The 144179-nt window shown below is 46.5% G+C and overlaps 1 long non-coding RNA gene across 1 annotated transcript; it reads right to left on the bottom strand.

The window, feature by feature from the left end:
* Positions 1-37309: 37309 nt before the first annotated feature.
* Positions 37310-86820, bottom strand: LOC144165090 (uncharacterized). The gene is made up of 3 exons (XR_013321353.1): positions 86663-86820; positions 63369-63423; positions 37310-37785 (listed from the first exon to the last, which is right to left on the bottom strand). It is a non-coding gene; the product is annotated as an uncharacterized LOC144165090 (long non-coding RNA).
* Between the last annotated feature and the right edge of the window lie 57359 nt (positions 86821-144179).

Here is a 144179-nt window from a genome sequence, read left to right as displayed (position 1 = left end):
AGTGTAGCACTGGGTCAAGCATTCGCAACGCTGTTTTAGTCGCCGACCCATATACCACACTGCCATAGTCTAAACGAGACCCAACCAAAGCAGTATAGAGCCGTAGTAGGAGTTCTTTGTCGGAACCATACGATTGATGGGAGAGAACCTTAAGTATATTCATTGTTTTCAGACATTTATGTTGAGGTTTCTTGATGTGTGGAATGAATGTAAGTTTCTGGTCAAACACAACACCTAAGAACTTGTGCTCCTTGTTCACAGGAAGCGACACGCCATTCAGAGTAATGTCTGGGTCCGGATGGACCCCGCGCTTCCTGGAGAACACAACGCAGGAGCTTTTTACAGGATTCAATTTAAAACCATTCCTGTCTGCCCAGCCGGCAAGTTTCTTTACACCAAGCTGGACTTCACGTTCACAGATTGACATATTGCATGATTTATAGGATATCTGCACGTCATCTACATACATGGAATAAGAGATTGTAGGTGGCAGTGCCTTACCAAGAGCGTTCATTTTTACTATAAAGAGAGTGCAGCTCAACACGCCACCCTGTGGCATGCCATTTTCTTGCACGTAAACGTTTGAGAGTGCACAACCAACTCTTACTCGATACGTTCTGTCTGACAAGTAACTAACAAGAGTGTTCAACATGTTACCCGAAACACCGAATGACTTCAGGTCACTCAGGATCCCGTAACGCCAAGCGGTGTCGTATGCCTTTTCAAGGTCAAAAAACAAATAAACAATACAGCTTATGCGCGAAGGCATCCTTGATGTACGAGTCAAGAGCTACCAGCTGATCGTACGTCGATCGCCCCACCCTTAAGCCTGCCTGGCAGCTCACGAGAAGACCGTTGTACTCGAGGAAGTACATGAGCCTGCGATTTACCATCTTCTCGAAAAGCTTGCACAGGCAGCTCGTCAGGGCTATAGGACGGTAGCTTGAGGGGGACGACGGGTCCTTTCCCTCTTTCAGGAAAGCTACAACTATAGCCTCCTTCCAAGAGTTTGGAATGTGCCCCGGAAGCCATATCTTGTTATATAGGTGTAAGAGTGTTAGAAGAGTGTCTGCGTGCAGGTGTTGTGTAATTGTGTATGTGATGTTGTCTGGGCCTGGAGCTGAGGGTTTACACGTGCTCAAAGCAGCCCTCAGCTCATGCAATGAAAACTCTGAGTTATAAGAAGATGTTGATCTATTGTTATCTAGTATAGGCTTCTTTTCGGCCGTTTGTTTGTGTTTCAATAAAGTGTTTGTGTAGTGTGCGGAACTGGACACGTGTTGGAAGTGTTGTGCGAGGGTGTCAGCCTGGTCTTCGAGTGTGTCCCCTGTTGTGCTGAGTAGAGGCAGGCTGTGTGTTTGTTGTCCTTTGAGTTTGCGTATTCTTGTCCATACTTTCCGTGTGTCTGTGTAGGAGTTTATTGATGTTATGAAGGAACGCCAACTCTCTCGTTTTGCCTCACGGCGCACACGTTTTCCTAATGCCTTGGCCGGTTTGAACAAAATGAGGTTACCCGACGTGGGGTACCGACGAAGGACACCCCACGCCTTGTTCTGGGCCTCTCGCGCCCGCCTACAGTCCTCATTCCACCACGGCTTCCGCTGGTTGCGCGGGGCCCCAGAGGCGTGGGGAATGGACTTTTCGGCGGCGTCGAGGATGTGCGCCGTGAGCAGTTGGGTAGCTTCTTCAACGTGTAGGTGTCCTATGAATGTGTGGTGTAGTTTGGATGTCTCTGTAAATGTATTCCAGTTAGCTCTTGCTTCATTAAACCTTTTATGGGAAGATGGACTGCTCGGGCCTGTACCTATATACGTCAATGAAGTGGGGAAATGGTCACTACTATATGGGTCCGTGCCCACACCCCACTCAAGACATGGAAAGAGAATTGCAGAGCCAATAGCCAGGTCAAGGTGTGAGTATGTGTTGTGACCTATGTTATGGTATGTAGGCTGTTTATTGTCTAAAAGGCATGCTCCAGAGGATGTAAGAAACCTCTCTATCAGGTGACCCCGGGCATCCGTACGAGAAGAGCCCCAAAGAGAATTGTGAGCATTAAGGTCGCCTGTTAGAATGTATGGTTCGGGCAGCTGGTCAACCAGCGCCTCGAAGTCAGAGCTCAAAAGTGTAACATCAGGAGGAATGTATATGGATCATACCGTTATCAACTTATTAAATATTACTAAGCGTATTGCTACAGCCTCAAGGATAGTGTTCAAGGTGACAGGGTGGCATGCTAATGATTTTCGGACGATTATGGCCACACCGGCAGAAGAGTGTGTGCAGCCATCCCTGTATTTCCTTATATACCAGGTAACTATTCAAGAAATTTTTGTGCTTAAAATTCAAATGTGTTTCCTGAACACACATTACACTTGGCTGATTGGTATGCAGAATCTCATACACGTCGTCAAGATTATTCAGAAGGCCTCTGCAGTTCCATTGAACAATATTTTCTCTTCCCATTATTTAGTGGGAGAGCTACTGGACTGTGTATGTTTATGTGTCGTCTTTCAGGGCTGTGACTCCTGGATTGGGCTTTTTGGGCGGCCTATCTGTAGGCTTGGACGTCAGAGGCCGCTCCTTGCGCTGCGTTGCAGGCAAGAACGGCACGACGTCCATCTCGTCGTCCGATGTCCTGGGTGTGCCCGTCGAACCGGGCCCCCCGGACTTGGCCCCCCTTCGGGGGCCCTTCGTTTGACCCGCCACCGCCGGTGGTGTCGGAGGCACCAGAAGTAGCACGGGTGGTGCGGTGGCGGTGGGAGCCGGTGCGGGGCTCGTGGTGTCCATGGCACACTCCAACGCACTGGACGATGGGGAGGCACGGACGGGAGCGGCACCGGTCCGGACGGAAGAGGTTGCCACCACAACCGCTGCTGCCTCAGCAAGCGGCGTGGTGGCGGGTTGGGCTGCCAGAGGCAACCCAGGGGGGGCGCGCGGGCGGGACCAGGTCCGACTCGCGGTACTGGGTCCCCGCCGAAACTAGACGTCGCTCCGCCCCCCGGCGAGCTGCGTCGGCATACCTCCCCAGTGGGAAAGAGGTGAACCTCTTTCGCGCCTCTGGGAAGGTAAGATTCTCAGTCACTTTAACCTTGATGATCTCCTTCTCCTGTTGGAATTTCTCGCATGTTCTAGAGTAGGCCCGTGGGGTCCCTTGCAGTTAGCACAGATGAGGGTTTGCGATGGGCAGCTGTCAGATGCATGATCATGTTGTGCACACTTGGCGCATGTTAGTCGACCACGACAAGCATTAGTGCCATGTCCAAACCGCTGAAACTTGTAGCAGCGGCGTGGGTTCGGCACGTAGGGTCGGACTGGACATCTCAGGAAACCTGCGCTGACCGACTCAGGAAGTGTTCAGCGGTCAAATGTCAAGATTATGATTTTAGTAGCTATTATTTGGTCGTTTCGGCGTATCGTGATTCGCCGCACAGCTGTTACGCCCTGATCGCTAATGCCGTCCAGCAGATGTGCTTCAGTCTCATTTATTAGATCTCTATCAGAGATCACGCCCTGGCAGCTATTAAGACTGCGATGGGGCGTGATCTTGATGTCGACATCGACCATGCGCGTTTGCTTCAAGAGGTTACAGGATTGTTGTTTGTTTTGGACTTCAATTAGGACTTCTCCCGTTGTGAGCTTTTAAGCTTTGTACTATTTGCCTACAAGGCTTTCAAGAAACTTGGAAATGATAAAGACAGACTGGGAAGTGATGGGTTTTGATTTATCCAGGGATTCCATTACCAGGAAGAGCGAGAAATTATCGGGCTTTGGAATGGAGATCGAAGACAAAGAAGGAAACGATACTTCGGTGCGGCCCCTTTTCAGGGACCGATCACGTTTGGGAGGGGGTTTAGAAAATGCCATATGACACATTGGAAAGCAGGGAGACGGGGGTACTTTCTTCTTTGACCTTACCCTGTTAGTCAAAGAGGTCCCGCAGCTCCCTGCCTGGTAGACAGGCAGGAAGCCGGAGCTTGACCAAGGCTCCGACGGCCACCGTTCACGGCTTCTAACCCTTCACCTTTCAACTTCTGGCCACGGTAGGTGACAGCTTAAGTATGGGGGGCTCGGGGTACGCGGTGTCGCCACTCACCGTCACCAAGATTACTCAAGGTGCCCCGTGCGGGGCCTTCAAGGAAGTATTCTAGGCCCACTCTTTTTGTCTTTCATATAAAGGATACATTCAAAATAGATAGTTGCTGTAGATTTATAATTTATGCTGATACCACGGTATTTATTTTTCAGGGAAGGATGTGGCGACTGTGTTGGTGAACGCAAGCCAGTTCTCTTTTCACCTGCAAGCTTTAAGTGAACGGAATGGTGTCATTTTAAATGAATCGAAAACAAAATGTGTCGTGTTTCATGCACCGGGAACCACAATCAGTGTTTCCGAAACAGTTGTTCTTGGCTCTTATGCTGTTTCAATTAAAAAATCCGTGAAAACGCTCAGTGTTGTTTTTTCTCAGCACATGTTATGGAACGACCAAGTAAAAAAACTACAGTCGAAACTAAGCCGAACGGTTGGCAACATAAATCGGAATCGCCAATTTCGCCAACCACAATTGAAAGCAATTATGCCATGCTCTGTTCAACTCCAGCTTGAGCTTTCGCATGCTGGTGTGGGGGGAACACTACTGAAATAAATATACACAAGACGACAGTATTACAAAAAAGAGCGGTGCGATTTACTCAAAACGTACATTATCTAGAACACACTGCTCCAGTCTTTAAAAACATCGAAATATAGAAGTGAAGGATATGTATAATCATGCATTGATATGGAACTACCAATGTGATGTGAAGGGCCAATTTGATTTGTTTTTAAACCAGGCTCACGTAAAGCAAACCACATACAGATACCCGATCCTCTAACAGTCACCATGGGCAGTTCCATTTTCCCGCGCAAATTATAGGAAAGAAAAATTAGAGCACGCTTTGCCTACAATATTAAAGTATTTTCACTCAAGACAAGTCGACATTACGAAACTGAACGGGAAGAAAACTTTTCAAATGTCACTGAAAACGTGATTGTGACATTCTTTTGTTTATGGTGTGTTTTATTTCAATGTCATTTCATAATGCTTCCGCATGTTTGGAAATGTAATTTTTAATGTTTTATTGTATGTTTGCTTGTGTGACTGCACTGTGACCACTGCCCATGGGTGTCTGGAGCCCGGTCAAGCCTCAAATGAGGTTATTTTTCTATGGGGCCCTTTTTGGCTGTACTCTTTGGAGCGAAAATAACATTGATTAATTGGATAATTGTTTGATTATGAATGGCTCCAGAGAAATTGTGCTGCTTCCATCACTGCACGTAAGGGGTTACCAAAATTGGTGGCAAGTCCTCGCTACGAAAGTGGGTGTTCAGTAAAGTTGTTGTAAACCACTACAAACGGTGATGAAGGAGGGCATGAAATTTTTGCCGTCGTCTCGGCGGGCTTATCGCTTGCGCTCTGCTAGTGTCACTAGATAATACTACAGAGTTCCGGCACTCTTTTCTCCAATTGTGCCGTGCCACCACCATGAGTATTGGTCAGTTCGCATTACGTGACATTTATGTACAGTGAGACGGTTCACGGTTCATTTTGTTGTTTATGCATTTTATTCAGTCTATTCGCTTAGGGTTAGCTTGTCCGCCATGTCCGGCTGCTTCGCGAGATTGAGGTCGCTGCGAATGTGAATCAAAGATAACGCGTGTAATAGCATTTCAGCAGCAGAAGTGGGACTCGAGATACTGCTTTGCGGCATCTTTGCTAGTGTTGTCAACGAATTACTTTGTAAAAGTTAACGGCGAGCGCGTAGTAGCGGCAATATGGCAACACGGATGAACGACAAAATGGCCGCCTTTACTGAATTGCGTGGCTCAGTGGCGGTACTCTAATACATTGTCTACTGACACAACGCTCGGCTTCTCTGGCAACAAATGGTGGGTCTGCGCAATTTCAGGCTTGCGCTGGTCGTCTTGGGCAACAGCTGCTGTATTTAGCGACACTACTCCTACGTAGCCTGCAGACATAATCGTCATCAACAACACATGGTGCGGGGTTCCCATTGCCAGGAGCCTTATCCTCCATAATGTGATTCCGATTCTTGTTTTCTGGTTTCCCCTAATAAATCCTGAGCTCTGTTCGGTATCGCTGATTAGCGTGGCGCAGGCACTCGGCGTCTAAGGCCTTGGCCCTTTGGCGTTTGTAAAGCGAAGCTTTGCCACTTTCGTCCAGCGATTTCACGGAGGATGTGCAAGTTGACCTTTTTACATGTGACACAATCACGGCGACACGTGCCGCGAAGCGCATCGCGTGATTCGCCGGGCCCGCTGTCGGCGCTGCGCACAAGGCCAGGTTTCCAGTCGTTCCGCGCAGAACGAGCAGCAGCCGCCGCCACCTCTCCAACCGAGGCAGCCGACGACCCCGAATTCTAGCATGCATGAGGCGCGGGCGCATTTCGGGCAACGTCACTCGTCTCGCGCCTGGCAAAGAGAAACGGTGCGTGCGCTGTAAATGAACGCCGCATTCGCCCGACTCCTTCTGTGAGCGTTGCACGGAACTGAGCGGCTTTGAGACGTGGTCGGCAATACAGCTAAATCAAAGGTTTACTAAGCCAAAGCAAGACTCAGCGAGACTCAGCCAAGATTTCGCTTTCCATATCCACGGTTAGCTGAGCTAAGCCGAAGCCTTTTTCCCATACACATCATTCTTGCCCAAGGGAATTAAACCGTTCGGTGACAGAGGCATACAGCTTTCTGGTAATTGGTGCTTGCAAGCATTTGTTTGTCCGCGTCCTCAATGAAACTTGGTCTTCGGCCACGTGTGCTTTTGTCTCGTGAGGACAGCCACCAGTTTTTATTTTCGTGACTTCTCTGGTTTTCAGCTGGCTGGGCAACGAGTTCTTGAAATTCTGTCGTTTAAACGCCCACTGATCGCTTTGGAAAGGGCAGCTAAAATTATGCTTGGCTCAACCATTTGAACGAAAACAGACAAAAAGACTTTCGTGCAGGTACTGGCTTCACTGGTTTCACAGTACAAATACGTACTCAACGGAACTATGCAATTAAGGTGATTCAAGACCAGCTCCTTCGAAACAGATTCCATTTGTTACACTACAGCAGCAAACATAATGAGTGTATCTTAGAGATGATTTTTTGCTGAATGCCGCAAGTTCGAGTATCCTTTCACATTGTCGTGAGGGTAAGCCTCACTGAAAGGACGATTTATGCGCTTATTTGAGTGTACGCCGGAGTGCGCAGCACGAATTTCATTTAGCATGTTTCGGAGAAGTCTAGAACATAAATTATTCATAGCACAACTACAGTGCTCTTTTGGGTGGGCCAAAAATATAATATCTGATTCCCCCCTAGCGGTCCGGAAACGTACTTTTTTACAGCGCAGCTGTGAGACTATAAGTCATTGTTTTTGCTTGCCGAGAAAGAAAAAAAATCTCGGCTCTCAACCTCCTGACCCCGACAGTCCCTCTCCTTTCCTTTAATTTCCAAAGAATGGCCGCTGCGCCTCTCGGCTCGAGCCGCGACAAGGCAAGCGTCAAAACATGAAGATCGGGCAGGGTACGCACTCTTGCTATTCCCGTAGCATCTACTCGTAGAGCGCAATGTCATGCAGTTTTACCTAGTCTCGACATCGATAGCCCGTTTCATTGACCTTTTGAGTCGCGTGCACTGTTATCCGTAATATAACGCAAAGATGCGCCTGCATCGACGCAAGACATAGGGTTTTGGTGCCGAGAGGCTTAGCCGTTTTCTGCTGACCACAAGGCGTGTAGTAATGGCACCTGCGCGATTCTTTTTTTTTTTTGTGAAGACAGAAAACAAACGCAAACCACCGTTGTCTTGTTATTTCAAAGATTGGAAAGATCCCCGCATAGTTTAAATTATTCCGCAAATAATTGTTATGCGAAGTGCCTTGAGAGTGCTAGGTATCTTCGGAGCGTCAACACGGGAACGTTCTTGATAACTCGTTTTATTTTATAGGAAAATAAAACACCGTAAGCGCTGTCATACGTTATTCACAGCAAGAAATAGCCAATAATTCTCACGTTATGTGCATGTTTGAACAATCGAGTCTGCGCTTAACAAAAAACTTGGTAGAAAAAAGCCCAGAAAGAAAGTACAAAAAAAGCCCAGGCACCAGGATGGCGAAAGATGCCTACTCGATGGTGTCGACAGCCTTCTCCGTACCGTGTCGCCTACCTGTGATCAACGTGACCGGTTAGACAGCGTGGTCAACTATTTCGTGGACAACGATCTGAGGCTGCTACAAAGCGACAAGGGAGGAGGGTTTGTCGCCAAGACCACTGGAACGTTCGATGAGAAAGCCACACTTGCCATCAACAAGAACTTCCTCCCCGTTGATGTGAGTGCTTCAAAGGTTAAGAGTAAAGATGTATCCTTGTGCAAGAGCCTCGAGTCAGAGAAACTTGCTAAAGCTATCGGGGAAAGCGGGCTTCTTCACAGCCAAAATACATAGTGCCGGGATTCGATTCAGTTCTGTCGTGAGTTTATCGGCTAAGTGGCAATCGCTTGTCAGTGCCTTCGTTTTGAAGCAGATTGAAACCTTAAGTGTGAATGACCCTTTCGAAAGTAGGAACTCTGTCGCTGTTACGGACGTTATACGGGGTAGGGCAGGCATAAGATATGCTTTTTCTATAGACGTTGAAGACTTGTTTTACTCGGTTTCGCACAACGTACTGTTGGTCGCAGTTGTGGGGTGTATCGAAGAAATGGTAAGATAGGCTTTCAGAATGGTGCTGGTATCTTTGTTAACAATTTTATGTCCCTTCTTAAATTTCACCCCAGTTCCAGCCACATATCTTTCGAAAATAAGCTTTACAGATATAAGAAGGGTATTTGCATTGGCTCTTGTATAGCGCCAGCACTTTGCAACATTTTCCTGCCCGGCATCCATCGGAATCTGAGTCAATTTCTCGACAGGAACAAAGTTTTTATGGTTTTCAGATATGTTGACAATTTTTGATTTCTTTTGAAAAAAGTGGACCAAGTAACCTATCCTAACACAGTCACGGAAGTTTTAAGCCATTTTCTTCAGGGCGGGAAGGGTTTAAATTTTACACATGGGCTACCCCTTTAAAGTAGACTCCACTTTTTTGACATGAACATAACTTTTACGGACGACCATGTTTGCTGGGAATACTCACCTAAAACCTCCTCGGAACTGTTGCCTTTTGATTCTGTTCATTCTAAAACTGCAAAGCGTGCCATCGGCACTATGCGCCCTCAGTATCCCCTGTACAATTCGTGTGAGCATGCTATGGGAAGCAGGTTTGACTATCAACTGGCCAGGCTTCAAGCTTCTGGCTTTCCGAGCTCAACCATTACCGCCGTGGCAGAGGTTTTCCTAAGAAAACGAAAGGTGCCCCTTAAAGGGCTAGGGCTGAGCACTTGCAAAATGACCCAAGGCCTGCGGTCATACCGTACTCGGACCGAGCTGCACACAACCTCAAGAAGGTCGCTTCAAAGTATAACGTACCGGTTGTGTTTTAAGCGCCCTTGAAATTTTCCCCGCTGTGCTCAAGAATAGCGCCAGAGCTGAATAGCAAAAAAATGCGAGAAGAAGGATGGCATGCCTTTTATTAAGTTTGCGATTGGTGTTTTGTACGAGATCCCTCTGATTTGTGGTAAAGTGTATATCGGCCAAACCGGCCGATGCAATAAAGACCGGTTCAGAGAACATGCCCTGTCGATGAAAAATGTAACTGGATCGCAATTTTCACAACATTGTAAAGACATTGATTTTGTCTGTAAACCCGATATAGGCAAAACAAAAATAATGGAAAGGAGCAGAGATGCTACCGCACGAAAGGTTCCCGAGGCGTTTTTCATAACACGAAAAGGGCCCATGTGCGTAAGTGTACCGTCGCTGTCTATTTATGATAAGGAAAAGGCATTCTACATACTTTTTCTGGTGTTTCCAAGATGCCCGTGATGTATATTTGTTTCCCTTCCTTTCTTTTTTCTTCAGTGCATATCTGTTATATATATGTTTGTGCTTTTCTAAATAAACTCAGTTGTTAGCAGCGCCTGTCACATTTGCCACAATCCTCGCCTTTTTTGCGCTATGCCTCCCATTCAAAAATACTGGTTTCTCTTTGAATATCGCGTCGAATGAAACGTGTCATTGAAGCACTAGTGGGGGGAGAACGGGACGTGATGCGTGTTGTAATGTCAATTTTTTGGAAAGCGAAGTTTCTTTATTCAGGCAATAATTATACTTGATATGTCACGAGAAACGGTCAGCGTATGACACGCCACTCACGCTCTGTTTTTTCATGAAATTAAAACTTCCTTGCAGGCACTGAGTATTTTTCTAAAAAAAGCTGATGTAGATGACACGTTTTTTCAGCGCTCGTCAATATATCCTTTTTCTTGTTGTTTAAACTGTGCCATATGTTTGTCCGGGAATACGATTTCTGATCTCGCCGTTTTACTGCTAATATCCTCTTTCTAAACGGTGTGTATTGCTGCGACGACATAAACACTCTGTTCTCTAAGTGCAGGTGTCAAACATTCGCTACAGGCCTTTACTGGTTAATCTGCTCTTGAGGTGTTCCTTTAGCTCAACGCCTAATTGGAACGATTGAACCAAGCAAACAAGAAATCCTGAAATGTGGTAAAATAATCGGAGCGACATGGTAGTGACTGAGCTTTAGGAGGCGGTTGCTCTTAAACATGCTTTCCCTTATATCCCGCACGAACTTTATACGAAGCAGTTATCCCAGATGAAAAATAGTACAATTACTAAGAAACATGCTGAGACTATAGCATTTTGTGCTTTGATACGACGAATAACAGGCGCAGAAAACTCACCCATACAAGCCACCATACCATACCAGCCACTGTACTATTACGCCGGATTCCGCGGGAACGTGGCGCACGCCCACACGCGCACGCACACGCACGCACGCACGCACGCGCACGGAAGCACTCACGCACGCAGACACACACACACGCACGCACGCACGCACGCACGCGCACGCACGCGCACGCACGCGCACGCATACGCACACGCACGCACGCACGCACTCACACACACAACAAAAAATCTGAAACCTGACATATACGTGAAACGCGCACATACAATCAGGAAGAACACTCATATGATCCAGAATTCACACTGCTTTGTCAAGGGTCGTTAGGAAAAGGTAACACCGCGTTTGCTGGGCACCGTGATGTTCTGGAGCTGACCACATGCTATGGAGATCCCGTTAAGATATATACTGCCGCTGGTATTTGAACCTGCTACAGTGAAACCCGGATTATACGACTTTCAAGAGACTGGGAGAAAACGTCGTATGAGCGGGGTGTCGCACGACCAGGTTGCGGATAAACGCCTGCTTAGTAGACAGTCTCACGCGAAATGTGGGCACAGAACTTTATTTGAACTAATATATTTAGCGACTTCTCGCAGGACTTGCGAACCTTTACCCGAAACCGCAAGTCAAAAAAAAGAAACGCCTACGTTGTGTGCCCTCCACTACACAGCATCTGAGCTAGCCACCCAGCGATGCGCCCCGCGCTATGCGACATACGTTCCATACGGCGCCATTTATCGCCCGCCGGGCCCGCGCCTGGCACGCGCGAGATAAGGCCGTCGTGGTCGAGCAAATTGAGAGGGGAAAAGCGAGTGTGAAAATGTAAGGCTAAGAGTAAGGAACGATAGAGCAAGGCGGAAATGAAAAAAAGAAAACGGAATACCCGTACAGGGTGGAGGCAGCCTTTGAAAGGTCCCGTGCTGTTGCGGTTGCGTCAAAGTGCTCAATACATATGTGTTTTCGTTTCCCTCAAGACCCACCAACGCGAAATAGCTAAGATGATTCAAACTTGGCGAGTAAACGGTGTTGCGGCGAAAATTATAACGCGGTCTTTGTACAGGCGCCGTCAGGTGTATTTCGAGCACGGGAGCTGTGGCAGAGCCGCATAGGAGCGACGTGTAGCTGCGCCGGCGGTAAATGAAAGGAGCAAAACACGCATGCGAACCTGCCGACGGTGATAGCCCATCTATACTTCTCAACCCACTTCTTTCAATGCGACTTCAAGCAAATTATTCGCGATATAATGGGCTTAGCGATGGCGCTGATGGCAGACGCGGTATCTGGCCGCGTGACGCACACACTTTCAGCGCACGCAAGCGGTTAGAGAAGCATCGCAATCACAAGAATCTGAAGAGAGAATTTTCTATTCTAATATTTTTAGGTGTGTATGCTATCAGCGCCATCGTGAGACCAGTATGCTGCGAATAATTTGCTAGAAGCCGCGTTAAAAGATGTGGGGTGAGAAGCCTAGATGGGCTATCACGGAAGGCAGGTGCGCATGCGTGTTCTGCTCCTTTTGTTTACCGACAATGGAGCTACATGGCGCTCTCATACGATTCGGTCATAGCTCCCGTGCCCCAATTACTTCTGACGGCACCTGTACAGTGAGTTGCTGCGGCGGCCAGTGAGTGACCCAAAAGGGCGGTGCCAACGTATACGCTTCTCTACCGTTGCGGCGAATGTGCGGAAATGTAGGCACCTTAGCAAAGAAAGAAGCGAAGTGACAATGCCGCTTTGAAAAACACTCATAAGCAGAGAGCAGACAGGTGAACACAGCGTCTTGAAAGGAAAAAGCTTGGATCGAGAGGGCGAGGAACGCGGGTGTTCCGTCATCACCGTGGGGTTACGTGCTAATTGTATGTTGTCACATTCGTCAGCGACTCGGAAGTTTAAATTCACGGTCCGGCAGCCACCTGAACATAGAGAGATAAAAAATTATAAGAGCGGACACACGGGCTTATCGTGTCCGCAAGGCCTGACTCTCGACTCTTGTCCCAACCGGCATTTGGCGCATGTGGCGAAAAATATATATTTGTAATTAAACTATCACACAATATGATACTTTTCAATTTTTTTACACCTTAGAATACACACTTTTTTTATGTAGCCTGTTGCATGGCTGTGAATGTAAATTTCGTGGCTTCTTTGCGCACGATATGAAGACAAACCTGACCAAGCGGCAAGCTCAAGCCGCCATTTGGCTCTTTCGGCAGCCTTTGCGGGTGCGTTTCTGCAGCCTCGTGCTAACCTCTGTTGTGGAGAGGGAAACGCCTAGGGCTTTCTTTCCGACATCGGTTTTGCATTCTGAACGAAAGGTGAAGCTTCGTGAAACTTTCTTTGTTAAAGTGCTGGTGTGGCGTATCATATTTAAGTTTTCTTGTACTGAAAACGCTGCGAGCACTGCGTATCCTCAGGGAAATCAGGCATAGCGAGTTCTGCGTCTTAAAGATAAGACCTTTGGAAACGCCCCGAAAAGGCGTCAGACACCACTTTTTTAGCCGTACGTAATGATACTTTAGGCTTGGTGTGCCGTTTTTTCTAGCGCTTTTTCACGTCAGCGGTACGCACCCGTCGTGGCACGTAGCGTTTATGTGCCGAAAAGGCGGCAGTGAGTTGCGGAAGTAGCCGGCCGGCCCGCGTTATTCAGGCGAAGCAGGCGTTGTGCGCTGTTGCTGCACTGAGTTACGTGAGCCCCACGCTGCGTTTTATTATACTAGCTAGCCGTTGGTAGCTTGGCCAACTGTTAATGCTATTATTTATTATGGCCGTGATGCCCAGCAAAGCCGTCCGGGTGAAAGTACGCGACGATGTAGCCGCATCTGCATTATTTGGCTTAGCTGGGAATACCCAGCAGCCGTGCAGTCATCGTAAAGTTTTACACGTGTGCATACCAAGCTGCCCGAGTACCAAGCGATCCCACCCGCGACGCCGATAACGCGCGCGCGTCGCTTCGATTTGGCCCGTCAGGTGCGGTGATAACGCATCTTTAGTCGGCAGATAACAGTTTGCTCGAGGCGGGGTGAGTACGCAGTGAATTTAAACCTTTAGCTTTGATCACGGGCTTTGGTCTTCGTTCTACATCGTATATCACAACCGGTATCGCAGGCATTGCATTCAACTGTTCCCCATTTGCCGTTTTTAAAACCATTGCTTTTTTTTCTCTAGTTATATTATGGCTAGTTTCAGAAAACACGTATTGCGCAGATTGCAGCTATTCAGTCGGAGCTGTGTGTGCTCTTGTTATGTTTTCCAGTCCATAGCCTCTGGGGGTCATCAGTACTGCGCTCACTGCTGCTTGTCATGGTGCCCACACAGCGGCCAAATATACCTTGACGATTGATTGTAGGGTTTAACGCGCCGACGCAACGCAGGCGATGAGGCGTGCCGTAGTGGAGGGTTCCGGAATGATTTTTACCACCTGGGGATCTTTAACGCAAGCCGAAATCTCGTACACATGGCGTTTTTGCTTTTCTCCTCCTCCCAAAAAGCGGCCACCGCGGCCAGGAATCGAACCCGCGACCTCGTGCTCAGCAACGCAACGCCTTAGCCACTGAGCCACCGCGGCGGGTAAATATATTGTAGCCAGGTGCCCGTTCTCGGGATGCGTCTGTTTCGCGGGCCCGTTGGGCAACATGTTTGTTTAAGCTTTGTATTACGTTCAGTCTACTATCGCTCTTCGTCCTGATTTTACTAAAAAGAGAAATGGATTTAGGCTATGTGAGCAGTATTATCATTTTTGTTAAACCAAACATTAGCTGAATTGCATTAGGAACCTGCCTAACCTGTGTTGTGAAATTATAGAGACGCATACTTTTGCGTCTGGCATCCTGCATTGCCTGTAAATAGATATGTTCGTGTTGTACAGGCATCAAGTTCGTTCACCAGACAATGTATAGGGCCCAGATTTTTATTGTCAGTCACATCCTGTGCAAATATCAACTTTCTCGACAACCTGCAGCTTAGTTTTTATTGCTAGAAGAGGTATTAGATTTATTTCTGCTTTCGGACCAAGAAACTTTTACTCGTTCTCCAACCAATCCGGTCGGCAACTATTTTGGCAGTCTGTCACCACAACATGAAACGCAAACTGTTAAAGAATCGCTACCGTAACTGATGATAGAGGCATGCACCATTAACCACCATTTAATCATTTCAGTGCTTCCATGCGTTTTTATTTTGTGGTATTGTTCTTTGAGCGTATCACTTGGTGTGAAGGACGTAGTCATGTAAAACTTGCTTGTTGTAACTAGTATACAATCATTTCCGTGTTTACAGTTTTTTCGTTTGTTCCCAAATTATACCACGTTGTGCGAAATTATAAAATAGTGTAACTTTTTTGTTTTCCTAACCAGAATTGAAAAAGTTATTTCTAAAGCTTTTTGTTATTTTATTGTTGTCCTGCCTTTTCAATAAGTGTGAATCATTTGATCACGTAAATTTCTACTGCTCTTGTGACCGCTGTAGTTATTTCTTTATACACACCTTTTCTATAGATCATAACCATTTCTCTAGATGTTAATTTTTTTAAAGTAGCTTAAATTTGTATGGCACTCACAACCACCACCCAACCCCACTTCTGTGTTTCCTATGTGCGTTTGTTTTATTGTTCCAAAAATTTTTCACTAGATGTGAACTATTTCGTTTCGTAAATTTGATTTTGTTTTGATAACCACCATTCAATAATTTTTGTTTTCACACTTTTCTTGCGTTCTTTTTCAACCAATTATTTTAATGTGAGATTTCAAGTTGCATAACAATCTTGTGCTTGTACCCTGGGTTTACATGTTTGCTTTTCTTCCTATTTTTGTCAACCTTTTGGTGTGTGTGACGTATTTATAGTCATGAATATTTGTACCATTCTGGTAATCGTACAAAAGCGTACCCTGTGGGCCAGGGCAGATAGGAAAGAAAGTTAAAGTGGTTGTGCCGCGAAAGCATGTTACATAATTTGGAAGTCAATATAAACTGTTTTACCTAAACTCTCTTGTGTTTTATGTGTACTTTGAAAGCGTTTTTACTACCCAGCTGCAGGTGCTAACAGATAGGATGGGAGACTGTCATTTTATTAAGCTTAATTTTTTTATTGTTTCTGTTATAGTTTGTTTGCAGAAGCTCTGTACAGCCGTGCTGTATGGTACAATTAGATGACGCTACTGTGGTTGCCGTAGTGTCCAGGGTGCTTATGCTGATCAGGACTCGTTTGCTGTTACTTACTCCCTGTTGTTTTCGATGCGACATTTTTTGTTTAGAGCTGTGCTTTGTGTGATTCTGCGAGAGTGTGTGGTCAGCTTGGCACTTCGCATATGAGACTTCATGCAGTATACAGCACTTCAAAAGTGGAAACACATTTATTTAGAAACCAGGTGACAAGTAACAGCAAAATGTGCTGAATTGCTAGTAAGACATGTATTTGAAGTATGAATGGCCACAACACGCAGGCAATCTTGGAAAGGGGGCTGGCCAAACTTTTAAATAAGTATAAAGAATTTAAATTTCAAGAATACAGGTTCATATCAACAATATCATACTAGCGTACACAAGTCATAAATATAACAAACTAATGATTGTGCCAAATACAGAAAACCAATGTAGAACAGACATATATATATGTCTTGCATGCGCACCACTACAATATCCATAAGACGTACCGCTAAGGTAACGTCCCGTGAACAGCATATAAAAGTACCAGGAGACGTCTATTCTACGTTATCCTTCCTGTGATTTGGATAGGTTTTTTGCAGTTGTAGCAACGTTGAAAATATGTAACTCCGACCCCAACGGTTCGTCTCCTGGATATCTGCAATGTCGATTGCTGACGTCTCCGGGATATCTGCACGACGTAAGGTGGTTTGCCGGGTTGCGCTGTAGCATACATATCACAATATTAGTTTAGGCCCTCGAGTGACGTAACTGTAGACACGAACGTGTTACTCTAATGGTGTAGAAACACTGAGGAAGGTAATCTGTTCCCTTGAAGAATGGATTTAAAAAAAATGAGTCAAGGAGCGCACAAGATTTACAACCTATCGCACTAACTTTATATATATGGTCTGTGCGGGCGGATATGTACTAATGCGGGAAAATATACGAATCGCGCGGTATATCATTCTTTGAAAAATAAACTTTATAAAATATATTAGGCGAAATACAGTTCTACGATTTTAAAGGGATTACAAATTTTGTAAATTCAAGCGTGGTTTTCTCATAACATTTGTCTCTTTTGCCAATTTTCCTAACACATACCTGGTTGCCAGGCTTTGAACGTTTTCCAATTTAGCTTTATCAGAAAGCGTTGCCCGGTCCCATACTGTGTAAGCATATTCGAGTATAGGCCGTATGTTAGTTTTGTACAATAGTTCTCTGGCAGTTTGCCCCCGCATGAGGAACCTTGAGCAATCTTGGTGACGGTACTGGCGATACCACGGAACCCGAGCCCACGCTCTCATGCTGTTACCAACCGTGGCAATGAGTCGAAAGGCGGAGGAATAGAAGCCTCCAACGGTGGGCGTCGTAGCCTTGGTTAAACTGCGGCCAATGGGCTCCCTGTCCGTTTAGCGGGCGGGGAGATCCGGGACCTCTCTAGTTATCAGGGTAAGGCTACAGAAGAAAGCAACCCTGTTCCCTGCTGTATACTATTTCGCATGGTATTTTTTAAACCTTTTTCTAAACCTGATCGGGCCCCCAAGAGGACCGGCACCGAAGCCATCTTCAAGCTAGTTTTAAACCTTGTGTTCACAAACCTGGAGAACTTTCCAAGATTTTTTGTCATGCAGTCAGTGGACAAAGAAGCACCAATCACCTCCAAGGCCGTGCTCGGGATTACAAAATTTATCGAAAGTGTTGTTGGAAAAAACTACGAGGCAAAAAAGCTAACCTCTGGTGACATGCTAATTGAAGTCAAGAGTAAAGAATAGTCTTGTAACTTACTAAAGCAAACAAGCATTGGAGATGTACCGATCACTGTGACACCCCACCGTACTCTCAATAGCTGCCAAGCAGTTATATCGTGAGTTGAACTTCTCAATAAAAGTGATGCTGACATTCTCAAAGGCCGTCGTGAGCAAGGTGTTACGGCAGTCAGACGTATCACAATGAGGTGCGATGGAAAAGATATAAAAACCAAACATATATTCCTGACGTTCTACCTTAGCATCCTACCAGAGTCCGTAAAAGCAGGTTTCTTCCACTGCTAGACGAGACCGTACATCCCGAATCCGCGACGCTGCTTTAAGTGTCAACGGTACGGACATGGTATTAACAACTGTTTAGGCCAAGAAAGATGTACAAAATGCTCAGTACACGATCACAAGACGGACGATTGCTGCACCACACAGTTCAAACGTTGTAACTGTGATGGGTCTCACGCCGCTTTCTCTCTGTCATGTCAGAAGTTCAAAGAGGAAAAGGAAATAATAAATCTCAAAGTAACTGAAAACATCTCGTACCCAGAGGCTTGAAAAAGGCACGCGATGCTTCCTTCAGGAAGCTACGCCGACGATGCTCGCCGGGGGTGAGGCGGCGTCAGGTGTCGGTGGGAACCCAGTACAGCACTGCTGACTTGGTCCCGCCACCACCCCCCCGTGCTGCCCTCGGCAGCACACGCCGCCACAGTGCTTGCGGACTCCACAGTCAATGTGGCGACAAACACACTCGTAGGTGGTGTCGGCTCTCGTGTGCCTATTCCACTGCCCCTCTGGCTCAGGGAGTGCTGCGAACACTGACATGAGAGCAGTGGCTGCAACCGCGTCAACCGCCTCGCCGTGGCCTGCACATAGACCTCGGCCACCAAGTGTCCCTCGGGGTGCCCGTGCGAAGGAACGTGACCCAATGGCAACTCCACGGGCATCAGATGATGAAATAGATTTAACGTCATCCTCACGGGCATCACAGACGTCCAAGGAGAGACGGCCCTCTGATGAGCTCCAAAAAGCCACTGCCCAGGGTAACAGCTCCTGCACAGAACACATAATACGCACATAAAACACCCCTTCAATAATGGAACAATCTACTGGCAGCATCAAATTTTTTTTGTGGACTCTATGGCAGTTCACAACATTGTCCAATAGAACTTTAGGGGCCCAATGAGAAACCTCAATGACATCTATGAAATCCTGCACAAACACCACCTTTAACATCATGGCCTGCATGAAACATATTTAAAACCAGCACAAACCAACTTCATCACTGAATACGGGGTATTCAGGAAAGACCGAGACAGCTGCACTCACTCGTCTGGTGGTGTAGCAGTTGTCGTGAAAAATGTGTTCCCTGTCAATCTCTTCAGCTGATTACTCTCCTGGAAGCAGTGGCTGTCCGGGCAATTATTTTTAATTGGTTAGTTACAGTCTGCTTGTTATACATTCCTCCTGACTACCAATTGTCAAGTTCAGAATTCGAATCTCTCATTGGCGAGGTTCCGGAACCTTTTCGACAAGAGGGCGACCTTAAAGCTCACTGTGAACTCTGGGGGACGGAACGCATGGATGCCCGAGGTAGCATGCTGGAAATTTTTTTTATCATCCGGAGCCTGCCTATTCAATAAAAAACAGCCGACATACTACACTACAACAGACCACACATACTCGCACATCGATCTGGCTAAAGGCTCTTCTGTTCTTTTTCCGCTTGTGGGATGGAGAGTGGACACTAACCCATACGGAAGTGACCACTTCCCAGTCACCCTAAGATGTCGAGAATATGGCCCCCACAGTTCAATTCCACATACAAAATTCAGAGAATGTGACGCCGACTGGGGAAAGTTTAGGGAAAAATCAAAACTCCCCTACACTACCTTCAGCAATTTAGGCATTGATGATTCTTGTAGCTTCCTCACATAGCATATTATTGAGTCTGCCCAAAGCGCCATTCCGCAGAGCTCGAGCGGTGCTCGTAAACTTCGGAGGTCTTTGTAGAATGAACAATGCAGACTTGCGCGAAAGGCCTAAAATACGGCGTGGGGCGTCTTACGCACATATCCAACCGCTGAAAATTTAGTAGTCTTCAAGCGATCAAAGGCACTTGGTAGGCGCACTCGCCGGCAGGCCAAAAGAGGTAGCTGGCGGTCTTTTTTAATTCAATAAATTGGTATACAGTTGCACGGAAAGTATGGAATAGAGTTCGAAAGTTCAAAGGACAGAAAAAGTACAATGTACCTTTGGTGTGTGCTAGTGGTGACACGCTTTTAGGCCAAGCAAACGCACTTGCACAACGTTTTGAATACATATCGAGCTCTGCCCATTACGCAAATACATTCATCCAATACCAGAAATCTGTGGAACGCAAGCCGATTTGGGATAACAGACAATCAGAAGAGCGGTACAACTCTGAGCTCACTATGTACGAGCTGATGTTTGCTCTCGGCACGAGTAAGGCTTCTTGACCTGGGCCAGACAGCATCACATACAACATGATCCAGAATATTCACTTAGACACCCTCGAAACACTCTTTTACATTTAGAACACAATATGGCTAGCACGACACTTCTCTACGTCTTGGAGAGGGGCAATTCTAGTGCATATACTGGCATAAGAAAAAGATGCCTCGCTGCCAACAAGCGACTGGCCAATCGTCCTCACCAGTTGTCTAAGTAAGGTACTTGAGAAAATGATAAATAGAAGACAGACATATTTCCTTGAGTATAATGAAATCATGGATAGCTGCCATGCAGGATTTCGTTCAGGTAGATGCACAATAGACCAGCTGGTAGGGTTTGAGTCATGTCAAAGATGCCTTCATATATAAACAATATTGTCTCTATGTATTTTGTGACCTTGAGAAGGAATACGACACTACTTGGCGCTACGGCATTCTTCGTGACCTCAAATCTATTGGTATATAAGGAAACATGCTTAACCCAATAGAACGATACCTGTCAGAACAGAAATTTCGTGTAAGGGTTGGGACGGCACCCTCCAGAGTGTCTGTACGAGAAAATAGGGTTCCTCAGGGTGGAGTATTGAGCTGTACTTTATTGATTACCAAAATGAACACGCTCAGAAAGTCGTCGCCACCTTCAATATCATGCTCCATGTAGGATCACGATGTACATATTAGTTACAAGTTGTGCAACCTCACACTGTGTGAAAGGCAGATTCAACTAGGTATAAATAAACTCTCTACATGGACAGAAGAAAATCGCTTTAAACTACCCCCACACAAAAGTACCTGTATCTTGTTCTCAAAACGTCGTGGGGTCTGTCTTTAACCGTACCTTACTTTAAATGGACTGCCGTTAGCTGTCACAAAAGAACACAGGTTTCTGGGCCTTGTCCGTGTTGAAAGACTGACGTTTATATCACATATAAAGAAAACCAAATTAAAATGCCTAAAACAAAAAACATACTGAAAGTTCTGTCTCACCAGTCCTATGTTGCCGATAAGGAGTGCCTCTTCCACCTTTTCACCAGCTTGGTTAGGTCCCGAATCGACTATTGAAGCGTTGTATATGGCTCTGCCAGCAAAACTGCTTTAAAAATGCTAGACCCAGTTCTACACCTCGGGCTCCGTCTTGCGTCTGGCGCTTTCCGTACAAGCCCCGCTGAGAGTTTGTGTGTAGAGTTTTACCGGTGGTGTTTGGAGTACCAGCGCATGTTTACGGCCCTAACGTATTCTTTTAAGATGTTTTCAAATATAAGGAATCCGTGTAACACTATTATCAAAGACACATCCACTATGAGCCTGTTTCAAAACCGCCCTTCCCTTTCTCCGCCTTTCGCTTGGCGAGTGAGGAGACAAGCTGAAGAACTCGCGATATCCTCAATGAACTCTATGAAATCAGTGTAACAGACCATACTGCACCCTGGGATGTGTGATCATTTGCCTGCGACTGTTCCTTTAGAGAAATCGTTAAGAGAAATGCACCAAGAGAGCTCATTGTACAACATTTATACACATTCAACACAAGTAACACCAATACAATGCTTTCTATACAGATGGCTCGAAAAGTGCTACTGCTGTTTCATGTGCTGCACATGGCCCCAACTTTTGCAGTAGGAAAGGATGAATGTAAATTCTTAAATTTTCATGGCATAAGCACATGGAATTCATCTAACAGTGCAGCACATTACACGAACAAAAACACAGCAATCAATTATTTTTACAGATTCTCTGAGCGTCGTATGGTCACTACACTCACGAACACATAGCCGCAATGTTGTCATGAACCGAGTCAGTCAGGAAATGGTGACAGCGCATGCTCTAGGGCTGAAGTTAATAGTATGCGGGGTTCCAGGGCATTGTGGTATACGAGGAAATGAGATCGCTTACAAAAATGCTGTGCTGGCCGATTAGCACACTAATGTCGAAATCCCACAGTTACCATACGAGGACATGAAACCAGTAATACGAAGATGTTTCCGCGAACGCTGGCGACAACACTGGGATGAACAAACACACAATAAACTACACACAATAAAACCACAGATAGGCAAATACATGACAGACAAACAAATTAGGTTCAATGAAAGATCCATGTGCAGGCTTAGGCCCCACACATAGCACGCATTCGCATCTTCCAAATGGTTCATTACCCCCAGTCTGCAGCATATGTGCCGAGTGGCTTTCAATACTGCATATATTACTAGAATACAAATCTTTAAACGATGTGTGACAGTGACACTTGCCTGATTTATAAAAGTACAGAATTCCACTTCATCCCTGATTATTTTTTGGAGACGAACCAGCGGTCACGAACAAACGTATATTATCATTTCTCGCTGAAGCCGATTTTTTAAATCTCATCTCGTACCACATGTGACTTTCGGATCCCCCAGGATTAAGAGAACTACCGAAGGTTGTGCACCCATCATGGTCACCTTCATCCACCTATGTGACCACCTTCATATTTTTAATATCAGGGCCCCTTACACCCATATATTAAGCTCTTCTAGTAATCGGATCATACTCATACCACACACATTTTAGACACTAAAACGACAGCGAAGGACCACTATATATTATCTTGTCGCTCTATGGCCTTGGCTTCCCTTGCGCCTTAAACGCCCACATACTACTACCTTTACTCTAGCAGTTTGCGGGAAGGTGCTGGTATTGCGGCGCAGAAAACGCAATGCCTTTGAAGCCTTACGGGCAATATAATAAATGTGTCTCTGTCAGCACAGTGTACATGTAACGTAAACTCCTAAGTTATTAAATTCCCTTACACGCTTTAATAAGCAATCTCTTATTGTATAAATTGGGTAGGGGACATTCTATTTTCCAGTAAACCTATTGGAGGCAGTTTTTTTTTCAGGTTTAATGACATCCCCCATTTTCGGCACAAAGTATTAGACCTGTTCTGATCATTTTGAAATACTTGGGTAGCACTTTCACAACAAATGTTCCTATCCAGCACAGAATCGTCAGCGAAGAGCTTCATAGATGATTTAATGTTTTCACTGAGTATGTCGCTCTAATGGAGGGATAAACTACATGAGCTATTGCAACGATGAAACGTGGGGCCCTGTACAAGTGAAAAAATACCATTTCACGTTTCGGTACCCTACGAACACCTTGTTCACAAGAACCTGCCATGGAAAAAGAAGCTATATAGGGCATTAGGCGGCTCAATGAGTTCGCATAGATATGATGCGGATTGCCACCCGTTCTGTTGATAGTGTCCGGCGTCGTCTGAAAGATGGACTCCAGCAGGAATCGGGAAGATTGAATACGCTCAGCTGTCAGTACTTTCGCCTTGTCCCAGTCGACCACGTGTCCCGTCTTCTCACAGTGTTCTGCCAGTGCGTTTGTTTTTGTATGACCTTTGTTCACGTCGTTCCGTTGCTGCATTATTCTTCTAAGGAGATTGCCTGTCTCGCCAATGTACATTGACTTGCATTTGGCGGACGGAACCTTATAAACAACACCTGGAAACAGGGAGCGTGAGAGGGGGTCTTTCACGTTGACAAGGTCATAACGTAGTTTGCTAGTGGGCATCTTGGCGATGTGCACACTCCGTCTATTAAAAATTTGTGCGAGAGCTTTGCTGATCTTGTGTGGTACGTAGAAACGTGCAGGACATTCTGAAGCAGCCCTTGTGGCCACCGAAAGCATTTTATTTGAAAGGATGTGAAGATAGCGATGAGCCAGTATCCGCATCGAACTAAGCAGGCAAATATAACCAAAACGACTGCGTCATAACGTGCTGCAATTCCCTTCATCCCACACATCAGTGAAGTTCTGGCACCGCCTTTCGAAGAACGCGGTGTGCACATCGCGTGCGAGCCCCCACGAAACCTGCCTTCTGACCATGTCTACATGAAAGACCCGCTCTCACGGTCTAACTTTCCAGGTGTTGTTCGTAAGATTTCATGCGCCGAATGCAAATCAGTGCGCATTGCCGAGACAGCAATAATGCCCAGAAGATTAACGCAGCCCCGCAACGACGTGAAAAAAGGTCATGCAAAAAAATTCCCCCGCATTTCCGCGAAGGGGAGTATGAGGAAGTGCGAAGCACGGGGTGATGCTATGAGGGGGAGTTTGTTGAAGTTTGGTGGCATTTTGCCCGTTAGTTACATTAACACCCCCTCGTGATCACGTTCGGCTTAACACGCCTCGTTTGTCCCTCTGCGGAAATCTTGGTGAATTAACGTGTATGTTCGAGAGGAGGAGCGCACCGCACCGCAGCGCACCGCAGCTGCGAAGCGCCGACCGGAGTGAAGGGAGAGGAGGCGCAGTCACGTGAGAGAATGCAGAACTAGCGGGTTTGTAGTATCACGTGTACACCACGCAGTTATCAAGCCGCTATAGCGCCGCTGAGTCGCCAACGCACGCCGCTGACGACGTAGTTTGAATGCGTTAAAGATATAAGGCGCGTTACTAACACTGATGTCAACGTCGCGTCCGTGGCTTAGTCTGTAGAGCGTCGCGCTGCGGCCGCAAAGTCCGCAGATCGAAACCTGGCGCCGGTTGCTGTTTTTTTTATATAGTGTAGTGGCCTGGCTGGCGCGCCGAGAGAGGGTGTTGCGAGCTGGAGAGTAGTAAAGGGGCTTTAGGAGGGTAGGCGAGGGGAGGCGCTATGCGAGCGCGACGATTCAGGCTCGCTTAAGAAGTGCATTCGCACTTATTCCTGGCCAATCTCCCACGTGGGTATGTGCCATGTCAGCGGCCAGGCAGCGCGCGCCCATCTGCCCCCGCTGCTAAGGAAGACGAAAAGCGCGCGCACCCGCAGCTGTTGCTATGGGGACGGCGGAAGGTTCGGGGTCGCTTATAAAGTGCATTCGCACTTAAAACAAGTGCACTGGCAGAGCACTTTGCGAGGACGGGGCAGGTGATCGACTGGGACAGGGCAAAAGAACTGAGGACTGAGTGCAATCTATCTTCTTGATACCGGCTCAAGCCTCTCATCATATAGATCACGTCCAACACTATCAACAGGATGGGCGCAATTTGCACCATATGTAGGCGAACCCACAATGATCTCTGATGCACGCCACATAGCTTCGTTTTCGACGGCACATCCTCATTGTGAACAAGGTATCCGTTGGGCTACCAAAACGTCAAATCGCTTTTTTATTTGATCCGTGACCGAAGTTTTAACGTTGCAATGATGCTTTGAACTGATAAGATGGTATTCCTGAAAACACTGGACATAACCTATTGCCGTTCTCAACTTGAACTAGAGTATAGAGCCTTTCACTACTGCTATGAGATACACCCAAAAACTCCCTTCACTATGAACTTCATATTTAGCTCTTTGAAAACCACTGTATAGCCGTTCACTATAATTTTAGCTTTATGTTGCTAAAGACAGCACCTGCTATAGGAGCACGTAGCATTCAAGACATAAAAAAAGAAGGATGGTTTAACATTCCGGCGCTAAACCTGGGCTATTAGGACCGCTGTAGGGGAATGCTCTAGATTAGGTTTGGCCATCAGGTTATTTTTTGTGCTCGCAAAACTTGACACGCAGGTGTCTTCACGGGCTGCCTCCATCTGAAAAGCGGCCACCCTAGCCGGTATCTAGCCGACATTGGCCTCTACAGCACACCACCCTAGCCACTGAGCCACTCCAGTGGTTTAAACATATGAAATAAAGTACGAATGAAGTACGAATGAAAATATTATCACATGTCCTTTTTTTAGGATCTATCTATCATTTGAAATCTAGCATGGGATCCCACGTCGCCTACCTCCTCGCAAAACACCTTTGCCACGAGAAGTAAAAGTGCTATAATGGAATAATTATTTACAATTCAAGTTCTGCCGCAGTTAAAGCCATGCACTTTTTGAGACCAAGTTACAGCCATTTGCAGCACTATGTGTTATTTGTTAAGATCCGATTGAAAGCATTGACATTTGCTGCGGAAAGAAATTGTGTGATAAATTACACCGTCGGCAAAGACACTTGCATAGGAGGATATGTAACATCGATGATGGTTAATATTGATTAATAAGTGCAGGATCAGGAACGGGAGGACACCAAAAGTAACAAACGCGAAAAAAATATGAGTCTAAGTAACTCAAATTTGAGGAAAATGGAAATCTCTCACTTAAGTGAGGAAATTAGGGTGAAGTTCGAAAAGTAGTGTGTGGTGTGTAATGCGATCGAATGCTTAAGCTTATAATAATTGCTCTCGCCAATTTATTGTATAATTGATTGTCGTTCACTCGTATTACATGTTGCTTGTTCACTTGTCTAATTTATGCTTTGTTAATATTGTCACGAAGCCAAGGACGACGCAGTTGTTTAGAAAAGAAACAAGTTTATTGGAGCGAACTTGTTCTCCCCTAACAACTGAAAAGAATACAGAGGTGGCGAAGCAGCGGTCAACAAAGTGACGTACGTGCGTCGGCGAGCGTCGCAGAATCGAATGCTCCGGCGTCCGCACTGCAGGCTTTTTATCTTTCGGCGCACGTGGTTCTCGAAACGTCGATTCACATCGATAACATAGTAGATCCAAGAAGATTATTCTGGGCTGTTCACGTTAGATCGGAATGCTCTCTCTATCACGACAGATAACACATGCGGCACAGAAAGAAAGAATGGAACACGCGCTTCCCTTGGCGCAGAGATAACACGGGCCGGCGCAGCCGGGCGGTAAAAGCAAAACACAATTAAACAAACCCAATGCATGGTTCGCGGCATTACCCCCCCTCTAAGAGTGCATCGACCCGATGCTAACATAAGCGACAGTGCTAAATAAAAATAAAATTCGTTATCGTCCGTAGAAAGGTTTTAAGCGAACCACGTGGACGACTTCGGGCCGCTTGCGTCGTCATGATGTCCCGGAATCACCATCGGGGATCACCTCGTAGGTAAGTTGGCCGACACGTCGTAGAATCTGGTAGGGTCCGAAATACCGTCGCAGGAGCTTCTCACTGAGTCCGCGTCGTCGGATGGTTGTCCAAACCCACACACGATCCCCTGGGTGGTACTCGGCGTTTCGGCATCGGAGGTTGTACCGGCCCGCATCCACCAGCTGCTGGTCCGTTATACGAACTCGAGCGAGCTGGCGGGCCTCCTCCGCACGTTGAAGATATCCGTGGACGTCGGCGTTGAGGTCGTCATCTTCTACGTGCGGAAGCATGGCGTCGAGCATCGTAGTCGGCCTTCTACCGTAGACAAGCTCGAACGGCGTCAGCTGCGTCTCCTGGATAGCCGTGTTGTACGCAAACGTGACATACGGCAGCACTTCGTCCCAAGTCTTATGTTCAACGTCAACGTACATTGACAGCATATCTGCGATTGTCTTGTTCAGACGTTCTGTTAGTCCGTTCGTTTGGGGGTGGTACGCCGTCGTTCTTCGGTGATCCGTGTTTCTGTAGCGTAATACTCCTTGCATCAGCTCCGCAGTAAATGCCGTTCCGCGGTCGGTGATTAGGACTTCCGGGGCTCCATGTCGCAGCACAACTTGGGTTATAAAGAACTTTGCCACTTCTTGTGCGGTCCCCCTCGGAAGAGCGGCGGTCTCTGCGTAGCGCGTCATGTAGTCTGTCGCTACGACAATCCACTTGTTCTGTGACCGTGACGTAGGGAACGGGCCTAAAACGTCCATTCCCATCTGTTGAAATGGTCTCGATGGGACGGCGATCGGTTGAAGAAGTCCGGCGGGTCTTGTCGGCGGCGTTTTTCGTCACTGGCAGTCACGGCAGCTCCGGACGTAGTGGGTTACGTCAGAGGTAAGGCCGGGCCAGTAGTACCTCGCCTTGATTTTTCCAATAGTGCAGGCTGTGCCGAGATGTCCGGAAGACGGGTCGTCGTGGCGCGCTTCCAAAATTTCGTCACGAAGGTCCGCGGGGATGACGAGAAGGTAATTCGCTCTTGTTCCGGGGCTGAAATTCTTCTTCACGAGGACGGAGTTTCTCAGGCTGAATGCTGGTAAGCTGCGTTTGAAGGTCCTAGGAACGGCAACGTTGCATCCCTCGAGGTACTCGATTATGATGCGTAAGTCGGGGTCGGCACGCTGCTGGGCGGCTAGGTCGCACTCCGTCACGATCCCGAAGAACGCGCTGTCTTCATCAGAGTCTTGTGGTGGTGGGTCGACGGGGGCGCGGGACAGGCAGTCGGCGTCGGAGTGTTTCCTGCCGGATTTATAAACGACTGTAACGTCGAACTCCTGCAGGCGCAAGCTCCACCGCCCAAGACGGCCAGAGGGGTCCTTCAAATTGGCGAGCCAACACAGCGCATGGTGGTCTGTTACAACCTTGAATGGCCTTCCATACACGTATGGGCGAAATTTTGAAATCGCCCATATAATAGCCAGGCACTCTTTCTCAGAGGCAGAATAGTTTTTCTCCTCCTTCGACAGACCACGGCTGGCATAGGCGATTACCCTTTCGCAGCCGCTTTGCTTTTGGACAAGGACGGCACCCAAGCCTATATCACTGGCCTCCGTGTGCATTTTCGTTTCGGCATTTTCGTCGAAATGAGCGAGCACGGGCGGGCTTTGCAGGCGTTTTTGCAGCTCGCAGAATGCTTTTTCTTGGTCGTTTTCCCAGCTGAAAGGGGTGCTATCTTTCGTCAGGCGCGTGAGTGGTTCTGCAATGCGTGCGAAGTTTGCGACGAAGCGCCGGTAGTATGCGCACAGCCCGAGAAATCTTCGCACGCCCTTCTTGTCTTTCGGCCTTGGGAAGTTCGCAATGGCTGAAGTTTTTGCCGGGTAAGTAGGACTCCCGCGGCGTTGACGACGTGGCCCAAGAACTTGAGTTCCCCGTATGCGAAACGGCACTTTTCAGGCTTCAGCGTCAACCCCGACGTACGAATGGCCTCGAGTACAGACTCCAACCTTGCAATGTGTTCGTCGAAAGTCCGGGTGAATACCACTACGTCGTCGAGGTATACGAGGCAGGTGTGCCACTTAAGGCCAGCTAGCCCAGTGTCCATGACTCTTTGAAACGTCGCTGGTGCTGTGCACAGTCCAAACGGCATCACCTTGAACTCGTATAGGCCGTCTGGGGTTATAAATGCAGTCTTACCTCGGTCTTTCTCGTCTACTTCAATTTGCCAGTAGGCGGTCTTCAGGTCCATCGATGAGAAGTACTTCGCGTGGCAGAGGTGGTCGAGGGCGTCGCCGATTCGGGGGAGGGGGTACACGTCCTTTTTCGTGATTTTGTTCAGTCGCCGGTAGTCAACACAAAACCTTAATGTGCCGTCTTTTTTCTTTACGAGTACGACGGGCGCAGCCCAGGGGCTTTTCGATGGCTGTATAATGTCGTCGCTGAGCATGTCGTCGACTTGAGTCCGGATGGCTTCCCGTTCGTGTGAAGAGACGCGGTACGGTGACTGTCGGATAGGTCGGGCTCCATCTTCGGTTATTATTCGGTGCTTCGCTAGAAGGGTCTGACGTAGTTTTGCGGTCGACGAAAAACATTCGCTATAGCGACGCAGCAAAGCGAATAATTTGTTCCGTTGTTCTTGCGGTAGCACCGGATTCACGTCGAAGGGCTGCGGGAGCTTGAAGGTTTCTACTGGTGTGTGTTCAAAGTCGGCGACCGCGATCACGTCACTTGCTGCTTGCGCTTCTTCGAGGAATGCAATTGCCGCGCCCTTGTTTAAATGCTGGTACTCCTCGGTGAAATTAGTAACCAAAATGTGGGATTGGTGTTCCTTGAAGCGCGCAATGCCTCTTGCGAACGACACACCACTGTCGAGAAGCACCCTTTGATCAGTGTCTACGATAGCGTCGACGTCAGGAGCAGCATCTTCACAGTAGACTGCGACCATCAAGCTTGCGCGGGGTGGCAGGGTGACATTATCATTTGCAATCCTTGCAGCAGAACGTCGTTCGGGGTTCGGTTCCGGCGTCATGGAGTGATTGGGGGAAAAAGTTATTGACTTGGTCTGCAGATCGATTATTGCACCATTGTCCATCAAAAAGTCCATTCCAAGAATTACGTCGCGGGAGCAGTTAGGCAGAATGACGAACGCCGCAGGGTACGTTGTGCCGTCTATGGTGACGCGCGATGTGCACGTTCCACTTGGCGTCACGAGGTGGCCTCCTGCTGTGCGTATGTGCGGACCGTCCCATCGGGTCATAATTTCTTCAGTTTAGACGCAAATGGTCCGCTCATTACCGAATAGTCAGCTCCCGTGTCTACGAGGGCGACTACGTCAAAGCCGTCGATGGACACCTTGACGTCAGATGCAGTCTTCCTCGAGTTCCGGGTTCGTCGGGGCGTCGTATCTCTCCTTGTACGTGTTGACGGTCGGTAACTGTGCATCGTCGTTGTCGTCGTCTTCTCAACGGACGTCTCGGTCAGGTCGGGTACGCGTCGCGCGGTGTAGCTGTCGTCGTGTTCAGGAGTCTCGTTAAGGCTAGGTCGGGTCGTCGGGATGAGGGCATGTCGTGAATGATGGCCTTCAGCGAAACGCTGCTTGGTTGGAGGGTTTTCATTTTTCCGCCGTTGTGCAACTTTACCTCCTGAAGTGGCTGCTTTTAGTTTCCCCCGCGTGGGCTGGGGGACCTTCCACGTGAGAAGTCAGCAGTGCTGCGGCGGTTCGGTGACTGATACGGGTAGGGCGACGGTGAATGGTTGAAGCGGGCTGGTCCTCGGTTGGTGTTGGAGAGGTATTCTTCGATCTCAGCAGGGCGCTGGCCGTATCGGGGGCGTGGGGCGTCGACGGAGAACCCTCGCAAACCGAGCCTCTTGTAGGGACAGCGACGGTAGATTTGGTCGGCCTCTCCGCAGTGGTAGCACAGCGGGCGATTATCGGGCGTTCGCCACACGTCGGTCTTCCTTGGCGTATGGTATTGGTCTACAGGGCATCGGGCGGGTGGCATTGGACGGTGGTATGGCTCGGCCTCTTGACGACGGGATGGAGCAGGGCGGGGTTGACGAACAGCCGAGGAGTAAGTCATGGCTTGTGGTTTGCGGGGTGCTTCCGACAGCGTAGGAGTTCCCAGTGCGTTTTGGACTTCTTCTCGGATTCCGTCGGTCAGGCAAGCCACTTGAGGTTGCGGCGTCGTTGGAAAAAGCTTCCGAAGCTCCTCCCTGACCACTGCTCGGATGGTCTCTTGCAATGTGTCGGAGCTTCCATTTGCGGCACCGATGGTCTCCGAGAACAGCGCGTTGACAGGGCGGTCGTACTGCCTCGTTCGAATTTCTAGCGTATTCTCCATCGCGGCCGCATCAGACGCGAATTCCGCCACTGTCTTCGGAGTGTTACGGACTAGACAAGCAAAAAGGTCTTGCTTCACTCCTCGCATTAGAAACCTGAGCTTCTTTTCCTCGGTCATTTCAGGGTCCGCACGACGAAAAAGTCGCTTCATCTCCTCAACGAAAATCACGACTCCTTCGTTGAGGTGCTGCGTTCGAGTTTCAAGCAAAAGTGCAGCTCGCTCTTTTCTCACAACGGTAGTGAAGGTCTTAAGGAACTCCCTTTTGAATTGAGTCCAGTCGGTCAAAGAGCTGTCATGATTCTCGAACTAAGTTCGAGCAGCATCTTCTAAGTAAAAGAAGACATGCCGGAAAGTTTCTTCGTCGTCCCACCTGTTGAAGATGCGGACGCGCTCCAGCTTCTCCAACCATTCTTCGGGGTCTTCAGCGGGGGCCCCCGGAACGATGGCGGTTCTCGGGGCTGCTGCAGGATGATTGGCGACGTTGTTTCTTGTACCATGGTGTTGGTTGCAGCGTTCCTTCTCTTGGGCCCTTCTGGCAGTAGACCGAACTCGGGTAGCAATCCTTGCAGTCGGGGGCTTTCTCTGGTTGGACTGGCTTGGCAGCTTCGAGATGTCGTAGAGAGCATAACGGCTTAGTACCCAGCACCTTCACCAGATGTCACGAAGCCAAGGACGACGCAGTTGTTTAGAAAAGAAACAAGTTTATTGGAGCGAACTTGTGCTCCCCTAACAACTGAAAAGAATACAGAGGCGGCGAAGCAGCGGTCAACAAAGTGACGTACGTGCGTCGGCGAGCGTCGCAGAATCGAATGCTCCGGCGTCCGCACTGCAGGCTTTTTATCTTTCGGCGCGCGTGGTTCTCGAAACGTCGATTCACATCGAGAACATAGTAGATCCAAGAAGATTATTCTGGGCTGTTCACGTTAGATCGGAATGCTCTCCCTATCACGACAGATAACACATGCGGCACAGAAAGAAAGAATGGAACACGCGCTTCCCTTTGCGCAGAGATAACACAAACCGGCGCAGCCGGGCGGTAAAAGCAAAACACAAATAAACAAACCCAATTTATCGTTCGCGGCAATATTCATAGAGGGTCCCGTTACAGTTTTAACTTTGGTACCTTTGTCTGTACAGTACTAATCTTGTACCAATTTTTTGATTGACTAATAAACTGAAACGAAAACTGAAAAACGAAACAAACTGCAGCCATTTGTATGCCTGGGTCAATGGGTAAATCTAGATCCTGAACAACCTCCTGAAGTTGCGTTTCTCGGGTAACCCTTGTGAAAACGGTGCTGATATTCGCATATGATATACTGACTTTTTCAATATTTAGCGACTTGAGAGTGAATAAAATTCTCCCCGACCTTGCATATGGGGGCTGTTAAGAAAATCTAATAGTGAAGTACCATGCGATGATTTAAATATTCGTGCTACCTCGGCTATCCTCCACTCATTCAGAATAGTGCCTCGCAAGAGCGACTGTTAAAAAAATGCTGTCAAACCTCTACAGACTGCGGGATGTGCTTTTCGGTGTAGCGGGAATAATACCATTATGATCTCAATTAGACAAAATTGTAATCTTACTCAAAACTAAAGTAGTACTCCACCAGTCTGTGTGGTTACTTGCAAGTTCAGAACCATACCGAAAGATCCAAAATGTTTGCGTGGATGATTACATGCGGATACTTCATTGAAAGGCCAAGATCAATATCTCTTCTCGCGCTTGAGTCATCGGCCCCTGATACTCTTCAGGATCCCCGCTAAGCAATGACATGCTCCAAACGCGCAGCACTTCTTCATGAAAACGTTTCAAATAACAAGAAGCCACAGCACTCCTAAAAGGTATGCATCGGGATTACGGAAGTTGATTAATACGCAAAAACTAGCTCAAAAGGACCTAGTCAGTGGGTGCCTTGATATGGCAGCAGTGCCTGGACTGATGCCTCAAACAAATGCGCTGGCTTGTGCACGGGTTGTCCAAGTGGCCAGATGATGGGAGGAATAACTATTCCTGGCGGCGAAGCGTACGGAGCACCGACGGAATACCAGGCAGTGCTTGGGTTCAGCATATGCCGTGTGGGTTGGCCAGGGGAGACCCTGGCAAAGCCTTTGAAACTGGATTGAAAGGAAGGCTACCCAAGACAGCCAGCAGCCGCACCTGAAGCAGCCGCACCTGAGAGGGCGCTGACACTTTTAGAAATACAAGAAAAGGACACACAAAGATGAAATGCTTACATTAGGTAGATTTTTAATCGTTGAGGACAGTAAGGTACAAGGCGGCGCTAATCAGAACGCTCCCGAAATTTAGAAATGTAGAATCAGAACTTTAGGTTACACTTAGAATGTATTTATTGGACACGCAGGTACTGCTGTTTGGGTATGCATGATATATCCAAATCCAACATTTAGGCTAATATACGTGTAACCCATGCTAGCAGCTCATCTGTATTCCTAGCTTTCAATAGGAACTGGTGTGTTCTACTTGAGGTTTCAGTATTGCAATGCCTGCCTTGTCTTTGCAAATTCGATTCTGCAATGTAAATCAAGTTGACTTCCTACAGCGTTCTAGTTAGTCTCTATATGTACTGCAGTTTTGTGATAATTGGAACTTGCAAATTCTCTTAACTTTCTGCACTATTTTAAAACGATACAGATACCTCTGATATCGACATTCAAACTACCCGCGAGCTACTCCGACGGCATAAGGTGTACGCTTTTTCGCTTATATTTCCAAGGCACCAAATTTATATGTTGTTTCTTGGTATACCGCGGGCCTTCACGAAGGTTTAGTAATCGCAGCGTCGTGCTGCCTACGCGAAATTTTGACTGCGATATTCAGCCGCAAAGGCAGTGTTTGAGAGACACAACACACAGTCTCCCCGCTGTTAAAGAGCCTTGCGTGATGTTAAATAATTAGCAGCCGTGTACTACAGCACAAGCATCGTAGCAGAGGTCTAGCTTCAGCGTAACTTGGTGTTTCGGAAACTGTGGACTGGTACATTGAGAGCGCCAAAAGAATATGCCAAGTCACGAAGGCTTTCAGGTGAAATGAGATGGGGGTCTAGTGAAACACTCACCCATAAATACCGCAACTCGTTCCAAGCAAGCACAGAGTTGTAAAATATGCGCACGTAACCGAGCAGAAACATCGTTTTCAGCGTACAATCTTTCTTCATTGTCGTTCTCACCTTGCGGACACCAACACACTTTGTTCGAAGGGAATATCATTTACTATTGAAGTGCAGTACTTGGGGGGGGGGGGGGGGGGGGGAATGATCGTTCTTGCCGTGCTCTAGTGTTCAACACACGCGTAGGTTGGAAGGTCAGACATCGCCGTAAAAGCTTTTATATCCATGATTTAGGATTGAAATACATAAAACTACAAAAATTGCGCCAGCAACAACTCAGCACAAAACAAACCCCATGTATAGAGTGGACTAGCCACAAAAAACGCACAAAAAAGTGGCCAGGCTGCAATAGCACCACCTCTATGTTTGACCTAAATTGTGTTAGCACTGTAATATTGGTAATTATCTTTCTGCTTTCAAAACTGCTATGCGTTGTGTCAATGTTGGCCTTTTCCACTTTAACTAAAAATAAAATTACTTTTACCTAAGGTTTCTGCGGTTTTGATGTCTGTTTTGGTTTTGCTTTCACGGCGGCTTTCCCAAGAGAGAAAGTGCGATAAAACAAACTACCCTGGAATTATAGGAAGAGAGTGGTAAACGTCGGCATGATTGAAAGCAAGGAACAGGCGCGTCTGCTAGTTTAACAAAACGAGCTTACAAACCCTCAACGGCGAGAATAGAAAGGTTTGACGAAGAAGCGAACCATGGACCTCTAAAACAGTAAGCGGACGCAATACGTCTGCGCTCTCTTTGCGGTAGCAGCAGAAAGACTAACTATTTTGTATAATTACCTCGCTCGTCAACGAATATTGTCGCTTGTGTCCAGTTTTGGCTTCATTTTAAAATTATGGCAGGTCTAACGCTCGTTTCGCAAGCACCGATCTTTCAGACGAGGCCACATATGCAAATCAATTAGCCAAAGCGGACTTATTTGACTCAATAAAAACAATTGCAGGTCCACCCCGATCTTGGCTGCGCAAACCACGGCGGCCACGAATTACATGGAATGAGGCGCTAGAATTCCGGCGTTGATAACACTTGATTGTCACGCACTGATCTTGCACAGAAGCTACATCACGCTAATATTACAAGCGATGTCACTCCTGGCATATCAGGCATATCAAACGCGTTCTATAACTTAACTGCTAAAAGCAGCGATAACCTTTACGGTCGGAATAAGTGGGGAATGGTGCAAGGCAATAATAGAAAGTGACAAAAGGAGCCCTTCATTTATAGGGGTAACCACATGCTGTGACGGCCACGTAATGAGTAAAGAAAACAGGTACTGCAGGCGGCAGCCAGGAGCCAGAAAGGGTTTACCCGGGCCGCCCCCACAGCCTGCGCAAAAGTAGAATTAAGAAGATAGAATCTCAACCTACACGCCCTCGAAAACTATTGTTTACCCGATTCAGTTTGTCGTTCACAAAAAGCCACCAAGACTGCCGTAACAAACGACTGTTTTTTTCCGTGACATGAGCCAAAGCATAACTTGACAGTGTTATCTTATAGTCCGTCTGACTTCTACTTAAAGAATTGAAAAGACAGTGTGAATAATCAGGACTCAAAAGAGTATGTCTAGCGCCTGTGACAGGCACAGACGCTCTGTTTAGTGATATATGCACACATGTTTGGCTGTTGGTGGTGAAACACTAGAAAGTTTCTAATGTGACAAGCGAAAACAATGGCTTAACTCAATAGATGAAATTGACTTATGCAGACTGTAGAAACATTTATAAAACAGCAGGGTAAACATGAATTATAGTTTGTTACAATAAACTGGGAATTCAAATCATCAGAGATTGACCTGTACTTTATCTTCTGCTGTATCGCCTAGTATGCATGAGGCCTGTGCTGACAAGGCCGAATATATATTGTCCGGCATGTTACACAAAGCACTAAATGCCGGGCTGATTTTTGCGAGATCGCAATTGCGGTAAGATCACCTGCAAGACATACGGTAGAGTTTCTTTGACCTTCTCTCTATCATAGATATATCTATCAAATCTTTCTATCATAAAAATGTTGATCTTTTTCGACATGTTTTTATGACTCCCTACGATATCGGAGATTTAAGATCTTGCAGTATATTGATACCCCCTAAAAGTTCTTATATAGTCAAGGACATGTCGTTATGCTTATTCGGCAAGTCATTGAAATCTTTTTATATTGGACTGTTACGATTTTTGAGGGCTACGAAATGTCGTTGAATTCTTGTGATGTCAAAAACAAAAGATAAACGTTATTCGAATGTCGTTGAACTCCGTGATATATAAGACATGTCATTGAAATGGTCAAAATATCATACATGTATGAATATTGTCGCCATCTTTCCGGCAGGATATACATACCTGTTATGAAAAAGCGCATAGAGTTGCATTATGAAAACTCGCTACCTATACAAAATGGAAATCCATTGTAAAACTCAACTTATAAATACACTTGCACTGCGCAAAAACATGCTTCTGCTGATTCATCTAGGACAGTGCGTAGTAGTTTTAATGCTCATGTTTGTTCATGCGTAAGAGGCAGGTATATGATATATGGTGCCTACATATAATTACTATGGGGCACGACAATACAACTAAAATTAAGCAGAAACTTCGCAGCATAGAAATCATTGTGCAGACCACAACGAAAATTCTGTTGAGTTTTCACTATATAAACTTTCAATCAGCATTGAGTTTCTGTGGAATTTTCGTTTAATGAATCACAACTCAACGAAATATCAGCAGAAAATCAGCAACCATTTTTCAAGGGGTGCCACACACTAGTAACGTCATCAAAGCGCATACTCAGAAATTTGGCCATAATTAAAGATATACTGACCAAGGCCTATAAATTACCCATCTGCGGGGATGTACTACTCGGTATATTTACCAGTAAATCGGAAAGCCGTTTCGCTGACGCATACGTTCACACTGAACGCCGTTTGAATACCGTATGAAGGTTCTACGTTCAATGGGCCTTTACTCACCTCAACCGAAATTCGTAGTACCATTACTAACGCTCACAAAAACAATGTGATGGCGGTCCTAAAAGCTTCGTTATAAAGTAAAATGTTTTTTCTTTATTTTTTTCGCGAACATCTTGAAGCAAATATAAAGAGATTGGTTGTATGCGCTCTTCACAAGAGCATTCGTGGCTGTTCCTTGAAAGTAGTTTTGTTGACGCATCGTCTTTGTGGTCCATCGCCTGGATACATGCAAGGACAACCTGGTGGACATTCATCGCCTTCGCCGGTTACACTGCACTGAAAAATAAGCACAGTGAATAATAAGCGTTTTCGTGGGAAAATCTTAATAAAAACACTCAGTTTAGCACCAATTCAAAACTCGCGCAGTCCGTTTACTGTCCATTAATCGTCCATTCATCCAATTTATTCGTCGCGCAGTCCAATTTTGTACAATGGCCTTGGGAGTGGTATCCGCGAAAGAAGCAGCTAACAAAATGTGACGTTTGGGGTACAGAATACAATTGTACGGAAAAGATATGAAAGATAGAGAATTAACTTTTGTTGAGAATGTCGATGCTTATGTGTGTAGCTCGAAATAAATAAGAAATATTATTTTTGGAGACCAATCTGTAGATGTTTTTGTATTTCAGTTGCTGCTGCAACGACAATCGTACCCTGAAGTCATCACTCACAGATTTTATTAAGATCATCCCGTGTTATTTTTACAAAAATAATGAGGTCCAACTGACTTGCTCCATCTAATGATTGCGGAACAGTCCAGCCGATGAAACTTGAAACTGTCTGATATTGTTGTATCTTTGAGTAGCACGACCGGTAAATATTCTGGATATATTTGAAAGAAGTTGTAATGGCATTAAAATTATAATTATTACTGTTTCCTTTGAACACTTGAGTTCCCAGCCACGTGGAAAGATGCCTGAGGGTGTTTGTGACACGTGTTGTTTTGTATACTGTTGTACAGAGCCGTTTACTTTTAAGGCCCAGAACAAAGGGTTTTCAAACCCAAGGGTTAATGGGAGCAATACAAGAGCCATGTAATACGGGTACACAGACACTGAAAACCTGCAAGGAAAATGGGGATTCTTTGTACTTTGGAGAGTTAATTGCTCTATGTGCACGAGCCAATAATACGGATCATGTTTTTCTTTATGATTGGCGGTTTTCTTTTTCCGGGACGTCTTCTAGGGGACTACTATCATGTGTTTACTGCTGTAATATAGAGGTTTACGGTTTCTATGTGTGGATAACAAGAACCGTTTTCACTTCAATTCGTTCTTGTTGTTAGAACTTTCACAGCACTTGGCTTGCACGCATGGTCTTACTTCACGCTAATGTGGATGCGAGGGCGACAAGACAGTAATTTGTATAAAGCATAAGGCAATGTTTAAATGTGCAAAAGGCCAAGGTTTCCTTTTTTAGTGACTGTCATGAATGGGACTTATAAAAGTGCTTCAAAAATTGAAAATGACAATGCGCCGCCTAATTTTGACTGTGCTAATTTTTTCACAGTTTTTTTTAAATGTGATTTAATTTTAAAAATCCGGAATAACGAATTAAAAGCGCCGGAATGGCTTATACGGATTCGCGTCGCCTTTCCAGATTCGATTCCGTCAACAGGAAGCGTAAATGTTTGAACAGAAAAGTCGGGATACAGCAAGATTTCTCAAAGAGGCAAATACACCAACCAAGGGCATTTATTAAAAGCGGTACCAAAGTTTCGGAGCCAACTCGGCTGCTTCATCAGGGGTGACTGTGTACGACAAGAAGCAGCGGTTATATTGGTGTCTTCTTTTTCTTTTTTCTTACTGGAATATTGTCCTTGCGCGTCGTAGGCCGTGGACGTAGATGGTGGGAAGGACTCTGAGCGATCCATTCAGGCTTTGCCGGTTCCCTTGTATGTGCCAGGACTCAAGGAGTAATCTTTGTGAGTAATTGGTTTCGGTGCCAATCGCCTGCGCGCCGTCAAATTAATCCTTTTTCGCAGTGCTGGGCCAATGCACTGCGCTGAGTGTCGGACTTGCGAACGTCGTTTTTATGTTGGCGGAGGCGTTTTGGGAAGTTCATGGTCTCCCAAACATAACTAGCGGGGCATTGTGCGCAAGAAATTTTGCAGACGACCCCTTGGGATTTTTCTTTTCGTGGCTCTTCTTTAGGTCGATGTATGAGCCGTCCAAGAGTTGACACTGGCTTGTGGCAGCATACACAGGAAACACAAACATAAAAAGAATTCCACACTATAAAGCCACGCTTAGGTAGATACGTAACAGGCAAACAAGGCGGACACAGGGAAGTAGCCTTAGCTAGCCTTAGGACAGGCAAGACTTACATAACACATTCACGGTTGCTGACTGGGTGGTCAAGACTCCTGTGCAGCATGTTTGGAGGAGGCCTACCCATAGTTAACATAATAAATAACGTGTGACTTTCTCCACACCAGACGATGCACGCATCTCAGAAATCTACAGACTACCAATCCCACTTCACCCATCACGCTTTTTAGGCGACGAAGCAATGGTTTGGGCTAAACGCGTTTTTCAGTATATATCAGGGGGTACATTTCTAAATCTCTTTTTGTGTCATTCATAACCATAACCTGCCCTTCTACACGAGCCGCCGACATTGCCTTGATCTGTTTTCAGGTTCTGATTTCAGTTTCTGGCAGTATTAACTTTTTTAATCTCTGCTAGCTAACCATTGCTTTTTGGCGCTCTTAGCCCCAGTTTGCCGTGCGCAATAAAAATGCTACCATCATCATCATCATCATTTTTGTATCGGCTTCCCAGCAACAGTGTGATTGGAGAATACCTACGAAGAATGTCTCATTAAGCTTGTGGCAACCACAAAAGTACGACTTATTCAGGAGAATTGCCTACGTGGTGAGGGGTCTGGTTGGAGATGGTATATCTGAGAAGACTTGGAGCCCCCACAGTGCTCGTGCAAGCAATCAAGAACAGAAGCAATGACGATGTTTTTCGCAATTTAATCGGTGGAATGAGGCAGTAGGTTTCTACAACCGCACGATTGGTACTGGGTGAGAGAAAACGCCGAAAGTTGCAAAGGCCTTTAACAATACGACACCCATTTATCCCATTTATTTGCAACCGAAAATGACCGATTTAAGAAGCATTGGTCTTCGGGTGATCTGCTTAACGCTTCTTCACAAGGATCTTTGCAGGAGTACAAGTGAAGGGTACAGCCAGTTTTTGGCTTCTTGTGTTGTGCTTGTAAGTTCAGAGAACTTAAAGGAGTACTGACACGAACTTTTAAAGCTGTGATAACTATGTAAAACAATTCCTTTTTATCAGGAGATATCTCCCAGCAAGTTTCAACAGCAACAGTTCAGCGAAACATATTTAAAATTCATTTTAATCTTTGCCCGCACAAGAAAGCCCAGAGCGGGCCGGCATGACATTAGCGAGTTTTAGCTCACCGTTTTTCACGGTCCGCTCCGCTCTAATAGCAAGCGGGAGCATCATTGCGCATGCGTGGCACGCTTGGCCACGAACGGCATTGGCTCCGGTTGCGCTGAGTGTGCCGCAGATACCGGAGCGGACCGTCGAACACGGTTAGCTAAAACTCTCTACTATGTGCTACTTGCCCCAAACTGTCGACGTCGGGGCTCCCGTGACAAAGCCGACGCGCTGGCTTTGGTTGGCGCGCGCTGCTCGGGCGTGTGTACACGTCATGGTTTTCGGACTGACGTCATGTTGCCCGGGCCTGTGTGGACGGCGAAGACCTCGGCCGGTCTGGGCGCGCGGGTGCGCTCGCTCGCGCGCGCTTCCAGAGAGGCAGCGATGCAGCAAGAATGGTCACGTCATGTGATACATCCTGTTATGGCAGGCGCTCGGCGTTTTTCAGTCGAAACCGAAACTGGCACGAATAAACGACGCCGTAAATGAATTTTTACGCTGCGCTCGACCGTCTAATCTGTCATTCTATGATTAGTGGGCTGGTAGGCATGCATAGCAGCGAAAAAAACGTAACACGAAAATTTCGTGTCAGTACTCCTTTAAGGTGTTCACACCTTGTCGTCGTAGCCCGATCTTTGGGCCAAAGTAAAGAAACACGCAGTTACGTCGTCGACTTGGCGTAGCCCATAGGCTTAGAAAGCCAAGCGGTTTGTGTAGTCATAAGCGTTCGAATCGTTAACCACTGGTCCCGTTATACATCTCTGTGTTGTTTAGCGCACTAAAAAGTGCAGGTACATTTGAGACAAAATATACGTTCTTAACCGGCAGCGCCCGCATTCATTTAGTTGGGAACGCTCGTTGGTTTGGTTTTTACGATACTAAGCGAAAAAAGTGGCAGTGCAATGCCTTCATGTGCGGGAAGAAAAGCAAACACAAAAAGAAGAGAACTACCGCTGGCACAGTTTTATGCAGGGGCGCGCGAGCCCAGCATATGAGGAAAGTAATTGCATTATGTGGTAGCACTGAGGATAATACGGTGCTACAGGTCATGGAGAGTCACAGCTCTGCACTTCCGACAGCTTTCACATTGAGTGGAACGGCTTTAATGTCTATTTCTGGTGCATTTCTTTAAGTTTTTTTATTTTTGATTCATGAGTCCAGAATGTCACGATGACTCGCCGCGGGAACCGGCCTTGGTTTGTGAGGATTTGCGGTGTGCGCACTGAAGACTACATCAAAGAGAATGAAAGCGGGAACATCACCAAGACAGCTAGTGAAAAATTAAATCGCGATTGTTATAACTTGTAGTGAAGGCCAATGATCGCCAATAAATTTTTGTCGAGCATAGATCTCCAGAACAGAAAAAGACTCGAGGCCGATCCAACGAACATGCTATCATCATCAGCATCATCATCATCAGCCTATCTACGCCCACTGCAGGGCAAAGGCCTCTCCCATTATGCTCCAATTACCTCGGTCCTGTGCCAACTGTGACCAATTTATCCCCGCAAACTTCTTGATCTCATCTGCCCATCTAACTTTCTGCCGCCCCCTGCAACGCTCACCTTCCCTAGGGATCCACTGTTACCCTTATTGTCCAGAACATCGTTACCCTTAATAATCTGAACATGCTATACCTGCATCTTAATCAAATAAACAGATCAGCAGAAAATAGAAACTTTCGGAAGGATGGCGGGCAGGTGAGCTTAGCAGTCAGCGGAGCTTGCTACCACAAGGGACAAGCGTAGCGAAGACCCAATAAAAACCTCTTAATCAAAACCGCACACACAAAGTATGTGCAGCAGTTTGGTACAGAGCTCCCAGCATTTTGTGGCAACTGCCGCAGGAACATACAAATCAGGCACGATGGTAGAGTTCAGAATAGCACACCGTAATTGATACTGAAAAATTTAGGCCCTCCTCCCCTCGCGGGAACCCTGGTGTGATGCGACGCTGAGAGGGGTTCAAGCGCACGCGGAGAGCAACCGTCGACCGAAAGGCCGCCGGAGAGCGGCACACTCGTTATATGCGCAGCGCGCCCGAAGGAGAGGAGACCGCGGAGAGAAAGAGAGTGCTGCGGCTATGACGCAACACAATCCAACACAATCCACTTTATTCCAATCCAATCCAAATCCAATCAAATCCAAGTCAAGCCAAGCCAAGCCAAGCCAAGCCAATCCGATCGAATCCAATCCAGTGCCCCTCGCGAGAGAGTGTTCGCTATTTGAGAGGAGAGGGGGAGAGTGGCTGCGGACAACAACAGACGCACGCGGACAACAACGAACGCACGCAGGAAGGACAGGGCCGCCGACAACAGATGCTCTGAGCGTCGCATCTAAGAACGTAAGAGTATACAAAACAAATGCTTATATGCAAATTGCGTTTTTGTATACAACACTTCATCGGTGAATCAACTATTTATGCTGTGAGCTGGTTGGTATTATCAAGCACGATGTCAGCTTTGGTATCAGCATGGCACAAAAAACCTGTCGAATTATAGGCTAAGATCAATGTTTCAGACAAACGTAAGATAAGACGCACGGTCATCATCGTCCTCATCACGACATAGTCACAAACATTGACAAAGCTATCGGTGGCTCTTTACTACCTTGAGGCTTGGTGATGTTCCGTGGTTAATAGACCGCTCCCACAATTCAACGTTCAAGCAGAATTCGCTCTTCAAAACATCAGCAACAGAAGAAAAGCTACCCGTGTAAAAACACATCGTCGAACATCCCCTTATAGCTCCATGATACATGCAGCAAAGTAGTTACTACCATTCGTAGGGGATTGCTACAAAACTGGCCCCACCTTCGCGGATTTTAATACGCCCACGGAGGTGGGCGTATTTCGGTGCACGTTTAAAATCTCCAGTTGGTTAAAATTAAAGCGGATCCCTCTACCACGGCAAGGAAATCCCTACAAGCAATCAATCAATCGAAACGTCAAAAGCAATAACACTTTACGGTACAGGAAATTGATAATCATGTATGAATGTTAATGGCGCTAGGCCGACTAGGGCAAACAGTGCCAAGGAAGTGTTTTGATGAATAGGTGAATACTAAAATTGGTTAGTAGGAACACGAATAAAATCACTCAAATTAAGATTATGAGCAGGACTGGTGTACAGGTCCAGGATGAAGACGAATAGTAGTTAAAAGATCAATAACGTGGCTGATGTATAGGACCAGGGGTAAAACTACGGGTGGTATGAGGTGAACTGTAACAAGTGAACTTCTGAAAGAATCTTAAACATGCGCTCAACAGAAAACATGGTATCGTCTCTTAAAAAGTATGAGAGATAAAATGGAATATGGTGTCTGCAGAGTTCTCTAAAGTGTTTGCGTCGTTTAATGTCGAGTGCTTTGCATTGAATGAGGATGTGTATCACGGATAGGCCCTCCTCACACCTGCTACAGAAGGGTGTTGGAGATCCCGTGAAAAGGTGCGAGTGTGTCACATGTGTATGGCCTATCCGTACCCTAGCTAAGGTAGCTTCAATGTGCCTGTTGTTTGAGTCAGTAGTGTATTGTCCCAAGTTTGGTTTTAATATTATTATTATTATTGTTATTATTATTATTAATATTATTGTTATTATTACGTTGGGGGACCAAGGGTTCTTACGGCGGCCTAGCTAGATCCTCGAGAATCGGCCGCAAGGCTAGCTCCGCTGAACGCCGCCGCGGATAGCCATCTTGGCGTAGCGGCAGCGAAAAATCAAGGAACACAGGACACAGAATTCCCACTCCAACGCTTATTGCACTGCAATAGGACACATCGGGCGCGTCGCTCTACACCGCCAAGACCACCTTAGCCAGGAAGGGAGAAACAGGCGCGAGGGCGGACAAAGAAAGGCCATAAGGAGCGAGTCGTACTTACGCCCGCTCCCAAATATGGTTCGTATCCAAATAGCCTCCTTCCGTTGGCCGCGCCGGAGCAGGCCGCCGGAACTTCCGGTGAAAACCTGTCACGAGAGGGGTTCGGCCACGCCCCCCCGCTCGCAGGAGCATCCTCCCGGAGGGAGAAAGCGCGCAGCCGCGAAGAGAGAGGTACCGGCCCTCTCGCCTCTGCGGAGGGCCGAGAGAGATAGGAAAGATGGCGGAGCTCCGCAATCCCCACATTCTTCCCCCCTTTGACCAAAGCCCCTCGATCTCGAGGGCTCCGGCGAACGATGACCTCAGCGTTTGTCTCGCTGCCTGGCACACCTCTCGAGAGAGTTCAAGAAATTCCAATCCAGAACATGCGCAATGGCGACAACGTCCACGTTCCACCAAACTGCCACCAGATAGTTCGCCACAAACCGCCGGTTGACCTGATTTCATCAGTCTGCGCACAAGGCTGGCCGCGTGCACTGTCGGCAGGCCCAAGGTCCGCAGGTCCCGAAGGTGAAGTAGGCTGGGCCGGTGGACAACAGGGCCCGGCAAGCAGGCTGCTCCCAGACGGTCACTTCCCGCAGCGGTTTTCCCGGCGACGACGGTGGGCTTGCCTGCCGCATTACCGGTGGCTTCCGCAGCTTACGGGTTCAGCAGTCACGACCTCTGATGACCGGATCTGAGCTGGAGGTGCGTTCGTGGTGCTGCCTCCCAGGTGGCTGGCTAGCCAAGCACCGACGACGGCTTTCGCTCGGCGCCCCTAGGGCGTGCGCCTCCGCCAACGTGGAGGGGGCACGATCAGCTGACCGCGGGAGCCGGCCCGCCGCGCAGCTCACTAGCTGTACGGGCAGCGGGCTGCTGTTTTGACATGCAGCTGGGCTCTCGTTCTCCCCGAGGTGGGGGCTGGCTCAGCTGGCTCTCAGCAGGCCTGGCGTGGTGTGGTGGCGTCGTAGTTGAAGGGTCGCTCGAACCCTGGGCGCGCTGGCTTGAACCCTCCGGAGACGGTGGCCCACCCGGTCAGCGACCTCGCCGATTGCAGGTGTTTTGGCGGTGCGTCGGGAAGCTTCCTTCCACACCTCCTCTCTTGAGCTCGTGACCTCGCGAGCCCGAAGTGGGAGCGCCAGCAGTGGCTTCGTGACGGCGGGCGCCCTCTGGACTCACCCCGCGCAACCCATTGCCGGACCCCACGGCGTAGGCTGTGCGTTCCATTGGTCCGCCTCGAGGAGCTTCCTCTGGCAACCCCTCCTGTCCGCTGGAGGGCGGCGACTCGATCAGCGAACTCGCCGGTGGCGGGTGTTGTAGCGATGCGTCGAGAACCTTCCTTCCACACGTCCCTCGAGCTCCCGACTTCGCGAGTCCGAAGTGGGAGCGTCACGCAGTTTATCCCATTGGAAAGTACTACTTCAGCTCGCCCACGTGAATGGGGCCGCTCATTCGACCAGACCTGGGGTCTTTCAGCTTCCAATTCAGCGGCGAGATCTTCTCGGCGACTAGGAACGGTCCTACCCACTTGGGTGCGAGACCGGCCGCGAACCCCGCGCTGGGAACACTCAGTGCGTGGTTACGTTTCAACACAGTGTCGCTCACTTGGTACGCAACGTCTCAATCAGCTCGGTCGTAGGGCACCTTTTGGTCGACCCTGGCCTTGCCGCGCCTGCGGTTCGCCCCCTTGATGGCTTCTGCCAAACGCTCGCGCAAGCGCCGCCCGTAAGCAGCATCTGCTGCTTTCGCGGGGACGGCGGTCGACCTCCTGGCCAGACCCGTGTCCGTCGGTGTGTTCAGCCCCCTGCCGAACATCAGGAATGCAGACGTGAAGCCCGTGCACCGATTCACGCTTGTGTGCACGGCGAAGGAGATCGAGCTAAAGTGCTCGTTCCAGTGTTGTTGCCGCCGGGCATATGCCCCAAGCAGTGGCTTTACGTCTCGATTTCGGCGCTCCGTCACGTTAGACTGGGGGTGATAGCACGATGTCGTTTGCTGCCTGACACCCATTGCCGCGCACGCTTCCCAAAACAACCTTGATGTGAAATACGTGGCGTTGTCCGTAATCAGCCGCTCCGGAAATCCTTAGCGACAGAACAACTCTGACAGCTTTTGCAGGACCTCCTGTGCTGTCGCTTGCGCAGCGAATTGAGTTCACCGATCCCACTCTAGTGGCATGTCACCACGAGTACAAACTTGTATCCTCTCTTGCTGCGCGGAGGCGGGCCCATCAGATCGCACGCCAGCACCTCTTATGACTTCGTGCTCACGATAGGCTAAAGCAAGCCCGGCGCCTTACCGCCTCGCGGTTTGCGCGCTTGGCAGACGTCGCATGTGCGTACGTACCTACAGACTTGTGCCTTCCAACCGGGCCAGGTAGCATACCGACAACGCTTCCGCCATGTATTTGGCGCGCTACCGTGGCCGTCTGCATCATTGTAGTGCTGCAATGCAGCACACTTGAGCTTGCTCAGGATAACGGCTCTAAAACACTCACTTCAGTCATATTTGACGGGCACCTATTTCTGCAGAGCCCCGTCGGCGTCAAGCAGGTAACTTTCCAGTTCGCTCGCAGCAATACCAGCTACGTAGAGCCTGCGCCAGCCGCAATACCAGCCGCTTCCCGGTGCCCGTCATTCTCCGGTATTCGATTTGCCTGCGTGTCGGTCTCTTCACTAAGACTGGCGATCATCTCCCGACAAAACAAATCCTCCTGCTGAGCCTCGACTAGCTATTCCCGACAGAAGGCAACCTCTAGCGGAAGTCCTCCCCCGACGAGATGCAAGTGCGCTGAGTTTACGAAACTTGGGTCCTCCCGCGTTCAGCGCTCTTCCCGCGCTGAGAAGGGTCGCTGACCTTTAGTATCCTCCTCGGCCTCTGCGGCACGTTGGGTGTCGTCCACGGGCGCCCGTGACAGCGCGTCCGCAACCACATTCGTGGCGCCTTTGCGGTAGCGAACTTCAACTTCGAAGCGTTGCAATGTCAAGGCCTTTCGCCCGAGCCTCCCGCTGGGCCCACGGAAGCGGGAAAGCCATGTGAGGGCCATGTGATCAGTCTCGATCGTGAATTTGACCCCCTGTAAGTACATCTCGAACTTTCGAATTGCGTAGATTATGGCCAGCCACTCCTTCTCGGTGAACGAGTAGTTTCGCTCTGCCAGTGTCAGCGCATGGCTCGCAAAAGGCACGCGTCGCAGTTGTTCTCCATCCACCTGGAGGAGCACTGCCCCTACGCCGAGGTCACTCGCGTCCGTTTGGATCACCAATGACCTGTTCAGATCCGGCAGTTTCCGCGATCAGGTGTCTGCAACAGCTTTCGCCAGTTGGCGTATGCTGCTCTCCTGCTCCTTTCCCAACTCCCAAGGGGCAAATTTCCTCAACAACGTTGTCAAGGGTGCTTGCAGGAGCACGCAAGCGGGGATAAACTGGCGGTAGTAGCTGATTATCTCTAGGAAGCGCCGAACTCCGGCGACATCCTTCGGCGTGGGAAACTCCAAGATCGCCCAGTGTTTCTCGGGATCGGGGGACACCTGACCACGTTCGATCCGATAGCCGAGCAGGCTCACTTGAACGCCGTATATTTGCGCCTCGCAGGATTGATGGTTATGCCAGCCGCCCTGAGTCTTCCCACGACGTCTCTCAGGTGGCATAGGTGCTCCTCGAAGGTGCGGGAGTAGACGAAAATGTCGTCCAAATAGGCGAGGGCATCCTGCCACTTTGCCTCACCGAGCACCCGGTCGATCAGGCTCGGACTGATGTGCTCGGAATGTGCTCGGACTTCCGCACAAACCGAAGGGAATACGTACAAACTCATACAGCCCCCGATAGCAAGCGAATGCTGTCTTGCATTCATCGCTGGGACGAATCTTGACCTGAAGGTACCCCTTGCTGCTCCAAAATGGAGAAGCATTTTGCGCCACCGAGATTCGCGACGATTTCGTCAACGCTCGGGGTACGCATCCTTTTTAGTGACCTCATCCAGCCGCCGATAGTCGACGCATAAACGCCAGCTACCTTCCTTCTTTCGAACGAGCACCACTCGGAATCCACAAGGGATTGTCAAGCGGCGGATAATGCCTGCTTTCAGCAGTTGCTCCAGCGCCTCATCAGTTGCCGGCGTCTTGGCGGGGCTGACGGGCCGGGGATTGCATTTCCATGGTTGGGCATCGCTGGTGTCTATGCAGTGCTGCAACAACCTTGTGCAACCTGCTTGCTCAGTGAATATCTCGCTGGAGTCACCTAACAACGACAAGTCGCGGTCATGCTGCGCTGCTGTCAGCTCGCTAGCACTTGCTAGGAGCGCGCCCAATCCCTCGCCCTGACCTCGGGGTGGAAGGCGCGCAGCGCAGAAGAAAGCAGCCGCGGCAGCAGCAACAACCGAGCCCGGAGGTTTCTACCGGCAGCTGCTACCGGAGGTTGCTACCGGCTACCGGCAGCGGCTGAAGCTTTTGTTTCTGCAGTGCGAGGAACGTTTCGGCAGCGCACCCATGCAGCGACTTCGCTACGGGCGGCGGCTCGGAAAACGGTTTTAGCGGCATAAAAGGGCCCTCCCGATTGCCTCCGTTGCCGACGTAAACGACGCGGTTACGCTGCGCCGCTGTCACCTCACTAGCACGTGCTGGAAGCGCGCCTAACTCGTCGCTCCTATTTCGGGCTGGAGAGCTGGCGGGGCAGAAGAAATCAACCGTGCCGGCAGCAGCAACAACCAAGCTCGGAGGGTGCTGCGCGCACCAGCTATCGGCGGCGCCTGAAGCATTTGCTTCCCTTGGCGCGCGGGACGTTTCGGCGCGCACCCACAGAGCGACCTCGCTGCAGGCGGCGGCTCGGCGAACGGCTTTAGCGGCGTAAACGGGCCATCCCAATATTCTCCGTTACCGATGTCCACGACCAGTCCAACCTTGGCATAAAGTCTCTCCCCAGAATGACTGGGACCATCAGTCCGGGCAGGTGGACGAAACGCATTCGCCGTAAACCCTGACTGCAACGCACGACGAGGCGTACGTCACCGCGGCAACTTCCGCGCGCGCAGCCGAATGGCTTTGCGTTCGAGATGAGAAACGACCTCGTCCCCTACCAGTGAAGTGCTCGCCCCGGTGTCCAGCAGTGCCTTAACACTCCACCCAACCATTGCGAGGTCGAGAAAGGGCGAAGGCGCGCTGGTGGGAACTCCGACTATGAATGCGGCGGGCGTGGTGATGTTTTCCTATCGGGCGCGTTGATCTGCTGCCGGCGGCTTCACTGGCGGCCCGCAGCGCTTCCCTGCCCACCTGGGCAGATTCGCATCATGTGGCCAACTAGGCCACACTTGAAACAGCGAACAGAATTTCGTGCTGCTTGGTGCGCCGTTCGAAGCTGTTCGTACGCTCCATGGCCAGCTGGCCGCATCCGGTTCTCCGGGGGCGAGTTGTGAGCCGGTGCAGGCAGCTGCGGCGGCGCCGATGCCGTGTAGGGAAGCCCACTTGGGCGTGCGTTCGCCGGCCGGTCGCCTGACCGGTTTGTGGTGTGCACTGCGCACGGCGCTAGCAGGACCTCAGGCCGTATGGCCTCCGCGTTGCGCAACCCATACGAGTGGGGGTCCAGCGCCCGGTCCCCGAGACCTAGCGTTTCTCGCTGGTTAGGTATCAACGTAGAGCCATCCTCGAGTCGTCCGCTGCCCGTAACGCCGCGCCAAGCACAGCTTGGTTCCATTGTTTCACCGGAGGCGACGGTGGCCGATTGCAGCAACAGCCGCAATTGCTGCTTGCACACGGCGAGTTTTTGACGCCAGCTCGTTGAGATCCCTGCACCTGCAGTTCTTCAAGTACAAGGCAATGGGGGGGGGGGTGGCATTTCCTGACGACCTGATCGACCCGCTCCGAGTTCGGGGCATCGGGGTCGGCGTACTCGTAATGCTCCTGCATCGCACGCACATAGTCGATCATCGATTCGTCCGGAGCTTTGGTGCACATTTCCAACTCTATACGCATCTGCGGGAGGTAGTCGATGGGTAGGAATTCATCCCTGAACATCGTTCGGAAGTCATCCATTGTGCGGGCCGTATGGCCTATCACTCGGTACCCCCGGGCGGCATGGTCGACTAGGGCTGCGGGCAGAACTCTGTGCAGCACCTCGCTCTCGCTGATGCCGGTCGCCTGCTCTTAACGGCTCAGAGTCAGCAGGAAAGCGTTCGCGCTCACTTGATCGCTGTAAGCGGTATACGTCGGCGTCAGTAACTGCCCCCTGGGAGCGGGTGAGCGCGCCGCCTGCAACATTAGCTGCGTGGCGCTAGCGAGAGCGTTCGCAATGGACGCTGCATCTGCAGTCATTCCTTCGCTTACGGGCGCCTGCGTGCTCACTTGCACGAGAGGCGCGCCGCATGGGCCTTCAGCTTCTGCGTAGGCCCGGCGCATGGTGGTTGAAAGCGCGGTGTCACCTGACGTACAGTGCTCGCGGTATTCGGAACTTTCCGAAATTCTCGTTGGAGCGCGAGCCCCAGCATCCGCGTAGGCCCGGCGCATGGGGGTTGAACGCGCGGCGTTACCTGACGTAGAGCGCTCGCGTAATTGGGAACTTTCCGAAATTATCGTCGCTGCGCAAGCCGCACTCGCGGTTGCGTAGGGGCAGTGGAGAAGGGCGACCCGAGCCGCTCCTGCGGCTGCGGTGGGCGCTGTTGATGCAGAGCATCGCGGGACCTCCCGGGCATGATCACAAAGGTCGGCAACAGCATCAAATCCACCAACTCATAATCCTGTGCCATGTTCCTCGGAGCTAGCGAACCTCGAATTCACTTAAAGACGAGCCCCACATACGGGTGCGAAAAATGTGGGGACCAAGGTTCTTACGGCGGCCTAGCTCGATCCTAGAGATTCAGCCGCAAGGCTTGCTCCGCTGAACACCGCCACGGGTCACCAACTTGGCGTAGCTGCAGCGAACAGCAAGGAACACGGCACACAGAATTCGCCCACTCCGACGTTTATTGCACTCAATAAGGGGACGTCGGGCGCGTCGCTCTACACCGCCAAGACCACCTCATCCAGGACGGGAGAAACAGGCGCAAGGGCGGACAAAGGAAGGCCAAAAAGAGCAAGTCGTATGTACGGCCGCTCCCGATGGTGGTTTGCATCCAGAGACCCTCCTTCAGCCGGCCGCCCCGGACAAGGCCACCGGAACTTCCGGGCAAAACCTGTCCCGTGAGGGGTTCGGCCGCACCCCCGCACCCCCCCGCCCGCTCTCACGGGCATCCTCCCTGAGGGGGAAGGGCGCAGCCGCGAAGAGTTGTTGTTTTTTGACGTCTTTATTTCACTTGAATTGCCCCTGGGGGGCTGCTGTTAAATGAAAAAAAAAAGAAAAACCCTTAAGGGGATGAAATATGAACAAACCAGGTCCTGGGCAGTTGCGCATCGGGGGCCCACGGCGCCACTATCCATTGCGGAGGTCTTCTGGTGTGCCCCTCAGGCGGTATGCCCGAGGGCGAGTAGCCTGGCGCCAGTGGGCGGAGCAGCTGGATCCAGAAGCAACTCGTCCAATGCCCGCCAGAGCTCGACGGCGGTCGCAATTGGGGTAGATGAGTCCTACCAGGCCCAAGCTCGCAGGGAGGTGGGGCGTACCTCGGGCCGCAGAGTGTCCAGGGATTGAGTCCGGGGCAGTGAGTAGAGCGGACAGGCCCAAAGCAGATGCTCCAGGTCCGCTCGAACTAGGCATGTATCACACGAGCTGAAGCTGTGACGGGATGAACCGGCGTTTTGGGTCTACGGAAACGCTGCAGTAGGAATGGGGTAAGAGTGTGCCCGACTGAACTTGGCGGATAGTAACTTGCTGCCGACGACTAAAGACATGGCCAGGAAGAGGATGGATGCCCAAAGGGTTGTGTGCGCTCGTTAAGTATTCCCGGCGATACTTCTTAGCTTGAACGATAGCTTCTCTTGGGTCGTAAGTTGTTGGTGGCATCTCTGTTTCGTGCTCGATGTCTTCCTCCGAACTGGGGCGTCCCGATTTCGCGGATTCTAATAGAGCGCGCACTAGTCGGTTTGTCTTTTCGTTACCCGGTATGCCCGAGTGGCCAGGTATCCCGTGAACTGTAAAGTCGTGGCCCAAGGTTCGGAACCCGCTCATGTACTGACGAAGGTGGCTGACTAGAGTGCACGTTTGCGAGCGTCGTCACAGGCCCTCTACCCTTCCTGTGAGTCCGTAAAGAGATGATTGATGTGCTTCAGACTAAGGTCTTCTGAACTGCGCTGAAAGCTCAGGCGCTTGATTAAATCCAATATGGCGGGAAGTTCTGCCCTGGTGCTGTGTCCCGGTTCTTTTGTGATGTGAAGTTTGCGTCCCCTTGTTGTGCCGTCCTCAATAACCCGAACTGTGGCGAAGTTGGGAAGGTACATGATACATGCCGCATCGGTATAGAAGGCGTGACTTTTTTCACCTCCGGGGGAGTGGTCTTTTAGACAACGAAGCCACTTCCCGTGACGTTTTGCGCATGCCCATCTTCTGGCTGCTTGATTATTTCCCATGTTCCGCGGTAAGGGCTTGGCATCTGCCAGGGAAATGCATTCCCATGGCTGTGACTGTTGAGGTAATGGGGGAAGTGCACTTATGTTGTGTCCAAGCCTCGCCAGTCTATCCCTCCCTGCTTATGTCGACTGCAACCGGGCGACTTGCGTGTGTATTTGTACCTCGATGAGATCCGACACAGTATTTATTATGCTTTAGCTGTTGAGAGCATCTATGGGAGTGTATCTCGGAAGGCCGGTTCCAATCCCATGAGCTTCGTTGTTCAGGCGCTCTAGGATAAGAAGTTGTGTTTTCGTTAGGGAATGATACGGTGCCCCGTACAGTATTCGCGAGTGGACGAATGCTTGGATAAAGTGGCGCAGTTCTCGGTCTTTTACTCCCCGTGCTCGATTTGTGATCCGACGGAAGATGTGCCTGACCTGCTTTATTGTTCTAATTTTGCGTGCGTGCCACGTGTTGGATGTGCATGCCTCGTCCAAAAACATTCTGAGAATGCGGATTACGGTTTTCCGCTGTACTGAACTCTGTCGAAGTTGTAGCTGGATCCCCTCTTTCTCCGCAGTCTTCGATTGCGAACGCCTGCCTTCATGTATAACGACAAATTCTGTCTTTTCGGGGGCTGTTGACAGGCCGTCTTTCTTTGTATAGACGTCAATGGCGTCTACGGCGGCTTGGAGGGCTATTTTTTGTTCTTCCAGAGATCATACTTTTGTCCATAGTGTGACGTCGTCCGCGTAGATTGCATGTTCAATACCGGGTATGCAAGCTAGTTGTTGTGGGGGGCCTATGATAACAATATTAAAGATAGTGGGGGATATGACGGAGCCTTGGGGAACTCCCACCCGGTTGTATTCGGTTGTGCTAAGCTATATTTTGATTTCAACTGGAAATGTCTGATCTTTAAGGAAGGCAGCAATAAAATTATGCATACGCCCTCTGATTCCCATTTCTTTCACCACTTCCATGATGCAGGTGCGAGGTGTGGCATCAAAAGCCTTCCTCACATCGACTCCTGCAACAATGCGCGGGAATGGAGACCTTGCGTCGAGAACGTCGCTTTCTAAGTGAAGCATGATGTACTGTGTGGTTAAACCAGGTCGGAAGCCATACTGGGTGGGGGCCAATTTTCGGTTGTCTTGTAGCCACCAAATCAGGCGGCCATTCACCATGCTTTCCATGATCTTGCACAGGCATGACGTGAGAGACACCGGCCTAAGGTTTGCAAGAGTGTTAGGAGGCTTTCGTGGCTTCGGAATGGGCTTCACAATCAAATGTAGCCATTCGTCTGGCAGCTTTCCGGACATCTACAGTCGGTTGAACTCTCCCCTCTCGCCTCCGTGGCGGGCCTAGAGAGATGGGAAAAAAGGTGGGGATCCGCAATCCCCACGACGTGTAGTTTGGCTTGAAGTCTGTGCAAGGTAGTTTTGTTGTGTTTATTGTGTTTCGTAGTGCAGCACTGGCTGCCATTCCATTCGCCATTAATTTCCGCCGATGCCAGAGTGGCCTGGCGTCCAACACACAGTCGCCCCAACATTTGAAGAAAACGCCAGCATTATTAATTTCACGACAAGATTACGACACGGGCCACGCTGAGCGAATTTGTATAGATAATGGATTTAGGAATATAGTGTTCCACTATGTGACTTACAACCAGAAAATACCATATGCTTCTGCCGTAAAAATACTTGTATTTATATTCATGGTTCAATGTGCTTTAAAATAGGGTACATGCGCAGCACAAGACACCTCAGTAAATGTTTTAGATGCCTCACTTAAAAACTCCGCAGGTTTGTATTTATCCTGCAGGTACATGAAATGCTGCAAAACCCCAATTCTTGGTGTCCTGTTCTTGCTGTATGTTAAGAAAGACAAGTTGCATTACACAGGACAAAGATGCCATGGTGCTACAAGGCCAGTGTGAGATGATCTAAATGTGTCTCAAAAGGATACCTCATGAATAGTCACCTCGTCCCTCACACTCTGCGAGAAAGGAACAGAAATGGATGGGTGACCTAAAAAGAGCTGTGATGTGGATGTATCAGTACAAACAGGTTTAAAAGGATGGTTGTCAATTGATAAAATTTTAGAGGCATATAACAAGTCAACACAGGTTTGATGGTGTTATAAGCACCGTTTGGCACACTCTGCGTGAAGACTGTACAGGGTTCGCGCGGAATCCGCCACAAGAGATGTGAAGCCGTGCGCACCAGCCATCTGCTACCAATCGTGCTCACAAAGTGTCAAAGGAAATACCTCATCGCTGCGAACCGGAAACTACGACTGACGCTGCCGGATTGGAAGGTTTACTGTAGAATGGGAAGTAGGAAAGTGATGCTACGGTAGATGTTTTTACCGAAATGGTGCGTGGTGATTCATCGAGTGTCGCATCTACGCAGTGAGTACGTTCCCCGCCGTTGGTGCTTGTGCCGATGAGCCACTGTTGGCGTGATACCGTTACTGGGCTCATTCGGCGACATTCCGTAAAGGCTAACTGTTTGCTACCAGACGTCCTCATGAAGCGGCCACGGAAGTCAGTCTCTCCGTCAACCTGGAAGTAGGTCTGCGCACCCAAAAGAGGACTCGCGCCTGAGGCTGTAATCGGGCGTAGCTGCCTAAAAGCGAATGTGGAAAGGAGAAGGAAGGCTCGTAGGCTTGCTGACAATTGTAATGCCGCGCAGAAGACAGAAGGAATACTTGGTTTCGTCAATTGCCGCTTCTACACAGTGAAGATTCTTCTCGCACACAAAGCCGTTGTTGCTGGTTTTGTAAGGTTAAGCTTCAGCCGTCGGAAAGCATGAATGGCGGTATCAAGCAGCTCCCTTCGAAGTTCTCTCCTTACGACGAGGTAAAGATATCGCGTAATAAAACTTAAGAGCTAAACGCGGATATCCCCCTGAATTTTTTTCTTTTCGACCCCTCACACAACCCGCGATGATTACGTCCGCCTAGGATGGCTACGGCTGCTATTTGGTGTGTTTTGTTTTGACGTTTAACCCAGTTCATGCAGCAACCTCAGTGAGAGATGCTATCTTGGGCGGAGGCCCACCAGAAACCAGCCGTGCCAACTGTGTGAACTTCCCTATATGCCCAGAACCTGCCATCTACCGCACGCAGGACGCGCACAGCGAACGACGCACGCGTTCAATCGATTGGAGCCGACGCCACCAATTTTGTGAAGGACTCGCCGCTGATGTTTGCGCTTACTGCAGATCTCAAACTGCCCCTAGGCGCCCACTGTTAAGACCGTTCTTTCACTTACACTAGTTGTATTCTGGGCTAGGTTATGAACATGAGGCAAGAACGACCCTGCCATACAATAAGCGGAATACTAGTTCGACATGCTACAATGGCCCAACCGCATTCAGTTCCAAACCAACGTTCGCTAACACTGTGCTCTGGTAGTACTGCGCAGTGGGAGCCGGTATCAGATAGCACGCAGCCAATTCTCGAATTGATGGCGCAGTTGCGCGAAGCGAATCGCGAGTTCGAAAAGCATCTTCTTGCGCTCGATGCAGCAAAACTGAAGAGTGCCGAGGAATCGTTCACCCGAGCGCCATACACCAACGATAGAAGTTGTTACTGTAGCGCGTTGCAGCAGCTACATTTTGTCATACCAACGTTCTATTGCCATTAAAAGAAACTCGCAAAGTAAAATATGAACCTGAACACACAAAAAGTGCGATTTCATTCCAGGCAAGCCAAAATGACGCGTCGCTTGGTTATAAGAGCAAAGTTGGGAAAAGCTGATTTCCAAACATATTATTAGCGTGCCATTGTATGAATCCTACAAACAGTATTTTTCAATTTTGCCCCTTCTGGCTCACTGTATCATGTTCGCGTTCCATTTATTTATTTATTATACCTTACCCGCCCATTGAAGAGCATTGATTAAGGGGGGTTACGTTTTTCAAAGAACATTGAAAAAATAGTGGGGAAACAGAAGAAAAAACAAGTACACAAGATAAAGTTTGAGTAATCAGCTTGCAGACGTAAATGAAACACGTCATACACGTTTCTAACAAACAAATATTACAAACGCACACGGTTTTTGTGGAATCTAAAAGATAAAAAACACTCGGGTACAAGGGGAAAACATCGATAAACCGTAACAATATTTTTCTGCCAATTCATCATTACACACATATAAGGAAAAATGTCGGTGCAGGTTTTCGATAAAGCTATCTTGACTAAGTATGGTTGCAATTTGGTCAGGGAGATCACTCCAGTTCTATATTGCTCGAGGCAATGCCGATAAATTAAAAGCAAGCGCCTTGCCAAAATTGCGCGTAAAACTATGACTATTATGAAGGCGTCGTCATGTACGTACTAGAGCGTTAAGAGGAAGCAAATTAGGTGTAATGCAAACTATGTATTCATGGAAAAGGCATAGTAGCGCGATCTATGTAGCGCGATCTATATCTAGCGATCTATATCTACATAGTAGCGCGATCTATATCTAGCGGCTGAAGGGATAACTCTTGTTTGATTTGTGTAACGCTAAGATGACGGTCATGCTTTCGTGTAATAAATCTTGCGGCCATGTTTTGAATACGTTCCAGCTTGACGAGTAGGTAGTTTTGGTGAGGGGACCAGATTGCTCACGCTAATTCTAGCTGTGGACGAATAAAGGTTAGATACGCAAGTTTGCCGACAAGAATGGTGTGCACAGGTCATGCTGACAAAAAAGAGGTATTTTATTTTTTTACGAGTAGTCTGATTGGGAACACGCCATGACATTTTCCCATGACACACTGATTACCAGCATCCGGCCAGTGTCGTTCCGGTCATCATGAGTGGCTTGTAGACGACTTCACAAACCACGTGAAAACATGCCGGACTTTACGTGACGCTTCAACCAAGAATTCGTAACCTTGATTCAAATACCGGATCAAGCATGAACTGTGTGCACTTAATCAAGGTGGAACCGAAAGGCTGTTGGAATATGCATGCTGAATAGTGGGTTCGTAACAGCATGGGGAACAGGATGTGCCCGAAATAGAAAAGGTCACCGGGGCGATCCGCCAGTACCATCCAAGATTCCGGCCATACCTCGACTTCCGGCAGCTCTCCGGCTTTCACGACCTTCCTCAAGATGTTTTGGCCATTGAGGCTTCCTTGCAGGCAGCAGTGTATTAAAAGCGGCCTGCTCATTACAGACCTATTTGGAGGCATCCTGATGGGGACAAGCCATGCACTCGCCAGGAGAAACCAGCCGAGGAACGTTGCCACAACGGCACGGTCGCGGCACTATGAGCAGACTCCGTTCATTGACTCCACCTCGACAACTTGCTACCCCAGCAATTCGAGCGGCAAGCCAGAAGTTGTACCACCGAACGGCATTCGGCAACTGAGGGATCGCGGATGAGATCAAGCCACGGCTGACCCAAGCCCTGTGGCCCCATCGCGCGAAAGCCGTACAGGTAAACTAACCCCAAGAATACGGCCCAAAAGAGGGAGAGATTTCGGTGTCAAGCCTCCAAAGCGGGGCGGCGCCACCTATGAGATGGTTGCCGCCCTGACTCACCGCAGCGGTGAAGTGCCACTGTGGGTGATTGTTTTCGAGTGGTGACTTACCCCAGCGATTAGGACCCTTCTTGGGTAAAGCCTTTGGGTTAGGCCGACCAGGGGCAGTAGCTCCAAAAGCGGAGATCTTGGCTAACCTTGCTTATCAATCCGTTCTGACGTCAAGGAATTCCTGCCTGCATCTCCCGAATCGAGCGACACCGATAGGTGACAAGGGACTGTATACCAGACGGACACCTCCGGCGCCTTAACCTTGTCGAGCCCAGAAACACAATGTAGCCCTATCGCAATGCAGCCAACGGGCGCAGACGACCGCTCACTGGTATTCTTGTCGTCCTACCACCCAGTAGCGTGCGGTACACAAACCCTGGCGCAAGCGAGGGAGAGACGCTGCTAGCAATTGCGGCCAGACTCATCACATTGCCGTATAAACCAGTGTACGCACCCGGGGCCGCAACAGTGCATGGACCGGCAACCACCAAAGCCGCTAAAACCCCAGCGGAAAACTTGACCCACACGGCGGAGGCTGACGCAGAGCAAACATTCCAGACCAACTACATTTGTGAACGCCCGGCTCTTGAGCATCCACAAACCACCACAGCTGGGCGGAACCCTGCATGACGTGGTGAATACGGTAGCCGGTGAGTCCATCAAAACCGCTTGGTCATTTCCAGTTGTGTTGGCCGATAAAACCGATGGTAGTGCTCGCCTAGAGAAGGCAACAGACGCCTAAACGTGATGACCAAGAGATAATCTCATCCCTTTCCATTTGTTGATGTGGTTATGTACGCGTAAGGCTCGGCAGAAATATTCACCATACTCGACTGTAGTAGAGGATTCCTACAGATACCGGTCGCTAAAAAGGATATCGACAAAATGGCATTTACTTGCACAAGAGGGCTGCGTGAATTCGTCAGGTTGGCGTTCGGTTTGTCATATTCCTCCGCAACGTTCCAGCATATGATGGACATCGTGCTCAGGGTGCCAAGTTCAATGACGCGATGGCGTACATGGACGATGTGGTTGTATTTTCAAACAACCTTGAGGATCGCGTTGTTCATTTACAGGCTATGTTTCAGAGCATGCCGAACGCAGGCCTTCCAGTAAACTCTCGCAAGGTACAGTAAACCTCGCCTCTGGCTGACATCAGGATCGAGCTCGAGGTATTTGTTGTAGAGCGCGGTTCAGTGCCGCTCATCCAGGAGAAGCTCAAGTTGATCTTGCAGTTCCCGAAACCAGAGAACGTCAAAAGTATGTAGCGCTTCATGGGTATGGTCGGCTTCTGCAGGAACTTCATTCCAAACTGTGTGGACTTGGCTCGGCCTCTTCATCATCTGCTAAAGAAGGGCGCCAGGTGGTCTAGAGCGGCTTTGGTGGAGCGGGAGTTTCCCGCTCTGTCACGAGCTATCGCCAACACCACACCCATGTGGTTGCCATCTCTGAACCGCCGTTATGTTGTTCAAACCGATGCAGGCGAGTACGGCATAGAGGCTGTTTTGCTACACGAACATCGCACCAAACTTTACAGCCTGGCTTTCGCCAGCCGTTTTCTGTCAGCTGCTGAACAAAACTATTTGTTGACGGAGAAGGGGTGTCTCGCCGTAGTTTTTGCCTCGAAAAGTTTAACATATACTCGGTTGGCGCATATTTCACGATACAGACCGACTACCAATGCCTGTCATGGTTTTCACGGCTTCAGAACCCTGCAGGTTGCCTGGTAGGGCGGCCCCTAATCCTGCGAAATTTTCACTACAAAGTGTAATTCAAGAAGGGAACCAGCAACAAAAGCGCGAACGCTCTTTATCGTGCACCCGTACGAGCACAAAAGCAACCAGGATTACAGGTCTTCGCGGTGGTTAGAACGCCTGAAGAAGACTGGGGAACCCTGGTAAGTCGCCAGCATATGATAGAAGGGCAGCAGACTGACAAGCAGTACAAACACATCCAGCAGTCACTTACGGCTGCAGAGACCGACGACGCTACAGTGGTACGGGCACCGAAATATGACTGCTACATCGGAAGTCAGGACAGATTGCTACTGAGTTACATTTTAAGCGCAGACACAGACAGCGGTGAGCATCCCTTCTGGGTGTTCGTACGAAAGAGCACAAGGAGAGTATTTTTAGAATACTACCACGACGCTACCTCAGCAGGTCATAGTAACGGACAGGAAACGTTCAATAAGGTTTGTCGTGTTGTCTGACGGCCTTGCATGAGAATTGAGGTTATAAAGTACGCGCACATGTGCCCGGTTTGCCAGCCTTTGACGCAAAGAAATGGTAACTGGCTGGGTCTCATGAATTCTGTCCAGAGCCGCTTTCCCTGGCTAATCGTGCTGTACGATGTGATGGGTCCATACCCACGATCTGTGAATGGCAATCACTACCTCCTCGTCATCACAGTTCATTCCTCAAAGTGGGTAAAGTGGTACTCCTTACATAAATTTGGTTCTAAGTCGATCTGGGACAAGCTGTTCTATACTTTTTTGCGCTTTCGAGTCCCGGAAGAGCTAAAAACGGTCAATGCGTCGTACTTCACAAGCAAGAACGTCGAGAACACTTGTTCTGTTCTAAAAGTAGTACAAAAGAAGACTACTTCAGTGCCATCCACAAGCAAATGTAACAGAACGCGTGAACAGAAATTTGAGAATGATGCTGGAGCGCTTCACTGAACGCCGCAAAGACTAGGATGCTCGCCTCTCCAAAATGGTGTTTGGTACGCTGACTATGGTCAACCACTCCACCCGCCTTTACACCAGCAGCATTGCTTTTCGGCCGACATTTGTGTTTTCCTATTGAACACTCCTTCAATGATCAGGTCGAAGTGCTCCGTCGCACTTATGTCAAGTATGCGCAAAGACCTTCGCAGCTGTGTGAACGAGGCTCTCAAGGAGGGCAGGCGAATCGTGGATGTAGCAGGGAAGAGGCCTCCCCCAATAATCTCCAATCATCCCAGTCCTGGCCGAACTGCATCCAATTTACCTCTTAAAACTTCTGGATCTCATTTGCTCATCTAATTTGCTGCCCCCCTTTCACGCTTGCCTTCTATAGGGATCTCGTGTGTTACCCTTAATGACCAACGATTCTTTTGCAGGGAAGGCCCTAACAAGGTGACAAAGCGCACACCTCGGCTGATTTATCGCCTTCATAACCTGCACGAAGGATGCGAAATCGGTCCAGTAAGCGATGGTGACCTTCAGGCATATCATGAAAGAACCTCTGGCGAAGAAGTTAACGTTATGTTCCAGGAGGCGCTAGCCGTTTAACGGTACAGCAACAGTATTCGAGCGGACAACTCCATCAAACCAGCATTCCCCCCGAACCCGAAGGGGCAGGCTTCCTCGGCTGCAGCCCCTGGATGCTGTCCGGACAACTTTGGAGTTGTCTGGTCTTGGGAGAGGGAGAGTGTAGGGTCGCAGCTACTACGGATGGTGCGCGTTGTGGTGTCAGCGCAGTGAACGTGCGACAAACACAGATACGGGCGTCGGCCCCTGTGCGTCATGAACCCTGTGCGTGTTCGTACGATAAACAGGGAGCGGAAAGGGAACACGTGTGGTGCGTACCAAGCCCGGAACAGGTGCCCAGCGGCCCCGACTGGTCAGACGACTTCTCTCGGTGGTGCGCTAAGGGTGACTAGGACGGAACAGCTTGGCGGCAGCGGGGCCAGGATGGGAGCAGCAAGGGGCAGACAATCGGACCCACAACCCCTGGCCAGCTCGGACTAACCACCACATGTGGTGGGCGCACACGGAGTGGCTTAGTACAAGGACTCGAACGTTGTCGTGCGTGTAGAGCGAAGCGCCGTATTGTTTTTCGCCACAATCGGTGCAGTGCGTTTTTTTAGTGCTGCGTTGTTTACAATACGGTATGTGTTACGAGCTGATGTTGCTACTCAAGTAACTTTTGTTTCGCGATCCCGGAATAAACCGGTGATGTCTGTTCCTTTGGTGTCAGCGTCACTTCGGCTCGCGGGGTCAGGCTCGCGAACCCTTCGCAAATGAAGAATGTTTGTTATGCCCGTTGTCCTCGCGATTGCTTGTCCGTTTTTTCTTGTGGTTCTGTACATTTTTGTGCTTCAGCACCCCCCATGTAAAACTCCATCCATTGGGGTGTTTGAGGTATCTGAAATAATTAAATAAATATTGCGACCATAGGAATACCCAGCTTTCTCGCACAAAATTACAACCTCTCGGGAACCTAGAAAAACCACTTCACGAAAACGATATTTGGCATAAAGCTAGAAGTCAACGTTAAGAATAAAACGCTAAAAGAAGATTTCAGGTTTCTGAATATTTTTTTGTGTAATTCGCTGTCAAATCTAACTCCCCATGCATGTCTTTGGGATAGTTCCCATGGCTCAGGAACCCAGTCGCGCAACGTGCGCGACTTGAAGCTGTGCACAAAGCACGTATTCACCCCAAATATTAGCTGCGCAAAAGAAGTTTTTATTTCGCTAAAAAATTGCAGAGTAATCACTGTTGAAAGGACTGCCATGAGCGGGAAAGCTGCACATGTATGGAAGTATGAAAACAACATAACATTTTGCCAGGGATAAAGAGAATCATCGGCTTTTTAAGCACTTACGGTATCTCCACATTCAGGTGGAGGAGGTTCAGTGTGGTCTAGCCAAGTGACCGACCTGCAGACACAAAGATTTAAAAAATTTAAGCAACACATCAAGTCACGCGTAACAGCGCAGGAAGGATTAGCCGTAATAAAGCCGGCAACCGATAAACTAGAACGTATATGAGCTGCGTATTAGCTATTAGCCTGTATAAGCTATTAGCCTGCGTATTAGCCTGTCGGTACCACCACTAGGAAATTTGCCGACAATAAAATGGAGCACAACTAAGTGCTTATTCCTAATATCGGAGAACCTACTCATCAAATGCTATATGTTTTGTCTTCATCTTTGTTGGCTCGTGTTTTCCCCTGAAAAAAGGGTGGGCGATGCTCTAGTAGAGTTTTCAGTTCTTTGGAAACAAAGTTTTATGGCCTGGGTAATCAAGGTACAGAAACATGCCTTGTTTTCTAAATAAAAAAAGACAAACAAAAGAGAGACAAAAACGATTTGCAGAGGTTTTCCAAAAGTAGCTGTAATAGCCAAGCTTGCAAAATGGGTTATTTGATGCATCGGTAGTACTTCCTACGACAGATCGGGCAACATCCGGCTTGCGGTCGTCAAGCTAGAGGATCCTTTTGAAGACGGTAGTGAACCCGTATGAAAGCACGCCGGACATCCTTCTCTTGTCCGGATTACGCCTGTTTACCGAGTAGATACAGTTCTCTAACCGCTTCCCGACGACTGCGCGGGCGTCACCACCCCAGAATAGCCGGAGGTTGACCAGTGGTCCAGCTACATGACTGTAGCTTGAGTAGCCGTAAGTGTCGCTGAGCTGAGGTTCCGAAACACTGTGAAGCGCGTAGAATTGTTGTTGTGGTGATCGATCTCGAGGCCGCTGCATGGGATTCCGCTTCAACAGGGTCGGTCATCACGTACCCTCATTATCACGTACCCTCAGTTATTGAGGAAACGTATTTCAAGGAAAGCCTACTACGCCACGAGAAAATCGAGAATCACCCTCATACCGAAGAGACCGACTTCTTTTTAGGTCGCCATTCATTCATCGGTGATCCCAATGTCTTTGTAAGGCTCAAAAAGACAAGCGCGCGAGTGACCGAGCGAGCGCCCGCACGCCAGCACGCGCGCACGCTCACCAGCAGGCGCGCACGCATTCCAAGTAACTTTGCTCTTCATGCAGCAGCTTAAAAGGCACCGTAGGGTTACTCGGTACGCTCTTTGAAAACATGTTTGTTTTACTTTCCGGGGAAGATAAACGTTTTGCTACAAAAGATCTTAGAGGGCAATAGAAAGACATCACTCATACCGACTATCTTGTGGCTGATGTAAAATTATTAATACACCGAAATATATGCACTTACACTTACTAGCTTAAGTATACTCTGATATATATATGTATATATATATATGTATATACTTATAAATATACGTATATAAGTACTTATATACTTATACGTATATACTTACGAGTTTAATAAATAGATCAATGAATAATTGCGGGTTTGACATCTAGAGAAAAATTGAATATTTTTCTGCTGACACACTATGGCCCAAACAATTTCAACAAATACCCACAAATCTAATGACGACGACTCGAACCTGCAAATTACTACAAATGACAGAAAAATATTGATATATAAATGAATACCCCAAAAATTACGGGCTACATTTCGCACTAGGCACCATGCACCAAACGTCGGCACTCATAAAAAAAGTTCGAAAGATTCCCCGCAAGAAGGAAACGAATACCTCCTAAAAAAGCAAAAAAAAAAACTACGGCACGTTACGGCGTTAGCATGCGGGCCAGCCTTAATACCCATAAAAATGCCCAAAACATCGACCGGGATAACCGCTGAAAATATAGGACGATCTCTATTCTCGAACCTTGTGTGTCTCGAGCTTGCAGGGAGACTCCAGCAATGTTTTTAGAAACCCTGATGCGACAAAACAAAATACTACTGCACTAATTAAGCGACAATCTTAAGGCCACACGTCACTCCAGCAGCGCGAATACGCTGATATTGCCATCATAACGACCCTTGGAACCGGTAAACTCCGTTCGAGGACGCTGACATCTGATACGTAAAACATTTCGAGCGTACAGCCCCAAATAGATTATCCCCGTATATCAAAAACAACTAACATCACCAATAACGCTTTTCTTCCACATCTTTTCAGTAAGAATAGTTCCTTAATTTCGATAAGAAAAAAAACGTGACAGGCTTTCTATACCCCATAAACGCTGCATATGTGCAGTAGATTTTGGGAGGGAGAGTTTGACAGAACGTTCGTTTTATATTTACGAAGAACCCGGGCGGACATCATTTTCTTCAACTACCGTAAAGAACATACCATTAGGTCACTGCGCTCCTTAGCAACCATGCCCCAACATTTTTAAACATATTGAATAATCTGCATTCAATAGGATTCTCAAAAGCATTACTCAAGTACATGAGGTCTCACTTGTCCCCTAAAAACAGCAAAAAACTGTTCCTAAGCTTCTGGAAGACAACCCCTATCACAGACATCCACAGTATTCCAGGAACGTTCCGTCAGAACCAATATCGGTTCTACTTAGCTGTCAGGTACTTCACGAGGTGCATTAGAAAACAGCTAGTCTCACTACCCCATATGTCTGTCTACTGTTACCTTGAAAAGTCTTCCCGACTTACTTTCTGCTCAGCACAGCCACAAAAAAGCACGCCATATGTGACTTCTATAATGTGGACATAGCTTTTCCTGCCATCACTCACGTTTGCAATCTGGGCATCAAAACAAAGAAAACGCTTCAGTCTTCCTCTCTAATCAATCCTAACGCGGGCACTGACTCCACAATACTACTTCTTTGAATGCCTGCCAGACTTAAGGCTTGTAATATAGGAAGTTCACACACTCCGAGACAATCGTTTGCTTCTCGCACGAAGGTTACAATTAGGAGCGCTTGGCCTACAGTAGACAAAACGTAAAAATAAAAAGAGCATGGCATTTAGCATACAAAGCTCCCGTTAGCACACCTAACAGCACTTCGATGCCGAAAATACTGCACAATAGGTATCTACAACACATCACAGGAAATAATAGAACCATTCGCACTTGCCAACAAGACCATATTAAGATATCTCTTGACGAACAGAGAACAACTTCGAAACAGTAATTACCTCCCATCAGCAAATGCACTGCTATCTCACAACACTGCACAACACACAGGGTATCCGTATTAATTCATTGCCACGAATCATGTATCGTGGCTGCGACAAGTTCCCCCCCAACGACAAGTGATGATCCATGTACATAGATAACGGCCATTAATCTACCGGTAATTGTTCTGCGGATTACGAACCCGCTAAACTACTCATGCCGCGGGAGTGAAAATGGCCCAAGGACCAGAATTCCCCATCGGGAAAATACTAGCCACATCTACAGAAACTGACCAAAAAAGCTCATAGCTCTGGCAACGCCTAGATTTCGTTCCTATAAAAATGAAGCGTAGCACTTCCTGTACGCCCCACGCACCATCTGCTGGTGCTCTTCGAAAACTATTTTAATCTTTTAAACAACTAGCCGGGAGGCAAAATCACAGGTTTTCGGCGAACGACTAGTGTTCAAGCACAGAAATTGACCAATTTTGTCGATTGAATGGCAAACGTGCACCGTCGGCGTGTTCCTAATTCCCTGTTCCCTCTACGTCCTCGCCAGCATCTGGCCCTCCCCGCCGTAAACTGGCCACTCTTACTACAAGTTATGGGCGGCCGGGTAACGCCATACTCTATGCCAAGCTTTCGTTTCCCGACTGTTTCTAGCAAAACAGAGGCGCTCCCTCTCTCCGGGGAAGGAAACGGGAGGTTTAGTTTGTGGGTGTAGTTTCTGGCTAGTACACGGCAAGCTTCGCTACGGCGCGGTTGCGCATTGTCCGCATCGGTGACAGCCGGCAACCCTATTGAACGAAAGCACAAGTGGGTCCGTGAACTTGCGCGTGCCCGACGAGCTAATTCTGAACTTTGGTAAATACAAAGCCGGGCAACACGAACGCGGTTGGCCGAGGGATTTGGCTTGAAAAATTTCTTGAGGGACTCTTATAGGGTTTCACAGATTTAGACAACCTCCACGTCCAGCCCTGTTCTTGGTAGGGTAGGAGGTTTCGTTTCTGCAGCAGATATCTTTAGGCCGACAAAAATCGGTTCGGTAGATACAGAAAACCCCAAACGCACGTGAGCGCGTGTCTCGTGGCGACAGCCCAGCGGCCACGACGCTCGGGAAGCCGCTTAAGCAAAAACCAAATACCCAGCGCACATGACCGCATGCCTCACGGTGACGGCCATAGGTCGCCCAAGCTTCCGCGGAGTTCTTACGCCACATTACGAGCTCCTGCCATTGTAGTCGTCATCGTATGGCGACTGGCCCGCCATGGAACCGCCACAGCGAGACGGTGATGATAAATCTGTCGAGTCACGCCTTCACAATCCACACCCAGTGGCCGTCACTGGACCAGCTGAAGGAAAAACTGAGGTCTACCGAGGCTAGGCAGCAGTACGAGAGGATTTCCCTACTGGGCTGTGGCGGCGGAAGACGACGACGAAAGGCATGACAGCGATTGCAACTGGATAAAACACTCCATAGTTTTTTTGCCTTTGCTTTACAGTGACGTAGAAGTTGTATCTTTCTACAGATGTGATCCAGCTGCCCCATTACGACTGCAAACCGCTGTCCGTATGGGCACAACCTTGGTCGACCCCCGGCTTTGCTGTTTTTCCAGCCTTGGACCTTTAGTCGACCACCACTACGAAGGCTGCACCAGGCCTCCCTACTGCTGGTTTTGCAAGAAGCACAACTGAGACAGCGACTAGGACGTTGACAAGCGCCATGCCTTCTTTTCCCGCGGCTGCCCGACTTACTTCCGGCTTGTCGCGGAGGAGGCTGAAAGCACTTTTTTGTCAATGTGTGAGTAAGCTCATAGTAGGAAATTTTTGAACTGCCATGCAAGAGCGTCAACCTGTTAATATATGTACGTGCTATTTCTGCAGTGATTATAGGTTCAAACTTTGAAGGATGGAAAAGGACAGTGCGAAAGAAGCACAAACGCAATATATGACGGGAAAGTGGCATTTGGGGCTCTGGTCGGGAAAGTAACGACTGCTGTATTAGAGGCAACTTTTCAAATTGCCTCTCATTATGACATTATGGAAAGCGGTAAAACTTATTATGACACTGACAGTTTTTCCAAAGCGGTTACCGGTTTTGGTAAACTAGCTTCGATGCATAGAAATGCCAGGGGCATAAGAAACAAGCTAGAGGACATTGGTAACATCTTTGAAATATATTAAGCCTAAACTTGATGTGGCGTATTTTTCGGAAACTTCGTTGACTAAAAATGGTACGATTCCATTCTTTAAGGGACACCGATCGAAAAACCTTTTCAGACAGGCCAGGAGGAGTGGAAGTGTTGCGATTTACCCTAAAGAATTCATATCGTTAACGGTCATTGGCGACTTTTCTTCGAGTATTAACGATGTTGAGTGTCTTAACAATTTGTTTGGGAACAACCACAGTGTCTGTGGTCTATAGATTTCGAAATGGTGGCAGGCAACATTTTATGACACTAAGAAAAAATGCGCGCTGTTTTCATGGTGTAACAACGTACGAAGTGGCACGTCAGCAAACCTTTCTAAAACTTTTTTTATTTTCTTGAACGACTTCTTCAGTTTCGTTGCAGTAATAACAACTCTTGTATAATTATGCGGGACATCAATATAGATATGAGTTCATCGGATAAGTGCTATCTGGAAATAAAAAAAACGTACTTCCATGCCATGCATACGAACATCTCTTCGAACTAGCGACTAGGGTATCTTGTGGTAGTGCTACCCTGCTAGATATCTGTCTTTCTAATAGAAACACCGATGAGATTCAGGCTGGCGTCCTTCCCGTTGATCTTTATGATAATTTACCAGTGTTTTATTTTGCCAACAAAAAAGGTACTGTAAGCGGCAATAGATGTGAAATAATTTCTCGGCGTAGAATAACCAGCTCGCGACTGGAACCGTTTAGAGACCTTTTCAGAGTTTTCGACTGGAAAGAAGTTTCCCCCCAAAACGACTCAAACATAGCTTATGGCTTTTTTGAGGTACAAACTACCGTGCTACGACTTTGCGTTTCAACCAGTGGCACAACACAGAAATTTCCGAAAGGTGCGAAAGCCGTGGATAGATCAACAACTTCTTAAACGAATGAAAAGTAAAAACTAAATGTACCACTCTTTTGTGTGAACGCGTGACCCTACCCTGCTTCTAGAATAAACAAAATATAGAAAAAAACTGCAGAGCGACCTGAAAACTGCCAAGTTCAGATACTGTGAGTGGCTCTTTGAGGATATACGTAACAATTCCAAAAAATATGGGAAACAGTGTATGTGATAACGGGCCGCAAGAAGAGCACGCAGTCGCATGTTGCTCGCTTGAACGGTTGACGGGTAGGATCAGCCGAAATGGCAATTGCAATGAATAAGAATTTTATCACAGCAGGGGCTTACATTTCGGAGGTCGATGAAGATAGAAGTAGCGGTATACTGGAACAGTCACACCTTCCAAACTACATCTTTTTAAGGCCGACAAACGCGAGAGAGGTGCATACTTTTATTCTTAAACATAAAAACAATGTCGCATCTTTCGTCGGTTGTATTGCACCAGTTCCCGTTCAACACACCGCTTGTGACCTTAATGAAGTTTTAGCTTTTTTATTATTTTGACATTATCTGATGGAGTGTTTGTCAAAAATTGAAGCTAGCGCGAGAGACGCCAATTCACCAAGGTGGTGGCGATCCCCAGCTGTCCAATTACAGGTCAATCTCTGTGTTGACTGTTTTTGAATAAATATTTAAAGATGTATTACATAATAGACTAACAAACTTCTTTAACACACACAAGGTCACTTCATCGTATCAATACGTCTTTCAAAAAAGCAAGTCAGAGCAGGAATCTAATTAATAATAGGCAGTATAATAGAAAATATAGAGGGAAAGAAATTTACACTCGGGTGGTTTGTTGACCTTCAAAAGGCATTTGACTTTATCTATCCTAAAATATTGCTAAGAGAGCTAGAAAAATTAGGAATACGCGGAGCAGCGCGAACCTATTAGTAGCCATTTAGTAACAGGGAGCCATTTTTAAATGTAATGTTGTTTTGTCGTAATTATTGGCAATAGAACAGGGTGTTCCGCAAGGATCAAAGCTGGGAGCATTGTTATTCCTAATATATGTGAATGATATTCCAAACATACCGTGTACCCACCAGATAGCCATGTATACAGACGACACGAACATATTTGTTCCCGGCAGCAGTATAAGAGAACTCCAGTATGATGTAAAGAGATATTTAGAAATGTTGTCAAAGTGGTTGCACGATAATAACATACAGGTAAACGCATCGAAGACTACCTATATCATTTTTAGACTAAATATTAAGAAGATAGATCGAGGCATTTATACTGAATATAGGGGGCAATATGACCAGCGAAGTCAAACAACAGAAGTTCTTAGGAGTATGGTTTCATAGAGAAATATCCTGGCATCCTCATATAGAGCAGTTAAGCAATAAAATTAAAAAAAATATTAGCGTTCTCTACAGATTGAGAAGTTTAATACCGCTTTGGTGGAAAAAACACCTTTCTAACACTCTTCTCTATTCTAAGCTTTGCTACGGCTAATTAGCGTGGGGAACAACAAACAAAAAAAAATTACAATCCGGCTGATCGTCTTACAAAAAAGAGTTCTCCGTCTATTTGCCAATTTTCAGGGGCACTACGCCGACTTGAGAATGGGTCCACTATTGTCTCAGTACAGTATACTTACGGCTGACTAAATTTGTTATATGAAGCTTTTACAAGTTATGCACAAAAAAACTCTCCATGGCAAACATAACGACAATAGTAGTATTTACAATTTTAGGTGTGCCAAAATATATACAGCAAAATTGCGAACAAACTACACCAGGCAGTCTTTTCTGTTTCAACGCACCGACATACTCAACGGAGTTGGAAACTACACGGACTTTACATGCAGTAGAAACATTTAAAACACCTGCGAAAGAATACCTCTGAAATCAGAATATCTGCTTCAATGGCTAGAACGGTGGATGTTGGTTAGACTTGTTTAATCCGCAGGTTTTGTAGTTATGTCTATCTTTAAAACTCAGTCATAGTTCTACTCTGGTTGTCCACTTGTACTTACTTTTACTTTATTCTTTTGTACTTCTTTGTACTTTACTGTACCTTTCCCATATTTATCTGTAAAGAATTGTACTCTACATGTTGCTTGTATTTTTATAACTGACACTAGAATTTCTAGCTCCTTTTATTTTGCTTCTTCATCGTACTGTACCAAAGGGGATTGAGGCCTCTGTAAGGCTTTGTAGCCTTTAGTCCCAACCTGCCTCGTCGTACTTCTGAAGACATAAAATCTCTGAAATCTTTGAAATTTTAGGTGCGCCAATTGTTTTCCTTAAGACCCACCATTTTTATACTAAAATGCTATCTTACCTCAACTCCACGTAATATCTTTGCAAACGTAGGTTTGTAGTTTATTCCTTTGTAGCTTACTCCATTGACGGGGAGCCGCTCAACTATTTTTAATGTAAAGTTGGGCATCCCACTGTGCATGCCAGCCAGTACGCACCTCGAAACGAATTATTGCTTGCTTCCTACTGGAGGCGGACATTAAGCTAGCGTACGATTAGGCTAGCAATCATTCTGCAGCAAGCGGCCTCCGTATGCGTATTTTAGTGAGAGCGCTCAGTATATCGTAGGCTGTACACTGATTCTTTCATTCTGCCAACCTGCATTCCTGCAAACCAGTCTCTGAATGATGCATCAGCGGAGCACATTGCACCCGCCACACAAGTACACCTTGCTGGTATCCCTAAGAGTGATCAGCAACTAGAAAAAGAAACTTCGCTCTTCTGTATCACATACAGGCAGAAGACGGGGCCACCACCTTTCCGAATCTGAAAATAAGTTTGCACCATCATACCAGGTTTCATATGCTACCTAACGTAACCTCAGAAGCAGTGGCGTTGTCAGAAATGCTTTCTACGCATGTAGGTGGCGGAAGAGGGGTTATCCGCCAATGGCAAACAACCAAGAAAAGTGGAGATGGTCTCCGCGCAAATGATATTTCATTTTCATTTTCTTATCTAAATTTGTTATTCTGTTTTTACATATAAGTACACAAATTCCTACGAAATACACAAAAAATGCACAAAAGCGTGGACGAAACAAAGGCCGAGAAATGGCGTGGAAAAAAGGGGTACATATAAGTACACAAATGCCTACCAAATACACAAAAAATGCACAAAAGCGTGGACAAAGCAAAGACCGAGTTGTAGCGTGGAAAAAAGGGGGAGGGCACCGCTCACAAATTTTCACGCTTCTTCTAATGCCGAAACATCCCATTTGAATGGGCACCAGCTCGTAGTCAAACTACTTCATTTTTTTCGCCCTTCCAACGGCTTCCTGGACCATTCAGTGTGCAACTGCAAATCAGGCGCGAGCTTGCCTTGATACCCTACCCATTTCTGTGAGCAGTGGATGACGGGCCTCAATCAAGAACTCTTTTCCCTAGCAAGACTTTCTGAAGAAGGCGGAGAGAGCATTCCGACACCAACCGTAATTTGGATCCCCCCCACCGCAAGGTGCTCTGACGTCAGCAGAAAACGCTTGTCAAGTAAAATTTGATTTTATGAATCCCAGAATGAGAGAAAAAATTGTTCTCATGTAATAAAATGTGCCAGCAAAACGGTGTCAAATACTCAGCGTGTGACTAGACATGGCTAAGTCAGGACATTTACCGAATGGTTGTGTTAAAAAACGATTTTCAGTTTCAATGTAGACGGAAAAATTAGGGAATAAAATGTATATAAATTTTGTTGTTGGTTCGAATACAACTATGCAAAACGTTCTTGCTGAAAATAAGATAGGTTAAAGAGCGTTTCTTCGGCAAGATTATACTTATAAGTGTAACAAGCTTCTTACAAAATATAGAGCATTAAAATATTTCCTGCAGAGATGAATGTTTTTTCCCCCTATAGGCCCAGTAGAATACAAATAATTTGGTAGAAAAACAGCTGTATACTGCGTCAGCTTGCACAATAAGAAATTGTGGTCCACAACAAAAATAAGCGTGTTTTGACCTGTTTTACTACTATCGGGGTCAGAACGGCCAGCTCTACTTTGAACAACTGCATTGATGTTTCAAAAGATATAAGCATAAACTCACACACAACTGTTTCGAAGGAAGGGTTTTGTTTAAATGTGTGGCGTATCTGTAGAAAGCACCAAGAAATCAAATAGCCTTCAGATTATCGCTCTTGACGGGGGAAGAAATTACCAGAGAAGAATAGTTGAAAAAGTTTCAAATTTTTTTTTGTGAAATAACCTTTGAATTACTTGATATCTGCTTCTAGGCAACAGTTCTGTAAATAAGGCACTTTTTAAATTAAGTGGCACTATCTCGCAATCAACCGAAACAATGAATTTAACTTTAGAGGCAACACTAAAGATGACATACAAAAAAAAATGGCGGCCGAAAACAGAGTGGTCGGCTATATCAGAGGTAGCTTCTTACAAAAGGAATGCGTGATTTGTTGCCATGCGCAGAAACATATCAGGACTTGCGGTAGCTAGGTACGGGGACAGAAATATCTCTGCCAATATCTGAGCAAACATGCTTGCGTGGGGTAGTGCTAATAAGACTAGCTCTTTAGGAAAGAATGGTGACAAGGCTATCTAGACTGAAGGGTTATAAAAGGAGCTATTAAGCCTTCTCCTTATGCCAATAAAAACCCTCAGTAGCAAAAGATGCGGTCATCAATACTTAACCGCTTTATTTTCGTGGTTCCGGCTGTCCAAAACCGTTTCAAGGATACCACAAGAGGTGTTTCCACGTTATAAAAAGGTATATAGCTTGTGTTATATTATAAAATACACATTTTAACCATTTCGTGATTTGCAAAGAAAGGAATGCTTCGGTTGCGTTTAAATACAGTGTTGTGTTATTTTAACGTGAATAATTGTTAGGCACACATTACCTTCCAGGGCAATTAGTGTGGTTTAGCTTTTTTTAATTCTAGTTGATAGTAAAAGCGTCACTGCCTCGGCTAGGCAATTTTAAGGGGAGGTCAAGGTGTGGTTTCACAATGATATTCTGCCATGCTTGGAATGAATACGCAGCTTATTGATCATTTTTTTCGCTTCGCGGCATTGTTCAAGCCTCGCCGCCGTACGAGCGATTACAGCTGAATCACGATGGAAGAATACGCCTCTGTGCCGCACGTGGCCTCCTGATCTCCCTTCGTTGCACGCGCCAATTGGGGTTGACTATGGCATATCTCGGCTGCGGTGGTCTCCTAGACTTCTTTCACCAGGTGGCGGCATGGGTCTCACGCACGTGGAGTTTCTGTATATTGCGCGGCGCAAGAGTTGCGCGTATTACTGCCATATACCGCTGATTCCACTTTACGACAGCGAAGCCCGCTTTGAATGCTGCGCACAAGACAGTTTTGTTCTAGTGACCGCCGACGCTTGCGGTGGCGGCGGTAGCGGCTGCCACTCTGCTGGTAAGCATCGGCTATCCCCGCAGTCACGCTCTGTGCTGGCTGACGCATGCGCCGACTACTCTCCGACGCTGCCATTGGCACGGCGGCACGGCGGCACGGCGGCTTCTCCTACACGCGTGACGGGTGGCTTTGCCACACGACTTCAGAACTCAAGATGGAGGATGGATAGCAACTGTCATCCCTTATGGAAGCTATATACATAAACTTTACACGCATTTCCTATTTCCCTCCTCATCTGTTCGTCCCCTTCCGCCTATATTTCACGCCATAAGCGCACTGCAACGTTCCGGGCGCTCAGCCAGGTGGCGACACCGGTTCCCCGCACACCTCCTTTAACTCCTCGCCTATCTCTCGGCAGAATGATTGTAAGCTGGTCTAGTTGGAACGACATATTCGTAGATAAAACCATCGGGAACACAAACAAAAGTAAAGGAAGCGGAACACAAGTTTTGTCTATCAATGTTCATTTGAGAGAGCAGGAATTATCAATAGGGGCCCCTATCATGCTTTCTTTTTTCTCATTGTACCTATTCCAGCAAATTCAAACCTAATTTCTCTGTCTTTGAAATTTTCTTTAGCCACCCTGAACAAACGCACCGCGATATTATGGAACCGTTCATCCGTTCATTGGAGCAGAAAGAGGAGAGAAGTGTGTCGGCCAAGCATGCCTGTGTCATCATCCCGAAGGGATCATATCTACTTGGGCCTTGACGGTCGCCTGTGTCTATCTACTTGCCTACTAACCGTGGCTTTTGTAATTTAGATTCACCCATGCGCAGTGTATTTGATCGTTTTATGTTAAGTGTTTATATTCCTCCTTTTGATATTCAACTTCATTCTTACACCAGCGGCTGTCCTTGTGTCCCACTTCCTCTGTCCTTGGTTAGGTTCCCGCTGGTTTAATCCAAGATAACCTTTTCTCTCCCCTCCCGCCTATATAGCTCTCCCCGACAGATCGCCGATGCTCCTGCCGGGCGCTTGCGGAAGGGCGGGAGGTTTTACCTTTAACACTCAAGGTCAAGACTGGTCAGCCCGCGAAGACTGCCCGAGGTAGCGTAGTGTAGCTATCGTTACGAAAACTATTTGCCTCACTAGCACTGAAATTCATCTTCTGTGTTTGTAGTGAAGTTTATAGCACTTACAACCTCGAGATATGTCGCCAGTCTGACTAACACTGCAACGTAACGGGGCGAGTGCATTTATACTACCTCTTTCTTCGATTTCTGCCGAGGTCAATAAACTTGACCGCTCATAACACCCACATGTATTTAGAATACTAGCCACAATTTAACAATTACAAGTAAATTTTATGCGCTCTGCAATGCAAGTGTGCGCAATATTGTCACTCAAGCCACATTGCAGGAAAGTCTCGTAGAACAAAACTATCGCTTAGTTTGGTTTACTGCACGTTTTTCTACAACATTGTACATCAATATGCACAAATAGTAGTGTTCACAAAATTCTGTTTCCAAAAAATACAGATTAGATCACGCGTTTATTATTCAACATGCTGCGCCTAATAGAGAAAGCATAAAATGCGAAAGTCCAAGATCTCACTGGCGTACCCCCCGTAAAGTGCTACGATAAACCACTCCTCGGAAGCATGTCCTTTCAAGAACAGGCATGTTACCACGAAGCTGCTTAGCAGCAGGCTGGGCATGGGAAAAAACGAGGATGGCAATTTGTTATAAACAAATTACGGCGGTGACTATAGCCCGCTAACAATTTTAAACAGGAAGAAACATGCATTGTCCCAAACAACGTTTCTTCGTAGAAACAAGACATTCGGAGTAATCAAACTGTTGTTGAAGCACTACTCAGTGTTTGACACAATATGGCACTCTGCAGACAAATGCAGTCACGAGGCAACGTAGGCTATAAGAAATTAGAACGTTCTACGCAGCACTCCAGCTTTCGCCTTAGTAAATTCTCGCCACGCGTTGATATAATATTTCGGAAAAATTTCTGATGCACTCATTGAATACAACGTTTTTTTTTTCGAAAATGTCGACGAAGAAAATAGATTCTTTTTCACGTAATTGCGTGTGTGTGTTAGCAAAGGAAAATTACTATATTCCTATATTGCTCTCATACGCGAAAAAGAATGGCCAAGTCTGGCGTTCTCTTGCAAGCTTAGATGAGTTTGAGCTTACGAACCCTAAAAACTGTCCGTGTTGGGGTTTTCACGCTATTCGTGTTTTATACAGCTTGAGTCCCTAAAGACACATGTGTTGCCTAGATCGCAGCACTCAGTTTTCTCGTACAGCGGGTGTGAGGTGTGTTTGAGATTGTTGGTCTTGTCAACGTGTTTGAAGTTGGGAAGCAGCAAATTTGTAAGAGTTTAATAGCTTTCGTTTAACTGGTTCTTTATTTGATCTCGTGCTTTGTTATGTTTCGTTTGGGAAAATAAGCATTCTTTGTAATGCAATATTTATTCTTACTTGCTTGTCGGCCCTTGTCTTTATGTACCGCTAACTGTTAGTCTCCATTTTGCGTGTTTCGTACAGGTAATGATGATTTCTACTTAAGTAGGTTCACACTTTACCTCCTACAGGAGCGTGCAAACTGAAAAACGTTGGCAATGCAAACTCTTCTGCGCACCTTATTTTTTTTTATCCGAATACAGCCCTGTTGCTGAGGTCTTCAAATCCTATGATTCGGAAACTGAATTTTTGTCAGATTGATAGTAAATGCATATTTTGGCCAAACCAAGTGAATTTATGGTTACCTACTGATATACGTAGTAGTTAGGAACAAACTGGTAGGCGGAATTAGGAGCCAATTTATTGGGCAGGGCTTGAGATCCATGACGCAAGGTAGCTCTGGTGGTTTCTCGCTTGTTCTATGTGTAAAATAGGCAGCAATGCAAGCTCTTGTTTTCGGGCAAGAGCTTTCAACTTGTTGTCTTGGGGCTGCCCGACTGCCCTATAGACAAAGCAAGTACCACTAGAAAGAAGATTTTTGAAAAGTTCAGTAGATTGCCGAAAAACTTCTCGTAGGCTCTTTCCTTTATTTTTTGGCGTCTCAGAGCCCTCTGCTATCACCCATGCTCGTCTTCTGCGGCTACGAAATGGCGTCATGTCTCCGAAAGCAAAGCTGTAGCTGAGGCAGCCAGACGCGATTCCTCTCCTGAGTATATGATCAGATGAAGGGGCCGCCTGAGCGTGGAAAGTCGAGAATTCATGTCACAGAGGAGACAAAACACGGAAACGACAGTTGAGGAGGCACCTCACCTGCGCAGTGAAGTTGTTTCTACGCCTCGTCAGTGCTAGTATGATCGGCAGCAGGGTGGCTACCGTGCGCGAAACTGTCGCTATCACACCAAGTGGCCTACAAAAGCGAAGGCGACAAGCCAGGATAAAATTGCTTCAATAAAGCATCAAAAATATATTAAGAAATCTGTACAAGACGCTGAGTTGCATTAAGTGCAAAATCAACAATTATCTCTGGGGCCTCTGGTGATGTAATCCGCTTAGAAATCTAGAAAGCGTCACTGTCAAACAAAATCATAAAGCCCATAAAGCATAAAGCATAAAGCGCATAAAGCGTCATTGGACTGTTTTTTGCGGGCAGAATACTTTCCTATAAAGGCACACTAGCCCGGTATAGATGGCGCATTTTGCTTGCATATTTTTCTGAAATGTTGTTATTTAGTTGCTGCATTTCCCTTTCTTATAAACACCAATGACATGAGCGTATTTCTCCAATCCGAAATCCCCACTAAATGAAATGACCTTGTAAGTTCAACACTCCAAATTTCAACGAATGCGGAACAGCAAACTCATTAAAATAAAAAGTAAAAAAAAGTTTTGTTCACTCCTTATCAGGAGCACTGAGATTAAGATGCCAACATTCATATTAGGGCAGAACATTTTAAGGTTACCTCAGAAGCTAAAGTACTAGGAATCATATTTAACGAGCATGTGCTGTGTTACCCGAACGTAAACTATTTTTTCAGATCTGGTGAACAATGTGGGAATTCGACACAATTCCTGGTATATTGAACCCAGTCGTCTGAATTTACTTATCTTCAACTCCCTTTTTTAAACCCAGGAAAACTTCTGTTAATTCTTTTGGAGCGCAACTCATAAATCTAACGTAAGCAGAATTTTTGCATATAGAAAGCACTTCCGCATATCGCAAATGCTCTATAGGATGCAGCGTGCTATGTTCTTTTTCTGACGTACAAAATATTGCCCTTATGGTATTTATACTACTCCACGTTATTCAGATCTGTAAAATGAGCGTTAACAATAATGACTAGAGATTTCGGTCTTTATGTAACCCAGAAGCTGCTTTGGCGGTCGTATAACGTTTCTGTTGCCATAAAGAATGCTTGATTCATGTTGGTGTTATAAAATAGGTGTTAAGAGCTGTTGAAAACCTTATGAGCCGATTGATGAGTAAATTTACCTTGATAAATATAAATACCTACAGCATTATTACAGTAGACACATTGAGTGCGTGGCTGTTTTGCTCTTTGTCTTTCCATGAAGGCCATAAATTGGGCGTGGTAACGTCGTCCAAACCAGTGCATTTCGTGCCGTGCTTCTCTGCTGCGTTTAAATGGAAATACCAGTGCTCCAACCAGCGGAGCGGTACGTGAGACAGCGCTTGTGAGATAAAAAGTTCGTGAAAGATAACAACACACGTACAATTCTCCCCGTAACGCTGATAAAATATTTCTAGCGGGTGCATTTGTCGTCACGACTCCTGCACCGCTTTAAACTGTCATTTCGTCGTTTATACCCGTCAATGTTTGCTCGTACAGCTCTCAGCGTAATGTGTGGGAGATACGTAGAGAGTGCCTAAGATATTTTCCGGTGCTACGGTAACAGTGACCACCACGACAGGATAGAGCTATGGGTCTTCTTTTGAGACAACCATAGCACCGCAGTTTCTCTCCTTGACTAGCTGGGGTAGTGATTGAGCAGCCACTGTAGCAGAGACAACGCAACGGGCAATAGGGAAAAAAAACTGGTTCCAATACACGCGGTCAAGCAGGTTGAAAAGCAAAGTTTTAAACAACACCCACAACACCTGCCCATGCGACATCACTTGAATTCACACACATGTCTCTACAACGAACGAAACCAGAGATTCTGCCAGCCATTACCTGGAACTCGGGGGGGGGTGCGTTTCCCGAACGTAAGAGCGTCGGTCACGCCCAGGCTGGAGTGGCGGATGACCCCGCCGCTCTAACAAGGCGGTGCGTTTGCAGGAAACGGAAATGAGCGTATTCGAAGGGTGAGAATGCGGAACTTATCCATGATGATGTGTTGGCTAGGGGCTACGCCACCGCGCGACACAAGCGAACACACCAAAACAATTCGGCATGTGATCACAGTGATTCTCGTTTATACTAATTTACACTAGTTACCTTAATAAGTCTGGGAATTGCGAGAAAGCAAAGGGAATTTTATAATGGCTATTTATCAGATCGAGTGTCTCCTTTCGCCTTTTTAATACTTCTTAAAACACAACCGGAGCTCTCGAGTTTGATTCTAGGCCGCGGCGGCCCCTTTTCTGAAGGAGGTGAAAAGCAAAAAGGCCCGTGTGTACAAGATTTCGGCGCGCGTTAAAGGTGCCCAGGTGGTCAAAATTAATCCCGAGCCCTCCACCGCGGCATGCCTCCTCGCCTGCGTTGCGTCGGCGCGTTAAACCCTAAAATCAATCAATCAATAATTAAAATAGAAACGAGTTTGTATTGAGCAATTTAGAAAACGGATACTCCTTCGTCGCAACCAGTGCACAATAAGTAGCGTTTCTCTAGGGGCCAGATGACGGTATGTGGCTCGCAAATTTTGTTTTCCCGCACTGCAAACCAATCCTTAGCGTATCTTTGCCGTACGCCTACGTAATTCTGTCGGGTCCGGGTTACCCAGTTGGTGCTGTCGATCAAGTTAATCAAGCGGTGCTAAGGAAGCGCACAATGGACGTGCAGCACGCCAGAGGAGACCGAAAACAATCGTCCCTAAAAAAGAAAGCCATCCCACCAACGCGCCCGTCTGTGCGAGCATGAAGCTGCGCGTGGGGAACGCTGGGTAATAAGGCCCTATCGCCGCGTCATCTACACTGTGCTCCGGGAGTAGACACCGCCCTCCTGCTCGTATCCGCGTTCGGAGTTGTTGTTTCGCACGCCACGCATGAATCGTTGACTGCTGGAGGTAGAAAGCTTTGCTATTAAACAGGTGTCCGGCACTGTGCAACGAACGGGTGGTGCCCCGGACTATGTGTAGCCTTTTACCTGTTGAAACAACACAAGGATGCCCGGCGTTCAGTACGAGTGCCTCAAATTGCGGGAGGAGTGGGTGGCCCACCGGAAAACATCGCGCTTCCGCACGAAGACAGGAACACTGGCTACTCGGTGCAAAGCTTAAAGGGACACTGAAGTGATATGTAAACATTGCGGGATTACTAGCGCAAATTGTAGCCCGGAGTCCCCAGGCCATGTTTCGAGCACTCTGGGCGCGTTTACGCGATTTTATTTAGTAGAAAAATTAATTCGAAAATGCTGTCCTCCTCTCTTTACGCTCGCCCATTTTCTGAGGCGTTTTCGTGTGACGTCAGGAGGTGCCGAGCTCGCAATGGACCTCTCCCGGGGTACGTCACGCAGCGGCCGTGACGTCACGGAAAGCGCACGTGCTGGGTGTGGCCGGGAGGGTGGTTGGCAAAACATTCGGACCGGCGCGCGGGGCGTATGCAGTGGGGCTGCATTAGATGCGCGCAAAAGTGGATTTTTTGTTTACGTGTTGGCTTTTCTGATGCCGGTGGGCTGCTGTGCTCTCGGCTACGCAAATCTTGCGAGCAAAATCAGCGGCATCAGACTTTTCGGAGTCCCCAAAGGTAAATTCGTCGTGTATTGTGGATGCGCGCAATGTGCCGAAGAGGCTGGCAGCCAAAGCAGCGACATGGTCTGCTGTTACTCGTAGCAACATTTCCCATTCTCGAACTTCTGCTGCCCGTGTGTACGAGATTTCGGCGCACGTTAAAGATCCCCAGGTGGTCAAAATTAATCCGGAGCCCTCCACTACGGCGCGCCTTGTCTGCGTTGCGTCGGTGCGTTGAAACCCTATAATCAATCAATCAATGAATCGAATTTCTGCTGTTCTCCAAAGCGCAGTCATACCATCTACATTGGCAGTCCGCGCTGATTCGTGCCATGAAATGATGCTCTGCTATCATGCAGCACCAGCAGAAATTTGGTCAAGTGAAATAGTGCCGTGGGTAGGGGGCACACGGAAATTTTCTTGCTGAGAAATACTGTCATGTTTTGAGGAGTTAGAGCACTGTATTAAAAACACGAATGCCTAACCTGCTTAGGCGACACGAAATAAATGTTCCGACGAGGGATCGCGGTAGCCGCCTGCCGCCAGATCGACAACGACAAGTTTGGTCTTATGGGGGGATCTGTTCAAGACGAACGAAATTCATTGCTTGTAAGTGCAATAAATTTTTACCTTGACCAATTATATTCTGCCTTGAGAATGCGGCAAAACAGAGATGCTTACCGTGCTCACATGTAGCATCGTGCCTTCGGCGCGAGATGGGCCGCTCACGCGACTCGAAAAAACTCGAAAAATGTGTTTGCCCTAAGCGAACAGACTCAGTGAATGTATTCTTTTATTGCGGTCTCCCGACGCTTTCGTATTCAGCGGGCGTACAAAGACACTAACTTTAACTATCATGAAATAATGACTACCGAAAATTATTTCAGTGCACTGTCGCAAGCTATGCGCACTAACCATATGTGGCTGCTATGTTACTAACACAATGAAGATGAACCGTTTCGCGATTTCACTGGGGAAAAAGGTAACAAAACAATCGGTCGATCACGTAGAGAACATCATCGCAATATTTTTATTCGAGTAATTTTTGGCTGTTGCTTTCATATTTTTGTTTCGTTGCTGCTTATTTTACTTTTTAATCCTTTCATGCTTTACCTTTCCTTTTTCCCCTCGACATGAAATCGTGTGTACGCCACTGTCTCCGGGCGACGCAAAGAGACCAAGAACAGGGAGCGTATGCGTACGCTGCCTGAGGCACCGCGCTTAGCTTAAGCAGACCTCGAAATCAACAATGAATTAGATTTCCTTGGCATGTGTCCGAACACAAAGAATCTTAAAAAAAAACATTCTTGGAATGCGTCGCAAAAGCACCAACCTTCAGAATGACTCGTTTAGGCTGTCGCGCACAGATTATCCGAAAGCGTCGCCCTTCAGTTGACCGTACGCTAAACGAAAGTGTTGCGGAGGTTGTAGATGCGGAAAGCTACATGGAGGTGCGACGGGCGAAGCTAGGATAGCTAGACCCCCACCTGCAATGTGGGCGGCCAGTGACGGCCCGAAACAACGGCGCATCGTTCCTTTCGGGCGCCGCGCGGCCAGGCCGGGCCGGGCCGTCGCAGCAGGCGCGTTCTGCCAACCGCCACCGCAATTCGCCGCCGCGAGCAGGCGCCACCCGTCGCGCACGTGCGCTTCGTGACGTCACGTTGTTTACATACAGGGAGAGGTCCATTGGCTGCGCTACTGCACGGCGCCCCGGCATTCAGACAGAGTCAGTAGGCCCAGCGTTTCGTCCGCCGGCCGCCGACGGGTCGTCGCAATTCGTTCGCTCAGTCGAAACGAAGCCAGGACACGTTTGTGAATGGAAGAATGTGCCTTTCTTTACTTGGTTAGTTTGTACACTGTATCTAGCTCCAAGTCAAGGTCGCTTCACACAAGCGCTGCACAAGCGCACATGCAACGCTTCGCTGACTGGTACGCCAATAGGAAAATATAAGGCCTCTTGAAGGCGGGAGAACAGTCAGTGCAGTCAATATAGGTACTAAGGAAATAAAATCAACTGATATTTTTACCGTACAGCGTAAAACTAGGGTGCGGGAAGCACTTTTTTTACGCTGGCCGAACAACGACAGCGATCAGCAGCACGACTACGCATCTGCGAACGCTTTTCCGTCTACGAAATGCAATTGCTAGACGTGAGCTATTGTGGAAACTCGGGGTACGCTTACTGCACGAGCGCAATACAACAAATAGTCACCGAAGCTGCTTGAAATGCTAAAACTAAATAAAAGTGTAAACGTGTTGTACAATATATACCTTACATTACCGAGGTCGGCTGAGCCGGTCTCGTGGCCTAGTGGTCTGGGGTTGCTGGGTGTGTTGCCGCAAGTGTTTTGCAAGTCACGAGTTCGAGTCCCCGCGGGTACGTGCTTTTTTTTAAGTTAACTTTTTTGTTTTCTGCCGATGTTTTTTACATTCAGTTCACCTTTTTTTGGGGCCGCAACGTTCATGGCTGCACGAACTAGTTCACAGAACGCGCGCAGGCTGGCACTGGCACGCTAGCGAGTTCTCGTTGGCGTGCTGTTGCCATAAGCACCGACTGCTTGCGGGCAGTGGGCACAGGCCAGAACGAACAGACCCTTGGCCTGGTGCGAACACGCTTTTTACGGTACAGGCATGAGTGAGGCAAGCTCCAAATATGGGGGAAAAGCGCATGACATTTGGGCGTCTGCGGGTACGCGGAGGGCGTCCATGCACTGCGTAGGCCTCGGCTAGTGAATGCTACGATTCCAAGCCGTTCTGGGAGGCTTACCTTTATGCATTTTCACAGCTGACAACATGGCAGAAGCGCGGTACGATGATTACTGAGTTATTGAGAATGCCCATCCAACAACGCCACCAGTTGTGTTTTACAGAACCGAAACCGAAACCGAAACTTGTTTGGTTGCTCACCTTGGGCATCGTCCAATCACGGTGCCCGCTCCTACTAACGTCACAGCTTTAGTTGGTGCGGCCGCCGCAAACCGTGCATGGTAGTTTTTCTTCTTTCGCGCTTTGTAAAATAATTACCGATTTGTCAACCGGATAAACGATGAAAAGTGTGCTAATTTGAGCCAGTCTACGCAGTCCAAGCAAAAACGGGAGCTTAACAAATTCACTTCAGTGTTCTTTTAAGTGCCGAACACTACGGCTTAAACGGGTCACCCATCAAAGAAACGCGGGCTCTAATTACGCGCCGAGTGCTGGTTGCGTACTGGCACGTTAGTGCGGGCGCCTTCGGTGGGTGAAGTTTAATATTTTGCCGTGCGCACCCCAAGCGTAAGAACGTCGAGTGGCCCGCTAGGTGTTCCGACGACAACCTTTTTTTTCGTCTTTTCTTCACCGCTATATATTAGTGGCGCAAAACAGCACAGGGCTGATTGTACTTTAGCGCTGTTTCCCCATCTGCTGCCTCATAGTCACATTGACCAAAACATCATTTGTAATTTGTTTCCTCTTACCTCACCACCAACATCATCATCCTAGGTGAAATGTGGGGGCTTTAGCTCCAGAGAACGGTGATCCCTCTCTTTGTAATCCCCAATATCTATAAATCTAGGTTGGACATGACGTTTGGTCGAGAACATAAGACAATAATCGAAAACAAGGCGGATGATGGGGAAACATCCATTGTTCTCTGTGCACACTGACCACGTCTAAGGCTAACCTCAGTAGAAAACAGTAAAAATCGCATCTTTAAATTCTATGGAGACGTGCGAAGCTGTTTTTTTTTTCAGATAGCTACAACGAGACCTCCGTCGGCTATTTGAGAAGGCAAGTTAAGGAGAGGCTGCATCTGGTGATGCGGGTTTCCTGATAAATCGTCGAGGCCCGCAGCATTTTTTACCCGCTTTTTGAGAGCTCCAATTTTTTCTTACTCGAGAAAATCTTGAATTTTAAAAGGAAGCGTTGTATCTCACACTGATGCATATTACCCTTTAAAAAACACACTCCTGGACAGCCAACTTTCTCTGAACATGACTATAATTGTGATTGAAAGAAAAAGGTCATCGTTTGTGTCTGTCGAACATAACCTGGGTTCCTCGCCTTATACAGCCAACATTTAGCCAATTGCACCGTGTCGGCACTGACAAAGTTCTTTGCGTTTTTAGACGGGTGCATGGACGTGCAAAATAAGACAAAACGATTATGACCCCTCCGTCTTACGAGGACAATATATCAACGCGGAGCTTTCTTTGGGGAAAAAGGAATGCCGAAGAGTCAAAGTTAATGCCGCTGTGACCAAAGTGCGAAACACGTGCTAGTCAATGTCAAAATTCAACGAATCGATGTCGTAACCCCCAGCGAGTCAAAGTCCGAATTTAGACGACGACCAAGAAATCCTTCTCGACAAAGCTTCGCATTTAACCATTTTCGTCGTTAGACGGAGGGGCGCTTGATTTGCATATCAGTTTACACTCTCAACAAAAAACAAAACCATTCAGTTTGGTCACGGCAATAAAGACCAAACACCTGACATTGTCTCATCTCCGTAAAATTAAACATCTCAAATCTGAAAACTCCCGAGGCCACGTCTTAAACCCCACAAGCGTAGAGGGTCTCTGTCTTTTATGTGCCCCGAAAATTAAGCACCATGACGGCTAGTATTGCCCTGATACTGCACTTCATCGATTACAAACAACAAATCGCGAATGCAGCAATTCCCTTCCCTTCCAAATTACCTATTCAGTAGTTAAATAAATCAATCGCGTTGTACATTCTCCAGTCATACGTGGATATCACCTGCAACATTTGTCCGGACACGTGGAAAATACAACTATAAAATATTCATAATACCTTCATTCTCCCGACAATACAAGAGTACAAAAGCTAAATACACAATTTGTAACAGAGAAAACATTGCTCACCGAGCAGCGCCGAGCATACAGATAATTACCAAAAATATTTCGCCTTTCATAATAGCGGTACCGGTGAAAATTGCAGCGCTGTGTGTATTTTGCACCCTAACAAACCCTGCCGAGTTACATCAAAGAGACTGAGAACAGACCATCCCACTAAATGAAGATATAAAAAAGAGCCCGAGTCGTGACCACACAATTCTAAAAATAAATTGGTGGGTACAGGCACTTCTGTTGAGTATAAAAAGTCAAATCCGTTGTTCCCCAGAAGCGTTGCTCGTGCCATTTTATTGCGGGGAAAATTTTGAAATCCTGGTCTATTGTAAAGCGTATAGGCGGCAAGGAAAAATAGGGTCCAAACATCTTTATACAGCTTTTCTTTTTGCTAGAATCAGTTGCAAACGTCTGGTCGCTATTTTAAAGTACAGAACAAGGAGTTTTTTATTATCGTACAGCTCCATGGCTGGCATGTGCCGGCATTATCATGAACAACATAAGGACCGTTGTATAAAATATTTTACCGGAACGTTCCGAAGGATTATACTAGTGCACGCGTGTGTGTGTTTTTGCGTTTACGGATTTATTGCTCAAATATTCAATATTTGAAATACCGCAATATTACAGCGTGACAACCTAGAGGGGGGTCAGTCATACGAACGCCAAACAACATTGATCTAATGCCTGTACAACACCTCCAAGGAGTGTGCTGATTAACATGCTAATCCCTCAATCACTCAATCAAAACTTTTTATTACCAGAGGCCATTACAAGCCCAGCAGGCGAGGATATACAATGATGCTTTGTGGAATACAACAAATAATACTGACAGTGCTGTAGAACCAGACACTTACACTGCAACAATACAAAACACGTCGAAAGAAATGTTAATTTTACATGAGCAAACATACACACAATACATTTGCAAAACATTTTCTGACATGAACGCTCGATTGTAAAAAATGTAATGTTACTGTGCTTCCATTGCATCAGCTAAAACGCACGTTTGAAGCGTTGATTAGACAACGAAAGCGTGTGTCTCCCAGGTTTCTCCGTTGTCTGCGCGTATAGATGATACTGAAAATAGATCAAGGGGTTCCAAACTGATCTTTGATGGCTTAAAACATGAAACTTGGTAAGCATCCGGAAAGCGTGTCCTTAACCTTCGCGCCCAACATCTTAACCTCACCATTCAGCGGCGTAATATCGAACGCGCCCACAGGCTAGGTTCCTCTCACCAGGACCGGCCCCATCTGGTAATCGTTAAGTTTTCGCACTTCAAACACAAACAAAGTATCCTCTCGTTGTGTAGTCAACTGAAAAACACGAATTACAGCATACCGGAAGTCTCCTCGCCGAAACTTCGCCTTGCTCGAAGGAACCTGACCGAATTTGGGAAAGCTCGCAATATGCAGTTTAAAGAAATTCGACAAACTTACTTCTGAAGGAAAAAAACCTTCGTTTTTGATCAGACCACCGAAGTTGTTACAGAACTGACCTCATAGCACCCAGATAAACCTACAAAGTCTTCCTCTCAACCCAGTCATCCACTTCTGTCATTCGTGTTCACTAACACCAGTAATCTAATTCCGAAGCGTAGTTTTTTGTGTGACCTAGCGAATTCATCTTCCAATAACATTATCATACTCATAGAAACCTAGTTAAACAGGTCTGTACTTGATACTGAAGTACTTCCCACGATTAAACATTTTGACATTTTCGGTAAGGATAAAAGCCGTAATGTGCGCGGTGGCGGCGTGGTAATAGCAACTAATAGCCAGTTACAATGCAGCGTTGTTAACTCATTGGCATCACTCGAAATGGTTTAGATTTGATACAACACGTGTTTTAGCCATGCTGACTGGTGTGTACTATTGCCCTTCGAACAGCGACAGCCCTTTTGCGGCTTTGTTTGATGACGCCTTGTTCGGATTAAAGGCTACTTTTCAGAACGCCCTCATTCTACTTTTGGGAGATTCAAATTTTCCTACGATCGACTGATCAGACGTTATCATTTAGTAATGTTGGGTCTCAGTTTGTCGACACATGTCTTACTTTCTTACATACTATCGTCGTCCCACTTTTTTACTCCCGCCCAGCATGGTTTCCGTAAAGGCCTCTGTTGCGACACTCAATTTTTCCTTATTTTTTCATGACCTGCATTCGTATCTTGACCACAACATTTCAATTGACGCCGTTTTTTCAGATTTCGAACAAGCGTTTGATGAAGTCCCCCATTCTCGACTAATATTCAAGCTATGCCGCCTTAACCTACATCCCGCCTTAACCTACAATAAACTGAATTAACTGTTATCTTACACATCGTCAGAACTTTGTTCATGCAACTTGCACTAATCCCCCCGTGTCCCAGGTTCTCTCAGCTGTCTACAAAGCCGCCGTGCTGGGGCCCCTTCTTTTTTTAATCTAAATTATTGACCTTCCCGACGTTGTCTCTTCTAATATCCGCCACTTCGCGGATGATTGCGTTGTCTACCAGCAAACAGTCGATTCCTCAGATGAAACTGACCTTCAAAACGATCGCGTTGCTGTTCAAGAGTGGTGCAGTAAATAGCTCATGTCCCTTAACGTCAGTACAAAATCTTTAATCTCTTTCACCGTCGTTCTAATTATGCACCCCACTCGTATTACCTAACCAATGCTGGATTACCCTCCGGTACATCAGTCAAGTACTTAGGCAAACACATTAGTCACAATTTACCTTGGTTCAACCTAGGCACAATTTAACTTGGTTCAACCATATCAGTCATGTTAATAACGCATGAAATGGCGTCCTCACGTATTTACGTCGCAACCTTTCCCATTCACCATAATCTGTTAAACTGCTTGCATGAAGGCACTCGTCATTTCCAAACTTAATTACGGCAACGCCACCTACCACCCGCAAGAAACCAACTTCTGTAGACCTTTGAATCCGTCCAAAACCGCGCAGCCAGATTCCTTCTTTCAGATTATTCGTATCACACACGCGTTTCGGCTGTTCTCTTTCTCAACATCGGCAGCCGAAAGTGAACTGAATATCTGGCAGCCAGGTAGCTGCCATTCTGCGTCTGAACATGGGCGGCCGGAGAAATACCGAAGCGCTGGTGGCCGAATGTTGGCCACTCATCGTATGATCAGTGGCTTCCAGAACCTGGATGCTGGTCGGACATGCCCGAAAGCTGCCATAGGCGGGCCGGTCTGTAAAAACACTTTCTGTGCCGCCTGGGGTGGTTTCGGACAACTGCCTGAGCGGGAAGACCTGCCAAGTGCTTCTGCCAGACGGATCAGCCAAAATCCTACAGGAGGCGGTTATTACAGTTTACACGCCATATGTCACCGGCAAAATAACCGCTGCTTGCATGGATGAGCTCATGTACGATTTTGTGTTAGGTAATATCGCTGATGCGCATGTGCCTCCAACTCAAATTCCGAACCGGGGCTACAGAGGGACCAGATCGGAAGCTTCTTCAGGGGAAGCTAATTTCGACGAGAATCCCACGTCCAAAGGCCATCCCATCTTACTTTTTTCCGTCATCAAAGGGAAGCCCAAGCTTGTGTCCTCGAAAGCGCCACCCATAGGTTGTCTTGACGTCCCCAACATTCAACTCGGGGAGGAACAGCGCAACGACTTTACCTTAAAATGTTGCTTCCGCAAACCGAGCAAGACATTTTTGTCCGGAAAAGGCAACCGTTGTACGCCGGTCATTATGAAAATCTTTCGTACCATCGCTACGAACTCGCAACGGGCAAGATGTCCTAACAACTGGTGGTCAAAAACATTACCGGAAACAGGTTCTTCGAGTGGCCCATGGGGATGTCAGAGATGATCACTTAGGGGTACGACACGGTCACGAATTCTGTTGGCCGGGGGTAGGAAGTGACACCAAACAGTTTATAAGGTCTTGCGGCTTATGTCGAGCAGCCACCTACAAATAGCAACAATTTGGCAAATGCTCCTCGGATAGGAGACAGTGCCCACCGCCGTACTGTGCCTCGCGGGCGCCGCAGCTTCCCCGCTACACCACGTCGATACAGATGCAAGAATTAGTGGGGTGTTCATACGCAGGACCGAGTTGCTTCGCGTCCACCTGTCTCCGCGTCCACTGGTTTTAGTGCTGTTACTTAACAAGCGTAACCTAAATACTATACTGTGACTATCTCCCCTGACACACTTGTAATTGCTATAAATGAAACACTTGAGACTTTATATTTAGATGTTTGTTGGCAGGACCTTGTTTTAGGAGATTGTCGGGCTCTCTCCTCTTCGAACTTATCGACCCACTTCAGTGATGGGGACTGTGCGTGACTTATTTCGGAAATTTCAAAAGGTGGTGGTCATTGTTTTCATGCAGCCGAAAGGTCAAGAGTTTCCACGCCGCAATATGCCAGACAATCCCAACCTGGGTATGTGCCAAAATGCGAGAGCGAAAAGAGGAAGTCGCGTTTGTGAGGCTGGCGGAAAGTAGGCGGTTCACCGTGCGGTGCCAGGTCCCTGGAACAAACAACCACTTTTTTCTCGCCAGTCGCCGCTTCTCTGCCGCTAGATAGGTGCTTTAAAGAATCCAATTGAGCGTTTTAGGTTGGCGTTACCTGTTTCACTTATGTTATGTATTGGCGGATTACCGTTTGCGTTTCCAAAAAAGGATATATATATATATATATATATATATATATATATATATATATATATATATATATATATATATTTATATATATATATATATATATATATATATATATATATATATATATATATATATATATATATATATATATATATATATATATATATATATATATATATATATCTAGAGAAAGAAACTTACAAAGCGCGCCGAAATAGTATAAGTAAAGAGTCGGATACACAGCACGGACACTAACTAACAAGGTTTACTTACGTAGCGGCAACGGGACTAGCCTTCATCAGAGTAAAGTTACATGATTTTGCTGTCGCAAACATTTGGAACACATTTCTTATATAGGTTTGCATTCAACTGTGAGAAGGAGCGGAAGATGTTTTGGAAATGGAGGGTTTGCATACAGTGGGGCTACGCCTACGTTACAACAACAAACCAAAAGAAAAAAAAAGGGGGGGGAGCGAGAGAGAGAAAGGGGTCGTGTTAACAAAGAAGCGTTCAAGGTTCACCATGACGGGTCTACGTATGCCGCGTGGGCTGCAAGTTCAGACAATGCGGGAAACTGGACAACCGCAATTTCAAAAGAAAGGGCAGAGTATACAGTAAGGTATTCAGTGGCTGGGGAGACTGGTTGGGGCAGAAGCGAAGATAGGTGTGCAGCCCGCGGATCAAGAGAATAGATACGGTGCACAAAAGAGCGTTTCACAGAAGCTACCAACTGAACAGGAAATAGGTAGGGTCACAAAAGGTTAAACATGAATAGATCACAAAGAGTTAAACATTCTTAAGTGGTGGTGGGAACAAGGCCTCCTTCCCCACGACAAATGGCATTGTTGAGCCGCATTAGTCTAATAAAGCTGCTGTATTAGGAGAGTTCCTGCGAATTATGATGGGAAACTCGAGGGTAGGAATAATGAACATAGTTATAAAAATTGTTAACGATGCCAATAAGCAACTATCATTATCGACGTTCTATAAACCACTACCCAATGATCCCACTCAAGACTACAAGCAAATTGCCAAACATAAACTAGCTGAGCTTGTTAAAAATAAAACAATAAATGAAACCACGGCTCGTTCCCTGATCCCCTTAAGCCCAGTCGCCGGTAAATTCTATCTTCTCCCAAAGAATAACAAGGTGGATAACCTAGAGCGCCCCATTGTTTTTGGCATTGTCACTGTTATCGAAAGCCTTTCGCGCTATGTGGATAATCTCATTTGCGGCATTACGCCCAGCTTTCCCTCCTTCATTAAGGATACCAATGACTTTCTCTCAGACATCTCAAAAATTGAAATTCCTGATAACTGCCTTCTGGTCACCCTCGAAGTTGCGTCACTGTATACAACATCCCCCATAAAGATGGCATCGCCGCGGTATCCCTTGCGTATGAGCATTCATCGTGCGACAAACATATCGATTCTTCTGGTCTCCAAACCTTCCTTAGGCTTATTCTTGAACTTAACAATTTTGAGTTCGACGAAGTTAATTACGTGCAAGTCAGCGGAACGTCAATGGGAACTCGAATCAGACCTAACTACGCCAATATCTTTATGTCTAACCTCGAATCAAACTTTCTTGACACCCAAAATTTAAAGCCAATGTACTACAAAAGGTATATTGTTGACATATTCATGATCTGGCAACACGGTGAGGTGGAGCTCCTAACCTTCATTGAGGCATTTAACCTATCCCATCCTAGTATTTCCCTTGCTCATTCCTATTCGGAACACAGTGAAAACTTTCTGGACGTCACCGTTACTACCTTCCAAGGTCGTCTTCAAACTAAACTGTATAGAAAACCGACAGACACGCGGCTGTACTTGCACTTCCGAAGTAGCCATGTCAGACACCGCAAGAGAGCAATACCTTACAGCCAAGCCCACCAATTTAGGAGAATTTGCTCAAACCAAGCCGACTTTGACTCAAACTGTCGAGAACTCAAGACCGTTATTCCTGAATAAAAAATACCCGGAAAAAGTTATCGACGACGCTATTGTGCGACCCAACCAATTAAACCGTAACGTAATCTGTAAGAAAAAAGCCCCGAACGGGAACCCGGAAACTAACTTAGTTATAACTCACTCATTCTCCGCTCCGAGAGTGTCAACCATGCTAAAAAAAACATCACAATATCCTAATGCAAAGTGACCGCTTAAAAAGCATATTCTACGAACCACCAAGCGTTCTCTACCGGCGTAATAAGAATTTAGGTGACTTTCTTAATAACTCTCATATCAACCGAACGGCAACTATTGGCTGCATGCCCTGCAATACACTCCGATGTAAAGTATCCCCACACATGACCACTACACAGCGCGCCACCAGCACGGCTTCAGACTACTACGTAAAAATAAAAGGTAACTTTAACTGTGCCTCCGCAAATGTCGTATATCTTGTAGAGTGCACTGTTTGTAGGCAACGATATATCGACCAAAAGGAAACGCCCTTCCGAATACGGTTCAATAATCACCGCTCTCATGCAAAAAGCTGCCCCTATGTGCCCCTGTCAAGACATGTGAACAGTCGCGGGCATGCATTTGAACATCTTAAAGCAACGATTTTAGAATACGCCTTCAAAACGCACCTCGACCGCGAGGTGCGGGAATCTTATCTCATTTATAGGTTTGGGTCAGCCTCACTTGGGATTAATAAAAGTTACGGAAAAATAACGTGCTTATCCCTCGAATAAAAATGGCGCTTTATAATTTTTATAACTATGTTCATTATTCCTACCCTTGAGTTTCCCATCAGAATTCGCAGAATCTCTCCTAATACAGCAGCTTTATTAGCCTAATGCTGGTCAACAATGCCATTTGTCCTGGGGAAGGAGGCCTCGTTCCCACCATCACTTAAGAATGTTTAACTCTTTGTGATCTATTGATGTTTAACCTTTTGTGACCCTACCTATTTCCTGTTCAGTTGGTAGCTTCTGTGAAATGCTCTTTTGTGCTCCGTATCTATTCTCTTCATCCGCGGGGGGCACATCCATCTTCGCTTCCGCCCCAACCAGTCTCCCCAACCACTGAATACCTTACTGTATACTTTTCCCTTTCTTTTGAAACCGCGGTTCATGTGCAGCTTTCCCGCTTATGGCAGTTCTTTCAACAGTGATTACTCTGCAATTTTTTAGCGAAATGAAAAGTTCTTTTGCACAGCTAATATTTGGGGTGAATGCTTGCTTTGTGCACAGTTTCGAGTAGCGCACGTTGCACGACTGGGTTCCTGAGCCATGAGAACTATCCCGTACAAATGCATGGGGAGTTAGATTTGACAGCGAATTGCACAAACAAATTGTCAGAAACCTGAAATTTTTGTTTTAGCGTTTTCATCTTCACGTTGGCTTCTAGCTTTATGCCAAATATCATTTTCCTACAGTGGCTTTGCTAGGTTCCGGAGAGGTTGTAATTTTGAGCCAGAAAGCTGGGTATGTCCAGTTTCCCGCATTGTGCCCACGCGGCATACGTTGACCCGTCATTGTGCAACCTTGAACGCTGCTTTGTTAACACGACCCCTTTCTCTCTTGCTCCCCCCCCCGCTTTTTTTCTTTTTTTGGTTTGATGTTGTTGTATCATAGCCGTAGCCCCACTGTACGAATACTCTCCATTTCCGAAACATATTCCGCTCCTTCTCAGTTTTCTGCAAACCTATGTAAGAAATGTGTTCCAAATGTTTGCGATAGCAAAATCATGTAACTTTACTCTGATGAAGGCAAGTCCCGTTGCCGCTACGTAAGTAAACCTTCTTTGTTACTGTTCTTACTCTGTATCCGACTCTTTACTTATACTATATATATATATATATATATATATATATATATATATATATATATATATATATATATATAATATATATATATATATATATATATATATATATATATATATATATACATATATATATATATATATAAATATATTTAAATGTATTCAAGCTTTTCTTTCTACTTCTGGTCGCGTGAATTGCTGAAGGGCAAGATTTAACTGGTAATTCGGGTCTTAATCATAACAAAGTTACAATTTATGTCCTCCTTCTTTCCCTGAATAAATTAGTTTTTTGAGGTCCTCGCGAATTTCAGCAATTGAGTTCGCCCTGGCCCATCCCCTGTTGGCAAAAACATTGAGGGTGTGATCATCATGATCATCATCATCGAACGTCTGCCGCTGTGAATGGTCCCAGCAGGTAAGGAAGGAAGGCAGAAAACTTTACCTTGCTAAGAACCCTTACTTCAGGGCACTCTCTTGGGAAGCTGTGGCCATGGCTTCCTCCGCTATGGACGTCAGCATGAGCTTTGTCGCAGCGCTGGGGTCAGCCAGGCTTGCCTCCCTTGATGCCAAATTTGGATTCGGGATGCGGGCCAACTTTGAATGTCGATCGCAGGCCCGTATTGCGTGCAATATGTTGCCACAGTTGCGGCTGAGACGACGAGTTGCGGACGCACCACAACAGGCGCGGCACCCCGATCGGCATCCGGTGTGGGCGCGACCCTCCATTTGAGTTTGCCAACAGGGACGACAATGGGTGCACGCAACAAACTTCGAAGCGACACAGCTGTGCCGATAGGCCCCACTGTAATACAAGCCTGACGCAGGACGTTGGTTGTTCCCCCGTGTGTGTGTCTGTGTACGGTCCCATGCCGTATCGCAGATCGTCCCTTCTGTAGTATCTATGGCCATTCGTTTGGCTTCCTAATAGGGTCCCATGCGTGTGCCTATGCCCGACTCCCTGTATCAAAACTTCTGAAAATTACCCGACGTGGCCTACCTCTTCACTGGCATAATTGTTCCTTTATCTGTTAAAACCGAGGCATTTCTGAGATTTGGTGGTTTCAGCCTGGCCTCGGTATAAATATTGAATTTGTTGTATTTCTTAGGAGCGAGCAGTTTATGAGAACGTTTCTGTATTAAGGCGGCTGTAGTGCAGGCGATGAGATCGGTTGTCGTTAGTTTTAGGGCATTGAATACTTTAACTGCCTACCCCTACAGCAGACATTATAATACTGTCTGCGGAAAAACAGTTTTTACTCACCTCGGTGTGGAGAAGTTGGGATCCCAAATGGAGTGGTGTTCAAAATACAAGTACAGGGGCGATCAAGCTTCGCTCAGGCCCTGAGCCCGTTACATTGAAGAGGAAGTTTCCATTGAAAGTTATATTGTTCAGTTCGCTCGTCAATATATTTTATTTGGTGGAAAGGCCACAGGATCTTCGAAGTTAACGGCTTTTGTATGCTATTTTAATCAGGCGAAGGCACGAAGTATCGCATTATGAAAGTCAGCGCAGACGAAAACAGGACAGGAAGTGTAAGGACGATATAAGCGCTGTCTAGCACGTGAAGTTATATAACAAAAAAGAACACGTGTGATGTATGAAAAAATTGCGATAAGAAATCAAAAATGTCTCAAAAAACTTGCATCACGCAACCACTGAAACACCTGACTTGTCTAAGAAGACAACCTGTAGCGAACATTAAAAAGCTGTAGCGAACATCATAGCTGATGTAGTCTGTCACGTAACAAACGGTATTTTATCCACTGGAATTTTCCCGGATAAAATGAAAGTGGCGAAAGTCTCTGTTTTATATAAGTCAGGTGCCGTTGATTGCATTACCAATTATGGGCCGATATCTGTACTCCCTCTTTTCTCGAAAATAGTAGAAAAAGTTATTAATTCCCGTATTACAAGTCACCTAAATAAATATAATCTAATATCAGCTAATCAGTATGGGTTTCAGAAAAACAAATCAACGGAGATGGCTCTGGTAAATATTAGAGAAAACTTGTAGACAACATAGAGAAACAGTTGTACACTCTAGGTATTTTTTTAAACTTTAGTAAAGCGTTCAATTCGAATAAACATGAAATCCTATTCGCTAAGTTACCATAATACGGCATAAGAAGTCTTGCACTCGAGTTGATACGGAGTTATTTAGCTTATCGGAAACAGTATGTATTACTTCATAACATGTCTTCAGATACTGAATATATAAAATTTGGCGTCCCACACGGGTCAATATTAGGACCGATAATATTTATTCTATACATAAATGACATAGTTAATATCCCCCACACACCAGAAATTGTGCTTTACGCAGATGACACAAATGTCTTCTTTTCATCCCGGAACATATCATCTCTTGTTTCCTTAACAAATTCATGGCTCGAAAGCCCATCCCAATGGCTCCGTTCCAATCAGCTTCACCTGAAAATTAATAAAACGAAGTATATAGTATTTTGTTCTATTAACAGGACTGTTACTCTTAGTAATGTAATTACTTTTGAATCTAAGCGTTTGGAACGAGTCTCTGACCATAAGTTTCTAAGTGTAGTATTTCATGAACACCTTCGTTGGGGATGTCATATAAGTTCTATTAAACGTAACATTGCGCAACACACTGGCATGTTAAGTAAATTTAGAGCCCTTTTGCCTACGAGAATAAAAAAGCTACTTTAGTTTGCCTATGTGCATGCACGGTTACATTATTGCTTACTTGTATGGGGAGTTGCGTCAAAATGACTCATGGTTGGCTTGCATCGCATGCAAAAGAAGGGTCTGCGGTTCATTCATATTCTCTCAAACTATACCAATACATATGCATACTTTCAACAAGATTGCATACGTTATGTTCAGTCATTGTTTAATCAACCACTGGCTGAAACGATTTTTCTAGAGTTCAATACTAACCCAGAGCTTTTTCTTTTTAATTTAACTAACACTGAAGTAGCGTATAATTTCCGGCATAACTTTATAAAAACATGAACTCGAACTAATTATGGCACTCAAACACTTAAATTGCCAATTCCTAATCGCTTGAACAATCACCCTGTACTATTTGACATGGTTGAACACACTTCCTCGGTATACGCTTTTAAACGGAAAACCAAAATGTATTTTCTCCATGATGTTTAGGATTTTTCTTGTAGATCTGTTGACTTTGTGATTTTTTACGCTATATTACTTTTTCTGCGCAAAAACGAAGAGTGGGCACGGTAATTTGATTTCTGGTACATTTTGTTACGCAAGAAAAGCGTGTAATTCTCTTCAGTTATGTCTTCTTAGTATGCTTTATTTTGGCATATGTTGCTGTTGATATACCGGATGTGTGCATGCTTGTTGTATGTATTTTGCCATGTATAGCTGCTTCTGCTCTCGCTTGTGCTGTCAGGTGCTGGGGGCCTAGACAGGCGAGTATTGCAGTCGTCTTTGGCGGCAGCTGCTGCACCTTGGGCGACTGCAATGCCTCAATCGCCTTTTGCCTCAGCACCTTGGCCATTTTATTGTCAGAAGTTCAATAAACAAAGAAACAAAGCTCATCATCCGTAAGCAAAATTGACGGATGGCTCACGCACATGTCTCTGCTCATAGGCTTGGGCTATTTCCCGCGTTCGCTGGCTTTTGCTGCTCATCATCACGCCTGCTGATTAAACTACGGAGCGCCGCCGCACTCTTTGCAGTGGCGCGACAAGTGCGAGGTAGGCACGCAATTGAATGAAGTAGCAGACGTTTAGGCATCGTCCCGTCTGGCTGATATACTTTGCATTCCAGAGAAGTAACAGAACAGAGTACACGACTGCAGAAGCGCACTTGGTGAAACGTTTTTCGGGCCTTATGGTACTTTTTACCGCCAGTAGCTGCTCCTCCTTCATGCAAACTTCTATTAATACCGGCACATACGCTCGCCAGATTTCGGCCTGCACGAAACACGACAAGGTGGTCATACTGGCCGGCAATCTTTTACTTGCTGTGTGAGACAGAAGGCAGATACTGAATCACAGCGGTTTTTCTTCTCCTCTTCGGAAGCGTTGCCGCCACATACTAGCCAGAGAATTATTCTTGCTTCCGTCGATTCAGCAATCGTTGCGGCACGGAAGCAAGAGCCAAGCGCGGGAAGCCTTCCGCTTCCAATCTAGCAATTTGGCGCGAAAATTTATCTCGCAAAAAATGAGTACAAGAATTCTTTAGCACCGCGCCGAGACACGAAGTGGCCAACCCGTTTTTTACAATCGCAAAATGTGCAGAATGAAACTTTAACAATGGCTTTACAGATTGGGAGGAGTATGACCAGCAAATTTGATATTTCTGAAACTGCAGAGAGAAGTCTAGGAATTGTAGTACATGATTTTGTGGAACTTCCGATGCTAAAGTCAGGCCTTTGCCCCTTTGTTTGAGCTTTTCAGAACTTCGGTCATAGACCGGGTAAAATGGACACGGTCAACAAACACTAAATAGTCATCCACATATCCAAAGACTTGTCATACAGGCCCTTCGAAGTGTAGTTGTAAGGCTCTGTCAACTTTTGAAAGAAAAATGTTACTAAGTGCTGGGGCCACCCTAAAGCCGATACATACCCTAGACGTATGCACAAAAAGACCTTTCCCGAACGAAACAACTGTAGAGCGCAAATAACACCACATTAGCTCTAGAAAGCCTTCCACAAAAATTCCAGCCCTGTTTCTGAAAGTAACGTGGTCGTTGTCCTCTAAAATGGTTTCTTCGTCGCACGTCATCAAGTGCTCATGGTGAAATGAATAGAGCAAGTCCTGTATGTCCACACTGAATGCGTAACACTTTGCTGGATTTTGCTCGGTCAATAGAGTCACCACCTCTTCCGAGTTACTTACAAGGAATGGGTCAAAAATTATTAGTGCTGCCACATTCGTCTGTAAAAAACCCGACACAAGGTGCTGCCATGAATTGCGCTCAGTTACGATGGCTCGGAAAGGAATGCGAGCCTTGTGAGTCTCTAGTGTGAAAAAACTCTGGAGTTCAAGTCCCTTAGGCGATTTCACTCTTGAATGCAAACGTTCCAGGTTTAAGTGAGCAAGGAGGGCAATTGCACGTTTCTTTATTCGGAAAGCTTTTTGAGATACAGGCATGAAGTTTTTTTCCACAGCCTCAATAGCTTTTCCATCGAACATTCCCTGAGGCATGGCAACAAAGCACCCTTCTTTATCCGTAACAACCACACGAAGGTCATTGTCGACGAACCAGTTCACTAGACCCCGCAAATTTATCCCTAGGGGCATCCCATCCTCACACTTGTCTTGCCACTGCAAAGAGTGCTCTGTGATCCACAGTTTAATCGGAAAGTCGTGATGATGAGCAGGAAAAGCCTGCGAACGCGGGAAATACCCAAGCTTGTTGAGTGTTGGTAATTTAATAATGTAATGAATTACTTCAGGCCAGTAATTTCATCAAAAAAACTCAATACCTTGCGAATTACTTTACGATATAGCCTGTCCGTTTCTCTTAAGGCATAAAAGTTAAGCCGGAAAAGTCGACCAAGTAGAGTTCCAATGCCCAGAGAGTCTCTGAGCAGTGAAACTCTACGAACGCGAAGGAAACAACGGCCGATGAGAGCTGCGCCTGCTTTCTCGTGCGTCTACATTCCCGTTCTATGCGTTCAGGGAATGCAGGAGCATTCCAATGGTGCCCGAAAAAAAAAAGTTCATCTGTATATTCAACACAACCCTGCCCTCTTCCGCACCAGCGGAGCATCCTTTTAGCAAGACAAGAACATCGGGGACGCCTTTGCGATTTCCACTTTGAATATCGGCTCCTTCTGAGAAATATATCTAACATATCAATGTTTAGCGCTGCAAATTCACTGTACACAAGTTGGTGTATAAACAAATATTTTTGAGATTGCAGTGTATATGTATATGTGTTGGCAGTGTATGAGTGATGAATTTTGTTTACCAATTGCAAAGTAATTTTATTACTTTTGAAGAGTAATAGTAATGTAATGTCTTTACTTTGGGTCACCTGTAATTTCTAGTGTAATATAATAAAAATTTAAAAACTTTTAGGAAAGAAATGAGTAATGTAATTTAATTACCTTTCAGAGGTAATTTTGCCATCTCTGGTGTGAGTGTTTGTGTGAGATAAGGTTCGGGGGCCGTATGTTTCTTTTTTGCTTTTTCATCACAATTTTTGCTTAATGGAGCCATGAAGAGAAAATGCAACTTCGTTTAATTTGAAAGAACTAGGATACAGTATCTCAATCAGCTCTATTCCAGCCGCTAGAGATGCTTTTTATTGAAGAGAAATGGAACAAGTACCAAAAAACGTTCAAATTTTGCGCTAGTGTTACGCCTTATGGAGAAGAGTGACGTCTTACAGGCCAACAGTAAAAACATAATTTTCAGTGCGTTAACTGCACGTTAGCAGTGAAAGTGCTGCATTTAATTGGAATTAGATGCCCCATTACAGTGGTCCAGTCATGTATCTTCGCGACCAGTCAGTTGGGCGGCCGGCAATCGCACGTCAAGGTTCTGTGACGTCAAAGAAAAGTTTAGGGAAATTGCCTAGGGAGTCGCCACGGCTTCACACGCTTTCTTTATTATCTCCATTATTTGTTTTAATATTCCGATGATATTGGTATCGTTGTTATCGGGACTAAGCAGCCTTTCCAATAAACCTAACTTGCATTTTGTCTTCATGGCTCCTTTAACCTACGTGTTTTCCAAATAAACCTTCAGTTGTTAGACAGCGCTTGTGTCTTTCGTACTCTTCATGTCTTGTTTTCTTTTGCTCTGACCATTATGAGGCTGCAGATTGATTGCTTTCTTCGCAAGTATTTTCAAGAAAATGTTTCCAGTGTGCCATTTTGGCGGACTTACTGCGTACCCGAGCCGATGGGCGCAGGAGCAAGTGTGGCCGTGAGCTATGACAGGGCTTTTTATTTCCCGTAGACGGCTAGAAAAGAGGGAGGAGGTGATTGCAGAGAAAAACGAGAGGGAATCTTTGTCTAGCATTTACAGTATCAGCCAGCTCCTACATGAACCATTGTGCGGCGCCAGCGGGGTGGCGTCCCCACCACGACCTTTCCGCCACCACAGGTGCAAGGTATCTCGCTTCGGACCTCGGAGAGGCGGCGATGCAGCCGAGGCGGCGAATCGCAGTTCTGTTCGCGTGGGTTCTTCTGCTTCAGCTGGCTTCCCGAACTAAAGCCGCCAATGCTTTCTGAAGTTCGTTCTCTCTCTCTGTGTATGGAGGGTGGGGGCGCACAGTAACTTACTGCCCGTGTGGCCGTGGGTTAGTAGCCCGGCCTGCGAAAAAGCCTGTAACCTAAGGGCCGTACGCGGAATGATACATTTCAGGATAACTACGATGCATACAGGTGGTTACTTGGTTGATGATTTGCAATAATTGCAATGTGCTAATAATTGCAATATCCTAATACAATTTCTGAAGGAAGCTAATAAAAGATTGCATACTTGGGTTTTGAACGCCCAATCTATACTTAGGGTATGAGGAGCACCGTAGTAGAGGCTAGGGACTAATTTGAAAGCGAAGGCTTACAATGCTCACTAAAGGCGTCTGTAACACGAAAACTCCCTGCAGGAAAGCCAACTTTCTCTAATGATGATGAATAATCCCGGGTGAAGTAAAAGAACAAAACGCTTCCAGTGGCCAGTATCGAAGCTGAGTCTCTCGCGTATGAAGCCGGCGTCCATCCTATTGCTCATTTCGACGTGGTCGAAGCGGTTTGGAAAACGCAGACGACCATAAATTAATCCGTCGCGACATAGCTTCACGTGCAACCATCGTCGTCGTTAGACTGAGGGGTGTATGATTTTTTTATCACCGCTTGGGCATTCTTAGCGTGCACCAAAATATCGACTTCGCACCTCCACCTCAAAAACGGGGCCCCCGCGGCCGTGAATCTATCGCCTATCCTCCTGTGGTTCGGCCGCCCATCGCCTCAGCCACTCAGACTTTGGCTAAAATTACGTATTACCTACCAGCAACACTAAGTAATGACTTCTTTAAAACATCACTAAAGTACCATATGTTCTTGCTGTGTTGCTGTGCACGCCTTCACTGCGCTCAACAGCTCGGTGCGCGTGTTTATAAAAGCAGTCCACAATTTGTTTCTGCCACGCTGTCACCGTTACTTTTTTTATAAAAAGCAGACAAAGAGTATATTCTTTGGTGAGAACCGTAGGGCTAGAAGATAAAAGAAACTGTATTTTATGGAAAGCATAAGGAATTACTGTGATCCATTTTGTTGTGTGGGGTAGAGGCGGGCTAAATTTTGGCGACACGCTAACGACAAGAGATAATAGAACGCGTAATCGCAATCAACAGTTATTCAGTCATTCACAAGCCTATTCACGCAGGCCTGGCTGTAAGATGAATTCTCTATGTCGGGACATCTTCGTGTTAACGCGCCAATACATGTTACATTAACCAGCATCGCAGCGCTAGCGCAGACCCTGTAACGTAATTTTTCTGCAGTCACTTTCGCATGCTAGAAACTCTATGGAAAATTTATTTTTTCCCCTAATTGACATCAATGATGCCTTTTCGAGAATACCCGATAGCAGAAATTGATACCTTAAGTAACGCGATTTCTCATAAGACTTCGATAGCCAAGCATAACCGCTGCCAATAGTATCACGGCGCATTGTGGGGCGAGTACAATTGCACATGAGGGAGAGGGCGGGAGGCCACCCTCTCACCTGACAGCGTGGCCGCTCGGGAACAAATCTTTTTCGTGGAGCTTTTAGAGATTATGTTCTGACCAAAAGCGCATGCACCAACTGAAGTCCCGTCGACAATTTGACGGCAATTCCACCTTTCTGGTGAATGCACTCTATGTAGTTCTCAATCCGTTGTACGCTTGGTGAAAACAAGGCGTCATACTGAAATTGGCAGGCTAGGAAGAATTTAACACTATGCCCAGTTTGTTTCGCTTTTTATAATTAAGGAACTCAGAGTGAAGTTTTAAGTACAGTGGAATTCTGGTCTTTTGTCAATACACCGAATGCTACGGTTCTACGAAAAGAAAACAGACAGCGCCATGTCACTCCGCTGTAATACCACTGTTATCCTCACCATCCCGCGACATAAAGTTGCTGTCAATATTTCAAATCAAGTCTTTATTTTCCTTTTTCAACAAAGAATTGAGCAGCGGCAAAAAGATACTGTGAGAAGTAGCTTGACAAGGCGGATGCCCCTGTTTTAGGAGTATTGTAAAACACACCGAGAAATGCATCCTATCAAAGCGTCCTCACTGACACCAAGAAAATTAAAATAGCAGCACTGTACACACAGATACTCGCGAGGTTACCAGGAAATAACCAAGAAACACCACAAGGAAACACTAATACCTACTATGAATACGTCTTCTTAGAAGATAAAACAATTGTTGTACACAGGGCATAAAAACAAAGCCTTGTTGTACACAGAAAAAAACAGTTCTCCACAGGGATAGTCGCACAGTTACACACGCGGTCCTCGTTTCACTCTATGGCAGAAAAAAACAGTTCTCGGACAAATTTATTTCAAACGTGTTCACCAATAAAAACAGAAAAATACAAGGATCACAAGCAATTAGGAATGACACAGTCAGACGACAGAAAAGCGCTTTGTAAAGGGTTCTTTGGCAGGCGACATATATCTTTAGCGTTCTCTGTAAATTTATTTATTAGATGGGGAAGTGTATACGTTATCGATTGAAAAGCATTGTTGTTTCGCGGGGTCGGAACAGAGCATGTCTTCGGGAAACATGTCGTGCAAGTGAGTTTTCTTCTGTAGCATAGATACACACTAAAACTTTTTACGCCCAAAAAGGTGCTTCAGCTTGTCGGCGCAGGAGCACCCTAAAAACTGAATATTTTACACCCTTTAGGGTGCTTGGATTCTGTCGCCGCAGGAGCACCCTTTGTGAACCATCCCGGAAGACAGGTGCCTTATAACACCCTTTGAGCCCTAAAAGTATCCTAGTGTGCTACTTAGCACCCCAATCTGTAGGAGCACCTTCTGCAAAAGCACCCACCTAAAGGGGTACAAGAAGGGTGCGTAATCCTCGGTTCATAAATGGCGCAGCAGGTGCGAAACCACATATTGCACAATTTGGCACACGATTATGGTATGAAACATTCATGCTTTCCAAGCTCGGTTCTGTGAGACATTCCATTGAAGCTCAACATCAGCTGATAATTTTCTTGAACTTGTGTCACCGATTGTTAAAACATCAATTTAAAGAGTCAGGAGCCACATCTCAGTACAGAGTTATAACTTTAGAGGTAGTTGATTATTCAGATCTTCGTAAAAAACCAATTATATGTTCACTTTGCCAAACTGCAGTACACATCTTTCGAGCTTCACTGGACAGCACCACCATGCTATGTAGTGAAAGCAATTAGGTGTGCAACACTTCCACCACACAAAACTTCCTTGAACCTTAAAACCCTTGGCGTCCTAGTATTGCATCAAACTTCCAATCACGGTAGCTACCTGCAATGTTTAGTGCCTTATTCTAGAGCTGAGCAGGAAAGTTCAACATGAAGGAAGACCAAATGCAAAATGTATAGTTTCCTCCGTACTGCGGCTCATAATATACTTCCCTCAGTACTCCGGCTCATAATATACTCATAAAAGTTGGGTACCCAAGCCATTTATTTTCTTTTGCATTATTCTTTTTGCTTTACGAAAAAATATTCATATGGTACAGCACTTGCAAGGTTTGGTGGTATATGGATTTTTAAAAGCATACATTTAGACTAAATGACCCCACATAGCAATAACAAGAACTGCAAACGTCACAGAACAATGCATACAAGTTCCCTGGTGAAGCCCATGGTTGAAATGTAATGTCATTGTTCCTAAAACATTCTTTTATCATGAGGCTAGCTTGTGCATGGTGCCTTGCATTATGTCCCTGCCGGTGGATGTGAGGTCATTTGTCACTGTTGCAAATGAAAAGCCAACAGCCAGGGCCCATTTATTTTGGCTAGTATTACGAGGTGCCTCACGGCAAGCATTCGACGTCTATAGACTTTTTTAGAGTTGACAAGAACTGAAATCAGCAAAAGATTCTCGACAAAACAATCAGTCTATCCGCACCTTTGGGTTTGCAAAGTTTCATATTTGGGTTTCTTCTGCCGTTCTTAACAACATTTTTCTTTTGATAAGAAGGTACGCAAATAAAAGCAAAAAGTTTTCTGTAAACCTTTGGTAGCTATATAATTGTTACAAAATATTTTACTCTAAATATGGCAGCTTAAGCTGGGGATATTTGCATATAAAAACATTAAAATAAGCCTAAATTGATCATAAATTTTTAGCTGTTTTTACGCAAAACTGCACATGGGATATGAAGTGCACCGCAGGGAGGGCTCTGGATTAGCTTTAGCAAATTTGGGACATTTAAGGTGCACTGAAATCTCTACACATGCGCTTTCTCACTTTCTGTATCTACCAGGAAAATGGCTGCCAATTTAGACAGCGATTCTTAATAGTAGTTGACGTGCATTTTAAAATTATCCCAAACATTATAGCCACAAAATTAATTTTTTCAAGTTGTAGACATTGCATGTGACACCAGACATTGGACTACACTGTCAAGAGCTTTGATATCTACAATGACCTCTACAAAGCAAGCTTATACTGGTAGAATGTTTCATACCATAATTACTGTGTGTTCAGAGCTCACGTGTGAAGTATGGATACTGCTGCTACAGCAAGAACCGAAGATAAGCACCCTTCCTGGTTCTGAAAAAAAATAAGAGAAAATGCCTTAAGCAGGATTCTGAAACAGGGTTGAAAGAAACAAGAATGAACAAGAAATTCTTTCAAAACATGTAAAGCACTGCAAACAAATATTTATTTCAACTTCATTTCTACAAAAGACACGTCATGAAGAATGGTGATGGGTTATTGGCTCAAAATAAGAGCAGAGAGCGCTTATATAAGTGCTACAGGGAGCCTTAGCAGCCAAAAATTGTTTGAGCACCTAAACTAATCACTGTTCAACAAACTCATAAAAAATGTTTGAATGCATAAAAAACCAGTAGTAAACATAGGAAACAGTTAAAACAGAATGACGGCACAAGTTTGTCCCGTCGTTCTCTTCTGTGTCCTGGGTTTTCCTTTGGTTTTTCATCAATTCAAACATGTACCAGCTAGCCCAGTCCAACGCCTTATATCATAAACATATGGACAGTCAATCCTTACAGAAAGTGAAAAAAAAAGAAAGTATAAAGTAGGCGGCAAAATTAAAACGACAGCAAATTGGTTGGCCTTTAAATTTAAATGATAATATGAAGAATAATGGCATGAATGAAAGTGAGCAGCACGCGAAGTACCATGTTGCTAGCCCGACATTCCACTTTGAAGCAAAATGTCCGCTTTCAACACTACATAGGCCAAACATGCAATGAGGCATTCCTTCAGGCACACAAAATATACCATAATTGTTAAAAAAGCTACGAATTAGTTGAAAAAAACCTGACCACAACAAATTGGACTTGGTGACTAGATACAGTTTCTGACATACACAGCGACATCATATAAAAATATATGGTTCCCATACAAAGATTGATCATAAAAAAATTTAGGACTACATTTATCAGACTGGCATCAATGTGCAAAGCAGCTTAATGAAGGAAGACGGTCTTCACTAAAAACATGTTAATATTTAAGCTCATGTGCTTCCCTGCAAGTTGGATGTGTACACCCACTGACACATTAACTAACCTGCCTGAATCATCACTTTATAGACATTGAGGAATTTTACGAATTGGTTTATTGTAGCAAGCTGTCTAGTTTATTTCCCTATTTTTCTTGGAATTTCGTGTCTAATTCTAAATTTGGTGACTAGATAGGTTTTACTATGGTCATGCACTGGTGACAACGAATACTTGATTCTACTTTAAAAATTTTTCAGTTTTGTTTTCTTGCTCACCAGCCAACGATCTCATCGTAATATTTGGAAAGTATTCAGCCGAATGAAAATGTAATTTCAGAAGCATGCACAATCAGCAAGGCCTCATTGACTCTCACGACGTGGTCCACTTGTTTCTGTCACAAATAACTTGATTGCAGACACATTCCACTGAAAACGAAGGTAACACGCCCTCTTGGGTAATGAATAATTAAAAAGCCTTATGAGTAAATTAGCTGCTGAGCACGCGAAATTGTGGCATTAAAACAAAAGATCCCTCGGCGGCATCTTTCACTTGGAGGAGCGCTTGACCACAAACTTTGAGAAGCTGGAAAATGCTCCATGAGTCGCTCCAGCCAGCAGAAACGATGCAGGTCAGAAGTTGGTAGGCGGACCGTTCGCATCCTGCGATTGTGAAGATATTTCTGTTTAGTAGATGCTCTTCTTTTTGTACAACTGTTTATTTCACCTTTTGCAAGCACCTGAATTCCTTAACGTTCGCATAATAAAATGCTGCAATGCGGAACCGTTAGCAGGGTTACCTCAATTTTGCTTTTATACGAATTAACACAATGTAGGTAATCTGCACACAACTACAATCAAAGTACAATTTTCACCTACTTCACTGCTAACATCAGCGTTTGACTGCTCAAGCACAAATACAGGTTAGGCATGTGTGCAATCTGCTAAACTTATCCCCACAAACTGAACAATCAGTTATCGGAAATCGGCAAGGAAGGAGGTGTCACCTTTAAATTTCACTTTTTTCGTTCAAAACATAAACAACACCTGGAAGCTTGAAGCGTGAGAGGGGGTCTTTCACGCTGACAATGTCAGAACATAGCTTGCTAGTGGGCAAGTGCACGATGTGCGCAATGTGTTCCTTGAAAATGCGTGCAAAAGCTTGATTGATGTGTAGGACGAGAATTGCAGCGCGTTTTGACACAGGCCTTGTGGACGCTTCTGCCTGCTAATGTCAATGCGGATTCCTACTAGTAGCCGTCTTCGCTTCTTTCTGAATATAATGCTTTAGGCAGCCACAAGGACTGCATCAAAATGTGCCGCAATTACCTACGTCCCACACATCAGTGAAACTCTTGCACATATTTTCAAAAAACGCAGTGCATACATCGTGCATGCGCCCACTAGCAAGCTGCGTTCTGACATTGTCAGCATGAAAGACCCCCACTCACGCTCCTAGCTTCCGGGTGTTGTTTATTAGATTTCATGCACTGAATGCAAATCAGTGTACATTGGCGAAACGGGCAATCTGCACAGAAGATTAACGCAGCACTGGAACGAAGTGAACAAGGGCCATGCAAAAACAAGTCCACTGGCAGAGCACCATGAGAGGACGGGACACGTGGTCGACTGGAACAAGGCGAAATTACTGAAAACTGAGTGCAATCTATCTTCTCGATTACTGCTCGAGTCCCTCATCGTTCACACGACGCCCAACTTTATCAACATAATGTATGGCAATCTGCACCATATATATGCACACTCATTGCGCCGCGTAATGCAGAATATATAGCTTTGTTTTCCACGACACATGCTCACCGTGAACAAGCACCAAACCATTAAATGGCTTTCTCGACTTGGTCAGTGACCTACGTTTCATCATTGCAATAATGCTTTTACCTGCCTACACGGCATTCACTCAAACACTGGACTACAGTACATGAGCCATTGCCGTTATTAACCTGCACTAGAGTATATCATCATCATGATCATCACCAGCCTATCTACGCCCACTGCAGGGCAAAGGCCTCTCCCATTATTCTCCAATTACCTCGGTCCTGTACCAACTGTGACCAATTTATCCCCGCAAACTTCTTGATCTCATCTGCCCATCTAACTTTCTGCCGCCCCCTGCAACGCTTGCCTTCTCTAGGGATCCACTCTGTTACCCTTAATGACCAGCGGTTATCTTGCCTTCGCATTACATGCCCTGCCCACGTCCATTTCTTCTTCTTAATTTCTACTAATATGACTTTACACCAGTTTGCTCTCTGACCCACTCCGCTCTCTTCTTGTCCCTTAATGTTACACCTATCATTTTCCGCTCCATTGCCCGCTGAGTCGTTCTCAATTTAAGTTGAACCCTCTTAGTGAGCCTCCAAGTTTCTGCCCCGTAGGTGAGTACCGGTAAGATGCAGCTGTCATACACTTTCTTCTTCAGCGACAATGGTAGGCTGCTATTCATTATCTGAGAATGTCTGCCATATGCACCCCACCCCATTCTGATTCTTCTAATTATCTCTGCCTCATGGTTGGGATCTGGGGCCACAACTTGGCCTAAGTAGATATATTCGCTTACCGCTTCCACTGCCTCGCCACCTATCTCAAACTGCTGTGCTGTCCCGAGGTTATTGATCATTACTTTAGTTTTCTGCATATTATTTTCAGGCCCACGGTTCTACTCTGTTCGCCAGTGCCGAAAGCATGCTTTGCCATTCGTCCCCCGAGTTACTTAGCAAGGCAACGTCATCAGCAAATCTGAGGTTACTGAGGTATTCTCCATTAACCCTTACTCCCACCTGTTCCCAATCCAACGTTCTGAATACTTCTTGTAAGCATGCTGTGAATAACATTGGAGAGATTGTGTCTCCTTGTCTGACACCCTTCCTTATAGGTATTTTACTGCTCTCCCTATGGAGAATGATGGTAGCTGTAGACCCACTGTAGATATCCTCTAGTATTCTTACATAATGCTCATCTACCCCCTGGTTCCGTAATGCCTGAATGACTGCTAGGGTTTCGACCGAGTCAAATGCTTTCTCATAATCTATGAAGGCTATATATAGGGGTTCAGTACACTCAGCGCACTTCTCTATCACCTGATTAATCGTGTGAATATGGTCCATTGTTGAATAACCTTTACGAAACCCTGCTTGTTCTTTAGGTTGACTGAAATCTAAGGTTGCAGAGATTCGGTTGGCGATTACCTTAGTAAATACCTTGTAGACGACTGAGAGTAAGCTGATCGGCCTGTAATTTCTTAAGTCCTTCATGTCGCCTTTCTTATGGATTAGGATGATGTTCGCGTTCTTCTGAGATTCCGGTACCATTTCGGTCGTTAGGCATTGCGTATAGAGGTTTGCCAGTTTTTCAAGTACAATTTCTCCGCCATCCTTCAAGAGGTCCGCTGTTATCTGATGCTGACCAGGTGCTTTGCCCCCTTTCATTTCTTTCAAAGCCTTCCTTACTTCTTCGGTCGTTACTGGTGGGATGTCTATCTCCTCTGAATTGCTGTCTCGTTCGGCATTATCCTGTATCTCCCGGCTACTGTACAGATCCCTATAGAACTCCTCGGCCACTGTGACTATTTTATCCCTATTTGTGATGACATTGCCTTGCTTATCCTTAAGTGCATACATCTAATTTTTCCCCACGCCAAGACGTCTCTTCACTGCTTTCAGGCTACCTCCGTTTTTTTACAGCGTATTCGATCCTCTCCATATTATACTTCCGTATGTCAGCTGTCTTACGCTTACTGATTAACTTCGAGAGCTCGGCTAGTTCTATTCTGTCAGCTGCGGTAGAGATTCTCATGGTTTGCCGTTTCCTGATTATTTCTTTCGTCTCCTGTGAAAGTTTAACAGTATCCTGTCTAGCCATAGTGCCCCCGACTTCTATTGCACACTCCGTGATGATGCGTGTAAGGTTGTCTCTGGCTTCCTGGGTCGTAGGGTCGGCTTCCTCGTTAAGGGCGGAATATCGGTTCTGCAGCGCGATCCTGAATTCTTCTACTTTACGTCTTACTGTTAGTTCGTTTATCGGCTTCTTTCGTACTAGCTTGTTGCGGTTCATCCTCAAATCTAGCCTAATTCGAGATCTTACCATACGGTGGTCACTACACCTTACCCTTCCGAGCACTTCCAGATCCTGCACGACGCCAGGGTTATCGCATAATATTAAGTCTATTTCATTTTTGTGCTCCCCATTCGGGCTCCTCCATGTCCACTTCCGACTCTCCCGTTTACAGAAGAAGGTATTTATTATGCGGAGGTTATTCCGTTCTGCAAACTCAACTAGTAGGTCCCCCCTGCTATTTCTACAGCCCAGACCAAAGTTCCCAACTGCCTTGTCTCCAGCCTGATTCTTGCCTACTTTAGCATTGAAGTCCCTCATAACTACGGTATACTGTGTTTTTACTTTAGCCATTGCCGATTCCAAATCTTCATAGCAGCGTTCCACTACTTGGTCGTCGTAGCTGGATGTGGGCGCGTGGCCCTGTACCACCTTGAGCTTGTACCTCTTATTGAGCCAAATTACAAGACCTGCTGCCCGTTCGTTAATGCTATAGTATTCGTCTATGTTGCCAGCTATGCTTTTATTGACTAGAAATCCCACTCCCAGTTCTCTTCTAGAGTATATAACCTTTCACTACTGCTATGAGATAGACCCATAAACGCACTTCAATATGGCGTTTATAATTAGCTCTTGGAAACATTAGGTATAATTTCACCTTTATGTTGCACCTGCTACAGTGGCTGGTTATATATTAAAAACATGAAAAGAAAACTGGTTTAACACGCCAAAGCTACACTTGGGATATGGGGAGCACTGTAGGGGAAGGCTTCGCATTAATTTTGACTACCTGGGTATTTTTGTGTGCACGGAAATCTCAAATATGGCCGTCTTTACGTGTTGCTTCCATCTGAAAAGCGGCCACACCAAGCGGTATCTAACCGACATTCGCCTCCACAGCATCCCACCCTAGCCACTGCAGTGGGTTAAACATATGATATAAAGCGAGTTTTGGAGTGCAAATGAAAATATTAATCACACGTCTTATTTTCCCAATCGACCTACCTTTTGAAATTCACCATGCGATCACCCCTCCCCTACCGGCCTACCAAAACACCTTTGCCTCATGAGGTAATCAGGCTGTTGTAATGGAAGTAAGTATTTACAATTCGAGACTTGCCACCGTTAATGTCATGCACTTTGTTTTAGAGATAAGCAACATTAGCCATTTGCAGCACCAAGAGTTAATTGTGTTAAGATCAGATTGAAAGCATTGACGGTAGTAGTCGAAAGAAATTGTGTGATAAATCACAACATCATCTGCAAATAGACCTACATGGGAGGATATGCAACATGGAAGATAGACAGGACCAAGCAACCTGCCTGGGGGGACAACAAAGTAGCACGAGCAAAAGAAGTATATAGTTATTAGAAGTAAACTGCATTTGAGAAGAATGAAAAACTTTCGCTCAAGTGAGGACATTAGGGTGAAGTTTGAGAAGTAGTCTGTGGTGTGCAATGCGATTGAATGCTTTAGAAAAATCGAGAAAAACTACCGCAGTTTGTAAGCCTACGTCAATGGATCAATGTAGATCGTGAACAAATCCTGAAAGTTGTGTTTCTCAAGTAACCCTTGTGAAAACCGCGGTGATATTCGAATGTGATATTGTGATCTTATAAATAATTAGCGACCTGAGAGTAGATGAAATGCTCCCCGACCTCGCATATGGTGCTTGTTAGGCAAATTTAATGGTGAAGTACCGTCTCCTGATTTAAATATTGGTGCTATCTCGACTATCTTCCAATCATTGAGAATAGTGCCTGTCATGAGAGACTGCGAAAAAAGCGCTGTCGGAATCCTACAGACTGCGGGATGTACTTTTCTGTATAGTATGATTAATACCAGTATGATCTGAAGTAGACCAGTTTGTATTGCAAGTTCAAAACCACATCGAAAGATCCTAAATATTTGCTTGGCTTGATTACATACGAATACTTGCTTCAAAATCAGTTCAATTTCTCTTCTTGCCCTTTATTCATCGGCCCCAGATTCTCTTCAATATCTCTGCTAAGCAATAACACGCTCCAAACGCACAGCACTGCGTCATGAAAATGTTTCAAATAATCAGAGGCCACAGCACTGCTAACAGGTATACATCATAGCAGGTTCCACAACATGCAATAACTAACCTGAAAAATACATAATCGGTGGCTGCAGCGATATGGCGGCAGTGCCTGGACCGATGTGTCGAGCAAATGCGCTGACTTCTGAACGGGCGGTCCAAGCGGCCAGATGATGGATGAAGGAATGACCATTCCTGGCGGCAAAGCGTACGGAGCACCAACGAAATACCAGGCAGTACTTGGGTACTGCAGGTGCAGTGTCGGTTGGCCAAGGGAGGCCCTGGCAAAGCCTTTGAAACTGAACTGGAAGGCAGCTGACCCAGGACAGCCAGCAGCAGCACCTGCAGGTGGATAATCTGTGAGTGTGCTGACACTTGTTAAATACATAAAGAGCACACACAAAGCATGAATGCTTACATCAAGTAGATTTTTAATCGTTTAAAGACAGTAACCTCCAGTAATAAGAACATTCTCAGAACACCCCAAGAGAAATTTAGGTCACAGTAAGAATGTATTTATTAGACCCGCAGGTACTGTGAGTGGGGTATGCATGATATATGCAAAGCTCACTGCTGAGCTAATTTGCATGGAACGCATGCTAGCAGCTGATCTGAATGCCTTGCTTTCAATCGGAACAGGTGTGTAATAGTTGAGGCTCCTCCATTTCAATGTCTGACTTGTATCTGCACGTTCCATTCTCCAATATAAATCGAGTTGAGTGAGTGCCTACAGCGGTTTTGCGAAAATGAGAACTTGTGAATTCGCTCTGATATCAAGCCCCAGGCTTCCCGTGAGCTACTCTCACGGAATCGGCAGGCGCTTCGTAGGCGTTGTGAAATCTCCCCCACTACCCCGAGGCTATGCTAACTCCCTGCGAGGGCACATGCGCGCATTTTACCCTGAATTTGCAATATGTGAATTCTATACCTCTATGAACTCTCAGACCAGCATCGTCATATTCGTGCCGGACTCGTGAAGCTCGGCAACGTCAGACGTCGTGAAATTGCCGTACTCGCTCGCTGGCGCGCGGCCCGAACTCTCTCACCGTTTCCTGCCCTTGCATAGTATTTTCTCCCCCTTGCACTTTGTAAATTCTCATCTGTTTAACGTGGTCCGAACTCTCTCACCGTTTCCGGCCCTGGCATACTATTTTCTCCACCTTGAACTTTGTAAATTCTCATCTGTTTAACTACACCTCCTGCGTCCTCATGTCTTGCCCGCTTTTCTTCCAGCACAACTCCGCCAGCACCCGGTCGACGCGTACGCTGTCGGGGCGCGTTGGCAAGCGAGTACGGCGATTTCACACGACGCTGTTGCCGAGCTTCACGAGAACGACACGAATATCGCGGCCCGAAGACCGCGAGGCGTACGGTCGCCGGTCTCGCGGGCGCAATAGCTGCGAAGCGCACTGCACGGAATACGGGTAGTGGGGGAGACTTCACAATACCTACGAGACGTCAGCCACGGAATCAAGTGTACGCTTTTTCACATGCACTTCCAGGGAACCTCCTGTTCATGTTATTTCTTGGTATACCGCGGGTATTCACGAAGGAGGACTAATCACAGCGTCGTGCCACTCACGCGAAATTGCGACTCCGATCTGCAGCTGACTTTCAGAGACACATAAACAAACGCCCCGGTGTTAAAGAGACTTGCGTGATGTGAAATTATTAGCAGCCGTGTACTGCAGCACGAGCATCCTAGCCAATGTCTAGCTTCTGCGTAAATTCATGCTGACTTCTGCGGAAACGGTGGAATGGGCGCCAAACAAGTATGCTAATTTACGTAGGCTCTCAGAGCAAACGAGATGGGGGTCTAGCAAACCACTTACCCATAAACACCAGAACTCGTTCCAACCAAATACAGAATAATAAAAAATGCGTACTTACACGAGAAAAAACGATGTTTCCAACCTACAATTCTCCTTCACTGTCGTCTTCAACTCGCGTACACCAAACACGCTTTGTTCGGATGAAATGTCATCCACTTTTGACCCGCAGTAGTTTATGCGGCGATGATCGTTCTTCCGGGGTCCGCATGTTCAACACACGCGTAGGTTGGAAGGTTATACATCACCCATAGAGCTTTTATAAGTATGATTTAAGCTTGAAATAGATAAAACTGATCAATGCACGCCAGCAACCACTCGGCACAAAACGCCATGAAAAAACACAAAAAGTGAGAGATAGTTGCCAGACTTCAAATGCAGTACCTTCACGTTTTACGAAAATTGGGTTAGTACTGTAATATTGGTAATAAACTTTCTGCTTTCAAGGTCTGAACTGTGTTTATAACTTATATTTAAGGTTTTTAAACGCAAAAGTGAATACACATAAAGTAACTGAAATATATACTGATACTGTAAAGGTTTTGGCGTTAGTTTTGGTTTTGTTTTCACGGCGGGCTTCTCAAGAGGGAAGGTGCGAGAAAACGAGATACTTTAGCGTGATAGAAAGCAAGGTACAGGCACTTAACGTGGTCCTAAGAAAAAGAGCTAATAAAACCCTCACAAAAAAAAGCGAGATTCGACGAGGAATCGAACCATTGACCTACAAAACAGTAAACGGACGCGTTACACTCAGCTATTTCGACGGGTGATGTAGGGGCACCTAAAACAACTCTATAATTACGCAAGTTGTCAGCGAAAATTGTCGCTTGTGTCTAGTTTATGCTGCAGCTTTTGAACTTCTGGCTGTCCTAACGCTTGTTTCTCACGCACCGGTCTTGCAGACGAGGCCGCATTGCTAGCGCTGCAAACGATTGAGCCAAAGCTCCCTTACTTGAGTCAAGAAAAGATATCGCAGTCAACCCAACCTTTTCTGTGCAAGCCACGGTAACCACGAAATAAATGGAATGTGCCGTTAGAATTATGGCTTTGATAACGCTTGTTTGTCCGCCGCCGTCTAGCAGACAAGCAACGTCGCGCTAATACTACAAGCGATGTCACTCCTGGCATGTCAGGCGCAACAAACCCGTCGTGTAAAACGACTGCTAACAGTGCGAAAACCTCTGAGTTTGTAACAAGTGGGGATTATTAGAAAGCGACCGAAGCATGCGGTGGTGGCGACGTAATAGGTACAGCAAATAGGTAGGCAGAACGGCAGCAACGAGCGAAAATGATTTTACACGACCGCCCCCGTCGGCCTGCGCAAAAAAGGAAGATAGAACCCCTGCATACACGCCCTCGAAGAAAGCTGTACAGCCGATTCATTTTGTTGTGGACGAAGACCAACCGAGGCTGCAGCAACAAACGATTGTGCTTGCCATGGTATGAGCCAAAGCATATCTTCTTGATTTATTGTGGGTTTAACGCGCAGACGCAACGCAGTCGATGAGGCGCGCCGTAGTGGAGGCCTCCGGAATAATTTTGACCACCAGCGGATCTTTAACGCGCGCCGAAATCTCGTACACACGGGCGTTTTTCCTTTTCGCCTCCATCAGAAAAGCGGCCGCCGAGGCCGGGAATCCAACCCGCGACCTCGTGCTCAGCAGCGTAACGCCTTAGCCACTGAGCCACCGCGGAGGGTCAAAGCATATCTTCACATAGTTATGTTATCGTTCGTCTGACTTACTTATTGAAAGGAAAATTCAGAACACAAACGTTGACGTCAAGCGTCTATGCCAGACATAGACGCTGCTGTTTGGGCCCTTAAAAGCACCTTTAGGGTGTCTGTCGGTTCTGGGTGATGGCGCGCTCGCGCCGCTGATTACGAACAAGGCGCCTGTTGGCGTTCACTGATCGTGTTGGCGAGCCGGTAAACGCCATCACGGTTAAACTCCCTGTTGGAAGACTACGCTGTTGGGACGATAGAGTGCCGACAGAACTTCTTATTGGCCCCACAGGCATGCTGTCAGCCCATCAAGAAAGTCTTGTTGGACTTTTTGTCCCGGGCATAATAATACGGGAACAAAGTCTTAGGTAAATTCGATTTCGCCGAGGACACCGATGCGAGCGCAAAAAGCGGGAAGCGCCCGGAGGACGATACCGTAACCAGCCACTGCGCGTGGGTGTGTGGCTGTATGCGCGAGTGTTAGACGGCGCGCCGCTATTGTAAAATACAATAACTTCCAACGTGAAAACCCTGAGGGGATGCAAAGCCGTGGAGTAGTAGCATGCTAATTGGTTGTTCGAGTAAAGACACGTGTGGCAGTGTATTAAATGTCTTCTTTATTTATCGACTAGTGGGGAACGTTTTGCGGCTTCTCGTTCTCGAAGCAAGATATCCGCTGCTCGACGCTGGCGCTTCGAAGCGGCTTCGCGTTCTCGAATCGCGGGATCCGCTGCGCGACGCTGGCGTTTACGTTTTGCATCGCGAGCTGTCCTCTGCGTAGCCTTGTCTTCAGAGGTGCTCGCGGTTCTGGAATTGGACTGGTTGTTGCTGGTTGAAGGCGTGACCGCCAGTTCACTGCCAGAATTGTTGGCGTCCATTGTCAGCTCATCGGACGGCGCAGCGTTGTTTCGACAGAAGGCCGCAACTGAAGGGAGCAGCGGCGCGGACTTGGTTATCTGACGTGGAGAGGAGCAGAGGAGAGGAGGAGCAGCGCGCACAGGTGGTTTTTAGAGGGGGAGAGGAGAGAGAGCGGCGTTATCAGAGCTGTTGTGGAACGGAGGAGAGGTGTGGACGCCGGACCCGGGACGACGGAGCCTCGACTAAGGGATGCTTTGTTCTAAAAAAGCGAGAAAAGAGCCTCATCAGTTTATCAGGCGCCCTTGGTCTGTGGAAGGCGCAGCAAGCAAAAGACGCCCGTGCGCCCCGTGAGCGATACCCAGCGCGCCCCCTCGTAACCGGATCCGGAAGCAATAGCCGGCGCGCCGCTGAGTAAATCATACAAAATAAAAAGAAGAACCATCGGCGAAAGAAAATATATTGACCTATTTCCGCAGTGTGGCAGCACATGCCAAGCAAGAGAAAATTGGCGAAAAAGGCGTGCTGTTTAAACATACAAGCGATGACTTACATATACGTTATTGACAATTTTCAAGGTGTTTGCAGAGGACGTATATATACGTCCGTCACCTTGAAAGGGTTAATGCGCTTGAGTTCAGAGTGGAAGCCACCAAGAGAAACATACGGTTTTCGATGGCTTAGATAAGACTGCATGAGGGTATCAGCAATGCCGTTTATGCCGTAGGAAGGTAACTTACTGAGCAAATTTTTTACGTCATAAAGAATTAAATGCGTTTTATAAGTCGATATAAATCCCTAAAGTTAAGCAATGTTTCAGGAAATTGTGTAATCTTAGTTATTTTTGTTTTAGTAGGGGAGTTTTATTAGAACAATTTTTTTCTGAAGCCAATGGAAAATTTCTAAGTAACGAGTGTTTATAAAGATTGTTGGATAGTCTAAGGTGTAAATGATTCTCCGTTACTTTTGAAAAAGCGTAGAATCGAAACGGGCCGATAATTCCTAAAGGCGGTTTTGTCGCCGCCATAAATATCACATTTTTAAAAATTCGCATTTTTTGGAGAAATGTGCCAGTAGACAAGACTCTGTTAAATATATGTGTCAGGGGAAACGTTGGTAAATCTACAACAAATTTATCAGGGCTAATTTGCAAGGCATCGACATCGGAAATACCACTATTGTTTAAATTTGAGATACTACTTCCTACCTCCTGCACGCCGGTAAGAGATCGAAACACAGATGCAGTGTTCAAGATTAAACCTATATTGACTGAATCTTCACATTTCGACCGCGTGTTTAATAATTTATGAAAAAAATGGGGTTCGGTCGGCACCAGAATCCCGGAACGCTCGCCGCCGAGTCTGTACACAAAGCGGCCGCGTCGGCGGATTGCCTCGAAAGCGTGTCATTCCTATTTCATATTTGCCGCGCTTTCGAGGCGCTTTTTCAAAGAAAGTGCTACGAGTTGTGCCGCGCCTCCGCCAGATGGCACCACGGGTCCCGCGACCGAGAGAAGACGCAGTGAAACATCCCCCTCGTGACGGGCACGATCAAATGCAGAGCATTTCCGGGGGCGCACGACGTTAAGTAGTTTGCGTTACGTTAATGTTGTTGCACTTGTGGCAACTGCTGACGAGAGAGCACTCGTCAGCAGTAATTTGAATTAGGCAACGATATAAGGCGCGTTCGTAGCGTCCCACTCTGTGTCGGCTTTGTGGCGCAGTGGGCAGAGCACCATGTACATTGCGTTCCGCCTGTAGGGTCGAGGGATCGAAACCTGGCGCCGGATAGTATTTTTTTATATATATAGTTGGGAGGGGTGCGGTGCGGACTACGGACGTCAACGCGGGTGACATCGTGAGTTACTGAAATGCTCTGCATTTAAAAAATCATCGAAGAGATTTGCTAATGATGAGCCCCATACATTCTGACCTTTATAATTATTGGTCGATGATTTCTGACACTTCCGGGAAAGGCTAAGCACAGAATTTATTTTCTTCCACGTTAGGTCAGATCGATTGATGACCTGAATAAATAAATTATTATAGTAGCGGTTTCTAGCCTTTTTAACAATGTTAGCAATTGGGTTTCTCAGGCGCCTAATATCTTTGAAGACGTTAAGATGTCTACTAAGGACGACCTTTTGGTACAGACGGTTTTGATGCTTAATTTTTTGAAGTACGTCTTTGCTAACCCAGGGTTTGTGACACTGGATCGATTGTGTTATGGTTTTCGTTGGTAAGCAAACCCCATAACTTACGCAAAATTTTTTTTGAAGAAACTTTCGTCGGCTTGGTTATGGTCACGCTGATTGTGCCATGTAATTGCGATTACAGTATCTCTAAACCGTACTACAATATTTTCCAAGATATCATGAAAAGCTGGTTTTTTTCTTTCTTGACGATGATGATTGTCTTTTTATGGCGCAAGGCCGACGAGGGCAAAGAGCGCCAGAAACAATTGTGATTTATTAAAAGCAATGAGAATTAAAATTACAATTGTAAACTAAAGTGAAGCAGAAGCTGTTTAAAAACAAATGAGATGGCTGGTGTAGAGGGCCAGGTTGTAATTACGTGCAGTATGAAATGAGCTGTAAAAAATTAATCTCTTTTAAAAACTTCGAAACATACTTCAAAGGAATTGTAGCATTGTCGGCTAAAAAATGTGAGGGGTGGAGTGGGATGTGTTGTCTGTATAGTTATGGAAAGTGTTTGCGTCGAGTTGTGGTGAGTGCATTACATGGAATTAGGATGTGGATTACGGATAGGTGTTCTCTACACCTGCTACACAGAGGTCTTGGGGATCCAGTGAGCAGGTGGGAGTGTGTAGCATGTGTGTGGCCTATCCGTAATCTGGCTAGTTTAGCTTCGTTGAATCTGTTGTGTGTGTCTGTTGTGCATCGTCCCAAGTGTGGTTTTATTAGGTGTAGTTTGTTGTCTGTCAGTTCGCTTCACTGTGTTTGCCATGTTTTACGAAGTTGTTCTCTGATGTGTGGCTTGAGGTCTCTGTAAGGTAGTGTTGTTATGTCCACTGTGTTCGTCAGTGCAGCAGCGGCGGCACTTTTATACGCCAGCTCATTTCCGCGTATCCCACAGTGGCCCGGAACCCAGCACACAATCACTTCGAGATTTGAGGCGTACGCGGACATAATGGTCTTGAAAAGAAGATTGATCACATAATTTTTAGACGACTTTCCAGATGATAGCGCGCGCACAACCCTCAAAGAATCTGTGTAAACTATGGATTTGGGTATTTTATGTTGAAGGACGTAATTCAGAATGAGGAGCACGCCATACGCCTCTGCCGTGAAGATACTACTAAGTAAATTCATAGTCTTAGAGATGCTTAAGTTTGGTCCGTGTGCCGCAGAGGACACAGCGGAAGCAGTCTTTGAGGCATCGCTATAAAATTCTAAACACTGATACTTTTGCTGTAGGGACAAAAAGTGCTGCAGAATCGCACTTTGTGGAACCCGGTTCTTCTGGATTTGTGTAAAAGATGTATCACAAGAAACTGGGCGGAGATGCCACGGTGGTAAAAGGTCCTTAAACGATGAATTGTATAAGTCTAAAAACGAGAAGTCAAAGCCAGAAGCTTCCTTCCTCGCTCTAAGGGAGAAAGGTACAGAAACAGATGGATGATTTAAAAACAGTTGCAATGAGGAAGTATCGTTAAATACTGGTTTAAAAGGATGGTTACTAATTGATGAAATTATAAAAGCATATAATAGGTCTATGTAGATTCGCTGATGTTCTAGGCACCATTTATCACACTCAGCGTACAGGCTCTGGACTGGGCTAGTGCGAAACGCACCTGACGCGAGCCGAAGCCCCAAGTGCACCAATGGGTCCAGCATTTTCAATGTGGTTTTTTCTGACCCATACACCACACTCCCGTAGTCCAATCTTGAACCTATTAGGCTGGTAAATACACGCAGCAGGAGTTGTTTGTCTGCACCGTATGCTTGGTGTGAGAGGACCTTTAAAATGTTCATTGTTTTTAGGCATTTATGTTTAAGTTGTTTAATGTGAGATATAAATGTTAGTTTTTCGTCAAACACTACTCCTAAAAACTTGCGTTCCTTTTTAAAGGAATTGATACGCCGTTCAGCTTGATCTCAGGATCGGGCCGGATCGCGCGCAATTTAGAAAACACAACACAGGTGCTTTTAGCTGGATTAAGTTTAAACCCATTTCGGTCTGCCCAGCTAGCTAGTTTATTGGCACCAAGCTGAATTTGCCGTTCACAGATAGACATGTTACATGATTTAAAAGATATTTGAACATCATCTACATATATAAAACAGGATATTGTTGGTGGCAATGCCTTTCCAAGCGAGTTCATCTTCACTATAAACAATGTGCAGCTCAAAACTCCACCTTGAGGCACGCCATTTTCTTGGACATGAACCCTAGAGAGTGCAGACCCAACTCTCACACGAAAGGTTCGCTTGGACATGTAACTGCCAAGTGTGTTTAGCATGTTGCCCGACAAACCTAACGACTTCAGATCGCTGAGGATGCCGTAGCGCCAAGCGGTGTCGTAGGCTTTTTCAAGAGGAAAGAACAGTGTAATGCAGTACTGCTTATGAACGAATGCATCCTTTATATATGATTCTAAGCCAACGAGTTGATCATTGGTGGATCGCCCTGCCCGGAAGCCTGCCTGGCAGCTCTCGAGAAGACCGTTGTATTCCAGGAAATATACAAGTCTCTTGTTTATCATCTTCTCGAGAAGCTTGCAGAGGCAGCTTGTCAGGGCTATGGGACGATAACTTGCAGGGGAGGTGGGATCCTTCCCCTCCTTGAGGAAAGCCACTACTATGGCCTCCCTCCAAGACCTAGGTAACCGCCCCGAAATCCATATTCTATTGTACAGGTGTAAAAGTGTTTCTAAAGTGTCTCGGTGTAAGTGTTGTATCATAGTGTATGTGATGTTGTCTGCGCCTGGAGCTGAAGGCTTACATGTGTTGAGAGAGGCCCTCAGCTCAAAAAGTGAGAACTCAGAGTTGTAAGACGTAGTTGATCTGTTCTTGTCACGTAGAGAGTTCTTTTCGGCAGATGTTTTATGTTTCATGAAAGTGTCTGTGTAGTGTGATGAACTGGAGACGTGTTCGAAGTGTTGTGCAAGTGCATTAGCCTGGTCTTCTAGTGTGTCCCCTGTTGTGCTGACCAGGGGCAGGCTATGTGTATTTTGTCCTTTCAGTTTACGTATCCTTGTCCATACTTTACGTGTGTCTGTGTAGGAGTTTATTGATGTAAGAAAAGCGCGCCAACTCTCTCGTTTTGCCTCACGGCGCACACGCTTCCCGAAAGCCTTTGCCCGTTTAAAAGAAATCATGTTTTCTGATGTGGGGTACCGGCGAAGGATACCCCAAGCTTTGTTCTGGGCCTCTCGCGCCCGCCGACAGTCGTCATTCCACCTGGGCCTCCTTGGGTGCCGCACGGCTCCGGAGGACTAGGCAATGGACTTTTCGGCGGCGTCGAGGATGTGCGCCGTGACGAGCTCGGTTGCCTCCTCTACGTGTAGGTGTCTAATGTCTAGGTAGTGCAGTTGAAATGTTTCTGTGAATGTGTTCCAGTTCGCCCTAGCTTCGTTGAACTTACTATGGGAAAGAGAACTGTTTGGCCCTTTACCTATATATGTTAAGGATGTTGGGAAGTGGTCACTACCATAGGAGTTTGTGTCCACTCCCCATTTAAGAAATGAAAAGAGTACTGCAGAGCCAATAGCAAGGTCAAGGTGTGAGTAGGTGTTGTGCGCTATATTATAGTATGTAGGCTGTTGCTTGTTAAAGAGGCATGCTACCGATGATGTTAAGAACTTTTCGATGAGGGGACCTCGGGCATTTGTTCTAGAAGAGCCCCACAGAGGATTGTGTGCATTGAGGTCACCCATTAAAATGAAGGGTTCAGGTAACTGATCCACAAGAGCCTCGAACTCGGAGCTCAAGAAGTGATAGTCTGGTGGGATGTAGAGGGAGCACACCGTGATTAGCCTATTAAACCTTATTACTCGGATATCAACAGCCTCTAGGACAGTGTTCAGCTGGATGGTGTGACATGCCAAGGATTTGCGGGCAACGATGGCCACACCACCAGAAGAGTATGTGCAGCCGTCTCTGTCCTTTTTTAACACCAGGTAACTATTTAAGAAATTTGTGTGTTTTATTCAAGCGTGTTTCCTGGAGACACATGACAATTGGCCGATTGGAGTGCAGTAACTCGCACACATCATCCAGGTTCTTAAACAGGCCTCTACAGTTCCAGTGTATTAAATTTTCTTTTCCCATTATTTTATGTTAGGAGCGACTGGAATGTGTGGTTATGTGTCGTTTGGGGCGGTTACTCTGGCTGGCTTCTTTCTTTCTTGGGATTGTGACGTCCGATCCCGTCCCCTCCGCTGCGCAGCAGCGACGAGCGGATTGACGTCCATTTTCTCTTCAGATGTCCTCGGAGTTGCCGACTTGTCGGGCTCCTTGGACTGTGGACCCTTTCGGGGGCCCTTTTCTGGGGCCACGACCGCCAGGGGTGCCAAGGGTGGCACAGGCGCTGGGGCGGAGGTGGAAGCACCTGCCAGTCCCTCCGCGTCCATTTCCTCCGTGCCATCAGGTGAACTGGGGGCCAGAGGAGTGGAACCGGAAGGAGCGGCACCACTCCCAACCGTGTTGGTTGCCACCGCAACCGCTGAAGGTTTCCCCTGCGGCACGGTGACGGATTGAGCTGCCAACAGCAACTCAGCGGGGGGCTCGGGCCGGACACAGTGTGCGCCGCAGTACTGTGTCCCTGCCGAAGCAGAACGCCGCTCCGCCCCCCGGCGAGCTGCGTCTGCGTACCCCCCCAGGGGGAAAGAGGCGAACCTCTTTCGCGCCTCCGCGAACGAAATGTTCTCGGTTACTTTTATGTTTATGATTTTCTTTTCTACTTGGAATTTTTCGCAGGTGGAGTATGCTGGGTGGGGTCCCTGGCAGTTGGCACAGGTGAAGACCTGTGTGTTGCAATTATCAGTGGGGTGATCGCTCTGGGCGCATTTGGCGCAGGTTAGTCTTCCGCGACAAGCGTTAGTGCGGTGACCGAACCGCTGGCACTTGAAGCAGCGGCGTGGGTTCGGAATGTATGAACGGACTGGGCAACGGATGAATCCTGCATTTATGTGTTCTGGAAGTGTGGATCGGTCGAATGTTAGGATGATGTGCTTCGTGGCTATTTCTTTGTTGTCTCTCCGGATGGTGATCCGCTTCACTGCCGTCACACCTTGATCTTTGAGGCCCTCGAGGAGGACGATGTCTGTCTCGTTTAGGAGATCCGTCTCAGAGGTCACAACCTGCGAGCTGTTGAGGCTGCGGTGGGGTGTGATCCTGACAACTAGATCGGCCATGCTTGTTTGGTTGAGAAGACTTGTTGCCTGTTGCTGATTATTGAGTTCTACTAGGAGTTCACCAGTTCTTTGTTTTTTAGCCTTATAAGATTTGCCCACAATGTTTTCAAGGAATTTCGAGATCAGAAATACAGACTTGGAAGTGATGGGGTTTTCTTTTTCTGTTGATTCGATTATCAGGAAGCGGGGGTAGTTGTCCGGTTTAGGGGCAGCGATTGCAGGGAGTAGTGGGAAGGAAACTTTGGTGCGGCCCCTTTTCAGGGACCGATCGTGTTTGGAGGGGGGTTTTGAAGAAGCGATGAATTAATAAATTCTATTCGGCCGTGGTGCATCCGCCCATCCCGGGGCCCAACAAGGGGACGCGACAGGTACTTGCAAGCAAGGCCTGCCTTCGCCAGATTTACACCACAGCTATAACCACATATGGCGTAACACAGCGTTGTTAGCCACACCAGGTTAACCCTAGCCGCCAAGAAAAGGAGAAGAACCAAGAAGAGAGATGGTGACAGGAAAGTTGTTAGAAAGAGGATAGGAAAGTAAAAGATGTAGAGGAGGACAGGAAGAGGCGACTGCCGATTCCCTCCGGTCGGGTCAGGCCGGAGGTGCCGTCTACGTGAAGCGTCTGCCAAAGTGGTGTGTTGCCTTTGCCGAGGGGCCTTAAAGGTCCAAACACTCGGCATTGGCTCACCCACCAGGTTCCCCTTTTCCCCGGACACGGCTCTGCCACGCACGGCTAGACGTGGGTGCTCGGGGTCCGTGGTGTCGCACATACACCAAACATCTGCTTGCGCAGTTGCCCCCTGCGGGGTTTTTTCTTTCTTTTCTGGGTTGATAAGTACTGTCCAAACGTATGAAAACTGCTAAACGGTGACTTATATCTGTAGCAATAACATCTGATTTTATCGAAAAGTGCAATGAATTTGTAATAAAAAATCTAGTAACGTCGAAGATGTCGCCGTAACTCAGGTTTGCACGGTAGATATTGTGTCACAACCATTCAACGCCACAAGTGCAAGCAGGGACGTTTCCTTTAAACCATTGTCGAGTATGTTGGTATTAAAGTGGCCTCCAAGTACAAGTTAAAATAAAGTTAAAATCAGAATCTTCTCACTAAACGCACAAAAATTGCAAAAAAACAAGTTAGTGGTGTATAGAGACTCACAAACACGCGTTCTGCATCACATCATAGTTCCGCGTCATAGTCCTTAGTAATAACGGTGAAAATGGGTTGAAGACTACGCACGAAAGACTTTTGAACAAGTACTGATACCCCTTCACAGCGTTTGGACTGCCGCGTTACAAAAAAAGCAAATAGGCTGAGGGTGTGTACGTTTATCACCCTTCATCATACCACGTTTCGGTTTGTATAATTACTCAAAATTGGAAAACCGAGTATCTGGAACAGCATGCTTTATTCATTGTTTTTTGATCGGGCAGAATGGCAGTTCAGGTTCATGAACGATTGAGGGTTTTTACACGCCTTTGCAATCCCTAAAAATCTGTGAGGTGAGATTGACATGTTGTTCAAGCTTGCAGAGCCTCACTTAACGATCAAGTTCACTGAGTTGCATTTCTGACGCAATGTCAGAATGATCACCCTCTTTTTTTCTTGACCGTATTTGCTGTTTGAGTGCCAAGCGCAGTGGACTCTGTTTTATGTGGCCCAGTCTTTCGTTTTTCGAAGCAGGTCACGGTTGCGCGTTGTCATGTTTTGGAGAATAGAAGCCTGCTGCTTAGCGGTCCTCACATTCTGGCGAGCAGCAAACCACAAATCTCGATCTGACTAGTGGCTGTAGCTGATGATTGTTCCCAGTATCTCATCTGGTTTCGATGGAAGCCGGCAGATTGTTCTGACGTCGTTTAGTGAGAGGCACGGGACAGCAAGAATGGGCGTGAGAGGATTGAGCTCTTCTACGAAATCATCAGCAGGCATCATAGGGATACCGCGTACTTCCAAACTGAGACAGTGGCTCCGCCATTGAAGGCAGTGCACAGCAGTTTTTTTTAGTTTTCGTAACTTCTGCCTTTTCGACTGCATGTATACGTTTTTTGATTGACCTAATTACTTTGGCCAATCAAAGTATTGACTTTGACTTTATTGTGTCGTCAAAGTTGTCATACATTAGCTTACCGAGCGTTTCATTTATATCACCATTGCTGGGAAAAGCATGAATTATTCAAGCTTTGGATTAATCATGTCGAGCTTCAGTGTAATATTGTCTGTTGTGGGGTTATATTTTCCCGTCTGAGTGACGTCATAACACGCTTTACAGTTCCATGTCTTGCAAAACGAATTACCCTTACACCTTAGTGGCCGGTCTACAAAATTAGAGCATGTACCAAAAGCGTAAATACCACAACACATGCTAAACTCAAGAGCATAGGATTTCGGGCCAACTTTTGTGCACGCTGTAGGTTTTGATTCAGGCATGGCAGGGATGACAGTAAATGGCAGCACAGGCATGCGGTAAAACTAAATTATAGGAATTCGCAATTTTTCTCATTACTAAAATGCAAAAAACAACGGCAGCGATTATTGGGTACGTCATGGATGCCAGCGCCGCTGCCAAAGTGACGATGCTTGTTTTCGAAGGCTTATATTGGCCGTCTGTGATTGCATTTGACGCAGCTGTACTGGTCACGAGGTGCGATGAAGCAGGATAAGGTAGGTGGCGTGGCAGGGACAGCATTCTGGCTTGCTGCACAAAGCTGTCGACTTTATCAGCCGGCAAAAAACATCGGCAGCGATTACTCGGTGCGTCCTGGGGGCCGCCGCAGCTGCCAATGAGCGCTCCTTGTTTCCGAAGGCTTATACATGCCGCCGTTGATTGATAGTTGCCGCATCTGTCTGGGTCACGAAGTCCGATGAGCAGGCTGTAAGGTGACGTGGCAATGACGGCCTTTTGGCTTGTGGCACAAAGATGTTGATTTTATCAGCCGACAAAAAAACATCGGCAGTGATTACTCGGTGCGTCCTGGGTGCCGCTGCCACTGCCAATGAGCGCTCCTTGTTTTCGAAGGCTTATATAGGCCGCCGGTGATTGTAGTTACCGCAGCTGTCGGGTTCACGAGGGCCCATGAGGCAGGCTAAGGTAGGGTGACGTCGCAAGGACGGCCTTTTGGCTTGTGGCACAAAGATGTTGACTGCATCAGCCTGCAAAAAAATAGCGCCAATCCACCGTGTGGCTGTGGTTGGGAAGCAAGGCTGTAAACGGGAACCACAAGGATTATCCATGCGACGTCCCTTAAATTCACTCACGTCGCTCTACAAATAGCGAAACCAGAGGGAAGTGAAATGCACTTACCCACACCCTCTAGTAATTGAAAGAGATATTCTTGGTAAGGTTAAGTAATGAATGAAGCATGAACTGTGGTTGGTTGAGTTGTATTGGTGTAGCACCGGGGTGGAAACTCTTTTTTTATAAAATAATGCTCAAACCCGGTGTTAGATGACCTCACTTATCTGTCTCTGCCATCACGGACGGAGGCGACGATATCAGCGTCAGAAACCGCGGAGGAGGAGGAGAAGCAAGAAGAAAAGCTTCTATTCAGACTTCTGAACGGCCAGGAGTGCAGGCCAGGGTAGTGGTTCCTTCTTCACTGTAGCCCATATTCAGTCCGCGCCACCTGTGCTCAGGCCACCATCTGAAGCTGGGTAGACAGAGAGTGGCTGGACAACAGCATCTCTCATTGCTCTTGTTCGGTACTCGACGGATAGGGAGGAGGGTACTCTGGGCTAAAGTCGCACACACCGAATATGTGGCAGAGTGTTCCTACTTCTGTGCAAAATTTACTCAGCGTCGAAGTGATTCGGGTGCATTAGGTGAAGGCGCGTCGGGAGTGGGAAGAAGCCAAGTTGTATGAGCCGTAGGATAGTTGGTTGTTGTATGGAAAGGACAGGGTAGTGTCAGTCTCAGAAGGCGGTAATGCTGGGTAATGTCCCTGAACGAGGCAAGCGGTGACTGTCCTCGTGCAGCGCCATAGCACGGGGGGTAAAAGTGCAGGCTTGGTGGGCGTATTCCTTGCCCTCCATGGAAGCGCGAGCGGGTGTCCATATGAGCTACATGGAACCATTTGGGGAGTAGATTTTTTGCACACGCAATGCACATCGGAACAACGATCGCGACTGCTAATTTCGGTAGGCTTTGTGGGAATCGTTGACTACCTCACGATCCCCGGGTTGAGTGAGAGAGAAGGCGACGGCTGCCTCTTCTGCTGCCGTCATGTCTTCGGTCTTGAGTGAGGCACAAGCAAGGAGGTTGGTTCTGGAGGTAGCCACGATAATGGCGTGCTGCTGCCCTCGCCGTTGGGAGGCGTCTGTGTAGATAACTGCATGATACCCAACAAGGGTGGTGTTGAGCGCATAAGCCCATGCTTGTAGGCGACTCTCGTCGTGTGAGGGGTACATATTTCTAAGCAAAGGGAGCATCTTTAGTTCTTGCGGCCAAACGTCTAGGCGTACATCAAGCGAGGTGACATTCTGTGCTTCCCAGCAAATACGAGAAAGGATGCAGTGATTTGCCGCAGTTCTGCTCATTCAGAGCTTTTACAAAGAAAGATGGCCCTCTATCAGCTCTTGCACCGTGTTGTAGAGCCCCATGCTAAGCAGTCACTCTGTGGACACACTCATGGGAAGACCAATGGCTTGTTCAACCGCCGTTCTAATCATTATATAAAGCATCTCTATGTCCTCCTTGCAGAGAAGAAGACAGGGAGTTGGCGTATGTGATTTTCGAGGTGACAAAAGGTTGAACTGATCGAAAGGTATCGGATTCATTTAGGCCTTCCTAATTGGTGTCAACTATCCTTATCATGTGTATGATTTTGTTGATGCTGTGTTTGGGGCGCTGCACGGTTACTTCACTCGTTGTGTTGGCCTGAAGATGTAGGCCCAGGCTCTTGATGCTGGGGCTTACAGTTATAGCCTAGCCACCAAGGTATATTTGAGTGTGTTCCTTGAGGTGTCGTTTGGCGTTAGGGCGGAAGACAAGGAGCTGAGATTTTTTACGCGAACGGTGGAAGCCACAGGCTTCAGCACATTGGCGTACTATAAGTGAGATGCCATGGGTTGGTGTGAGCTTCCTTTACCGCTCTCGCGTGGTATTCTGCGAGAATGCAGGAGTTAAACCCGTAGATGTGCTTGGTGAGTGCACCACTTGTTTTCCCCGTGTCCGCGAGGGCTCGTAGCTAAATCGGTAAGACAACAGGCTTTGTCTTTGTTACTGTATTAGTTCCAGGTTCGATTCCGGGTGGTGCCAGTGATTTCTTTTATTTGTTCGCAGGAGTTTTCTCTTGACACCAACGGCCGCGAAAGACCCCTTGGGGGTAGAGATAAAAAGCTTTGATTTAAAACATCGCCAGCGATTACTCATTGCGTCCTGGGGGCCGCCGCGAACGCCAATGAGCGCTCCTTGTTTCCCAAGGCTTATACATGCCGCCAGTGATTGTAGTTGCCGCAGCTGTCCAATTCACGAGGGCCCATGAGGCATGCTTAGGTAGAGTGACGTCGCAGGGAGGGCTTTTTAGCTTGTGGCACACCGTTCACTTTATCAGCCTACAAAAATGATCGGCAGCTATTCTTTGCCGCCATTTATTCGTATCCTCGCATATTCGTACGAAGCATTGGAAGCAATAAATCCTACAATACCACAAATCCCCAGGCACATCAGATATTATACAAAGCGTAAATTCTGCAACGGAACAAAACACAAGTCCGCATTGACTGAGCACCGGGCCATGAGGCCTCTTCCTCGGGCAACAAGGCAGCCATGAGGTCGCACAGGAGAGTGCACTTTTAAAACCTCCACTGGTGCCTGACGAAGAGCCGACACGCTCGCCTACACCCCCACCGGTGTTGCGACTCCACAGGTATAAGAAGGACTGAAGAGACGAGCTGAAAAACAGAACTCCAGCAGGATATTTGATCGCTTTTCCGCCGCTACCACGCTCCAGTGAAACCTTTGCAAACAACTTTCTCAGCGACGCACCCTGCACACCTATACACCGACGCAGGCTGCACTTTCTCTTTGCCCCAAGATGCCCATACTGTCAAACATGTGCCTAGGCAAACCTGACTCATCTGGGGCGGTCTTGTCCTAATTTTGGCAAACACTGAACATTCACAGCACCACAACTGCACCCTGATCTCCAAAACCATGACACAGAATTAATTCACCAAATAGCTCTTTATTCTCTAAAGGGCGGCCTTGCACCAGTTGTCTGTGCGGAGACCTCACCGGTCCAACTCACTATGGCTTGGCCAACCAGTTATGATGGACTTATTTGTCTGGCCAACCAGTTGTGATGGACTCATTTCAAGAGTGAAGCTGAACAGAACTGAAGTCGCATAAGCGTGAACGAGAAGTTACGCAGTGAAATCCGACCACTATACCAGTGCGTTTTGCTACTCTCGCTCCTTTCCCTTCCCCTGTTTACACCAGTGGTCTCTCGGTTCAATAAAAGTTGTACTAATACGACGATAGTAGGCAGAAAATATGGCAGTGCAAGAAAAAAACGGCGCGTTCCAAACTGTGCAGGCAGGTGCCGACGGTGTCAGCACGTACGGGAGCAAAAGCAAGCACAAAAATAACAGACGTCCCGGGATCGCAGTTTCAGGCAGGGGGCGCACGAGCACTGCGAAGAAGGGAAATTCGAAATGCGGTGGACAAAGCTCCGTTCAATTCATGTGGGCAGGAGTGAAACAGCGCGGCAAATAGCGTTATGGGTGGTAGCAGTGAGCCGATAACGGCGTCACAGTCCATATTGGCAAATTACTGCTATGGACTTCCCACTGCTTGCAGATTGAGTGGTACGGCTGTAATTTTTTATATGTTTTAGAAAGAGATAGTTAAGGGCGTTCCGCCAATCGGGACAATTTGCGGAATGAGGCAGCTTGACATGCTCTCTTGGTGATAGAGTGTATTTGTTTTTTTTTATTATTATGGTACGTTTGCTGCAAGGCATGTGTCGATATGATCGATATCATGGGCAATGCCTGTGTAAGTCTTATCGGTATTTCCTAGTAATTCGTGCTTGTATCCTTTTAGACATATAATATGCGAGCGAAAAGATTTTTTTTTACATTTTAGAAAAAGCCTTAGGAGGAAAATAGATGTGAATATTGTCAGTGGCTTTGTTGTGGTAGTCTTTCTACTCACCCCCTGAACCACTAGCAGTAGATATGGTAAATTCTTGCACCCAGATTGCGTTTTAAGGGCAGTCAGAGGTTACGTTTGAATGTTCAAGTACAGAATAGCGTCATTTAAATGCTGGAAGAATTACAAACAAGGCAATGTGTCCAGTAGTACTGAGCGCATTACTCAGTCTTTAGGATTCCTGTTTGGTTTTCTGTGAATTGGAAGGTTACAAATGGTGGTGCCCGTAGCTGTTCTGGCAGTCAAAAACGGGAATACAGAGTAGAATGCAGGCTGCCTAAATTTGTCCTTTTGATGTTTTTTACTGTGGCGGCATGAGAGACCTTGTCAGGGGTACCATTTGCGTTATGACCAGGATTGTACTTCCGATCCGTGTGCTCATAGAGGCGGGAGCATCTTTGATTTCAAAGAGGTGTTCGTGATCGCAGAGCAAACTGGTAACGAATCGTCGACAGCCAGAGCAGGTTGTTGGCTAACGGTAGGCTGTGAGTTAAGTATGAGGTGCTCGTATTGATTCCTGATATGGGGGGGGGGCATTATATTCGGGCGCAAATACGTTTTGAAGAAATGCTTGCGAGAGACGGAGTTCTGGGGTAATCGCGAGTGGAAACCAAGTGCTTTCACACCGTCGTCATCGTTGCTATTCAGTGTTCTGTGAGAAAGCAATAGGTTCTTCATCGCACAAAAAATCACGGGCCATCGCTAACGTAAAATCTGGGGAAGGGTGAAGCATGCAGTGTAAAGGTGCATTCTTGGCGCCTTAGCGTTTTTGCCAATGAAGATGGAACCGTTTCGGTGTTGAGAAATACAGCATTTCTGTAAAAGCCTCTTTTCTTTGAAGCACGAAGCTCTCTAGCGCAAGGTGTAAAGGAGTTTCTTGGTGTTTTCTAGAACGCGTTACGAAGCTCTCCAGCATAAGGCGCAAATGAGTGTCCCGGTGTTTGTTAGTACGCGTAACGTTCTAGCGGCAGGCGTGAGCAAGTTTATTGGTGTTTACGTATCGTGGCTACAGGAGACGACGATTACGACGACGGCGACTAGGACAGGAGACGTAAACAGACCCAGCCATTAAGGGGCTTCGCCCCTAAAAAGCGACTCTGCTGTTTTTTATTATAAACGGCCACCAGTGCGAAGAGTAAACACGTGTAAACATCAGAATCCAGCTGGTGGTCTTGAGTAAAAGCAGAGTGGGGCGCCATTTTAATACGTGAGCCCGGTGTTTGGCTAATGGAGAGCAGTAGTTATCCTAGCGCGAACGGGGCGGAAGTCGTATTGTGTACCAGCTGCGTGTAACGTCACTTATGAATTGACAGTGAACCACGGAAAAGCTGAAATCTTATTGTGGGAGAGTGCGGCTAGGGAGAAAAAAACAAGATGTCATTCTTCTTGTAATCCTGCTAGCATTGCCCGAGTCTGTGTACGGTATACAAGAGGGCGTACTTGATGACAACCGTGAAACATTCCCCCCGCGAAATTTGAAACAGCCGAAATGGACCCGAACACAGAATTCGGGTTAGGAAAGCAACGGGGCAAGCGCACTAAGAAATATGTACATACAACGCCGACGATGATGGTTTCGCATACAACGCAGAAGCAATTTTTATTGTCCAGGGAATTTTATTGATGTGGTCGTAGCGGAAAGTGGTTTGCCGGGTATGCTTGACAGAGGGAATTCGAAAGTTGTTCATTGAGAAAAGATGCACCAAGACTGAAATTCAATCCAATGCGGTCGGACATACATTCTGGTGCTGGATACTGTGTAGCTTAAATAAGTGAAACTATTTATGGGCGGCTTGGTACCGTGATTTTGTTGTTTTCGGAGTTTACTCGTACAGGATGCGGAAAATTTTTTTAAAAGTGATCCCTGTAGATGGATTACGTTTTAAGTGCCAGTGTTTTTTTCAGATTGTGTAAAATGTTGTAGGATGGCGTCATGGGACGCCATCTTGTGAAACTCTGGGCCGAGTTTCTGGTTGTCTACCTAACGATGAAATAGGCTTCTGTGGGCCTACAACTATTGGTAACGATGGGCGTCTGTGGTGGAGCTTTTCGATATGAGGGAAAATTTCAGTTTTTCAGGTTATTCGTAGCAAGGAGATCATTTGATCATAACCCATAATTGTTTTGCGTTGCTAAGACTGATAACACACAAGGTTGTTTTGTTTTACACAAAGAGTGTAATTCTTTCCTTGCCTTCATTATTTTAATATTTTCTAACAGGTAATATAGGCACCATTACATGTATACGAAGAAGGGGCCTGATAAAAACGTTTGTTCGCAACTTCTTTGATGTTTCTGCTTGTATTTGTGACAAATATTTCCTCCAAAAAAACAATACTTATTTCAAATATTTTGCTTCACCCTTAATTGCAACCCCATATGGTGCTGTCAGAGGTAGTGTGTACAGAATAGCCTCGATACCCTTGTACTAAACGTATTTGGATATTTAAAATGTCTGCATGAACTTTAAACCTCCACTTTCTTATTTGATGCGGCGATGACGTTTCTGACCGTCGTTGAGCTCCCTTAAACCCACCGATAATCATTGCGCTCGTCAACAAGAAAACTAAAAATTTAGCTGAAGTGCGTTTTTTTTACAGAAACACTGTGATCATATATGAACGCTTCCCGTGAGTGCGATTTCTGCTTAATGACTGCTTTTACTCAGATACTCTCATATATCTGGGAAAAAAATGAACCCGTCTCTAAAAACTGGTTTCTTCAATTTCGACAGACACAACCATGGAGAGAAAAAATTTGAAGAAGTCAATTTTGGTATCAGACCTGAGGTGTTCCTCTTTTTTGCTATGCGGCGAGAGTGCATGCCTGTTTACAGAGTGGCTGCGTATTTGCTCTGTATAAAAATGTCATTGGCTAGGCTAAAAGCAGAACATGCAAGGTGTCGACATACCTGACCTACAAACACTTTCACAGCAGATTCGGGAACCTAGTCTTCTGAGAATATATGCAAAAGTCGTATGCTCTCAAAATGCCATATTGGTGCCAGACTAGAAAACGCCGAACAAACACAACGTTCTGTTCACTTGCTTCTTGAGTAGCATTGCCAGTCATTTTTCTCGCGTTTAATTGTTAAAATTCTGGGAAGTTGTGTACTTGTCGTAGAGCAACTGAGTTTTGCCTATGCACCCTGAGCTTGTAGCATGAAGCTGTCTCAAAATTCCCCGTCCATTTTGCTTTGTATGTCGAATATGTCATTCGTCTGCTCGTGTGGCCAGCAGAGATAAATTGGTAAATCTAGAGAGATGTTCTCGCAGCTGTAGCGTCGCTGGTCAATACAGCAAATACGCTGATAGTTATATTAGGCTTAAGAGGTTTATAGCGCGACGAAGGGTTACGCATTACATATTTTGTACGTGAATCCGCCTGGGCTGGATGTGCACTTTAGTACTAAAACCGCAAGAAAACGCCAAACATAGACAGGTAGTCAACAAAGCTAGAATGTCAGGTTGCGTCACACCCACATTACAAAAAAAATGTGGTGTCTAACAAAATGGTGAACAGACGCTGGTAATACCTGGTATACCACCTATGACAGCCTGAAGGATAGGCCACCGCACGCTAGCATTGCCCGGAAAAAACCCGCTTTAGGGCCCCATAATGCATCGACGCCTGTGTAAACATTAGCGTAATAACTGGTCACCGGTCGTACCCGGTGGCATTAAAATGGTGAGTGGTTATGGAGACTGTTAACAAAAATGATTTTTATACAGTGTATTATTACCAACAATAGTAACGTGGAATTCTTACCCAAGGTGCAGTGTGCATTGCATTATCCAATGGCAATAAAATATTCCAAATGTCGACTTTTAGTGAGCATAGCTCAGGCCTATGCATTGAGATCAGGGGTAGTCTCGTGCTGATATTTTTATGTCCCCACCTACAAATTACATTTGCGCATAAACGTCATCACACAGTTAAGAAGCATGGAAAATGTGACGCGCTCAGCACAACCCGAAGGGGACCTTATGTATGTGCTACTGGGTGATTACACAAACGGAAATAGTTCAAGGTGCTGCCATCATCCGCGTATAATGTTTTGGAAGCGTCTACTAACTGTTGCTGTTGTTACCCAACTTTTAGTACCACGAAATAAGAGAAATTAGAAGAAACCACAGCAAAAAGCAGTACAAGTAGGTCATCCTTGCCGTTTGTTGTAAACATTCGTCAGCCGATTTTGAATGTTCGGCTGTGCATGAAGCATTTGCCAGTGTTTGTGCCAGTTGGTTCAGCGTATACTTTCTAGTAGTTACTATTGTGAAAACACAAAAAATGTCTATAAAATAGGCTAAATTAACAATCAAGTAACTGGTAATATAGAAGTACTCCGCAATGCTATGTTATTACGTTTTATTCGCAGAGCCACAACAGCCCTCGCGGCTGTCGTCACCACTTCCATCTCTATTAGGCAGCTCGGCGAAACGCCTAAATGCCATGCAGTTCTTAAGTACGGATGGAGCGCTTTAAACGAAAACTGGTACAAGATTGGCCGAAGAAGGTTTCTTGATGTTCTAGACGGGGAACACTAGTCTGCGTGAGGGATGCAAAGCATCTGGCTTGGAATTTTGCGTTGGTGATTTCGGAGTTTATCGTGTAGTGGCCATTTGTTCACCAAAATGCAGCGCAAATATTATCTTCATCCGAATACTTGCATGATATTCAACACCGATGCTTCGCATACAGCATACACAGTACCACGCGAAACACCAGCGAGGAAACACAACTGCGCGCCGGTGTGGTCGCATGTCATCGCCGCTCACCAGTTCCAACGGGGTCTTAAGTGTAGGCAATAAATGTGTAAAGCCACATAACTCCACACAGCCCATGGCTCCTTCCTACAAGTGGTGGCCTGCACGTTCCAAGCCTTTGACCCGACAGTGACACACCCGCATGACTAGGAGAAACCCGCCAACACGATACCAGAGTTCGAGTGACGCTAGCTCTGAGGTTGGTCTTTCAAGCTCGCGGCCACCTTTTTGCTGAACAACGCCAGTGAATTGCCTCCGAAGCACTCCATCCTCTGGCAGGCGCTTGCAGTTGGTATCAGCTGCGTCCTATCTACACCATCAGCCAGCGAAACACACTAAGGCACACTCCGCGCTGCCTTGCTCGCGCACTACGGCAAAAGTGACGATCCATCGCCACCGGAACACAAACGTTACAGCACGCCCCGTGACAGATTCGGCAGCACACACGCTATCCTCAACGCTGTAAAGGACGGCGTTGTCCCCTAACTAGCGCCGGTTCTCTGACCCCACCGGGTCCCTGACTCCACCGGGTCCTTGACCCCATGGTTTAGCCGCAATCCCTCCAAGAAGGGTTATCACTTACGACATCCAGATTCACTCAGCCACAGCCCGCCTCTCCCGTTTCTACCACTCCATGCGAGGGAGCCGGTGTGTGACTTTGCTCGGTGACCTTGGCGTCGTTGCAAACCTGGCTACCCTCTACACTCAACAGAATCGACAGCTGCGCTAGTTGGTTTCCGTCCATCCTAAACAGCGCTTAACAACACAACGACGAGGAAGAGGGGACACAAGACGGCGCTGTCTTGTATACCCTCTTCCTTCTTAATAGGCGTTGTGTCGTTAATTGCTGTTTAGGATGGACGGATACCCGCTATGCCACCGTTGAACGTCACGTCTACTTTGACGTTTAATCAGTGCCCTACTCTTACGTAGTCACAGCAATTTTCGTAAATGACGCCCATCGTGACCCCTCCGAAACCATCTACAAACTCTGGCTGCCGATTTTGCTCCAGTCAGCAAATGAATGGGTTTTTTGAGGGTAGAAAAATACCAACCCTGACGGCTACATGTTGTCAGTCCTGCTACCCCTGCAACGCCCACGTATGTAGGCAGTGTAAACGTTTGGCCCGGCATTAGTGACCACAGTCTGTTCGACATCCCCACAGCCCTTCCGTTTGCAAGAAGATCCCCTGGCACCAAACTGTATACAGACTACAAGCGTGGTAATTACGACGCCATTAACAATGAACTTATTGCGATTTAATTCTTTCTTCTGTTAAACCTGCGAAACACGCACTCCTAATGCTAACTGGGAAGTGTACGAAAATGAACAAATAAACTTAAAAAATAAATTTATTCCTGGCCTACTTGTGAAATCTGATTACAATAAACTATGGTTTAATAACTGCCTAAAACGCCTTCGTAATAGAAAGAAACGCCTCTACCGATCAGCCAAAGCAAAAAATGAACCACTAGCGTGGGACCATTACCAGTCATGTGCGACTCAATACGTAAAGAAAATAGCAGATGTCCAAGATAAATTCTTTTCAATGGACCTACTATCCATACTTAAAACTAATCCCAACACGTTCTGGCGCTTACTCTCCCCCAAGTCGAAGACTAAGCAACTTGAACTCACAATCACGGATGGTCAACTTATAGACAAATATAAAACAATATAAAACAATTTTTTTTTTAGACAAATGTGCTACATTTCTCAACGACTACTTCACACGTGTGTTCACTCCCGTTAACAACGCATCCATCACAGCTCGAACATACACACCATCCAGTGAACAGCCCGACATTAAATTTAGTCCTTAAGGTATAGCGGAAATAATTAGTACACTGAAGCTAACATCATCTGCCGGTTGCGACGAGATTAACAGTAAGTTACTAAAAAATACTATCCTCGCCTCAAGTGAAATCCTATGTGTAATATTTGATCAATCCGTACGCAGAGGCCAGATCCCAGACGACTGGAAAAAAGCAACAATAACCCCCGTCTTTAAATCAGGCAATCGCTCTTCACCAGCTAATTACAGCTCTATTTCTCTTACATGCATATCGGCCAAGTTTCTCGAACACATAATAGCATCTCATGTCATGAGTCATCTGGAAAGCATAAATTTCTTTTGCCCATACCAACATGAATTTCGGAAATTTTAGTCGTGCGAAACACAGCTCGCTGAGTTTGTGCACGACATTCTAGTTAACATGGATAACAACCTTCAACGGACGCCATTTTCTTAGACTTGGCAAACGCATTTGATCGCGTCCCACATAACCAACTACTCTCAAAAGAACTTGCCTTGGTTTACCTACAAAAATAATAAATTGGATTCAGAACTTCCTTACAGGCCGCATGCCATTCACGTTGCACCAAACGTTCTTTTTCCTTTTCCTTTTTTTCCTTCACTTTTTTTGCTCCCTTTCTATATTTTCCTTCTTTCTTTTATTTTTTCCTTTCCTTTTTTTTGTATTTCTTCCTTTCTATATTTTCTTCCTTTCTTTTTTTTGTCTGCTGATAACCTGAACAATAAATTAAACGCTGTTGCGTAACAGTGTATAAGCTATAATTGTTTGGATGTATGTCTGCCGATTTGGAACATTTGTCTGTAAATTGTATGCCTGCAACAATGGCTAAACCGCTAATATTGATCACTTGCCATACATTCAGTAATAAGAGGTCCCCTGGGCAGTGCTTCACTTCGGGACCTCTTTCTGTACCACTCCAATGTATTTGTGCACTATCATGTAACTAATAAACTTTGATTTGATTTGAACCAATCATCGCTTACTGCCGTTACATCGGGGGGCACCACAGGGCGCCAGTCTGCCCCACTTTTATGTCTAATTTATATAAATGATCTGCCAGCTAACATAAAAAGTAAACTAACACTTTTTGCCGACGATTGTGTCCTCTACTCTGCAATTAAAAGCCCCGACAATAAGAGCATCCTGCAAGATGACCTTAACACTATCGCATTATGGTGCAATAATTGGCTCATGCCCCTTAACCTATCAAAATGCAAACAAATCTCATTCTCTCGTAAACGGTCCATCACCCACCACAGTTACAATATTATTGCTGTTCCAATATACTCTGTAACATCGTATATATACTTACGCGTTCACATGTCACCATCATTATCATGGGAATTACACATCGACATAATCTGTTCCGAAGCATCAAGGACTCTTGGTTACCTCCGACGAAATCTAAAATCCGCGGACATAAAAATAAAAAAAACTTGCTTATCTAACATTCGTGAGACCAAAACATGAATACGCGTCATCAATCTGCCATCCATCCAAAGCATGTTTGACCACGGACCTAGAATCCATAGAAAATCGAGCAGCTCGCTTTATCACCTCCCAATGCTCCTCCGGTACCAGCGTCACATCTTTAAAACAGTCCATTTCCCTTCCGTCACTTGTATTGCGGCGTCATATCGCACGTTTATGCCTCCTTAATGGGGCCTACTATCATCCAAAATCCAGACATGAATTGTTTAAACCAGCCCACCGCACGTCAGCGCGCATAAATCACACCCATCCAATAGCATGCTTAACCAGTAGAACATCGGCATTCCCAAGTTCATTCTTTTCCAATGCAATAACCCTTTGGAATTCGCTACCCGACAATATAGTATCATGCACTGACCGCGCATCTTTAAAAAAAAATTGGACGACCATTATCCCCACTCCGAACATCAATGCTGATTCATAATATAGATTGTTACCAGTTGGTACCAGCACAATTGCTCTTGCATGGCTTTTTTTTCTGTGCTTTTATGTCTTATAACTGAACATGTGTATCTGGTAATTTGGTATTAGTTTTGTCTGATCTTCTTTTCTTGTTTTGTTGTTGTTGTTGTTAGTTGTGCTGCAAGGGAAGGAACAGCACACATTCTAACAAAGGACGACAGAGTAACACACCACAAGCGCTGACTATCAGCTGACGGCTTTATTGTAAGCTGCGGAAAATAAATAGCACAGTTACAGGGGAAAAAATGCAACAAATGCGCACAAAGAGATAAGAGAAGGATACCCAGCCTGTCAAACTATTATTGCGTCACTGAATTTATCACCACGTCCACTTTTCTCTGGCGTCCAAGAATTCAATTTCCTTTGTCATGATAGCTAACGAGGGCACACTAACGCATTTATCACCACCTCTTTCAATCATTGCAGCTTCAACAAGCTCCCTTGTGGTCTGGTTACTGCTCTTAAGGGTAACTGTTGTGTTATTGAACACGGGGATTCGACCAGCACAGAGCAGGCAGTCACGTACGTGCTGCCACACGTGGCCTCGTAAAGCCGGACGGACATTGTAGTCATGTTCTTTCAGCCGTTCATTCAAGCGTCGGCCTGTCTGGCTTATGTATTCCTTGCCACAGGCCATAGGGATCCCGTACACAACGCCGCTTTTGCATTCTGTGAATTTTTTCTGATGACTGGTACTACACTTGGTTTTTTCTTTGCGGACAGGTAGCTTCTTTTACTTAGCTGAGATAATTTCTCAGGTACCAAAAATACGTTGACGCCAACACGCTGACCAATCTTCTCCAGATTGTGGGAGAGCTTATGGTAGTACGGGATAACCGCTATCTTTTTCCTGGGTTCCGTTGTACCTTCCAGGTCATCATGGCGGCTCGTGCCGCGTTTCTTTACTTTACTAATGAGGCCTTCAGCCACTGCCACAAGTAATGGCTGGTGGTACCCAGCATCGCTGAGCCGGTTAATTTACGAACGGAAACGTTTCTGGGTCATGTGATCACATGATTTCGTAAGTGATTTGTGAGACATGAGTGTGCTATGCTTCTTTTTACAAGTATAGAATGGGCTGATTTAAATGGTAACAATGGTTTATGTGCACGAGGCTCCTACAGCCAGCACACATGGTCATTGCGGAAATGGAGGCGCAAGTCTGAAAACTGAATGCTATTGTTCTCCGGTTCTTCATGGGTTAAAATCAAAGGCTTAAAACATTCATTAAACGCGCTAAAATAGGTTCAATGCATGCATGCTTTTGTCCAGTACCTTCAAAAATAATTAAAAATTCATCGACAAATCTGAAAATCTTAAGAACACTTGAGCCTTATAAAAGATCTACCAGCGCTTGGTCTCGAGCACCAAGATATAAATCACTTAGAATAAGACCAATACACGAACCAATGCATACTCTTCGTTTCTGAAGGTAGGTAACAGCGTCGAACGTAACATACGTCGACTTAAGGTAAACTTCTAGCAGTTCCAGAAACCCTGCTACGCTAACGCTAACTTCATTTTGAAACGGAATGACCACGCGTCTGTCAATGGCATCCTCAACTTCAGACAAAACCCGCTGTGTGGCAATGAATAAAACAAGTCTTTGATGTCGACAGAGAAGGCTTCAGACACTTATTCTCATTACGGCGCAAAAATTCAATAACTTCGTCAGAGCTTCGAATATGACAGTGATCACCATTGCAAAGCAGGTTCAGTTTTCCTTGCAAGAACAATGCTAGAGACTTCTGCCAAGTACCTTTTTCTGAAAGTATAACCCGCAGCGGCAGCTGTGCTTTGTGATTCTTAACAGAAAAGAACATGTACAGGCTCAATGTCTTGTTATTTTCAATGGATTTCACTAAACTATTTAGTCCTAATTCTCTGCAGCGATTCCTAGCTTCAGCTTTGACCTTCTTCAACGACACACAGTCGTGGCAGTCGAAGCACGACAGAATGGCATCAGAGGCTTTCTCCCTAAACACGTCGTGAGGTAGCACTGCAAATCGTCGCTCCTTGTCGGCCGGTAGAACGCATAACTTTTTGTCTGCCAGAAAATTGACAATGCGCTTGAAAAGCTCCCCTTTCCCGGATGCTGTCGAACGCTCGAGTATATCTACTTTCTTGGACACGTAACTGGCACACTCATCTTCATGGGCTAATCTCGCCACCTTTTTAACGAGTCCCAGAAACTCAGGCGCCTTTCTGGCGGCCTCCATTGCACACTTGGGCCCGAGCTCCAGAACACGTTGCACGTCCACCGGAAGGACGAAGTCTCCAATGGTATGCACCCGGTTGGTGGCTCTTACTTGCTTAGGAGGTAGACTGGCTCGAAGGTTGGCCAGGGTCAGCTGCCAGATGCCCTCGGTCGTCCGGTCGAGGAGTCGGCACAATTAACGCCACTTTTTCCAAGCAGTAGACGGTCGGTTACTACGGTGCACATGGACGAACAGGCAGTCCTTGTAGCGACGGGCAAGTTCACTTACGAAATCATGTCATCACTTACGAAATCATGTAATCACTTACGAAATCATGGGATCACATAACCCAGGAAAGTTTCCGTTCGCAAATTAACCGGCTCAGCGATGCTGGGTACCACCAGCAATTACTTGTGTTAGTGTCGGAAGGCCTCATTAGTAATGTAAAGGAACGCTGCACGAGCCGCCATGATGATCTGGAAGGTACAACGGAACCCAGGAAAAAGATAGCGGTTATCCCGTACTACCATAAGCTCTCCCACAATCTGGAGAAGATTGGTCAGCGTGTTGGCGTCAACGTATTTTCGGCACCTAACAAATTATCTCAGCTAAGTAAAAGAAGCAACCTGTCCGCAAAGAAAAAACCAAGTGTAGTACCAGTCATAAGAAAAAA

Source organism: Haemaphysalis longicornis, unplaced genomic scaffold (genome assembly GCF_048455015.1).
Source record: "Haemaphysalis longicornis isolate Haplotype H1 unplaced genomic scaffold, Haemaphysalis longicornis Haplotype H1 scaffold_14, whole genome shotgun sequence".
NCBI classification, from domain to species: domain Eukaryota; kingdom Metazoa; phylum Arthropoda; class Arachnida; order Ixodida; family Ixodidae; genus Haemaphysalis; species Haemaphysalis longicornis.
This window is presented reverse-complemented; position numbering and strand designations above follow the sequence as displayed.